The sequence below is a fragment of the Aythya marila genome (assembly GCF_965140915.1).
Source record: "Aythya marila genome assembly, chromosome: 5".
NCBI classification, from domain to species: domain Eukaryota; kingdom Metazoa; phylum Chordata; class Aves; order Anseriformes; family Anatidae; genus Aythya; species Aythya marila.
In genome coordinates, this window is record NC_139046.1 from 9057138 (window position 1) to 9176120 (window position 118983).

Consider the following 118983-nt stretch of genomic DNA (forward strand, 5'->3'; position numbering starts at 1 on the left):
TTTATTTAGATGAGAAATACAATGAAAAACAGAGTTTTCCAAGGGGTGAGCATCCAAGGTAATATTTACATGATCCCAACTCAGATTTACTAATGCCATTTTTGCAGTAGTACTCTGAAGAATCAAGAATCACAACTGAATGTTATCAGCAGAAATCTTCAAGAAAACTGACTGTCAGGTATTTGCCAAAATATAGTTTTAAAATATACATACGCTAATATTAATACCAGGAATGCTTCACACCCAGCTCAGATCTGCACTGCAAATATTTTGCTGCAGTTAAGTCAATCTCTTTTTTAAGCAAATCACAGATGCTAATTAAAGCGCACATGTAACCATTTTAAGGAATCAGAACTCTAATCAGAAAACTGCAGAGGCCGTGGTAACAATAACAATAAAGCTGACAGAGCTTGCTTACCACAGTGACACTGTACAGCTTGAAGTTCAAGAATGTGCAACCTCTCTATATTCCCTAAAAGCCTTCAAACAACTGTTCAGAGCAATACCTGGCTATTACTCACCTCTAAGCAAAATGGTAGTAACTTCCTCATTGGAAGTGATAATTTTTCTAACATCCCTATTGTGATTTCTTCTGACCATGCACATATACTTGAAAATTGATGTCTTACTATACTATCTGCTTGACAAGGACACCAACCATAGCTAAATCCCACTTATTCTATTAGATCATCCATAGCTAAACAGATCATTTGCCTCTAGTTAACTTGAGTGGCTGATAAAACCATAGTTATTTTTTGTTAAATATACTGCTCTCATCCTCTCTTTTTAGCCTCTTCATGTCCTCTCCTTTAAGGTGTTTCTTCCTTTTCTCAGACTTTGCAGCTTGCTCCTTCCTTTGTTGATTTTCCTGTATTCAGACAAAATGACAAACAGTAAATTAAATAAGACTTACTAAATGAAAAAACAAACCAAACAAAAAATATGCTAAGTATGCCAAATATGCCCTATAAACACTTAAAATGACATTGCTCAGCTGCTGGGGTTTGAGAGTAAACAGTACAACAAAGCTTCCTGGTCAATCCCTTCCTCATCTGATGATGCTACTAGCAAATGAGTTCATTGCTTTAACTGATTTTTTCATTGATTCAACTGTGGACTGAAATAGGATTCTTAATGAATCCCTTTGTCTACAAAACACATTTATTTAACTTAATTAGCATTCTAGGTATTTATCCTGTAGCAACCTTGATTTTATATTATTGCATTCAGGGATTTCTACCAAAAATGTCAGGAACCTTTCAACTCTGTTAAACAATACTTCACAGTTTCTTTCCAGGCACCTATTGAATTTGCCAGATGTATTTTTACACGAGTGTTCGGCAGCAGACACGTCCAAGCTGCATAAATCCTAGTCCTGTTAACATTCACGCAGACAGATAAGACTCTAGTTTCCTTAGAGGTTTTGGTACAGGGGTGATACGATTAGTGCAGGAAAAGAATCTGAATGATTACTTCTAGTAGAGGAAGACTTTAACTCAGTGGAGGAGTGGTTCTGGGTTTTGGTAGGTAACACAGTCATAGGAGAGAGTAGCTCTGAACTGCTATGCTAGCTGCAGCAAAACATCAAGATGACAAAAAGCCATTTTCTTAAAAGCTTATGGAGTCCTTGTTCCAGAGCTGCAATCATCATCAGAACATTGCCATCACCACCTGGAAGATCGCCTGCTTTTGATTGCAACCAGTCTGCAGCTAATCTGTGTGTTGTAGGTAGATCAGTGGTTGTTGGGCTTGTTGTTGTAGGGATCTGTGATGCTAAGAGGAGTGTGTCGCTGTGTCATATTACAAAATTTAATAATGTCCAGGAAGATGTTGATGATTGGTGCAGATAGGATTCCTGTTGAGACGTCTGGTCTCCTTTGCAGGGAGTTTGGCAGCAAGAAATAGTACTGATAGTACTGATAATACTAAGTCTCATAGTACTGATAGATGTGGTTGATTGCTATGTATAACCTGCCGCTATTTCCATGAAACAGTCCCAAGAAACATGCACAAGTTTCTTAAATCTTTTATAGAAGATAAAAGCCTAGGATCCTTTGTTCCACAAAAACCTCCAAACAAGTGAAACAAACTTGTGAAGATCAAGACTTAATCTCTCAGAAATACAGTAGCATTGTAGGCTTGAGGTTATGGGGACCTTCCCTGGATGCCTAGAAAACAAGGATTAAAATGGTGCATTCTTGACAAAGAAAGAAAAAGATGCATTTTTCCCTGAATGGAGGGTGCTTCTGAAAAAAAAGGGGTACAGTTGGTGAAGTTTTATGGGGAGGCTAGAAGCCTTTCATCATTGTATGCCTCCCATGTGCTCGCCTGATAAATTCCTGCTGTGTTTTAGCATAATGTCATGGAGATATTATGACTGCTGAGAGGCTTGCAGATCTGTGAGCCCTGGGAGAATGTTTCCATATAACATGCCACAAGAAATTAAAGAGGTGAATTCAGGGATATGTTGTCCTGCTACCTAAGCAGCACACACTGTACTGAAAGCAAACTAAAACGTTAGGAAAAAAATGTATGGGTTGAGCCAACCTAAACTGAATTGTTCAGAGAATGGGAAAAAAAAAAAAAAAAAAAAAAAAAGGAAAAAAGGGCAATTTGACACCAACATGCTGTTAACAGAATTTCTTCAGTGCAAGAAAATCCACCAAGGCAGAGGAATGAATGTTCACAATCCTTTCTCCATCTCCTGGATTACTGAAGGCAGCTGTATGGATGAGATTAAATAAAAGGGGTATCATTTTGGATTTACACTTTGTGGGATGTTAGATACTTACTTGATCTTTGAATTAGAAGACGCTCCATGACAACTGTTTATCCCTACACTATCTAAAGCACATCCTGTTCCAGCACCATATGCACCCTACTGAGGAGCAGCTGCTCCAGCTCGGTTATCCTAGGGGAGCACTCAGAGAATCTATCCCTGCACAGCACTGTCTGTATAACCTCTATGATCATCTGAGTGCTTCCTAGAGCAGATTTTGTTTAACATTTTTTCTCCTTTTCCTGAAATTAGACAGCCTCTTTGTGGGGAGCTCCCCTCTTTGAACAGCTGCAAGTGCTAAGGGAAATAAAATGTTTCTCCCAATCCTCTATAATCACAGTGTTTCTTTTTTTTCCCCGCAATTTTACAACTCAGTTCTCAGTGTATCTGCAATTCTGGTTTTTATCTTGAGCTGGGAAGCTATTTTCTCTCCATCTCCTTCCTCCTGCCATCTGGTCCCTTTACGTTTTGAGAAGTAGGGAAACGTTCAGCCCTGGGTGAAAACCAGCTCCTTTCTGTGTCAGGGGTGGTGTCTGAAAAACTTCTTTGCTCTTTGAGTAGATGGAGAGCAAGAAAGCGGATTCATATTATCCAATTTCATTTGTGTAGATCTGGTTTTGTTACTTGAGGGATAAGAAACCAGAACAAGCCCTCAGGAATTGAGAAGAACTTTGTTTAAAAAAAAAAAAAAAAAAAAAAAAAAAAAGAGTAACAAAACCAAACTGTCCCTGTGAAAGCTCACTATATATCAGAATGATTTCTTATTTGATGTGAACATAGAAAGATAACATTAATTATTTTTGTAGTGCTAAGAGGCCTGCTTAAACAGAATATTCACATTAAAATATATGTGACAATTTATCCTTAAAGATTCCTAAGTCAAATGGCAATAGAAAGAAATGCTGTGTTTGGCTGATTCCAGTGTAAAAATCAATATCACAGAACAATAAAATGCTTTAAAAATGAAAACCTTAAACTTTTCAGGATGTTGCAATTTCAAGCACAGTGTCTTTACTACAATGACAGGAAGGAAAGCAAGACAAGAAGGCAGAGAAGGTTACATTACAGGTCTGTAACGGAGGTAACATGCATAAATTGTGGCTAATGGTCGTGGTACCTCAGAGGTGAGGAGCTGCTGAGAAACGGAACAAGAAGTAGGTTGAAAGGGAGTTTGCATGGTGTGCAGATAAAAGGAAGCATATTTTGAAAGTTAGTCTAACCTGACTATGAAAAAGCAGCACCCAAAAGTGTAATTTAAATCTTCTGCAGCTGTACTAGGTCACTATGTAACTCTTATTTGGGACTGCTTCTGAAAAGCCCTGCACTTCCTGAGGTTGTCCCTCCTGGCAGCTTTCCAGTGTAGCTCTCCACAGATCCTGAGCCATGATGTTCTTGACTCTCTTAATTCTTTACTTCCTGCCTAGATATTTTAGGAACTTGAAGGGCTAAGTTTATTGCTGGTGGATGTGTGGTCTGTAGGAGTTTTTTTCCAGACTCTCTGTGGCACTATCACATTGCTTCTGAGCCTGGGTAGTGGTATGGCTTGCAAAATTGAAGCCTGGTGTCTCATAGGAGGAGCAAGTTGTAGGAACATAGAGAATATCTTTTTCATCCTTTGTCTTCAGACACTTGCTCAGAAGCCCCTTTGTATTCATCTGAAACTATGATCTGCCCTAAGCACCCCTCACTCTCCCTTGCCCTGACATTGCCCAGCAAAGATATCTCTATTCCGGCAATGCTTGTAAACATCAAATCCAGACTTGAGTTCTGCTGGTGTCAGTAATATATATATACATGTATGTGAAGCCACTGTCACCCAACTTGAAGAAAGCCCTAGAGAACCACAGAATCATTCAGGCTGGAAAAGACCTCTAAAATTGTCTAGTTCAACCTTTAACCTAGAACTAAAATCCACCATTCAACCAAGTTCTAATACACATTTCTTGAAGACCTCCAGGGAAGGTCTTAAGTACATTATTTCAGGCATTATGTATGCAGTAGGGAATGTGAACTTCAAGTGTACTAATTGGGAGATGGTCTGCACAAGTTTTATGGTGAAGTTGTTTTTTTCTTAACCCTCAGTGCAAGGACTAAGGTCTTATAAACAAATCGGTTGCCAATAAGATTTGCCCTTTTGTAGTGGACAAAACATGCAGTTTTGAACTAATTCAGTAAAATACCTACATGTAAATGTATTTTCCAACTAGAGTTTGCCTATTAGAAAATTTACCTCTTGCCTATTGGCAAAGGCTGTAAAACATGTCAAGTTTTTCATTCTTTCACATGCCACTAAGCTCCTACTCTGTTGAGGCCCAATTAATAATTTTACAGTGGGACTAACATCTTTGAGAGTTCTCTGTAGCAAAAGAATATATATATAATAATATTATATATACATTATATATATAATTATATATAATATAATATAATTATATATATTATATATAAATATATATATATATATATATATATATATATATTTGCCCACATGATTTGCTTGCAGTCTACAGCAAGAAAAGATAAGCAGTTACTTTCATTTACTCCTGAGCCAGGGTGTAGGTAGCCCAGTTTGGAGTAGAAAAAAAAAAATAAATTCTTGTCATTAAGAAAAAAAAAAAAAAAAGAAGAAAGCTCTCAATCTATTTCTAAAGAGTCACAAAAGGAAACCACCTGTAAAGCCTTGAGGAAGAGCTCTCTGAAGGTTTTCATTGTGTTAAATATATCTTCCAAGGACAACTTTTTTCGGTCTTCACAAAGATAATCAGCCAGTTCGTCCTTCTTCTTTTCAATGCTGTCAAACTCCTCCTGCAGGTTTTTTGAAGCACTGATGCTGCCCTGAGACACGGTTTGCAACACAGTTTATGCACGTTAAGAAGTAACACCCAAGAACCAAGACCCAACACCCAAGACCCAAGTCAGTTACCACTGAGCAACTGGGTTTTGAAAAACTGCCTGTTAAGATTGGGTCACAGTGGGCAATATTGTCATCTTAACTGAACTGTCTGCATTTCCCCCAGTTTCATTTGGACCAAGGCAGATCACTGTATGCTTCCACTTTCATCATACAACCAGGTGGAAACCTGGAGTGACCGATCCTGGTGATACCCAGCACCAAGGCTTGTTCCTTTTAGCTTTAGTTACACAGACCTGTTCTCAGAACATTTAATGCTATGATGTTTGGAAATATATGCAGAAAAAGCATTCTGTAAATCTGTTCACTTCTTTTTTTTTCCCCCCAAAGAACAGCGAGACAAAACATGTTACTGTCCTATACATATTTATAGTTATATCCTACATTTCATTTTTAGCATCTTCCTTTCTTTTGCCCACACACAGAGCTGCCTGGTCCTCAGCTGTTTCCTTATCACAATATCACATTGCAGAATTGGGGAAAAAAGGTGCCCCTCTTCTAACACAGCACTCATCATTAGGACCCCCTCCCCACAGACCTCTGTGCCAATTTGCCACCTGAATTTTGGTGTTTTTGGGAAGAGACTGAATGTGTTTGGGAAGAAGGATGGGAAAAGCATCATACCCACTTTACATACTTGAACAGATTTTGCATGCTGTATTTTTAAATCCTCCGTGGACAAAAATAAATGCTTCTCTATTTCCAACAGTTTCTTCAAATTGGCACTTGCCTCAGCCCTCATAGCATCAAAGTGAAACCTGAAAGGCCCACAAAAAGGATAGTAATTGAAGGGGTGAATCTTTTGTTTTCAGTAAGTTAAAAGGTTACTGCAAACACATCTCTACAAATGAATGTAGGATTAGTTCCCCAGTCCAGACCCTGTTTTTGCAGGTAATTCTCCTCCATATAAGCCCTTTTCTCTGTGTTTTCTGAGTGCTTTCTAAATTCCCCATCTGAGAAAGTAGCCATGCTCCTGCCTGTGCTACCTCCTGAGACAGCCTAGGGAAGAATCCTGCTGTTCTAGCGTCCAAAAACCTCTACAGTTTCCAGCCAGTTCTTATTCATAGACACCACACGCTCATCTCTTGTGCCAATACTGTCATTACTTAAGTGGTTCTTTTCCGTCTTTGCTGTTTTTCTCCCTCATCTATTTATAATCCAAAATTATGCCTCTCCTCAGTTAGTTTAGCTCACGTGGAGGACCAAACATGTTATGCTGCAGAACCAAGAAACGTAGTTTTTGCTTCAAACAGACATTTTTGTCAAAAGAAATAACTGAATAGGCAAAACCTGATGTTGTGTTACAAGGTGCATCCAGATGTGAACAGCATTAGAAGAATGCCTTGCAGGGTTTGCACTATAAACAGCTGTCTGGGTGTTAATTAGCAGATCAATTTTATGTTTGAGGGTTTGACTAGACTTGAGAGCAATTATTTTTATTTCACCTGATTTAGTTTCAGATAAGAAAAGTATCTCTGTTATTGCCCAAACCAAAAAGAAATTGATGCTTCAAAACAACATCCAACTTAAATTCTGCACAGATAACTAGCAGAAACCTTAACACAAAAAGCCCTAATCCTATATTAATGCTTTCTGCATTACTGAATCAAAATACTTTTTCCTTTTAATTATTTAGGAGCTACTTAATGTCAATCCACCTCCAGATTTACAGGTTACCTCTGCTTCTAGTTGCAAGGGGAATTAAAACACTGCAAGGTTCGTTCCCATGAATTTATAACAGGAGTAAAAATGGTAATCCTGGTGCAATAAATCTGGATTTTGAATTTGGCATATCCCCCATATGGTTCTTTCGAGCTAAACAGAATGAGCTGGTGTTAGACTCACCAAAAACAGACTTTTTTTTTTTTCCTCCACCCACTTGTATTGGAAACTTTTGCTGATATTTATCTCAGGGAGTCCTGAGGTTCCTGATTACTAGTAAATTGCCCTAGCCATTCCCTCCTTGCCCCAGATCTGCTCATGTAGCTTCTGATGGCCTTACACATGAATATGACTGAAAATTTTCAGGAAATATATACTTCTTTTTCCATAATTCTTAATACGATTCATTAAGAATGAAACTCATTATTTACTCAGTTTTACCTCTAAGGTAGTACTGGCACATCGAAAAGAAAAATTGTACTGAACATCACAGAAAAAGTTGTAACCAGATTTGAGATTTGTAAATCAAACTGTTTGGAGTCAGAAGGGAAACTCTCGCTCACACAGCAGAGAAGTCCTGTGACCTTATTACACCACCATAAATGACTCAGATCCTTGTTGGCTACAAAGAGGCTGGCAATTCATACACGACAAAAACAAACAATAATGTCCTACCCTGCTGCCTTGGAAACAAAGTCAAGATCTCTGGGAAGCTGCAGCAGGTCTGCATGGTTTTTTTCAACCTCCTAAAATTGAAGTGAAAGATGGTTACCTTCCACTGTTAGTCAAAGAGTAGGAAAGTCTTTCAAGCTGAACAATATCTGGATTGAAAAATTAACACTTCAGTTTTCCTCCTTATAAGTGCTGGGGTAAGTTTAGCCTCATTTATTCTTTTCTGTCATAGGTGGCACCCACGGGGAGGTAAGAAGAAATAAAAAAGAGGCTCTTAACTGCTCAGGCTTACATCCCATGTGCTGCTACAGTGCACAAGCTGATCTGAGATTTTTTTCTTCGTATCACTAAAATTAACCTCATCTGACAGATGCATTTGGAAGGCATGTCACCACGAGAGAGCAGTTGCAGAAGAGAGAGAAAACAGCAAGCAGACATGTTAAACAAACTTGAGGAAGAAAACCTAACGTTAGCTTCCTAAACATCTCTGCAAATGGGTTTTATCCTTCTTTCCCAGAGAGTTGTGGAGAAGTTTTCATCCTATTTCAGGCACAGAAGCTCACCCTCCAGATGTCTATGGTGGGGTGCTTCTGAAATTAAAGCCCCTTAGCTTCTGAGGAATTAATATTTGAGAATAACACACAGGAATAATTTGACAGTTCCCTTGTACCTCCAAAATATGGTGAAGCAGAGTAACATGGCTTTTGTTTGCCTTTGTTTCTGTTAGTCTGAGCAAGGCACTGATTTTAAAACCTCCAGCATCTCCAGTGTGATGCCCCTGGAAGACAGGGAAAAAAATTCCTTGCTTCATTTGTATTTTATGCTGTTTTTAAAAATATAGCAATTAAAATACCAGCTTACTTACATAGTTCAGAAAGTTTCCGACTTTAAGAATCAATTGACAGAAAACTGGCAGTCGCTGACTAGTAAGAAGTGCTAAGAATAAAAAGGGACATTTTCAATAAATTAATTGAAGTTATCTGAAATAAATTTTTCCTTAGGTTTGACAGTGGGGTAGCAAAATTCTCATCCAAGGTTATATAAAGCCACTGTTATGGATTTAGAAATCAACCAGTACAGAAATAATTCAACCGAATGGAAGTGGAATGAGTAAGTTTCTATTGTGGTCTCTTCTCTACAAGTATATGGAAAACTATTTTTCCCATCAAGCTTGGAGTATGGATGTGTCATCACTGCACATGAGGAAGAACTGCATATGGAAAAAGTGTTTAAGTTTTTGAAAGTCAGTGGCCCCCATTTTCAGTACATTTATTCTAGGTTAAGAAAAGCAAAGGGCATTTTTTTTGCCTCGTTATCATCATTGGTGAGCATGATAACCAGAAGTTGTGCACTTGGGCATCAGAAACTGGGGGTAAGAATCAATTTTTTGGCAAAACTAGCAAGAAATGCTGACCCCACCCAACACAATGGGGCAGAGTGAGACTGCAGGGAGCTGTTGTTAGTAAAAGTACAGAGTACCCATGACACTGACATCAAACAGCCAGGCACAGCCAAGTTTTCAATGCAAACATAAACAAAAAATTTACTGCTTAACTGTTCAACAAAAGGTCAATGTCTCTCAAACTATTGAAGTGAAGCTTGAATCCATGGGTTACTCAGAAAGAACTGAGTTAAAACTAAAACCAAGGCTAATCCTGTGTGGAGGGTGCTTCTGAAACATCATCGGGGACATCTGTTTTGGAAGCCAGAACAGATTGTGGTATGTCACTGCGGCCTGCTCCATGCAACCTGCATGGGCTGGAGGGAAAATTGGAACAGATTCATTGCTGTGGACAGAAGTCACTGCTACACACAAAAATTCAGCTTATATTCAAACAAAATCTGGCATTGACATATAGGAAATTTCCTCCTTCTCTACAGGGGCCACTGAAGGAGAAGAGGCAATGTGTTTGTTTTATTTGTGTCAGCAGAAGCTCCACATCAAGGCAGAACAGCACAAGCTACAGTCCTGCAGAGTGAATTCTAGAAGCAGGTATCTGCAGAACCTTTCTGGTATTCACTACATATTCAGCAATTAAAAGGTTAATTTTGATTAGATTATAGCATATGCTGTTAGAAATAGCATCAATAGTAGGAGCAGAAGAGGAGCTTCCTGTGACTGAGCACTGGGCATAGACACATCACCAATGCACTTACTTTCACAGGCTGTCCTGATGGCTTTTGCTTTTGGCCACAGACACTCCAGCAGAAATTTTGTTTCCTCACAAATCAGCATACATTCAATCCGCAACTGGTAGCTACAAGAGATGGGAGGTGGCAAAAAACATGGGCCTAATTAATTTATATTCAGCAGGAGAATCGCCCATTTTAGGCAAAGTGCAGTACCATCATTGTTATGTTCATTTTAACGGTCTGACACAAGATCATTCTCACTGAACTGCATTATAAATACATCAAACACTTTGACATTTCCAAAGATATCCTAGAAACAATTATCGTCTCCTCTTTCAGAAAGCAATGTTGCTCTGAAATCTGGCAGTGATTTCCTTGCATAATGAGGCAATAATTCTTGATGGTTCCTGGGCAGCACTAGCTGGAATTTTTGTTCTTCCTTTTAACTTCCAAAATAGAAATTCTGACTATTTTGCCATGATGCCCTTTAATGATATTTACGTCTAACCGTGGATTAATTTTTTGGAAGAGTCTTGAATACATTTTCTAAAGTAACTTTATAGCTAGCTATACATTTGAGAAAAATAAAAGCCCCATTTTCGCCACTACAGTTCCAAAAAAGCATCTCAGGCTCTGGAAGAGGCAACCGTTCGGATTTATACAAGCTATTCCTATGATTTATGTTATTGTATTTTCAAGTGGAGAACAAAGATTTCTTAGTATGTATATCATCTGACTTGGTAAAACTCATTAAAATCTGGGAGGTGGTCAAAGCACAGGCACTGCTGTGACTCACCCCTGGGTTTGTGGCCTCCTTTTTGTATAATGGAGTCTCTCAAACAGGGATGGAGTGAGTCAGCAGCCTGGTGGCTGGATTCAGACTGTACCTTTGTGCCATACAGTAACTGTGTAACTGTCAGAATTTTTCTCACAACTTTATTAATACCAAGGTTAATTTAATACTAGTTTGCCAAAGGTATCTGCTTGGCCTGTGGGAAGGAAATGTTTCTCCAGCCAGCCATTCAACTAGTCTGATGGTTTATCCTGAACACTGAATGTTAGAAATATCCCCGTAGAAATATGTTAGAAATGTTAGCAATATCCCTGTTAGAAGCGTCTCCTGTACTAGAGGGACAGAGTCATTGATTCTAGCAAGGGTCACACTCATGGGTTGAAAAAAAAAGGAAGAGTTGCTTACCTAGGAACTTCCAAGAGATGGAGGTAAAACTGGTCTGCATTTGCTAGTTCTGATCTTCGTTCTTTGCAAGACTTCAGGCTGTTTATCTGTTAGGAAATAGAACGGTAAAATACCCATATAGATACTTCTGGTGCCCAACGCGGGATCTGCTCACAGCTTCTTGCTCTACCAGTGGAAGAATTTCAAGCCAGGTGCCAAGCACACCCAGCTCCATCAGGACAGCATGCTCACTACATACCTCATGGCCTTCAGGCAGCAGTTTAAGTAGCTGTTTCAGTATCTCAGTATCAAACTGGGATCTATCCCCTTTCTGAATCATGTCAGCAATCTCTTCATTGGAGCTGTAGGAAACAGAAAGATGCCACAGGTGGAAGGGTTTTTGAAGCCTAAAGGAATTTTCCTAACAGATTAGATGTGCTTTCCGAACTTTGCTCATCCTCACACAGCAAACCCAGAGGTCTCTCCTTTAACTGTGGGTGTCCAGCATCACTGAGAAGAGATCTACTCCTGGATATCTTTCACTGCTTTCTGCAAAACTAAGGCTAAACCTGACATCTCTCCTCCCACTGAGAGGTATTTATGGCTATCTCAGAGAGTTTTACCCCAAATCGTTGCCTGTAACTTTGGCAGACAACATGTCTTTGAAATGAATCCAGTCTGCTCTGCTTTGGGCTCTGGAGAGCTCAGCTCTGGGCAGCAACCAGTGCTGACAGAGGCAGCACCCAGCTACAGAGCAGCCCCATCCATCACCTCGCTGATCCCACAACCACTTACTGCTCTCAGGAGAGCTTAACCACTGCCCAGGGAATCAGAGAAAGTAGATAGCAACTGGATTAGGTTATTCACAGCTCTTCACCACTGGAAAGCAGAGTTCACAATGGAAAAAGTTTTAAAAATCCCTCAGATTGATTATGATTTATTCTTAACATAAAGGAACTTCTAGGCTCAGTTTCTTTTCGAAGCCCTTGTAACTTGGTCATTGCACAAAAAGGCAAAGACAAAGCAGAAAATCCATCTTCATCCTACAGTGGTTTCATGCAATCTGAAAATAAAGATATTTTGCTAAAATTTAATACAGATTCTTTTATTCTGCTTCATTTCATTCCTCTGTAAGGCCTGTGACTTAGCAGATTCCCATTTGCTTAATTATAGAAACCATTTCCTATTTATAATAAAAAATAAAAATATATATATGATTTTGGACCTGAACTCCTTGAGACATCTCCTAAAATTTAGTAATTGGGAACATCCAATCAGGAATCTTCACTAACAGTTCCTGCCAGGAATTAATGTTTGTATCAATAACACCAAATAAAGAGATGCTTCTCTGTGATTTTGTTAATATTGACTATTTAGGAATTAGTGAAGTTCTGTTTTAGGTTCAATGCCAGTTTGAGACATGGTGTTACTTGTCTGGAAAGAGACTGCCACATCTCTCTCTCTCTCTCTTCTTTTTCTTTTTTTTTTTTTTTTTTTTTTTTAAATGCTGACTCCTTGCTAAAGAGAGATAGAGGTTAGACAATATTCCTGTTAAATCTATTTTATGTAATATCTGAAAAACACATTCATCAAATGAATACACTGATCTCCAAATCTTACCACTTAAATTGCTTCAGAAATATACTCAGGAGGAGACTTTTCTTTGGACCTATGAATGTGATCTGTCAAAAACAAACAAACAAACAAAACCAGAAAAATAAAGTAATTTGCTTTAATTTTAAGCAAAATTTTAAAGAATTTGTTGGGCCAGATTTATTCTTCTGTAGTAATAACATTATTAACACTCTTAACTGATCAAACTCACAGCAATTTACAAAAGCATATGTAATAAGATCTATTTGAGAGATCTGATCTATTTGAGAAATGTTTAACATCCACAAATACATACAGAAGGGAGATGATTTGTTTAGAATATTCTAATTTTTAAGAATTAGTACTGTAATTCCCAAGTCCTCCCCTTCTAATGTTAAGCATTAGAAGATGTTAATGTTAATGTTAAGCAGCATCCTCAGCAGCATTGCTTCACCAAGTTTAATGCTAAACCTCTCCTATATCATTTTAAGGTGGTATTAGTCAAAGGGTAGCAAAATATCCCAGACTTTATACCTTATTATAAAAGGCTGCCAACAATAAAAAGTGAACAATCTTTTCACATACAATAATTTTGTCAGGATCTACAAAAAGTGAGCAGTCTCAGTACCTCTTTTGACTTCTTTTTTGGCCTTGTTTTCTCCTTGGGTGGTGTTGGTGGGACACAGAAAAGCATCTCCAAGCTTGCGTAGTCAGGCTCTATGAGCTCCTTGCTGCCACTTGGTACAACGGCCCACATGGAATGGCTTTCTAGAAGAGAACCACTCTTCAAGATGGGCTACAGAGAGAGGAGCACTTTCAAGGCAGCGTGATTTTTGGAAAGAAACTTTCCACACAAAACCACTTCAGAAGGTGAATCAAATATGACCCTGAAGGTATTTAAGAGATGTGGATGTGGCACTAAGGGACATGGTTTAGTGATGGGACTTGGTAGGTCATGCTGATGGTTGGACTCAAAGACCTTGAAGGTCTCATCCAACCTAGATGATTCTATGATGCTCATTAGTTCTGGACTAATGTTAATTATTGAAGAGTGGCAGATCCCAGAGACAACATTCCTGAGTTCTGAAGGCTAATTAAATCTGGAAGATCATCTCCACGTGTGAAACTCTGAACTGGATGTAGCAGATGAATCCAAGGGGCTGCTCTAAATTCTTGTTACTATTGCTGATTGGCTAATCAATGCAGAATTGTGGGATCCACACAGGGGATGTACTATCCAATTAGATAAATGTCTCCCCTTGCAGGAAGGACTCCCAAGCCCTGCATTACTGCCAGAATCATCAGAAGCCATCTGAATAACACACAGTACTTAAAAGTACGAACTGATCTACAACACCAGAATCTTTAACAAAGGGTCTCACCTCCTTTTCTTCAGAGGAGATTGCGATAGTGTCACTGAAGTCATTGGGGTTGTCTGGATTTGCAGCACTGTCCGAGAAAGTAGGCTGTGCCCCAAACAGTTTTTAGCATGTGTATTTATGTATTTTATCATAGCAGCAAATCCTTACCTCCCTGCTGTCTCCCTTTCTGTGTGATAAGGACAATGGAGCAATTTTACAAGATGTCTTGTATGACATGAACTTTAAACCTGCAGCATAAATGGGAACTGAGTTCACACTCTGCTTGCTGAAGGCTGAACAGGCCATGCAAACCCCTTTGTCAGACCATGTTAACCACAGATCTTAGTGTTACTTTTTGTGGAAAAAAAAAAAAAAAATATTATGTAGCCATGGTCAGTACACAATGAATAGGGAGGCTACATCCTGCCTTGAGCATACATGTTCCCCAGCCCCTACTGACAATGGTTTTCAGCCTTAGATCTTGGCTGATGCATGATCTGGCTGTGCAAGAAGGGGGGGGAGAAAACAAAATTGCTTCAGCTGAGAAGACACTCCCATATAGTGTGCCAGGAGTTCATTAGAAAGAACCTCAGGGCATCGCATTTCCACACGTCTTTACACCTAATATACTTCAGAGTGTTTTGTAAAACATTAAGTGATCTTTTAAATGTTAAGCTAATTAAGGTCTACAACATCACTTAGTGATGACTAAGAGAAATTAAAAGTTAAATTTTAGTGGCCACAGAGCCACAGTTCAGTGCTTTACTCAAACGATTATTTCCTCCATTTATTAGCAAATATTCTGGCTTTCCATATTTGTTTGTGATTACTGATTTTTATTTTTTATAGAAGTGAGGGTAAGAAATGGGTCTTCCTGTGTGACCTGACTTAATGAGCCAAGGCCTAGTTCCCCAGCACGTTTTTTTTAGATGTGAGGGAATTGGACCGATCAGCTTGGTCTTTACAAACAGGCACGTACGTCTCACCACATCAGAGGGGAGCTTCTGCCAGTGAAACACCTTCATCCTCAATGTTGGTGTCTTCTGTAGGTTGGGCTGCCCTCTGTATCCACAGGTGAGATGGTTGCACGCAGGATTACCGCATGGTGGAGGCGGTGGGAGCGATGGGGCATACATGCCAGGCACAGGAAGGGGTGTGAGAGGTACCTTATGCCCAGGAGGAAGGGACGGAGGGGGTGGCAGCAGTGGTAGCAGAGCTGGCACAGCAGGCTGTCCTTGGGAGGATGAGGAAATACCTTGCTGGGATGGTGATGTGTTCCCTAGACATTGCTGAGGCTTCTTAGAAAGGCAGGTTGTTGGAGAAAGTCTTAGATCTGCACTGGAGTTCTCCTCTTCCAAGTCTAGGTCAACCTGAATACATTTGTTTGCCTTCTGGACAGATCTTCTGGATGATGATTTGCGATGATTCAAGCACTGCCTGGTTGGTAGCAGGTTCTCTGTGGTTTCCCCTGGTCCCCTGTTGCTGCTCTACAAGACAATGAGGAGGTGCATGAGTTAGCAAGGTTCCCCATAGCTGCTGGCTACTGCTAACTCCCACAGAAAAATGCAGAAATAACAGCAACCTTCCCATTTAGATAAAAATGTTTTTGCTGTTAATCTGCTTCACAAGTGACATTTTCCAGTGTCTTTAGCTGTGTTATTCAGGAGCAAGGCAGTACTACTGGCCATAAGACTCATTCAAATATTTTTATCCTTCTACCTCCTTGTTGTAGCATATAAAGGAAGGGCAAATTCTATCAGCATTATAAATCTCTACCTGATTGCTTTTTTGCTCCTGTTGCTCAGCCATTCAGTGGGATTTCTCTTTTGAAGAGATAGATGAATTCTTCCTATGGCAGTAGCTGCAGATTCTATATGCAGGGGACTTCTCAAGCAGCAGGGACACAGTCACTCATTCCTGAGAAACCACATCTTACATCAAATGCAGAAGGGTGGGGGTTTTAAGAGAAACGCCAGCCTAATAAATTAAACAAGCTGCAGCTGAGGATGACTTGAGCTGAACTGCTTAGGGACTTGTGACCACCCAGGGAAATGACTTATAAGCAAAAGTATGAGTAAGATGGTCTTGCTTTGTCCTTTCATCAAATTTTAATCTAGAACAAATCTTTATTTTTGCCCTGAGGCTGTAGAATTTCTTTAAAACCTTCTTGCAAAACGGCATGCAGATGTTCCCGTTTGGATTTATGCTCAATTTTAAACATGGAACTGGACCTACCAAAGTCAACCAGAGATAGTCAGTCCTGGCTGGCTCAGGACTTGGTCTTAATTGCTTGACTGAATGAAGCTTTCTTTTGTAAACAGTTATTTTTTTTATGGATGAACTGTGTCCTAGGACACTGAGACCCAGTAGCTCTAGTTAGCTTGCGACTCTTAACTTGCGTTAAGACATCAAATGTTGAACAGGGAATGAGGAGCGAACTATCAATGTTCCAGAAGCAGAGCCGTCAGGGATTGCATGTAGACAGAAAACAAGGCTCCCATTATCCCAGCCTTTGCATGAGTCTTTAATAAAGCATATATCAATAGCACATGTGGTTCTCGTGGAGTTAACTGGATGAATACTTTCATTTTTGTGTTTAGCACAGCATCAGAGACTTGTTGTATATATACTATGTTTATGTTCCCAAAGGACCAGATTAATATTTACGAATGACCATTTTTCCTGTAGCACAGCAATTTTAAGTAATGACTTGCACAAACAAAACTCTTTAAGGGAACCATATTAAAACCTTCCACTGAGGCATCATCATTCTATAGTGTTCCTCTACAGCAGTTTCTAATTTGAAATAGTTTGTCTTTAAAACCTTGCTGTTTGTACTAATGACAGTGTCCAGATCTAATGACAGCCTCAGTAAAATTGTGAGCCAGGGAATCCAATGCAAAAGAAAGGCATAAATGTTTTGATTCATGTTTTAATCACAATTTAGTAAGAAATTACTTACATTAAAAGACACTAAATTTTAAATAAAATCTTTATTTACATATAAAATGGAAGCAGTTAAAATAGCTAAGTTGAAGACATATAATAGAAAATGAATATTAAATATATTTGCTGTTTACTTGAATTAATTTTTGGTTGCCTTTCATATATTTTTTTTTCCACAGATAAGCACTAACACATTCCCAAAGGCAAAGTAGACTTACTTTAATTTATGTAAATGACTTAATGTATCCCCTTTAGGATCTCCCAGTCTTTGTGATGAACTTGTACAGATGTTTGTAATTACCTTAGCGGGACAAGAAAGGGATTTGGCACTGTGAAAGAACCTAATGAGGAGTAATCTATTTTCTGCTAGAAATATTAGGAGTAAAATAAGCTGATAAAAAGTCTTATTAGAAATAATCAAGTTAAAATTCTGATGCTTATTTATGTTAATTAAGCTATTGAAAGAGTCGGTAAAACACTATTAATTAGGAAGCTCCTTTTTCTTTTCTTCTTTTTCCCCTGCCTAATCAGATAGCTCTTCTAAATTGCTACAGGGCTTGTATACAGGAAGGGTTTTTTTTTTTTTTTTAAAACCTAATAAAATACGAATATTACACAAGAAACATCTAATATACTTTGAAAGATAAATAGGTTTATAATAATATAAATCCAAAGATTATACTTTTGAGACTGCGTAGAGAGCTCCATGCTGTTAGGAAGATAAGAGCTTCAGTATAACTTCAAGATAGCTGTAACTTAAATTACTGATACTGTTCAAATAACCTTGTGGGTATATTTAAGAAAAATCTCTGCATGAAATTTCTTCTGGGAAAAATACAAACATCTACCTCTGGTAAATATATGCACGTATCTCAGTGCAACCAAGCAAGGACTGGCTTGCTCATGAAAACAAACTAATTTGCTGGCACCATTTAGGCAAGTCAGGGAATGGAGATTGATTTAATACACCAGCTCAACTCTGATGATCAATTGAAATCAATTAATTTGCAATTAACTTTGAAGTTGTTTTTAGTACTTTGCTATTCTACCTTTTGTTTTATTGGAAAAGCTACTGATATTTGAGGTCTGCCACAGTACATGTTTTTGTTTTTATCTGCCTACTGATGCACAGAAAGTATGTTTCTCGTTAGCCTGGAAAGGTGAGTTGTATTTTGATGGCATGGAATATAGATTTAAAGTTAGATCCCCAAAACGTCTTATTTCTATGTCTTGGGCTGTGTAAGTATTCTCTCTCTCTCTCTTTTTTTTTTTTTTTTTTTTCTTTTCTTCCTCACTTCTAGCATTGCTTTGGGGCTGATACAGGGCTATGTTATCAAGTAAGACTCAACTTTCTTTGTATTTAGAAATTCATTTAGTAGTCATTATTATATTGATGGCAGAGATTTTATTGACTACTTCAGAAAACCTGGTATTTCCTCTTTTGTATTATATTCTCAAATGTTTATTTTTATTTTTTTTCAAGTTGCTTAAAAACAGTATTCTTACAAACATTTAAGGTAACCGCTAAGAGTGACAGCGCAGGAATCAATTTCTGTAGTGTGAGATATCTTAGAGGCAAGAAGATGTGCTTGCAAAATAGTTAGAACTGAACCACAGTTTGTATAACCCAGATGGGAATAGTGCTAATTGCTCAGTTATGCAGTTAAGGCCCTACAGAGTTATTGTTCACTGTCTCCCAATGGGACACGCTTGCTGTGGTTTGGATTCAGGGTCCTGCTTGCATTAAGAGGTTTGTTACGCGGTACCCTTCACTGCTGACTTTTCAACAGATGTGATTTATCCCTGGTATTTACCATTCCTACAAGAATAAAAATAAGAAGTTGAAGAAATCAGAGATCATAATCCTTTATTAAACAAGCGATGTTTATTTATTTTCTTGTTATCATAAGATTTATCCTCTTCCTTTCACCTACATTCCTAGGATTTTCAGAGGTTTTCTGCAGTCTGGATTCAGAGAGGTCTTAGGGGAACAATAGCACTCTGAAAACTATAATCTTCCTTTCGTTTTGACTCTATTATAACAACATAATGTGTTTTGATGTTACTGATATTATTTGCTTATTATTGAAATTATTTATTTTGTTGGGTTTTTCATCAACTGTTTTCAAAGTGTTTCAGGGGATACTATTGCAACTGTTTTATGGGTGGGGAAATTCAGGCACTAATATGGTCATGGCTGCAAAGTCTACGTGCTTGATGCTTGTAGGCTTGATCCTAGTGATGGAATTAACAACAACAAAAAAAGTTCTTTAAGGGAACTGGCTGCACTTTTTGGCAGCTGTCAGGAAGGCAGGAGCGTTGGGATCTGCTGCAGGTGGAACCCGGGCTGGCAGCAGCTGTAGATGACTAAAACTGGGTGAAGATATTATGAAGACCCCTGAGCTGCTCCTTGTGCTCTGTGACAGGGCAGTGAGACACTTCAACCAAGGAAATGTGTGGTGGTGTATATAAATGGTGGGAAAGGTGTGAGAAGATGTATTGTAGGATTAACAGGATTTGGTGGAGAGTAGGGATTAACTTTTCAAAATGAAAAAGAATTTTAGCAGTTGCTTTAATATCAGAAGAGATTATTGTCAGGGCATAATAAATTTAACCTTGAGAGGTTTGCTAGGTTTGGGATAGGGGTCATGGTTCAGAAGACATTACCATGTTAGCTGTCAATAGATCTAGATGCTGTTGTATTGTGGCCTGCACCCAGACCTCTGCAGGTATCTAGACCTTTGCAGGTAGGTGTCACAGAACCTGGCTTGTAGAGGTAAGGGTTTCTCCTTTATCCTCCAAACTTCTGCAAGAAAAGTAGAGCCAATGACAGTAACTGAATGGACAAAAATCTTTCTTTTGTTCTCTTTGGACTCTTTCCAATTATGCTGGTATTTTAGAGAAACAAACCCTTTGTTCCATACTGTCTGGGATTCAGTATAGCTTGTGAACTGCTGATACAGTGAATGTAATGCTATTTTGGAGGTATATCATTCCAAGCATTATCACACTGTTTCACCAAGGAGGATTAAAGTACAGACCACCTGAAAGGGTTTCTAGACGACTCCTCTTCCTCCTCTCTTTTCCTGAAGTACTGTATTTCTCATATCTAGTTCTTGCTAAACCAATAATTTTACAAATTTCTTTTTTGGGGCTACACTGAACATCATTTGTCAATGCTCTCATTCAAAGGACTATCACTACCACCACTGTAGACCAAATCAGCTCTGGTTTTTAATAGTTGAGCAATGAAAACATTGAAGAATGGAGGTTACAAAATATTGCAAAGTGTATAAGAAAGGTTGGTTGACCTTACAGAATAGCTCTCAAAAATCATTCTATAATGGGCTTCATTTAGATTACAAAATAGACTTGTGGGTTCCAAATGATCACAGCAGCAGCAGATGTAGCAAGTCTGTTGCTCTTTTTGCTTTTGCAGCTCCTCCTTTGGGCAAAATCTTTCTGTCTATTCTCCATCTATTCTGACTGCTGGATTTGGTAATTACTTGTCGCCAACTCATGGCAGATTATGTACTATGAAGCTGCTTAAGTACTGAACAAACACATCAGGTTCTGCATGCCGAGAACTAGGCAAACCAACTCTAACAGTGATGTGGGTGTCATCAGCAGACTGTTGATGCTAGGAAAGAACCTGCTTTGACAGGCTGGGAATCTATCTAAACTGACTTGATAGGAGCTGACTGTCACAGACTGATCCTTCATGACTTTGAGCAATGTATGCCGAGTCTGCTTAAGGTCTCTATTAGGGAAGAGCAGAGGTCCTGCTAATTCCTACTGACACCTGGCTATGTGTGAGTTGTCACACTGAATTCCTGCAGAAGTCATTCATGCCACAGCAAAGCTAGTGTTAGAGAGTCCTTAATGTGAATTAAGTGCTGGTTCAGCATGGATGACAGTGAGTTGTACTTACAGTGCTGAATATGCTGATTAACTTGCAGTGATCAAATTCTCCACAGGCATTTAAAGTCTGGTACCTGCTCTACATTAAATAGTTGGAAATCATTTTATTTGCACTCACATTATCGTTTGCAGGATTTGCAGTGGCATAGATATTCTGCAAGATTGTCACTATATCATAATTAGAAATAATCACTAATAAGAAGGGACCTAGATTTGACCTATCACTATCACTGCCCAGTTTTTAACCCTCTGTAACCAAGTTTCTAAACATTGTAAAGCTCTTTTTCATATCCTGCCCATACCTTAGTCATGGGGTGAGTAAAAAAACATGGTTCATGATGGAGTTTGTTCATGATTGTATTCATTTTTGGATGCATTAGGTGAACATAACCCCATGATTAACATGTTCACTCATATGTCATGGTTGTTACTACTACCACATATACAGATAGGGTGCTGGCTTTTATTATCAGAAAGCTTCTATATTGAACTTTGTATGTTGGACGAATTCTGGTGAATGATAAGCTCCTCCCACCCCCATAGAAGAAAAGAGACTTGTCAAGTACTTTGACTTCTTTTATTCTAAATTTTGAAATATTTTCAGTATTGAAATTAAAAAACAATCAAACCCTGAAGTTCCATCCCCTTTAACATATCCAAATTCTGACGCGAAGTACTTAGAAAAAACTTCTGCTGATTTCTTCCATAGCTTCATTTTCATCATGTAGCCAATGCCTATTTAAGGAATATGCAGTTATTTGACAGCTAGAAACCACAAGTTTCTAGAATGGTAAAACATTCACAGGCTGGTTTAGATAATGGACTCTGTCCAGTTGCTGCAATATACCATACAAATTCTTTTTTTGAGATCCAAACTTACCGTTGGCTTAAATGAGCACAGACCTGTTGAAATGGCTGCAAAAGTAAATGCTTTTATCAGCATTTAATTTGGCCTTGCAAACACTGAGAAAAATCGTCAGGACCAAGAACTCTATTTAAAAGTCACAACTGGAACAAAACTGCAAGTGCCAATCAAACATCTTTCTTTGACCTGTTCTGACTCCATCCCCCTGTTCTTGTTAAATAATCACTGTAATGGTAACAGAGCTGCTCTGCAGTAATACATTATAAATGCTGCACTTTGTCCTGTTTTTATTGGGATCTGATTGTGTAGATAATTTTATATAATTTTCACGGATGACTACAGAACAAAGAACAAGCAGTGGCTCAAAATAACCAATTTCTCTGTAAAATCTTGAGGAGAGTGGAAAGGTAATGCCAAATGTCCTCTCCTTGAAGGTCCTCTTTTGAATGCTCTCTCTTTCTATTCAGAGCAATAAAAACTCTGTGTGATACGTTTTTCTCTCTGGGTGGAAATGGGGGTAGCTGAAAGACCCAGATGAAGAAGTGGATGAATACTGCAGTATCTGAAGAAATAAGCCTGCCAGGGGTATCAGCAGATAATGTTCCCTAAGTAACACCAAGAAAGCTTGTTTGCTCCCAAATCCTGAATATCAGTGATTTTTTTTTTTCCCCTATTGATAAAACAACAAGGTGGGGGCTGGAGGAGGCTGGCTGCTCACTGCCAGCCTGGGCTGCAGGCTCCTGCTGGAAACTTGGAGGTTGCAAAGGTGCTTGAGAAAATCTTTGATACTCAGATTTTTGTAGGCTGGGGTCTAATCTGAGAGCAGAGAAATTGGATTAATGAGAGCAAGAAAGACTGACATGGGTGACATGCTCTGAGACTAGAAGGGGGAGGAAGGGAAGAGAGAACTGTAAATGTGACAGTCACGCAAGTTATAGCTGGGGCGGGTTAGCCAGTTTTGCAGGAAAGGGTGGAGGAGTTCAGCCTGCTTCTGCCAGCCGCGAACCGGATTTGAGCTGCAACACGGTTGTGCTGCTCCATGGGGCTTCCTGACCTGAGTCTGCCCATGCATCTACTCTAAATTCACCTTTGCTTTTGTTAACTGTTTTCCAGTAACAATGCTTAGATTAAAATAAACAAGTGATTTAATTCTTGGCGTAACTTCTAAATTAGTCCAGCAAAGTGTTCAGTATTACAAGGATGTTACAAGTCCTATTCAGCAAAGCATAATAAGCTTTAGCCTGAACATTAGTCTAAACACAGTGGTTACCATACAAAGGCATAGTTCTTAAATGTAACAATCTCTTCCACTTGATTCATGTTTCAGCACGCTATCACATCATAAATTCAATAAACATCGATAATTTTAAATCGACAGCTATGTACAAAACTATGATACAATGTTATTACAAAACTTAAGAAATAAAGCTCTGACTCTTTAAAACACAATACTGCACATTCCCAGTTTCAAAGCAAAAGTAACATGAACGCACATGTTCTGCAGCTCGAATGCGAAGGCTTCTGAGTGCAAGCAGCTGACAACAGTATTAAAACCTGGAGATTTACTAAATAAGCTTAAAATACATCTAACCAAGCACCCTGAAAAAACTCTTTCTGTTGCTTTAATAACAGGAGCTTGGGCCCTGATTCTCCGAAAATTTATGCACGTACCTGTGTGTGTGAGAAGACTACTGCAAGGCTACAGATGTGCTTCAACTTCATTGCACATAAGCACTATCTGGGAGCCAGACACTGTTTATATGGACGTTTACTAAAATGCATTTTTCGTTTTGTTCCTATAACTGATTTTCCTTGCTTTAAATGATTGAGAGTGCAAATGCATATGTCTGATCTGGGTTTTGGATCTAGTCGAATATAAATTGACAGTAGGCAATGAGAAGGGGGAGTAACACGCTTCTCCCTGTGAGGGTACTGCCACTGCTGAATTTATACCCTTCATTTAGTCGAGGCACTGCTATTTTTAAAATTCCTCCGAGGGCTGAACGATGCAGTCCTTTCTTGGGCCACACTCAGCTGGCACATCAAGAAGAGTTTGGCCTAAGAGCAGGCAGGGGAATTTGGCTTTGGGGATGGAGGCCGAGAGACCCGTGCCTTCCCCACCGCCGCGCATCGACCAGGCCCGTGTCCCTGCAGGTGCCAGGGCGCAGCGCAGGTCGTGTAAGGCACGGGCTGAATGTGCTGATGTCTCCGGGGCAGCTTGTTGGGTCTTCGGGCAAAGGGTGGAAGGCAGCTTGAGGGGGAGCATGACATCTGGTCAGGGCAGAGGTGGCTGTGGGAGGCGTTTCAGTGACACAGAGCCTGGCTTCTGAACGGCTGGCAGTGCTCTGGGGACGAGCTAGCACGTGTCCAGGCCTCCGTTATTTCTTCTGCCTTGCTGTGACGCCTGCAGGAGGAGGGGAAGATGAGAAATGTTTGCAACTTGAAAATGAGAGAGATCTAGGGAAACTGTTTTCATGTCCCTTGGATAACTTAAACTGGTCATGCTAAAACTTTATGTACATGATAAAAGCCTCTCTTATATTTCTAGAACTGGCACTGATGTTCAAGGATCTGGGCAACTCTGCTTTTAAGCTAGGTGCTAGTTTGGTCCAGCAATGTGAGTTTTGTGTTTTCCAAGCAGGATAGTAGATACACTACTAGATATTAAACTGTTGAACTAATAAATCTGGGGACTCACCTTGTTTTGTCCAAAAGACATTTTGTCCAGTACTTTAGTCCTGGGCCCCACTGTCAAACTGTTGTGAAATGAAGTCTGTGTGTGGCATTTCATGCAGATGAAGGATCTCCCAGCTTGTGTGAGGGGTGCTAATGGGGAGCAGAGCTGGGTCCTGGCCATGAGGAGGGGGACTCAGAGGGTGTGAACGTAATTTTTGTCAGAGCATGATGCAGCAACATCCATATCCTGTGTCTTTGCTCCCTGACCTGTGGGCAGGCTCCCATTTGATCAGAGGTGTTTCTTGAGGGAGTTTGGATGGTCAGAAGGACAGAGCTGTGTGCTGTCATTTTTAAGCACCTGTCCCACTCAAGAACTGAAGAATTTTTAATGACAAACATGAAGGAAAATATCATACAGGAAAACAACTATTAGTTTAATTATACTATTCTGGTTCCATACAGGGAAACTCAAATGGCTCCAAGTCCAGGCCTTTGACTGTCCTCTGACTGTCAGTTTTTGTAAAATGTTCCTTTTTCAAATTCTTTTTCAAATGTGGTTGGAAATGAGTTCAGATGTTACCAGTACACACACAAACACAGGGTGACCACCAGTACCTTGATCCCATGGGAAATGGGCTAAACTATTTCCTTCAGGAATATGGAGATAGCATGAGATGCCACTCTTTGGCTGTGAAAGCTGACATTTAAAGAGTAATGATGGTAATACAGAAACTGCTGTATAACAAGTTATAGTCAAAAGGCAAGAGCTGAATAGCTGATTACAGCTGTCCTTTTACAGCTCTGAAGTATTACTTCATAGAGTCACAGGCTGTTCCTGGTAGGCCCTTTCTCTGATGTTACAGAAGCTGTGAAGATTTAGGGAAAAAGGAGACTGAGTCTTGATCACTACAACTGGATCTACACAAGAAGGAAGATTCCTGCAGCTTCACTTCAACCCGGCAAGTTCCAGCTCCAGCAAGTCAGCCAGAGAAATATCCTGTACCAAGAGAACTGGTGCTGTGACCTGAACAGACTGTGTGTTTGGGCCAAGAGATCAAAGGTGATCTGAACAAAGATAGGCAGGGTTAAAAATCAGGTGATCACCCTGGGAAAAAATATTTAATTTCTTTTCCTGGGTTTCCCTATCACTTGATGGGGAGCACTTCAGGTTTGCTGAGGCTGTCATATCAAGAGGCACAGACTTAAGTTGCATTTGGGGGAGGACACACTGCAGCTGGAGACTAAGAGAAGCAAATGGATTTTGTTTCTGATAACCTTGCCAAATGACATAACAATGGGAGGAGGGGAAAAGGGAAATTACAGGTTTTAAGGTGCTGCTTGCTACTGCCTTTGCAGCAGCAAGCACTTGCGGTTGCTGTTGGCCTTTTGAGGAAGTACTTGAACAGTTGCCTGACTTGGTCACTTCCTAAAGGTGCTGGTTTTCCATGCCTTCCTCTATATTGCTTTCCTACATCTTCAAAGGAGACTACAAAGCTGTCTGCATATCCTTTTTTTTTTTTTTTTTTTTTTTAATATGACTTTTTTAAGCCTGTGTGCTGGAGTACCTGTGTTTAAAACATACATAATCTGAGTTACACAGCTCCTGTTTTCAGCTGCCCTCCCTGTGCAGCAAAACCAGTGGTCCTCTTGTGTTTCTTACCCAAGCCTCACTGCTACTATTTCTTGCTCTTGCTGTAAATCTTCATTAGGACTCTTAAACTTACAGTGCTACTTCCCTTTTGCCCTTGATATAATCCAGTGGTGCAGTACAGAAGGGGACAAGAGGAGTGGGCAGGAATAGTCAGGAGTGTAACTACACCAATATATGTCTCATTTTCTCTTGTTTGCAGCGATGCTTCAGGTGCAGAAACAAAAGTAACCATATGTGGAAATCCCGCAGAGCTTCCTCTGTTCCATGCCCCTGGGGCCTTGGGCTGGGCAGGAGCAGGGCTCCCAGCCCCCCAGGCACAGGGGATGCTGAAGAATAAACATATTTCTTTCAAGAAATGAGAGAGTGAGATTTGGCATCATTGATTCAGTTTATAAGAGACACTCATCAGCACGGAAATGACAACAAGTAACTATGCAATTTCAGTACAAGGCATGTTTTGACTGCTCCTTTTTCTGGCATTTCTTTCTACCTGCTATAAAAACAGGCAAACTTTCACAAATGAAAATCTCAGTCTGAAGTTTTCTTATGATGAGCAACTATGCTGACAGTATCAGTGAAAGATGCAGGGAACTTGGTTTGCATTTTTGTTAGAAATAGGGTTTACCTGTGTTACTTTTTTTGTTTTAGTGACAAAAGCCAAATTATCTCCTCCCAGAAAGATGCATGAATGCACACGAGAAGTATGCATGGTCTGTTTGCTCCAATGCACTACTTCATGTGCAGTATCATGAGGAATTTAACTTGGCTTTGAGTTGGAGCTGGTATCTTGTTCCAATGAGAATTTTTCCCTGGGTTCAGTGTTTTATTCTTTTCTGGAGGCCTGTATGTACATGGTGCTATATAAAGTGGCTACCTACAAGCAACCTAAATGTTGTTCTTTGCAGAAGGTATGTACTGAAATTGCATTTTTACTATTTTTGAGAAAATTACGGGATCAAAGCAAGGACTGTTTATCACATGAAGCTAGATTTACTTGGTTAGAATACTGACTTTTAATTATCTGCAGGGAAAGGTGGATTGGCTGCTGTTGACACAGAGGACAGACATGTGGGATGTGACCCTGTGTTGTGGGGAGATCAGCACTGACTCCACTCAACACAAGATCAACACCCTGAAGAGTAAAAATCAGAGTAGCAAATTTATTTTAAATGTATTTGTGATTAGACACAAAGACAAAAAGCTTAGCTGATATGCTGAATACTGATTAGGTCTGTAAAGTCCCAATGCTAGGGTTAGTTCACAGAAAAACGCCTTTGCGAGTTTACATACCTCATTGTACCACACAACCTAGTTTTGTTTTATTATCTCCAGTATCAGTCTCAACCTCTGCTTTTAAACAAAAGAGACACACTAAATATATCTGATCATAGCAAGGCAAATGAAAACATTGTCTAGTAGCAGAGAGGTTCCTAGGATGCCATCTCTAGATTCCTATGGCTTTTGTGGGGGATTAATGTCTTAAGCTAGAAATACTCATTACAGACACTACGAAAGCATGGTGATGGCTGGGAGCTCCCTTTGCTGCAGCTCCTCCTGCTGCCTCCTGGGAGACAAGTTTGGAAACCACTGTGCTGGGAAAACACTTCTGTTTCATGCCTTGTTCTTAGCTAGGGGACAGTGGCATGTTAGAAACATAAATAATTAAAGCCCCAGGTCACACTGTCACTAAAAGGGTAAGTTCCTCTGCAGTAGATGGTCAGCCCTCCCTGCCTCTCTCAGCAGTGGGTATTCAAACTCTTCTTTTGCCTCCACTTTCCTTAAAAGCAAAAATATTCAACACTGATAAAGAGAAGCTTTGACCACTGTCCTGTCCATCTGCTTGACCCCGAGATCTAGCAGAAAACAAGCTTTGGACAACATATTGTATCTTTCTGAAGGCTGACAGACCCGAGTGTCTTCCCTATGAGGTGCCTCTAATTTGGGATTCAAGTATTCACCCAAAGGTGGCTCCAGCTCTGTACGTCTGAGGGACTTGGATCGATGGAGCCAACTCAAGTACACCTGGGGTAGGTTTTCAAGTTACTGCAGGCAAAGTGCTCTTGTGAGAAGGCTTAGGAGAGAAAAAAAGCCACCACAGCAGTGCTGTTGTTGTTGGCTTTATGCATTTATAAGTAGTTGAGCGGGAGTGATCACTGATTAAGTACCCAGTATTAACTGCTCTTAATCACAGCTCTGGAGTCTAATGGAGCTCTTGTTTGCACATAACCGTGCCTTGTAGCTGTCTTTAGTACACTTGACAGATGTGCTTATTGCCATCTTTACTGCATATGTGTAATGGGCTTTTTAATTATTGATTCATCATTACCCCTTTATAAAGTGCTTATAAATGTCAAGAGAATGAACAATGCTCATGTTTTTCTTTTTACATCTTTTTTCAGGTTAATAAAAATAACAGCTCTATTAAAAATAGGGACAAGGGACCTCCTATGGACAGCATCAGACCTTGGATGGGGGAGGAACAGATCTATACAAATATACTAGTAAGCCCCCCGCCCCCCATCCCATTCCCCCAATTTAACTCAATCCCCAAGTGCCATATAGCCTACCTGAGTAGCTTTTGCTGTGTCTTTTCTTCCTCCGTTTTCCGGATGTCCTCTGCTTTTCCCTGTCTGTGTGACTTTGCCCTGGGGGCAGTGTTGCTGAACAAGAGGAGTCGGTGGCTGGCTCCTCCGAGAAGGACTTCTCTTGGGAGGTGTCCAACAGTGAGTCTGTACCAGGGTCTTCGTTCTCCTTTGCCATCTCTTTTGACTCTGCCTGGTGAGCCTTGTCACAGGGAGCAGATGGAGGCTCGACCCCGTCCTGGCTCAGCTGGGTGTCCTGCTCCTGTGCCAGCCTGCAGCTCTCCAAGCCATTCCCTGGGCGTTCATTGTCCTGCTCCTCTGAGACAGACCCATTGAGCTGCTCTCTCAGAGTAGCACCTGAAATGCCGTTCACAAACTTTATCCCAGCACCTATGTTAGTGGAAGAGAAGGCAATGGAGCTGCTCTTTGTGCTTGGCTGGAGGTTTGCCATCTCTGCACCTTGCTCAGGCTGACTGGTCCCATCAGCTTCCACCAGGTGGCCTTCTGTCCGGGACCCTGGTGGCAAATTTACTCCAGTGTTGTTTTCAGGTAATGCCTGGTTTAGAGCTGAGGCATCTGTAACATCTTTACCCATCTCTGGGAGAGCCATGTTTGAGGTGGGGGTGCTTTCTGAGGGATGACCATCACTGTTTTGCTTGGCCTTATCATCGATCTGCATTCCTCCTGCTTGTGGATCCTTAATGCTCTTCCCTTTAAACAAAAAGCATGAGATCAGCCACACATGCAGAACTGTAGCTGAGATCAGCCAAGGTGTTTCTGGCACTGGGGGAGGCTACAAGCTCACAGCTGCCTGTAGAGGGTGCACTGCCCCTAAAGTAGCCATACATAGCCAGAACCAGTTTGTCCTACAGCCAAGGATAAGCTGCTTCTTTTGACCTCCCTTCCATAAAACCATGGCCTGTCTCCTAAAAAACACCCGAAAGACTTGGGTACTTCTGCAGATAGGTCATTCTAGTCCTATTTTAAGGGCTGCTTTAGACTTCCAAATGTCGACTGAGACGGGGTTCGCCAGTCTCTAAGGCAGTGACAAGTTGTGCTAATGAGACTTGGTGGCACGGGGGGGCACTCGTGTGGAGGTGACACCAATGCCCCAGCAGCATGGCACTGTGGCTGAGCCATGGGTTGTGACTCTCAGAGGGTTTATCAGTGCAGGCACAAGGCCATGCTGTCCTGAATCGCTGCTGATTCAGGGGCAGAGTTTCAGGGCGATCTCCTCCTCTTCCCCACAGCACTGGCTGTAGAGCCTCCTTAAATAAGATACCTCAAATGCTGGAAAGCTTCTCACTTGTGTGCTTTGCTCAGGCTCAGAGGCAGATGGAAACAGCTGCAGGTACTGTAAGACTGTCAGGTCTGTGTCCTTACCAGCCTGGTTCTCCTCCGGGCTCTCCACGGGCAAGGTTTTAGGAGGTGCATCCGACTCGTGTCTGTTCTTCGTCTTTCTCAGTGTGAACCCTTTCCTTATGTCAGCCAGCAGCGCATCAATGACGCACACCTCCTCCTGCTTCACCACCCCCTTCTTAACTGGGATAGAGAGAGACAGGTGTTAAATCTGCCCATGAGAAGGGACAAAAGGACACACATGGGCAGGCACAGTGGTCCTGTCATTTGGGGCTGGTACCTGGTGCAAACCAGGCAAAAGCAAGATACTGATGCCAGGCGTGGGAGCAGCCTGTGCTCTGTACCCTTCTCTGACCCCAACCCTCCACTCATGAGATGGGGCCGTGGATCCTGCAGGAAAAACCAAGACCAACCTCCAGGGCTCAGAAGACCCAGAGAACTCCTGGGCTCTGTCCCTTACCGAAGCTCAGGGCATGGCACAGCACCTGCTGCAGCTTGGTGAAGTCAAAGGGTCTACCCCAAAGTCTGCATGCTACAGGCTCCGTGCCTGCTGATGGCTGTTGTGTTAAGACCTTAAAATGCCTTCTGTTTGCTACCCGTGTTAGTACGGGCTTTTTATTTTTTGAATGGAAGGAAAGCGATCTTGATTTTTCTTTCCTCTTAGCTTCAGTCCAATTGTACTTTTCAGATATGCCTTTTATTTTCAACCACAAAAAGGCAGGTTTACGTTACCTGCAAGACTTTTGAGATGTCTGCAGCCTGTGCTAAACTGGGGTGAGACTATTCAACTGCATGTGAGGATTTGGGGAAAGGGGGAAGGTCAAATATCTGTTGTTAGATTTAGGATTCAAGATTTTTATTTAGAAAGTTAAAAATTTGAAATAACTGAAATGTTTCAATTTGATTTTTTCTTTCCCCTGCTGTTCAGTTAGCAAACCTAAAATTAACTTCTCTGCCCAGCTGCAACTGTGAAGTCAGTTTTTAGCTATGGCTAATAAGACACCTAAAAGCCTTTAGTCAGCCAGCACTTGGAAACCCACAAAATAAATGACCACTACTGGTCATTAAAGCTGGACCAGCAAAGAGCTCTTACCAGCTCTCCAGTCAATTTGGGAGTGCAAGAGCATCTCTGTTTTATGAAGCCCTGTCAGATACTCACTGACTTTTCCATTTTCTCCCTTCTGTCTCTTCCCCTCTTCTTCCTCCAGCTGTTTCTTCCTCTTCTCTGCTTTTGCAGCTTGCTCCTTTCTGTCCTTGTTTTCCTGCAGTTAGGTAACAGGGGCATGAGAAGTTTGGCTAAGTATCTGCTAGGAAAGCCAATGAAGAGAAAGATGATCTGCAGATGGTTGCAAAGGAGGAAGAGAAATCCTCTGCAATAAATAAAATGGGTTTGGGGGTTAAGGGCTGTCTTGCCAAGAGACTGAAAGGGAGACTGCTGGTTTGTGCAGGACTTCACCCAGTCCCCACAGAAGAGGCAGCAGTGATTTGATTAACACAGCTACCAGTGTAAGAAGGATTAGGTTTCATAAGCCCATTCTTCTAAAATGTATGCACTTGACTCCAAAATATCTTTGTGTATCTGCAGCTAAAGTTACACCAAAATCCCACGTCACCAATGTTTGGGTCAGGCCAGGAGAACCAGCACTACATGAGGACAAAACGGAGCAGGGATCAGGCATGCATTCACCAGATGACCTCATGCCAAGTGCTAAAAGAAGGGGCCTATAACCAGCACTGTCCATCACAAACACTGTGCCTGTCCCACCACTCTGTTGGAGCAGAGGCATGCACCACTACAAGGGCTGCTCAGCATCGTAAGCACAGTCACTGACCTTCAGGGCTCGAATGAAGAGATCTCTGAAGGTCTTCATGGTGCTAAATATGTCCTCTAAGGACAACTTGCTTGGGTCTTCACAGAGATAATTTGCAAGCTCTTCTCTTTTCCTGTCGATGGTTTCAAATTCTTCTTCCAGCTTTCTGGCGGCATCAATGCTATCCTGAAATTATTTAATGTTCACAGAAAAACATAACAAGTGAAGCACGCTTAAAGCAAAAGGATGTCAACATAAGAAGTGTAGCAGAGCTTTGGGGCCTTGGTGTTTAACTGTAGCAGAGCTTTTGGAGCAGGAACAAACAGGGAATTGTCCATGGTCTTTGCTCTTGTTGACTGTGTTGTGCCAGTTTATGGGGATAGCTTTAGCAAGACATGGAAACTCAATGCAAAGCCTAATCCCAAGAGAAGGGGATTACTTTGGTGATCTACCCAGAGAAAGAACATGACTCAGACATAGTGAGGCTTTGCAGGGCAGAGAGAGAACCACCAGGGCAGGGGCTTTGAGAATAATCATGGTTTGGGGTAGAAGTGGCAAACAAACAGCAGTGGGTTTTGTGGCATCACAGCCTACTTTAAAATCTGAGAATGTGTTTTGTGGCAATATTTTTCACCATCTTGTGAACCTCCTCAGCTGAGCCTCCAATGCAGCACACTGGCTTTGTGTGTGTAAGGTGAAAAATACCAGGGAACTCCATTACCAACCTGGATAGGCTTCTCATACTGTTGTTTCACATCGTCATTTGATGATGAGACCTTTCGTTGAAGCTCCAGCAACTTCTTTAGATTGGTACTGGACTCAGAGCGTATAATATCAAGATTAATTCTGAAATCACATAGATGCCCCATGTTAATTCACGTTATGGTATCCTGTGCTGACCAAAGAGAGGGCAAGTCTGATCTGGTGGGTTGGTTGTCCTGCTGCTTCCCACTTTGATGAACTGAAACCTGAGCCCTGAACTCTGTGTAGTCTGATCTCATGAAAAACTGCCTTCTTTCATGGCACTTATGGAAAGGTGCCCAAGTCTACCTAAAGTAGTACATAAAGTACATAAACACAACTTTATGTACTGAGAAAATAAATGCCCCAGAAATCCACCCATTCAAAGGACTATTTCCACCCCTCAGTGCTCAGCATTAGCTCACTTTCTCTGGTTAAAAGCATTTCAGAAATGCTTCTGAGTAGTTGGCCTTCCAAAGCTTGTGTTACTGCAAATACAGTGCAGATTTTGGGTGAGGCAGTATTAATTCAATGTGCTGCAAATGGCAGCCCTAAGTGGTGCCAGCTGTAGTAGAGCTATCATATATTGAAGGGGTTTCAGCATTCATCAACCAAATCTTCTGGTAAAAACTAAGTAAGATGCCATCTTGTTAATATGCTGCACCAGCTGTGTGTGTCCTAATTTCTGGTACATTGTCGATGTGCATGGGATTTATTTTTATTTTTAATTTGAAGGAAGTGACATGCAATTTTACCCTGCTGCTTTTGAAACGTATTCAAGATCTTCTGGCAGTTCCAGTAGGTCTGTGTGGCTGTTTTCTACTTCCTGAAGCAGAAAAGAGAAATAAGTGTTATTTACTGTGCGGCACAAACTGGGAGAGGAAGCTGGAAGGAAAGAGCAATGGGCAGAGCTGCTCAGGAAGGATGACTGCGCTAGATCTTGCTGCTGGCCCCTTTTCTGCAGTCTGCTTTGACTTGCAGAGCCAGAGAAGGATTCAAAACATGACTGCATGTTCAGAGAGCAAAGCGATTGCTCCTAGGCTATACAAGCATAGAGAGATGAATGTTTAGAAGTGCTTATGGTTCAAAGCAAAGCTGACCCACTGCTGAGCCTTATCTTACAGGGAATTTCTTTTACCCTCTTCTGAGACGCTTACTATTGGCCGTGGGAGGAGGAAGGACTGTGGTTTGATGCAGTCTGATACTTCAAACAGTCCCAGGAGGGCATTAAAAGGGCTTGAATCTTATTTGCCTAATTTCTTTCATGGCTGTGCTTGCTGAAGCTACTGTGAACTAAAGACGGGCTTAACTATACATAACTGGAACTGAGAGACTTTGAGGTCTGCCTCATGGCAGGGCAAAGCATGGAGAAAAAAGAAAAAAAATAACAAAAAAACAAAAAACAAACAAACAAACAAAAAAAAAACCAGCAATACAAGAAATAAGAAAGCCATGGGGACTTGGGAGTATGAAAAGCTCAAGCATAGCCTGGTGGAAAAAGGAGAGGCCATGAAAAGGCAGAAGGGATGAATGGGTATAGACCAGCAGTTTGCAGTTGATCATGTGTGGAGATTGCACAAATATGAAAAAAGGAAGTTCCAGCAATTGTGGGTAAAGATGCTGGAGGAAAGCAGGACAACAGTTCTTAAAAGGAGTTCCCTGAGAGCCAAGTAGTGCCCACAAGTAGCCTCCACCAGCCTAAGTGAACCAACACTTTCAACTTGCAACACCACAGCTAGCTGAGGAGGATATGAGTAAGAACGTGTTATGTTAACTGAAACTAGAGCAGGAGAGATGGTTCACCCATAATAAAAGCCTTCCCCCTTCCCTGTTGCCCAGAATTTGGCAGTGGTACCTCCAGAATATGGTGGAGCAGCGTAATGCGGGTTTGGTTGGCTTTGGTTTCTGTTAGTTTGAGTAAAGTGCTGATTTTAAACCCATCAGCGTCACCCGTGTGGCTTCCCTACAAGATAAAAAGAAGGCAGATGTAACTCTTGTGTCCATCCAAATTACAGCCCTAAATATGAAGATCATCCATATATTCTAATGACTGGGTGCAGGACAAGCCAAACCGAGTCCTTACGTAGTTCAGAAAGTTTCCAACTTTAAGAATCAGTTGACAGAAGAGCGGCAGGCGATGACTGTTCAGAAGATCTGAAAAACATAAAGGGCTTTTAAGCAAAAAGCTCTATTAAAGTAGAATATTTTCTAAATTGGATAACCACTGGGATCCTAAATTCCTTCAAACTAAATCTGATTTTTCAGGTGTGCAGTACAAAGGCCCATCCCACAGAGAAGCTGATTCTAAATAGAACCCATCGCACTAGCTGGGCTCAATAAGTTTTTGCTTACCTATATTTCTTTCTTTCTTTACATCTGGTCTCTCATTCTTAATAGAAAATAATGTGGAGCTAGACTCTTCTCACTCACTGTCTTCTGTGGAAGTACCCAGATTTAACCTGGTGTGGGCGAGGGTAAGTGGGCTGTAATTTTAATCTTACAGACTCCACTCAGCTGTGCAGTGAAGCCAGTTCTGACAGGGCTGCAACTATCTGCCAGCTGCAAAAGCCAGACACACTCCCCCTGTTCTTGGTCTCGCATGGTGGAGGTGATTATCGGGGCATAAAGGGTACAGTCCCTGTCCTTGCCCTTGTGACAGGGTGCTGCAGCGGTGTGCTCTCTGAAGCACTCAGCGCTGAGGCAGGAACAGCTTTAAAAGGACAAGTGGACTGCAAGGAAGAAACTTTTTATGAGGAACTTCAGTTTATCACAGCAGGCAGCTGTAATTCCAGCTGGAGAAACCCCCGGCAGGAACTGGCTCTTTAGGACAGGAGGCACTTGACAGCGCTGAGAAGTACTTTCCCCAGAGTGGGACCTGAGGTTTCTCCCACAGGAAGCAGAGACCTACTGCGTAATTCCTCCACATATTCACAAAATTAGGCATCAGCAATTAAGAACACAAAATAAACTTTCTCTTCTGGTTATGTTTTTAGGCAGGGGAAAAAATACAGAAGTGGTACTTTCTGCGGGAAGTTTGGGGTTAAGCTTTTCTGGAAGCAGAGAAAACTGCTGTGTGGAGATCTTAATGTGGCAAATAATGCCGACGAATTAGCTGTAATTCTGCTGTTTAATTTCAGTCCCTCTGGAAGGTCTGACAAGCTTCACTTTACAGCTTATGGCCTTAAATAAGAGCCAGAATTGAGGCCAAGTCATTTACCTTCGCAGGCTCTCCGGATGGCTCCAGCTTTTGGCTGAATCATGTCCAGCACAACGGTGGTCTCCTCGCAGATCAGCATACATTCAATCCGCAGCTGGTAGCTAGGGATGGAGATGGATTAGAAGCTTAAAGGCACCACAGTCTTAGCCCATGCAGCAGCCCTCTTCCAACATCACCACTAAGCCTGGCGACCCTGCAATGCTGCCAACCACGTCCACATCAAACCAGTGATTGTGGTGGGTGGTGGAGGGCTGCCACTCTCCACTGCAACCTGTCCTTGGCCATGTGGGGATGTAGTTTCTGCTGATGCACTGAGATCATCAATGGGAAGACTGACCATGGTGTGAGATATGGGTTCTCCCTTCCTAGCATTGTACAGGGCTTCCCAAGTGCCTTTCAGTAAGTTACATGGCCTCCTTTGGCAGCTCTGACCCTGGGTCTGGTCCAGATTCTGCTGCTTCAGAGGGAGAAAAGGTGCTGGTGCAGCAATAGCCTTTCATCCAAGGTAAGGGGGAAGGGATGGCTAGGGCAGAAGGGGGGATCCATCAGCTGTATCCATTAATATCTGTCTGTGAGACTCCTATATAGAAACTTAAATTTCCCATAGAAAAACCTCCAAAAAGATTGGTTTGAAGTTCATGATGATCATCCTTACCTGGGAATCTGAAGGAGGAGAAGATAAAACTGATCTGCGTTTGCTAGCTTTGATTTCTCTTCTTTGAAGGCCTTCAGGTTTTCTATCTAACGAGAAATAAAGAACAAAAACTGTAGGACTCCACTGCCCAGTCAGCTCTGTGAATTAAGGGTATCACTTTTCCCTTCTGACCTCATGCTTTTCAGGCAGCAGCTTCAGCAACTGCTTCAGGACCTCAACATCAAACTTGGTCCGGTCCCCGTTCTGGACCATGGCAGCCACCTCTTCATTGGAGCTGCAGGGAGGAGGACAAGCAGAGTAAGCAGTCACCCAAAGCTCTTCTTCCACAATCACACGCTACCGAGGCATATACCCGTGTAAGTGGCTGTGCTTTCCCTACTGAGGGCCACTGTAATCCAAAAGGAAAGGTACTTCCCAGTGATTAACTCAGAATTGAGACCTGTTAGATCCAGGTTCAAATCCTCACTATGCCCCAAATTTTGTTTCTGGCCCTAGTCAAATGACCAAAAAGGTCAATCTTGCAACTCAGATGTCCACTTCTGGGTATGCGACTACCTTAAAAAAAATAATTTCTAATTTCCCTTAATTTTCTCTCCCTGCTTTCAGGAAGAGTTTGACCTCTAGAGGTGTCCCACAGCCTAAGTCACCCTAAGAGTATATGCCATAACTTCACCTGTAACAACGAGACACTAATGCTGTTTCCAACTTACAGAAATGCTGTATGCAAAAACTCAACTAAACTCCCAAACCCAGTACTTTAAAGAGAGTATATGGCAAGTGGAAAATATTCAGATATTTTAGTAACACGGGCCACAAAAACACATTTGCTAAAATAGATTTCTTGAGGACCTTACAAATACTACACAAAACCTGCTCAAAGTTTTGTCAATTGTCATGAAAATTGGTCATATCTTACCATTTAAATTGCTTCAAAAATATGTTCAAATTGAGACTTTTCTTGGAGTCCAAAAATGTGATCTTCATTAAAGAAAAAGAAGATATCTCATATTAGGTGAGCTGTCTGCAGTGATCTTTACTCGAAAGAACGAGTGACCCCCTCACCTCCTTCGGTTCTGCTTTCACCGGGGCAGCCGTTTTCTCCTTGGGGGTTGGCTGTGGAAAGCAAAACAGCTGCTCTATGCTTGTATAATTGGGCTCTATACTTTCCTCGCTGCTGCTGCTGACTGAAGCCCACATTGAGTGACTTTCTGTAAAAAAAAAACACAACACAAAGTATTCAGACTGGCTACAGAGACAGCTGAGAGCTTCGGGCTTTTGGGTCAATGTAAGTTGCTAGATGGGAAACTCCTCAGAAGGTGAATGAAACAAGAGACATATTTCGGTTCTTTAATCATCTCCTTGTGTTAATGCTGGCTGTAGGCCTACCTGAATTAACCCCCACTGCACTTTCTTAAACATCTTTTTTTTTCAAAAAAAAATCACCTGAACTTGGCTGTAGAAATCTTTACTGAAATAATCCCAACAACTAAATGCCCTTGTGATCAAAACTGTGCCTTATTTAGACTTCACCTATGCCAACTTCCATGCACCAGATGGCTTGCTTGACTAGGCCAAAACTGACCTCACCTGTCCTTGCTGCTTCTCACATTTCATGCTCCATTTTGGATCCATTAGGAGAGGGAAATGTGACCCAAAAATCAAGAAACAAGTCAATATTTCTCATGTCTCTCCAACTTTTTCAATGTCCTTCTTGAACTGTGAACTGATCCTGACCTGTACTCTTACTTATGACTTTTATATACCCAGATCAGAGCCTGTTGAGAATTCAAGCATAAGGCATGCCAAGGTGTATTAGAGGAATCTTCTCATCCTCCCCCCTTCTTTTAATTTCAAATTATTTTATTTATAAACAAGCTATTCAAAACTACTGATTTAGTTGGAATGGTTTTTATATATTAGTGGCTTCATCCTGCTTTTATTTATTTAAGCTTTGAAGGTGGGATGCAATGGAAATCAGGGAAGTTCTGTATCTAAATGGAGTCAACCAGATCTGACAACCTCAGAAATAGTGGGTTTTCCCTTGGATCACCCACAAAATAGCAGTACCTTTATGCCAGAAGCACCCACCTCTCACCACGTTGGAGGGCAGCTTCTGCCAGTTCAGCTTCTTCATCTTCAATGTTGGCGTCTTCACCATCTTGCGGGGAGGCCTGGCTGAGCCAAGAGGGCAGCCGAATTGAGAGGCCACGACGGCTTCTATATGTTCTCCTGCCATGCCGGGCAGGAGGGGTGGCGGTGGAGGGATGCCCCCCATGCCAGGCAGTGGTGGTGGTGGAGGGATGCCCCCCATGCCGGGCAATGGGGGTGGAGGAGGAATGCCCCCCATGCCAGGCAATGGTGGAGGAGGAGGGATGCCCCCTATGCAGGGCAATGGTGGTGGTGGAGGGATGCCCCCCATACCAGGCAATGGGGGTGGAGGAGGGATGCCCCCCATACCAGGCAGTGGGGGTGGTGGTGGAGGGATGCCCCCTAGGACAGGCAATGGAGGTGGTGGAGGGATGCCACCCAAGCCAGGCAATGGAGGTGGAGGTGGAGGAATGCCCCCCATGTTGGACACTGGGGGAGGAGGGATGCCAGGGAGTGGAGGGGCTGGAGGCGTATTCATCATGGGGGATGTGGGGGGCACAGCTGCCATGCCAGAGGGCAGGGGTGGAGGTGGTGGGGGTGGAGGTGGTGGGGCAGGAGCAGCGTTGGGTGGCGGGTTAGGTGTCTGTGGTAAAGCGGAGCAGGCTGAGAGCTGGCAGGATGAGATCTTCTCTTCATTGGCAGGAGGCCCTGAGGGAGGTGCTGGTGCCTTGGAGGGGTTTGCTGATCCCACCAGGCTCTGAACTGCACTTGCGCATGGTTCTAGTTCTACTTCGGTATGGATGCCTCTGTTTGCATTCCCAGAAAGACGGTTTTCAGCTCTCTTTTGCTTGTTTGGTTGCTTCTTGACAGATAACAGCCTCTCAATGACTTCTTCCACTGTGTTTCCTTGGACTAGAGAAATGGGTCAGGGTCAGAGAAGGGGATGGGGCCCCATGGTTTGTTCGTGCTATTCTGCTCCCACAGTTAGCAGACCTGGAGCTACAAAACCCACTCTCTTGAGTCACTTTACCCAATTGCACTTTTAACTTCCAAGCAATTTCCTTCCCATGGTTCTGGCCCATACACACTGCTAGCCAGCACCAGAGACAGGATGACAATGAAAATAGATTCCCCCTGACTCCCACAACCCGAAGCTCAATGCAACACCAGGATTTAACCATCAGCAAGATGATGGCTCCCAAGCCCACTGATAAACATGTCCAGCTCTCGCTGGCATCTGCATGGCTGGGGCTTCACGTTATGACTTGACCCTATACAGCTGGTGTAGTTTTGTCCCTGCTTCCTTTGCAGGGAAGGACTTTTGTGGGCACTGGGTGGGATAAGGGGAAAAAAAGACTGACTACGAGGCTGGATGTATGTCTTTCTTACTGTCATTTGCAAGCAAAAGGGCTCTGTTCACTACTGCATCCAAGGACTCCCACAGCAGGAGGTTGGAGTGATGAGACGGTTCCAAGTGGAGCAAGCTCTGGAGAATGGACAGCAGCTGGATGGAGACTGGAGAGCGGCTCACCTGGAAGACACAGCGGCTTTCAATCACAGCAAGGCTGTGAACCAGGCTGGTTTGAAGCAAAGTCTGTTAACTCTGCCATGGCATGGCTGTGCAACCCGCATGAGGGCCTACTTACTTTATTGAAGAGAGATGAAAAGACCTCATGGTGATCGTTCATGTTTATTCCGTCACATATCTTCAATAATTCCTCATCATCTTCTATCTTGAACTCTTCAAATGTATCACACTGGATAAGCAGATCCTCCTCCTCTATGTCTCTGCAATATTACAGCACTCATTTTCACTGGAGAGCTCCTCACTGATTTTCAGATAATTATCTTTGCTTAAATGGCTTTTATCTCTTTGGCTTTCTCACTCAGCCAGTTCATGCTGAAAAGTACCCAACTCTACCTTATTGATAAAGGATCAAATGCCACCAGTGTATCTTCTCTTGAACTGAATGTATCTCTTTCTACAGTCAACATATGGAAATGAATAGGACTTTTCATGGCATAATCTGGCCCAGGGTATGCTTTGTATGGACTTCTCCTTGGAGCTATAACAACAGAGTGTCATTTACACATTTTTGAAAGCAGGCTGCCACCTTCTTTTATTTTTTAAAGTAAGACAAACTGAAAATATTCCAGTGATATTCTGCTTGAAAAACTTCCTTATATGCTGCTCAAAACTTGATTAAAAAAAAATACAACACCCTAAAGGCAAGTTTTTCAGCACTATTGAGAGACTCAGTGTGGGAGCTCTACTCTTGCTAGTTGGCAGTGTCGACAGGCCTTCTCTTCCCTCATTTTAAAGGATTTGGATGGAGCAATTCCAATTACACGGATAACTGCAACTCATATATAAGCATTCTAGGATTTATCCTGGGTGCTTCTGACAGAACATCATTTTAAAATTAATACCTGTGAAGACAGGTATTTCCAAATATACATTAGAAAAATGTTTTAGCTGGATGCTCTGGGACAAACACCATCAGTAAGAGAGTAAGACAGCAAATGCTCAGTGAGCCCACAACATCACTTCAGGTTCAGTCTGAAATGCAGCTCTGAGCCGTGCTCCATCTGTGCCCAGAGCCTCTGCCAATGCCACCTGGAACAGCAGTCCCCACGACGCTGTGGTTGATGAGAGAGCTTTATCATTGGCTTAATGTCTTTGTTCCCATGTAATGGGTACACACCAGTGTGGTCCACTCCACGTGGGCACGTTTCACAGTTTCCATAGCTCTGTTGCTGTAAAGCTCATTTGTAAATGAAAATTTAAGCAGTGATCCTTACCTTAGCTTGTCTAAAATATCCAACAGCTGAAGCCCTGGGAGAACAAAAAAAATATATATATTGGCATTATGACCTACTTGGCACTGATCTATTATGATCTTTATATAATGTTATTCTCATAAACACTTTCTGCAGTGATAAAAAATGAAAATATCTTAAGATGGATCTGCCAAACCAGGTAGGTTCATTCGACAAATGAAGAGGCCTGCAGCACACACATCTGCAGCTGAGTGAGCCAGAGTTACGGAGGGACACATCTGGGACACAATTCATCTCACTCAAAATCAAATGTCTAAAATAAGTCAGATGAACTGTGTAGTCCAACGTCCCTTTCTCTTGACTAAAGAAAGGTTGCTGAAGGGAAAAGAGAACAGACAGAAAAAAAAAAAAAGTCTGGCTTTAATATTTGCAGTTTTCCTCCCTAGCCCTCTTTAATCACCTTATGGATTGCCTAAAAATAAAGCCATAAAACTGCCCTGTGCTTAGCAACTGATTTTTTTTTTTTTCTGAAAAAACTTGGTGCAACAAATATCCTTACCTATGAACTCGTTTCGTATTTGTGTTCTTGTTCTTAGGTCTTCTTTCCCCAGTATGATGGCATTGATAGCACTCAGCAGTGTCACCATATACGGCACATTATCCGTGTTGGAGAGCTCATTCATTATGACACTGAATCGATACTGCTGGTTCTTCACACTCTGTTAATAACACAAGCAACATTTCTGCTCAGACAGTTCAGAAATGTCTGCCTTTTTAATGCAGGCTCTCAAATAGAATTAGCATCTTAAAACCTCTCTCAATTTACGCTGCTGAGTACAAGACAGGAAGATATAGGTAAAAGCAGCACTCCCATCACTGAGCAGGGTAAGGTCAGCAGAAGAAGTCTGTGAGACTCTTCCTGCATACCTTTATGCTTTTTGCTAACTAGGCTTGTGGCCAGTGAAACTGATGGATGTGGCACTATCTAATTGCTAATCTGGTAGTGCTTTTTTCATGCTGAAAAATAACTTTGTGTTGGAAGTCATCTGCCTAGAGAGAAGTTGTCGAGCAGCCCTGTGGTCTTCTGGGGATCAGGCCAAAATTCCTCCAGATTTCACCTCATGAATCCCTGCCTCTCTTACCAAAATGATACAAAATGACATTCATTCCCAGTCCTTTTCTGAGGTACATGGACCTGCCTGCATGGGTCAGAGCAGAGCAGAGTACCTCCTACTGCAGCTTAAGACTTGCCTTGTAATGGTCCAGGGCATCCAAAGCCAAAGTGTGGCCATCTGATGAGTAAATGCACAGTGCAGCCAGGAGCTCAAATACTTGCTTTTTCACCATGACATTAGTTGTGTCAAGTGCTGGAGGAAAAAAAAAAAAAAAAAAAAGGCTTTATAATAACACTGTAGTATTCTGAATCTCACTGTCTTCTGCTGTGTGGCTTGTGGCCAGTGGTAGAAAAAAGACTGAAGGAACACAGCCAATAGATGGAAGATGGGAAGAAAAATATCCCAATTTACAGATGCCTGATCTCAACAGCAGTATGTAGTAGTAACCTCTAGTTGGAACAGTAAATGCTAGTTCAAGTACCCTATTGTCATTTTGGTGCTCCTTGTAGCTGTTCACTTCCTCCTAGTGCCAGTGGAAGTGCTAAAACAGCAGCCAAGATCTCAGCACTTGCAGTCACATATTTTATTTCCAGTTTTCAGTTATGAGTGTTTTCTAGAACAGCAGATAAACCATTTTCCCCAATTAATGAGTCTTATTTTTAGTGCAGAAGCGCCCAATTTGCATTTCAAATAAACCAATTGTTCTCACCAGTCCTCTTGTATTTCCTTTTCTTCCATTACACTCTTTGTGAGTCCTGGGAGGTGGGAGGGAGTGGATTGGATTATTTTATTTTCCCTTGTAATGCACGAAGATGCTAGACTGCTGAAAAGCCCAGGGTGTCCCCCTGTCTTGCACAGTACAAAAATGCCAGTTCTGTATTTCATGCTGGTTAAGAAAATACAGGGCTGAGGGAAAGAAAGAGGACTGTAGAGAGGAGCAAGCCAGCTTTCAGATTAAATGCATTTGGAAGAGCTATTAATAAAGGTTTCCAGGCGCAGCTGTGATCTCAGCTCCGCGGAGCAGCACAGAAGTTATACTCCCAGCCCCACTGTCATTAAGTGCTCTACAAGCAAGTCCTAGGAGATGCCCCAATGAGTTTCTGACCTAATGAGGAGCCAAGTGAATGTCAGGAGAAAGCAAATGGAGTTATCTGCCACTTCCTAGAAGGAAAAGACTAAGCAGCACAGAGAATGGGCTCTCTTGAGTCTAAACCATTCCACCCTCCCATCTCTCTACAGGCTACCAGTCTCCAAGCTTTTTATTCCTCTCCTTCTCTTGGGCCTCACAAAGACTAAAATAGCAAATGTCTGCTGAGAAGCTGGGTCATGGACTTCTTATGCCAATGTACAGCTAAGGCAGAGTTTATCCCCACCTTTTAATGCTCTATGAGGACATTGGTGTGGAAACGAGCCCAGCTAAATGACATTGATTGGCAAAGGTAATGTCACTTCAGAGCAGTCTTATTTTAAAAAGGAAAATGATCTCTTTCACTCATCAGATGCAATCAACAACTGCCAAGAAGCCTGGTGCAGGACAGGAGGACAAGCACCAGCAAAGCCCCCCTCCACACTGCATGTGATGGGTGAAGCAGGAAGACATTTCCTCACCTTGGAAGAGTTTTCTGACGTAGCCCTCATTGCTCACGATGTACTCAATGCCTTTGTGGGAGTTCATGACTGCTCGCACACAGTTAATGCAGGTGAGCTGAAGCAAGGCATCAGAAATCCTGGCCACCCCTCTCCCAGACAGCCTGTCCAGGGCCTCCAGGAGGAGGTCCAGCCCACACAGCTCCAGGAACTGGACCATCCAAGCATCATCACTGTTCTCCAGCCGCTTCTTCAGCCCGGAGTAGTTCACCACTGACGGCATTTGCAGGAGACGGATACACAGCTCTGGTTCTGCATTTTCCAGGTTGGCCTCCGACTGGTCGGTCTCCTGGGGCCCGAGTTTCTCCTTCAGGGCAACCCATTTCTTGTGGGCACCTTCCTTTTTGATTGACATCATGAAAACCTTGTCCTGAAAGGGAAAGAAAAGACAAAGTGAGAGGTTGATTTAGACTGCCCACCACCCTGTGGCAGCCCCGTTTTTTTTCTCCTAGGGCTCAGGACGTTAAACATAACCACAGAAGGTCCCTGCTCCTTGGCCAGCTCTCCAGCATGCCAGGCACACACTGGAACCAGTCCTCTGTTGAAGAAACTAAATATATGCCCTCCTTAAAAACACACATTACATTCAGGCCCTGAAATCTCTGTAAAGAGACTCTTAGCACATCTAAGCCAGCAAATACAGCTTTAAAAGTAGCCAATTTACACCAGTCAATAGCTACTACCTATTTTCATGCAGTGAAAGGATAAGGTTGGAAGTGGCATTATCAGCTCTGAACTCCTTATGTCCATTAAACCACTTAAAAATCTCACTGCAGTGGAAAGACTGCAGTTTCTAAGTATTTGTAATGGGATGTAGAGGCCATTTTGAGCATATCCTGCTCATAACAGCATCCGATTGCCCTGTTATTTTTTGCTTTTGTTTCTTTTGAATGATGCAGAGGTTAATTTTATAGCACTCACTTAATCTCTTCCTGTCTGCTGTAATCGCAAATATGTTTGCAAAATGTGGTGCTTGTGTGTGATAATGTGCGAGCCCAACAGGTTGCACGCAGAGGGACTGCAGCAGGAGGCTATTAAAACAGCAGTGCATCTTTTAGGAGATACAGCACATCTTTCCAAGGTCCGTCTCCCATGGTCTGTCTCAGCCACGCCGTTAGCAGCAAGGAGGGTGAGGAGCTGATTCAGCACAGAGAACTACCAAAGCCAAGCCAAATTAACCCAACTTTATGTTTGAGGCAGGATCCTCATTTTTCAGATACGCAATGATTTTAGTTAGTTATACAACACAAGTCTTTTTCGAAGCTGAATGCAATCATTTTAAGGATCAATTGCTCCCAGACAGGACCCACAGAGAGAGGATAAACCCGGGGCTGGCCTCTGTGCCCTGAGGCCAGCCACCAAAACTACCTCCTCTCCCTGCCATGTCACCAGCATCTCTGCTTCCCTGGGCTGCTGAGCCTGCATGGAGATCAGAATAACCTGGTGGCTGTTTGGCCCCCCAAACCTAGCACTGGGTGGATTGAAGGGATGATAAGAAAATCTTGCCTTCCATCACCAACTCCAGCACTGGGGTTTCTAACCCTCATGTCAAACAGTTTGCTTATTAATTTGCAGTAGGCATTGAGGGCATGATATTATGGGCCTAAACCTGCCTTTGGGATGGATACCAAGAGTGGTGGGATGGGACATTCAAGGTATCTCAAACAGTTCCCCCAGGGCAAGGTGATGGGTGGGACTTTTTGGCAGGGGCACTCAAAAAATCACAGCATTAAAAGCTGTGTTGAGTATGGATCAGAAGGGGTGATGGAATTAGCTGTGTATGGTCACAGAAAATCCTAACACACTTCTAGAGAGCTCTGGAGAAACCCTTTTGCCGAGGGGAAAGAAGTTCTTGGCCAAGTGCCCAGCTGGTGATGGTCATGATCGAAAAACGTGAAGCTGCAAATATACCCTCTGAGAACACACTGTACAGCTAAGAAGTAATAAAAAGGGCCATAAAACAAAAACAAACAAACAAAAACCTTCCTGCCAAAGTATAGGCTAGAGTTTCTAAGATTTGTCATCAGTGCCTGCAACTCAGAACCTACTCACTCTTGGCAAGTCTCACTGGAGTTAGTCACCCCCAGCTGCTCCTCTGTACCCGAGCTCAGGAATTTGGGCTGGGCACAACACACAGAACAGAAATCCTCCCTGCCCAGAGGGAGGGAAGCAAAAGTGTCCAGCCCCATGGTCACAGCCTAGGCTTTGCAGCAGCATCCCATGCCCCTGGCCACAGCAGACTTATGGTCCCATGCTGCAGAGGTGCTCCTAAGGAGCTGTGGTCAAACCCTGCCCTGTGTTTTGCATTGAGCCCAGGGGTCTTCTTCCAGTGTCTGCTGGCCAAGGCTGGACCTGAGGAGCATCCACACAGGGGGCAGCACAGATCGTCCTGCCCATAGCCTCCTTCGGTGGCTTCACCAAAAGCCAAGATCCCTTGTCCTCCTGCTGACCCAGGTAAATGGGAGTCCTGGAGTTTTTATTCCTGTGCAGAGAATTCGCACAAAACCAAGCATGTGTCAGTGCTGAGCCCACGCTCTTGGCACCTGATGCACTGGCTGGGACCTGTCCCTCCTCCTGGCTCTCCTGGAGCCCAGGCCCTTTGCTCTTAACGAACTGGAAGTGAGCACCAGGCACAGAAGCCAGTTTCGCAGCTGCCCTTAACCCCATGGGGGAACAAAGGAGCCCCCTGCAGCCCCCAGTGGGGGCACAGAGGAGCCCTGTGCTCCTGCCCGGTGCTGCTGAACCGAGGGGCTGCAGGAGTGGCTGCTGACTGCAGGCTCCCTCTCTCTTTTGGTGACTTCTTGTTACACTCATTAAATCACCTTTGTATTTGCATATGACTAAACCTTTCTTATCAAACCAGATAACATAGCGGGCTGGCTTTTTTCTTCCTGTAGGACAAATACGTCTTTACATATAGTATCAGTTAAAGGAAGTCAGAGAGATTATAATAGGATTATTGACCTTAAATTTAGCTGATTTCTGAAAACTAAACTAAACCACTGCAACAGGAGACAGGAAATACTGACAGAGCATCCTGTTTACCAGTGGATTTGTTCTAAATTATCCTTTCCTCCCCACCTGCTCCATACAGATGTGAACAGATGAGAAACAAACCCAGGCAGGTAAATCTCAAAACAGTAATGGCTTGTGCTGTTATGCACTAAGCTGAACAAATTTGGTTGATTAAACATGCTTTCCCACAGAGAGCGTGCCCTTTTTTGTGGGGAAGAAAAAAAAAAAAGACTACTCATGTATGTAACCACAAAAAGTGAATAAAATAAATAGGAGCTGTACTATATAAATGGAAAGGAAATAAATATGGAGACCGCAGCACAATTCTGCAGATGGTGTGATAAATCTGTTTACAAACAGAGATATGAGTGATATATTATGAATGCAGCATCTTTGCCTGTTTTCCATGAAGCACAGTGCTGTGACGCCGCTCAGCTATATCCTTACAGTGCTGCTGGTTTCACCTTTTATCTCTGACCACAGGAGCTTATTAGCAGGTAGGTGATCACAGCAGAGTGAGCCAGATAAGAGATTAAAATGGAGAGCATCTATTTGGCTGTGTCAGGGAGGCAATTTAGATTGTGCTGGCTGAGGAAAGTAAAGCCCCCTAACAAAAGAGACAAGGGCTAGACCCAAATACAATGAATACACCTTGCCTCCTGCCTACAGAGGGGCATGAGGAGCTTTTTGAGCTGCTGCTGAGGCCGCAGGGGAGGCTGCAGTGGTGGAAGCGATGCGCTCAGCCTGTGTCTGGCCATGCTTGTAGCACCCAAGCCCTCCCCAGCTACATCCTGAGCATGGGTGCTGGGTGCTGCTCCCTCGGACACGTCCTGATGCTGAACCTGTGCTTCCTGCAGTGGGGACACCCACCACTCACAACAGCCACTGGGATATTGGGTTCACAAAGCTGTGATGCTCTCTGCACCCATCCAGCCCAGACTTTTAAACTTTCCTCCTCCTTTCTTTTTGAATCAGATGCTTCCCTGCAGCATTGCGTGCCCCTCTTTCCTCCGAGTAGAAGCAGCTCCTAGGGAGATGACATCTGTAGGGGATAAATCAGGGCACGTCAATACTTTCTCCATCCTTTGAAGTTGCGGAGCACAGAGCTGCACAGCACAGCTTTCTGTCTCAATTATTACGTGCCTCCAGGGTGACGTGGATCACAGCAAGGACCTGGGAGACGTGACAAGGGGAATTTCTTTGGGCAGCTCTGTATAACTGGATGAAAAGGAAAGGGACAAAAATTATGGTCAAAGCCACTCTGATTTTTTGGCAGCAGACCCAGTGCCCATGCTGCTGGACAGAAGGACGCAAGGAGGGTCAGCAGCTGCCTGCTGCTCTTTGAGGAGGGTTGAGCCAACCCAACCCCATGTACTGCCTTCATTGCCTTGCAGCCCTTCACTTCTCTCAATGAGGCTGCTGCTGCACACCCTCGGCCCCTAAGAAAAGCTTTTTTAGGGCTGCTCAGCCCCTCCCTCCCTTCTGTGCCTGTTCCTGGCACTGGGAAGGCTGATCTGCTTGGCTGCCTGCTAATGATAGGTTTTGCTTCTGGGTACTTCCAGTTTTCACTCTGCTGCTGGGAATGTGCAGAGCCTTTGTATTTTGCAACATGTCAGACTGCTCAGTCAGTAAAAAGAAACAACATCCTGGCTTTGCGCTTTCCAAAAACACTTCAGAAAACCTGAAGGGTTTGTTCCTCCTCTCTTCTTGCTTTCATTTCCACTGTTGTGTTTTCCCGTGCAGTGTCTGAACAGCTCGGCACACGCAGACTAATGAGATCACCCTCCCACACACCCAAAGAGGGGGGCAACTCCATTTTAGACACCAATCTGACCCTCATGTGAGCCCACTGCTGTTGGCAGGAACCAAGGGTGGGCTCACACGAGTGTCAGATTGGTGTCTAAATTAAGCATTCTGGTGGGAAACTGAGACAGAGGCAAGGTTTGCCCAACAGAGCACAGCAAAACTTGCTGAGACCCAGGCTGGGCACTCCAACCACCCACTGCTGGTTATGGCTAGAAAAGGACAGAGCAGCCTCAGCTGCCTACAGATCTACACATTCTTTATCCCCACCTGTATCAGAGGCATGAATGAGTGATTTATGATAAAAATAATGAAAAGGGTTTGGAATGAGTACCCAGTCCTTCTCTGCCCTACTGAAGAAGTTAACGGGCAGGAGTGGGGCCACGCATCAGCTGGAGGTGGCACAAAGGTTGCAGTGGCTTTTTCCATCAGCAAACACCCAGAGATGGATTTCAGAGCATAAACAAAAAGGACTGGGTTCATACTGGTATAAATATGTATGTATTATGCTAGCATAGCTTATTCTTGCACATCGAAAGAGCGTGTTGTACTCATTCAGTCTCACCCACCAACATTAGGATGCTGTGTACCAGTGCAGCTTCTCTCTCCTGGGCAAATATAAGAAATGATATTGTGTGACATCTCATACAAGTGGTAAATCTGTCCATTCCGAATGTTTTGGCAGTGGTGGGGTTAAACCAGGATTAACTACACTGGTAAAAATAATCACCTGTGCCTTTTTCCTCCCCAGTAAACAAACAAGTAAATAAATCATTAGGCTGCTGCAGGAACCACATACAAATCAATCTAAAGTGAGATGCTCAAGGATGTTTATGTTAGGATCTTCAGTGTGATCTAAAACCTTATTTATATTTAAAGATTTTTCTAGCTTAGCTTTAAATGGGTTTAAAAACCCTCTTACTTACAACAGTAACACTGCGTGAAGACACTTGATAAAGGATTTTCCCTAACCCGGTAAGCCAGGTTTAAATGAAATCAGTGCATAAATCAGACCCTCACATCAGAAATGACTGCTGCCACCGAGGAAACATGGCCAAAAGCAACATGTGAGTCTCCCCTATCTGCCAAACCGATTTAAAAAGATTTCTACAGCAGATGAGAGCCATGCAGCACCCTTGCACAGTACCACAGGTCCTTGGAGGAGCCACAGATTTAGGGTCAGAGGGCTGCCACGTGTTAGCCAGCACTCATCCCACACACAGAAGATGTCAGCTCCCGCCTGCACTAGGTAAAAACCACAGCACAGTACCACCGCCAGCTAAAGGGACTGTAAATCCCGTACCCTGGTCTTAGTGGGCTTCCTCATGGTATCCCAACTGCAGTCCAGGTCCCACAGAAACCCTAACGGGACGTACCATAGTTCTGTGGCTGCCTGCTCCAGCACACGCACTCTGGCAGGGGCAGCACCTCCACGCACCCCCGCAGCTGCGGTGCCAGCATCGTTTGGCATTTTTGGATGCAATTTATGAGGATGATTTGGAGGGGGGGGGGGTCACGTGAGAACCAGAAACTGTTACCCAGCAACATGGAAAGTGCGGTAGTAACTTTCTAAGATTCTCACAGTTCCCTCGCAGTGGGAAGCTGTCACGCAAACAGATACTACAAGAGCCAAAAAGATTCTTTTATTGCCTTTTTTTTTTTTTTTTTTCCTAAACACCTCCACAGGAAGCCAAGAGGACAGAAAAAATGAATCCCTACCTTGGAGCTGAAGCCAAATTATTCTCCCGTCTCCCTCGCACAGAAGAATCCTCTCCAAATAGCCGTGCGAGTGCTCACTTCCCAATCCAGCTCATTTTCTCCTTCTCTGCCAAGCAACCCTCAGTCAATAAAGTCCAAATCCCTGAACGAGTCACTGTCTGCAAATCTTATGCTACAAGAAGTTCAACAGGATGTCAGCATTTAATAATATGCAAACACCAGCCTTCTGAATGGTGCAAGCAAATAACTTTTCTGTAGCCACCAGGGAAGGCATTTGCATGTCATTTGTCACCCACTTCATTCACCCTGTGCTGGCCACTGCTAGGGCAATATGTCTGGGAAGGTGGGAGGCTCGTGCATCTACCAGTGGCCGCAGTCCCCGGGCTCTTAACAAAACAGCCCTGATGTGGGGTGACTCAGAGCAGGGAAATGATCTGGCAAAGGAAACGGAGCAAACAAACCAAAAAAAAAAAAAAAAAAAAAAAAGAACAAAAAAGGCAAGAAAACTAAAAAAGAGGAAGAAAGTTGGCTAGGGTGGGATGGAGAGGGTGGGGGCGGCACCTTGCCTCAGCCCTGCTGTTTTTTTTGGCTTCAAGGCCTTGTAGCACCGGGGCTTTACACTGCAGGCTTTCCAAGCTGTCTGAAATGCTGGCAGGGCCAGGATTGCTTAAAACACTTTAAACAAGGGCAATGTCAGACAGGGCTGCACACTTAGGTCAGCAGCTCGGAGAAGGGCACCACAGCAAACAAGGGGTCTCCATAGCAGGATGCAATTTCAGGAATCCTGGGCATCCCTAGGTCCCCCTGCACCTTATCCCAGCCTGGCCTTTAGGGGCCAAGAAGGCTGTGAGGATTTTAAAAGATCCTTTAAACAGAAAACATCTTTGTGCTTTTCTGTTTTTCTTGGGGAGACTAGCTTGTGAAGCACGGCTGTGAAATGGCTCCATTCGTCCTCTTGGGAGGTGCTAACTCAAAGTCAGCTATTACCAAATTGTGAATATTTCAACAGGGCCCATGTTGGCAGAGATCTCCTACCTGGCTCCTGACAGCCATTAGACCTCGAATGCTGTTTTTTTCTTGCTGCACAAGGCCTCCAACCTGAATAAATCACAAGCTGGAGCTTGCAGTAAGAAGTTTACTGCCTTAATGGGGAAACTCAATACTTGAGTACATGAGCATCAATTCTGACAGCACCAGAAATACACTGATCTGCTTGTCCTTTGGCCCCAAATTCAGTTAGCTTTTAAGAGAAGGATTTGCCCCTGTGCTTTCTAACTAAGGCAGTTTTATAATGATAGAATCATAAAATCATTTAGGTTGCAACAGATCTCTGAGATCACCTGGTCCAACCATTAACCCATCACTGTCAAGCCTACCACTATACCATGTCACTAAGCACCAATCTACACGTTTCTGAAGACCTCCAGGGATGGTGACTCAACCATTTCCCTGGGCAGCATATTCCAATACTTCACAACTCTTTAGGTGAAGAAATTTCTCCTAAGATCCAACCTAAACCTACCCTGGCGCAACCTGAGTCCATTTCCCCTCATCTTATCACTTGGTGTTTGGGAGATGAGACAGACCCCTGCCTTGCTATTGCCTCCTTTAAGGTAATCGTAAAGTTTGATAAGGTCTCCTCTGAGCCTCCTCTTCTCCAGACTAAACAACCCCGGTTCCCTCAGCTGCTCCTCACAGAACTTGTGGTCCACGCCCTCCACCAGCTTCATAGCCCTTCTCTGGATATGCTCCATGGCCTCGATGTCCTTGTAGTGAGTGAGGGTTATGAGTTTCACCATAACAATTCAGGGCTAAGGGAAATGACTGCACAGTTCTCCGTCCTGCTGTAGAAAGCACTATGATCTGAGGTAAACTTTCATTTATAGTGGATTTTACATCAGCAAACAAATTTCACTTTGCTGTGTACTCCTGAAGTGTAATTCCCAAGGCCTCAGAAGACCGGTTGCTAACCTGGTTCTTGGAGCAGGTTTGGGGGGAAATAAGAGAATCAAGAGGAAAAAAATACTGCAAATAAAGGATTGTTGACGTTGCAAATTCCAGTTCTGGCAGCAAGTGGAAGGAATTTAAAGGGCTATCAGCTCCCATCAGGTTTTATCTGAACACAGGATCTGCGAGATATGCCAGAAATGTTTGTGTTCTTGGAAAGGCTGCATCATCTCCCACATTAAAAAAAAAAAAAAAAAAAAAAAAAAAAAAAAAAAAAAAAGAGCAGAAGCATTGAAATCAGGCTAAAAAGCACAAAAACAGCTCCAGGGCTGCAATGTCTCTCTGCAGGCCTATCAGCACGTGAACAGATGAGAAAAATGAGCAAGTTTGGATGGTGGCTCCTGCTTCCAGCTTATGCATCACGAGATCAGGAGGAGATGAGGGCATCTTCAGGGGCTTCTCTGCTCGCACAATGGGTCCATGAAGCACAGGAATCCAATTAAATAGAAAATAACACACCCCACTTGCCCCTTAGAAATTGATTATTCCTCCGTATAGCAACCAGTGTCTTCTCACTGCTCCATGCTCATGTGACCAACCAGTTCTTGTGCCAGCAACTTTTCTTGGAAGTTGTTTCAAGGATTTTTGGAATGTGGATATGCAGCTCATTTCTGGAGGTTTGCTGTGATAGTTCCTTTTAGTTGATCCTGGCTGGAGCTTATAATCCACTAGGCAATCACTAACTGCCCACACAGCCAGCAGTCACGGTGCAATATTCACTTCTACTGCTCGCTGGGTAGTGCGGCCCCTGTGGAGCCAGTGAAGGCAGGTGAACGAGCACATGGATATGGGATCTGCAGGGAAAAGCTAGCGTACCAGGTTAAATTATCCAGACTTCTTCAACAGTCCTTCATTCATCTGAGAACAGAACTGTGGGTTAAGCAACCAGAGTGACTGATGTCAAAGCGCTGAAAGTGCATGTAAGGGGGTCTGGCCATGTGAGGACATACAAATTTATGAGGAGAGCCCAATCTTACCCCTGCCCACAGGGAAAGGAAGGGCCTGTCCTATGCACAATGCTCCCATGCCAAGGGGCAGGCAGGAAGGTCCAGAAGAGCTGTGGGGAGTGGACGGGGTGGAACGGTGATGTTCTTCCCATGTAAACCCAGGGCTTTGCTCCCTCCTTTAGGAGCAAGAACATCTCAGCACCCTCAGGAAGTCATGGGGAGCTGCAAAGCTGCCTGATGGCTCTTCTGCTTGCTTATTTTTTTTTCATCAGAGAATGAGGAGGAGATTTTACCTATAGAAGTTTCTGACACTCCCTAGCCCTCTTGTCACAGACCTCTGACTGCCTTTCTGCTAAATACATTCACTGAAGTTGATGCTGGGGGAGAGAAAAAAAAGGCCTTTTGAAGTAGTCTTTATCTGATGGATGCTTTGGATAATGAAAATAAAAGACGCTGCTCCTGCCAGCTCTTGCATATTTCCTGGAACATTGTATTTAATGGGGGCAGATCTGCTTTAAACATCTAAAGCATTAAATCCACAGCTCTTTTGGTAGGAAGTTTCTATAACAAAAAACATCCTGTTTTGGGGAGGGTGCTTCCAGCCAGGGAAGAACCATGAACAGCTACGAAATATCTGCTTTCACTGGACAAGAGATGACAACATTTTCTGGAAAAAAAAACACAACTTAAAAATCCCCCCACACCAAAAAGCCCTGCATCAGCAGTTCTACCCAGAGCAAAGGGTACAACCTCACGCATGGGTCTCTAAAGGATGTATGTGCTCTCACTGGCTCTCTATTGAGTTTATTTATCTTGCATACCTGCATTACGCAGTGCCAGGAGGCGTACTCGCATGAGGAAGCAGGTCTGCAGGCAGGGAAGAGCTCTTCCAGAAGAGCTGGTATAAAGCAAGAGGTCCACAGAGGAAAGGGTTGGATGCAGAAGGCTGCACGTACTGCTAAGCTAAAGAGCTATGGCAAGGTTTGAGGACAGCCCTGATGAAGAAAGCTACTGGGACAGCAGAAGGGTTCTTTAGGAGGCAGCCTTCTTCCAGCTGCTCCCCAAATAGGCTGCAAACCCAATTCCCTCCTATTGAGATTAGCTTTTCCATTGCAGCTGCTGATGAACCATTTAGCTGGCATCGTACCGAGAGAACAGCCCGAGAGCAAACATCCTGAACGCTATTGTTCAGATAAGGCTGGTGGTAGCCAGGACTCCTAATGGCACAGGCAAGTGCTTATCGCACACATTAAGGAGATCGGACCCAGATACTTGGCTGAGAGCTGGTACGACTCTGGATGTTACTAAGAGCAACCAGAGAACAGGCCTGATTGTTAATTCAAAAAGTTAAGCATTTGAGGCATTTAAAATAAATTCTTGCAGAGAGCAAAGGACTGGCTTAGCATTATTTCAAAACTAATCCACTCCAAAGATGCCTTCAGACTATTTTCTCCACCGCTGAGTGAAAAAGTTTGACGTCCCTCTTTTATAATGCAATAATCTCAGCACATTGAGTGGCTTAACCTTTTGCTTTGCTACAGCATCAGCTGAGGAACTAATGCTGTCACTCCTAAAAACTCTTATTCCAACTCTAACCCACAGTCTTATAATTAATGTGAAGGGATTTTAATATGCTACAACCACCTGGAGGTTTACAGTGAGATATCCTCATGCTGGGGACAAAATGGCCCCACCATGTATTTTAACGTAATAACATAAGCAGTTTTAATATAAAAGCAGGGTATCTTAACATTTTCATATCTTTTAGCATTTCTCACACAATAACCTGAAACAGTTCAGAAACAAGGTGTTGATACTGTTTTTCTTTCTTCACGAAGAAATCAGTGGTTCAGTCATACCCGTGAGTTTGCAGTCCAAGGAGCTGCACTGCTTCACATCAGCTGAGAACGGGGCTGTCACTGACTTTCAAGAGAAAAATCACTGTATTTATCTTGTAACTAAATATAAAACTAATATTAGGATATCATTTTATATGTGATTCATCTCTACACATATGGTTTGCTCCAGCACTTGCTTACAAGTGTTATCAGAGCAGGGGTTTGGGAAACGTAGGCTTGTAAAACAATTCAGCTTTGTGCTAGTCCTTTCTCTGACCTTTCTCCCAGCTAAACAGAGGCCACGTTTAGGGCCTGGAATTGGTTGTGTAGGGTCAGTGCATTTCCAGTAACAGAAATTATAAAAAAAACAAAAACAAAAACCAAAACCCAGAATTTATCCCCAGGCTTCTGAAAGATGCCTCAGGACTGGATAAACACAAAATAACTCATGAATATTGGACAGCTTGTTCTGAAATTTGGAACTACTGTGCATAAACAGCACACAGAGCCAAGCAGGCTGGGAAGCAGCCGGCAGAGGAAGCAGCCCAGCAGCTCGGCCAGGCTTCGGGTGCAGGCTATATGGGGAGCTGAGTGCCACATTGCCGTGATGTAAAGCAGAGGGGAAACAAGTCATTAAAACACAGCAGGGAATAGAAATATTTGCTCCCCAGCTCACCTTCATGGCAGGTTCAACTTTGCACTGTTTGTCACAAAAGTCAAGAACAAGACATACTCACGAACACTTTATAAATCGCAGAGCCCGCTGCTGGGTAAATTCTGCAACCCCCATTTGCTTTTTCCATGCAAACATTTTTGCTCGGGCTAGGCGTATATTTGCTTTACTGCAATGTGCACGTGGATGAAAGTTTGAAAGTTAAGCTGACCAACCCCAAAGGATTTTTTTTTAAATAGCAGAAGTAATTAATCTCCTTCAGGGAATGAACCAGCCCTTCCTGAGCTAGAGGTGCACAAAGGAGATCGCAGCCACCTCCCAGGGCAGGAGGAAGGGTTACATACTCCGACATCGTGGCGGCAGCAGGACTCACAGCTGTGCTGGGCAAAGGGGGCAAAATCCCAGAGCAATCCCTTCCCATGCACAGCAGCTGCTGCTGCCCCTCATCGTGAGCCCTTTTGTAGCAAGAACCATCCTTTCATCTGGTTGAAATACCTTGAGCTGGGCCAGGTGGTGGGAAAGGAGTTGATCCACCATGGCTTGGATTCTGGGAGGGCTGCGGGAGGAAAACTATCGTTCCCAAAAAGCAGCGACCTCATGCTGTGGGGACTTCTGTTTCCAGCCAGAGCTTCCATCAGAAGATAACGCTAATACTTTGCTCGCTGCTTGCAGCAAACACGGCGCGATGACTTAACGGAAAGGCAGGATGATGAGACGCAGACAGTTGCCAGATAGAAGAAACCAGCACAACAGAAGCAGCGCAGAGATAGCTGCCTTATTAAAAATAATGCGATTTAACTGACATCGTGGAGGGTAACAGCTATTCCTTAGCTGCGTCAACACAAACAGACCTAAAGACCAAAGCTGACAATAAATAAAGAGAAACAATGCCATCCTCTTCCACTGCCTCGGGCAGGGGATGCAGGGCTGCTGCAGCCTCCCTGTCTGTATCCCCATTGCTGGCTGGGGATTTGCTCACTATGTGCCCTAAAACAGGGCATGTCCCTGCCACAGAGCTGGGCAGGGAGCAGACCCCACGACCCTCCAAGCCTCCCCAGGGCTGGGAGGACAGGCGCCTCTCCCCCTGCTGCGTCGGACCCACACACGGTTAAAATTGTAAATGTTTTCCATTTTAAAGAAGGACTAAATTTAGAGATTTTATGGTTTCATGGTGCCTCCTTTCCCACACTTTCCTGGAGCTATCCCAGCACGCTGCAAATTCCCCTGCTGTCCCTGCTTGTTAAAACGTGACTCAGCTCTCCCAGCTGGAAGCGTGATGAGCCACGCGGCACCAAGGTGGCCATCGACAGGGTCCTGCTTTGATTTCAGCATTCACCATCATTTCAGGACAGCAGAGGCAACAGAAGGCTTTGGATGTTGGATGTGGGGAGAAATCAGTGCCACTGAAGCCATGGGTGTGCTGCGAGCAGCTATACAACCTATCGACTGGAGTTTCTCCTAGCACAAAGGATTGACTAAGGATACCTGCACAACAGGCTCTAATGGAGCTGCAGTGCAAAGAGCAAATTCTCCCTCTGTCTTTAAACGTTTCCCTGAATTAGTACCTTTTACACTTCAGCCAAGGCAAAATAATGGTCATGGTAAGAAAAAGAAATGGGATGTCAATGCAAAATAGCACCACCTTGTGACATATAACCATAACCAGACTATAACCATACCAAATTGAACATTGCACCCTCCCAACAAGATTTGGCAGTTATTAATCTGCCTTATTTTTTTATTTATTTTTTTTATTGGACACAGTGCTGGAACAAAGTCCCTTCTGAACTGAGATGCTACTTTTAGGGCATTTAAAACATTTTGGAATCAGCTGAGTGACTCAAATTCTGGGACTAAAATTCCAACCACTGAATCTCAGTCCCTCCTGCCGGCTTTGCCAGGTCTCCTTTATCAGCTCAGGAGGTTTCCCAGAGCACCTTGAAAATGCTCAGAGCCTTCTGCAAACATTATTGCTTGCTTAAGGTTTTCATTGATCTGTGGCTTCAGTATTTCCAGCACTTTGAAATGTCAGCATGGGTATCAAACTACTAGAAACAGCTGAATCCATGAATGACACTGGCTGGTTACATCAAATAGAAAAAATCATCACGCTGTTTAATATGGACCTTCTCTCAAAGCTTGCTGCAGATGCGAAAGGTTGTGTTGACAAAACTGCAGCAAACATACACCTGCCACACTGTACAAACACTTACTTTTAACTGCAGCAACTCCTGCACATCACAGGCTATGACTCAGTGGCTCATGAATTCCACACACCCTCTGCCTATTTGTTTCTACATTCAATTCCACAAAATCAGCTCCTTGTCTACCACTGACGACATCTGGTAGCAATTATAAGGCTTGTCTGTTGCTCACTGGTGATTTTTTTCCTAGGAAAAGAGAACCAGGTGATACACAGCCTTGGCTAAGATCCTTACTGAGAAGTGCCACGAACGTAATGACCCCGCACCTAGGCTTGCAGCAGCCCTATCAGCAAGAAACCAGCCTCTGTTCCTAACAAAACAAAGCCAAAGCTTTGGACAAAGCCAAGGCTCAAAATCTGACCTAGTTTTCTTCCTTCTCCCAATTTGGTCTTAGCATCTTGGTTGAGAGCCTGGGGCTGAAGAGCTTTTGGTGAAATGAAATAGGGAACTGCTTGCCTGCTCTGTTGCAGTACTTTTGCTCCCACTGCTGCATGTGCAATGCTGAGAAACTGGAACAATCTTGGTGGATAATGCCGAAAGGATTATAACGTATTAGGTCCGAAGCACCTAGTCACTCTCACGCCGACGCACTGAGCTTACTGGGGAACCTCCCTCCTGCACACAGGGCATCGTGGTGCAAGGCTGTACCGAGCTCCTGCTAAATACTTGGCTCATTTTCACCTAGTTAGATAAAAAGCAATGCACAATGTTAACACAGGGAACAGGGATAACTCCTTATGATGTCCTATCTACCCGCTACGGCATTTTGCACTGAGCGGAGCTGGATTTGTTCCGAGCCACTGCATGATCCTACAAGTTGACTTTGTTGATTCAGTGGGTGCTGCTTTCTCTGAATCATTATTGATAGACATTATTGCAAACACTAAGAGCAAGGATATTCGACTGGGAGTTAAATCTGAGCTCCGATACGAGCCTGGAGTTTGACTGAAGTTCCCCCAGCTGCTTCAGCTCTACAAATATTGTTCACTGCCTGATCACTGCATTGTGTTGCCACCCACTGCCCAGTTACTCCCATCTTCTGCTCGTGGCTGGTTACGGTACAATGGCAGGATTAAAAACCCCTCGTCAATGGAATAATCGCTGCAGGAAAAAAATAATTGAAGACATAGAAGTAAATGGTGGGGAAAGAGGGACAAAATGCAACTTAGTTTGCTTTGATAAGGACAATTTTCTACTCGGTTGCTTCGAGAAATCTACCAGGCATATCAGGTACACAGAAAGGGGTAGAGTTCAGCTTTCAGCACCTCTGAAGCACAGCCGCTTGCTGCACAGCTCGCAGTGAAACGGGAGGCAAGCCACAGAGGATGAAAATCTGTAATAAATAGGGTACAGGTCTAAAAGGAGAGGACTACTCACATGGATGAAGGGATCAGTCTGAGTTTGGCGGGGTCACTACTGGGAGTGAGGAAGACCCTGTCCCACCCCACATCTCCTTTCGTGACACTTCCACAGGAAGAAGCAAGTGAGAGAAAGCTGGGAGGAGACTGCACCAGCACAGAGCATGGGGATGTGATGTAAAAGTGGGATTAATGGGAGGGGAGGGTAAAATCAGCTCTGACAGCAGAATACAGAGGTTGGGTGGGCACTCAGCAATGAAACACCCTGTTTCCCACTCCCATCACAGGACAGTAAGAGCCCAAGGAGGAGGTTTATTGCAATGCCTACCAGGTGAGGGATCTATTTCTTGGTGAGGAGTCGAAGCAGAAGAGTCACCCGACAGCTCTGCTCAACCATGGGGTAGCCGGTGAGCAGACACGTGGCACAGGACTGCTGGGGATCAGCAGGAGCTGGAGCCTGCTTTACGAAAGCAGACGGCAAGTTCTGGCCTGCTTGGCATTGCGCAGCAGAGAGAAAAGCAAGCAACTGCTGTTTCTACATGGGTATGAAGAAAAATGAGAACAAGAGAGAGAGAACTGAGCAACTGAGCTCAAATATGAAGTTAGGGAAGGATGGATATTGGAAGAAATTGTATAATATCTGTTCATCAAGTTCAGAAACTTCCCCTTCTTGGGAGATGGGGAACAAATGAATTACGGCAGCGTGCAATAAGGCGTCATATCGTTGAGCATGTAGATTTGCTGACCTGCCAGGTCCCTTCTTGTCCCACATTAAGATGATCTCTTTACACAATGGGCCCCGTACACTGCTTGCATTTTTGAAGCAAAAATTCTTGGCCAGCAGCCTAGAGCAGGATTATTAACTTATAACAGCACACACACAAAAAATTACAAGGGCTCATAGCTGCCGGCAACTCCCCTCCGCCACCTCAACTTTGGCAGCCGCTGAGTGGAAAAACCAAGCTGAAGTGGCTGGGGGAGAAATGGGATTTCTGGCCAGCTGCCCTAAATCCCAAGCAAGTTCAGTAGGACAAGAGCAACCTTCCTGCAGCTCTGCTGACTCCAACTTTTCTTTTTCACTGACTTAGGCCAGAAGTTTCCTTGCAGGCTGCCCGGGTGCGTTTCACAGCCTGCAGGGTGTTTACTCGGAGAAATTCCCCAGCCTGAGGAATCTGAGGAAGGCAATGTGCGGGGAGGGAGGGGGTCACAACCTCCAGTTTTGGGGTACTTGGGCAGGATCAGTGCACCCAAGCCCTCCTCTCCCGACGCCAAGCCCTGGAATTCAGCCCCCGGTACTGATGTCGCGAGAAGCCCCTCCATCACCGCGGAGCCACCGAGCAAAAAAAAGGGGGGATGAGGGACGGGAGGAGCACGCAAGAAAACCGGGAAGGACTCGGGACACCTCCTCCAAAACCAGGAGAAGGCTGCAAAAATACAAACCCTGCACGCTCGGCCGGCAGCTCCCAGCACGGCGAGCCCGCAGCCCCCCACCCTCCACCAGCCGCCCCCCCCCATCCCTCTTTACACGCCCCCGCCCCGTCCCACGGTGTCCCGCATCCCTTATCCCGCAGCCCTCATCCCATGTCCCGCATCCCGCATCCCACCTGCCCGCCGCCCTGTCGCACCCGCAGCCCGCAGCGGCGCCCACGCGTGTCCCCCCCCCCCCCCGCCTCCCTCGGCAGCCTCCGCAGCCTCCCCCCCGCCTTCCCCCGGCCTCACCGCGGCCGCGGAGCCTCCAGCGGAGCCCGCAGCCTCCGGGCTCTGCCCGCCCGAGGCTGCCGCGCCCCGTTCCGGGGCGGGGCGGGGGCGGCGGCGGTGGGGAAGGGAAGGGAAAGCGGGGGGGAAGTTTTTGAGCTCTGAGCATCCTCCCCCCGAGCCCAGCCCAGCTTCAGGAGGGGCTGGGGTTGGGGTTTTGGGGGGAGTGGGGTCCCCTCGGGCAGGGGATGCGCGCTGCGGTCCATGTCACTGAAGGGCTCTGATTGGGTTGGGTGGAAAGAGGGGATGGGGGGGTTATTTGTTACAGAGAGGTTTGGCTTTAGGGGTAGAGGGTGAAACTGTGGAGCTAAGCCTCCTGTTAGCAGCCGGGTGGGGACAGTTCGGTGGAAAAGTTTGTTTCCCATTGCGGGTCGGGGTGCTCTCCCCTCCGGTCACTCCCCTCCGTGTTCAGGCAGAGCCCTGCTGCCGTGCTGGGCTTGGCCATCCGAGGAGAAAAACCAGCAGGAAAAATCCTGGAAGGGGGGAGAAGGGGAGAGCTAACGTGGAAATCCTGCTAAAGTGTTTTTGCAAGGGCTGCTGCGAGCTGAGAGCCGAGCCTCACGCCGCTGAGTGCGATTACGGGAGACTGGAGGGTAGTTACAGGGTAGGAACACGGCGATGAGCATCTCAGAGGCTTCAAATTGGAAAATGAGACCTGAGATTTTACTGGTTGCTCGTAAAACACTGCTTTGTTTCTAGTGAGAGAGGAGAGAAATGGGAGAAGACGGCGTCTGTCAGGGATGGCAGCTAACCGGCACAGCTCCTCAGTTATTCTTCTACTCAAAAGAAATGTTTCTAACCGGTGTCTTATGCAATACCCAGATGGGTACATAATTTGTTGTACAAATCTACGTGGCAGGAAAAATGGATGTGTCCCCTGCAATCTCTCTCTGAGGATATAAACCTGATTTTGAAAGATCTATCTGTTGTTTAGGAAATACTCAGTGTCTTCTGCTGCTGTTGTTGTTTTTGCTTCAGCCAATTTCCCTTCTCTGCATGTTTTTGCTACTTCAGTGTGAGAAGAGGCACAGGGAAGCCAAATCTTTCATACTCAAGCCCACTTTTCATTTCTTTTGCCTCTGTTCCTCCCAGGACTGCCCTGGAACATGAGCGGGGTTGGCCGCATGGGAGGCAGCAGGGAAGCCTCTGTGCTGTATGCAGGAGACGTGCTGCTCACCATGGCCTTGTACCCTGGGTGGGTAAAAGACAAGGGGCATTGTTCCCCTTCCTCCATGCGTCACTGCTTTACTCATCCTTGCTCTCATGCTTGACACTTGACAGTCATGCTTCCTTGTTTGAGCACGGGGGGACAATGTTCATGGCACTAAAAATCGATTACGGATGATAAATTAAAACCACGGAGCCTCTCACCATCACGTAGAAGTGAAGAGCAAAGGCAAGAGAAGGAGAGAAAATGAATTTCTGTGGAAATGCCCCTTGTTTCCACCACAATCACTTTTGACCAAAGCAGATATGAGTGTGGGGGCGAGCAGCAGGCACACAAATGCTCCTTTGTTGGGATAAAGCCGTGCTGTGCATGTGTGTCCGGGGGTGCAGATGTGGTGGGGATGTGGGACCTGTGCCTGCACTGTGTTTTCAAGAAACCTCACATCCTCAAAAAGCAAGCTGAGATTTCCCTGGGCTCCTTATCTCCTGCTTGGAGAAGGTGTGAGCAGCAAAGGTGCTGTTGTATATCTCTATTGCTGCTTTCATTTGGTCTTATTGCTGCCAATTATATACCAAACATGCAAAGTCCACCACATGGACCAAGTTCCCCTTTGGTTACACCAAAGATGCTCCATGACCATTGTTCCCTTCTAATTCTGGCTGTTTTTTTTTTTTTTTCTTCTTCTTTTTTTTTCCCTTTGGCTTGGGTGAAAAAGCTGATGGCACACACCTGGTCCTGGCAGGGAGGGAAGCCCTGGCTGGGTGCCTCCACTGTGGGGCTACCCCTTGTTTCTCTGTCCCACAGCAAAAAGGATTGGAAGGATCAAGAGAAATGCTGCAGCAGCTGGAAGGCTCAGGGGGATTGTTGCCCTGGATGGACTGAGCTCTTAAAAATCATTTTTTTCAGTGGAGCAAAGTACTGCCCAAACTCTCTCAGCCTTTACTGCTCTGTATTTGCATTATCTTCATTAACATTTGGATGACTTTTTTTGTTATTATTATTATTTTTCCTTTCTCTTGATCTGTTTCTTCCTACTGTTCTGGGATCCACGTCATCTTCCTGGTATATTACTTAGTGCCCTGCCCCTCAGGAGTGCTGAAACATTTGGGGTTTCTGATCTGAAGGCAGGATTGCAGAAGAGCTCAGGAATGCATGTGAGACGTGAATGTTTGTGCAGACATTCCTCTTCCTAACAATTAGCTGGGGTTTAGATAGAGATCTGCCATGCCGAGAATGTCATTACTGCACAGCTGCAGGAATTGTAGTCCCAAGGTCTCATGACAAGAGCTGTTTTTGTGTTTGTCCCTGCTTGGATTAAAGCAGAACTCATTTCCAGCAGCAGTCGAGGTTAAGAGCATGTGCTGCACAGAAGCGTTTTTGGATCTATTTGTTCCTTCACTTCAGCCCTTTGCAATGCTTACAGCGAAGGTCACAGCGCAGAAGAAAAGGGCTTTCTGGTTTTGAGTTGCAAAGCGGTAGCAGCGGTTGAATTTTCCTGAGGGAGGGGCCCCAGGAGAGTTTCGAGACTCAAAGATGATGATATTATCTGCAATATCAAGCACACAATAATCTTTGTGTTTTAGTGTTCCCGGAGCCACAGGAGATTAAGTAAGGAGACTGGGGAGCAATCTAGCGTTGGTAAGTCAATAACAGTGCATACATACATGAGGATTTAGGCACACATTTTCAGAGGTTGTAATGGGAGGAAGATTAAAAAAAAAGAACATTTAGGAAGCCTAGAAACACAGAATGGGTGAAATGCCTCAGATTGGGTAATTTAGATAACAATCTGATGATGTCCCATTATATAACACAGCTAAGCACAGACAATTTTTCTAAGGTGTTTTCAGTCACTCTGCCTGATATTTTGTTTTGTTAGACGTGGTGCTTGGAGAATGAGAGAGCCCTTTGTTTCATAAGGGCTCATTTGCTCCCATTGCCTCGTCCCCACTTGATAGGATTTTTTTTTTCTTTATGTGCCATCATGTTTATTTCCACAGCAACAGTGATTGCATCTCAAACGTGGTATCAAAGGGGCTAAAAGCTTCCAGAACAGAGGTCCACTGCAGTTAAAGAAGAGGCTAAAGCCTCCTTCTCCTCACCCCCCGATTTCCACATAACACATGTAATCTCAGTTTAGTGCATTATATGGGATTAATGAATGTGTTTTCTGATTAATGGAATTTTTAAAGCGCTGTAGTCCTGGTGCTGATGTATTCAGGCACACTGATCTCCTCAAACCATGGACAAACAGGTCACCATTTTTTAACTGATACAGCTCTGGCTGCCCTATAAATCTGCCTTACTCAGGGTGCCTGATGCTCCTTTAGGTACAGCAAAACCACTTTCTGTCACTTGCCTTGGACAAGGGACTGGTTACAAACTCAGGAGAGAACATTTACAGGCAGTTTACCCACATATCTTGTTCACTGATGGGATGCCCATTTGTCAGCCAAACTGTGGGTACAGGTGATGTGTCCCTGCCCCTGCCTCATAGCCAGGCTGCGTGAAGATTTATCGGCCTGCCAGAGCTTGGAAATGTTTCCTGTTCTGGTAGGAAAGCCTTCTGCTTTTATGTCTGGCTGGCTGGAGTGCAGGTTCTCGCTGCTAATAACTCAGCCAGGAGCGTCCTTTGAAATGCTGCAGGTAATTCTCTCTAAGTTCCAGAATGGGGAATTTAAAGTGGAACAAATGCTGAGAAGGGGAATGACGGTGGTGTTTTACAGCATGAGATTAAAAGACCTTGGCTGATAGAGTGTAACAAAATGAGGGCTGAGAGGGGATGTGATCATCTCAAAGCGTTTCAGGAGAGGTGTCAGTGCCACGCAGGAACAAAATCCCCCCAGCTGTTCAAGCCTGTGAACTGCACTGGCACGAGAACAAATGGGTGTTAATGAGAAACGAACGCATTTACACTGGAGATGGGAAGAGGTTCTTTAATGGTCAGAAAAGTGATATTTCTGTCAGGAGATGAAAGGCCAAAAATCCTAGGCTGAGTTAAAAGGGAGTTTCATTTCTGTATGAAAAGCAATTGATGAGGGGGTTGCCTGCAGTAGCAGAAGCCAGTTTCAGCAACCACTGAGGGTTTTGGTCCTAAATCCTCCTTTCCTTTTACTTACAAATCTTTCTGTATCCTGCAGGAATGAAGAAAGGCTATGATATACATGTACATTTTTTGCCCTCTCATTTTGGGTGGTGACCGAGGAGAGCTGCTCTTACCACATGGGGTGGGGTGCTTTTCCATAGGTCTCCCATCCTACGGTTCCCTCCTTGTTCCTCAATAACACGTTGGGATGAGCCTACATCTCATGTCTTTGTTGTGGTTCGCCGGTGGCTTCCTTTCTCCCTTTGTATACTGTCTTCATGGTGTAGTTCATGCACGTTGAGACAGAAGGTGGTTGGTCCTTTGGAGGAGCAAACTGCAGCCACAGGGAGAAAGAGCATCCACCTTAAAATGTGTGTTACAACAGCTACCTATAGCCAAGTTACTACATTAATGACACAGCTCCAGTCTCTTTGCACTCCCCAGAATACTGGAGCTGCAGATTTGGCAAAAAGAATTTTATGTTTCTGGGAAAAGATTTTTTCAAAGGGTTGGGCCCTACATGTTGTTGGGCTGGATCCAGCACAGCGCAGTACAGTTATTTAGCGTCTTCTCCAGCAAAAGAGTTCAGAATCTCAGAGAAACCTAGTAGAAGAGACGTTCAAGACAGGTGATAACTGGAGGTTATTCTCCACATAGCATGACATTAAGCAGTGAAATGCCTTGCTGCAGGATGTTGCAGATGTCAAAACTCATTGAAGACCAATTCACAGAAGAAAAACAGACTGAGGATTATTAAGATACAACCTGTGGCTCTGGAAGTCTCTAAGCTGCAAAATGCTGGAGGCTGGAGAGGTATTTTGGGTGGGTATCATTATATGCTGTACTTAGACAGGACTAGCAAGTGTGAGGCATCTGGTTTGGCTACTTGCAGAGGCTAAATGTGGGGCTAGTTGGATGGAAAGTTTGGTGTGGCCCAGTACAGCTCCTTTTATTTCTCTGAGCTTTCTTCCAGCCTGCTCAGCATGGGTGGAAGTAGCCCTCCACCATCTGCAGGGCCTGTCTCACTATCCAATCTTCAATATAATGTCTGCAAAAGGCTGTTTTACTGCTTCCCTCAAAGGTCTTTCTTCTGGTTTTGAGCAAGGCATGGGATTTTGTTGTTGTTGTTGTGAGGGACAGTTTGGTGCTAGCAGTGACTTAGCTGGGTTGCCTGAGCTGGTGGAAGGATGTGCCATGGCAGGGGAAGGCACGGCAAGTCCTAAAGGAGAAGGAACCCCAGCCTCACTGTTCCCACTATCCTAGCTTTCTGAGAAGCAGCATGTTCTGTATGTAAAGTATCAACATGGTACTGAATTTCATGCTCAGTTTTGATAAATAAAATCTGTGTTCTAAGCAAAGGCACCTAGACAGAGCCCCTTTGTGAGAGGGAGACTTAGGCCTAGTGTGTGTTTTTGGGAGAAATGCAGAATTCATTTTGGGGAGGGAAACTGATACAAACAGCAGGCCATTTTCCTTTACAAAGGCTCTCTTTCAAAGCTGGTGCACACAGCAGAACAACGGCTGACTCCATAATCTGTACTCAACAATAGCTTAGAATATTTGTTAATTTGGCTATTGTACATGCATACATCATGCCTGGGTGTAAATAAAAAGGGCCATGGTTGGATCCGGTGTGCAGATACAGTCAGGCTGTTTCCTGTTGCCATCCTGACTGCAAGGAAATGCTAATTTTGTGTCTGCCTTCTCCTGAGCAAGCTGTCCACCTAGCTACTGAGGCCAAAGTGTTTCAGTTTCAAGCCCAGCAGCAACGAAACAACAACAACAAAAGGCATCATTTTAGAGGAAAATTCTTTATTGATTCCAAACTTGTCTTTCCTATCCCTGTAGGAAATTCCTTGGCAGAATTCCTGTGCTGTTTATAACCAACAGGCAAGCAGTCCAAGAAGAACTTGGTCTTCACGGGTAACTTGAACTCCATGCTACAGTAAATTTAGAGACTAACTTTTACACTTCTGTTCCCTGTGTAAAAGGGGGAAAATGCAACTTCCAAAGCCCATCCTTAGATGCCTGAGATGTTCCAACAACAGAACAGCAGCATCTGCTTAAGTACATGGGGCAGTGTGGTCTGCAGATTAGTTCTTGCTAAGTTGTCAACAAAGCTCTGTAGGAATGTAAAACATATTTGCTCAGTTTGTTTTGTGGTTACGCTTATAATGCAAAGAAAATTTGGGTTGCTGTACTGGAAACACAGAAAATTGCTGGCTTAAGGCACAATGTGTTTGTAATGTAAACATCTGAGCCTTTGTTCAAATAACTGGATGTAACTGAGAACAAAGCAACCAGAGTGAGACTCTTGCAAATCATCAGTTGTTTTACTGGGTGATTTTTTTTTTTTGCTTGGACATTTTGATCACTTTCAGTCCTTTGATTGGCATTAAGCAAGAGCTTTTGCAATGGTAGTTGTCAGAGCTTGGCGTGAATGACTTGTCTTCTATGTAAATCACACAGCATAATGACACATAAACGTTCTCTAATAACTTAAAGTTTTGGTATGTTTCAGCATTCAGGCCAAGTACAGAGGTCTGTTCCAACAGGAGAGCTGGTGACATATATGACTCAGTACACTGCATCACCTCTAAGTACATAAACACTTGACTACCATCAGCATTTACTCTGAGGCATTGTAGTGCTTCTATAAATTGACTGTTTTTTTTGAGGACTCACCAGCCAAGTCTTTCAGGATGGGGATATGAATGTGTAGGCTTCAAACTGTCCTGGAAAAAATGGTACACAAAAATAACAAAGGAATAAAGTAGTGGTCAAAGGTTCAAATATAAAAAAAGGAACAATCACGCAACCTATAAAAGGAAACCACTTTCATGTATTAATAACAGGTTAAAACACAGGAAGAAAAAAGTTTTCACAACTTTCAGTTGTTGAACTAATAAACTTCTATAGATATATATGCTGGGTTCCTTTTCAGTGTATTCATAAATGATCTGGAAGAGGAGTGAGTAAAGAAGTGACAGCACTTCCTGATGATACAGAGTTTACTGAGAATAATAAAAATTAAAACTGACAGTAGAGAATAACAGAAGGATCTTGTAATGCTTATTGGCTGAATGGTAAAATAGCAGATGCAATTCATGTACTTAAGGAAAAAAACAATCCTAACCATGCACAGTGGTGAGGTCTAAAATTAGCTACTGCCACTCGGAAAGAAGAGCTTAGACTCATCACGTATAACCCTATGAAAATGTCAACTCAATGTTCAGAAGAGAGAAAATGGCAAATCAGATGTTAGGTATTGTTCAAACAGGAAGAAAGCTCAAAAGCGAAAACATAATAAGCTACTCTAGAAACATTTTTCACTCACACCTGTGAAGCTGCACACCCAGAGCAGCGCATGCAGTTCTTAACTCTGTTACTGAAAATAATTAAGTTGAAGTAGAAAGGATATGGAGAAAGGCAACAACAATGGCAAAATGAATAAGACTGTTTCTACATGAGAAGACCTTGTTCTGATTAGGAAGAAGGATTATTAAAAAGGTCTGTGGTAGAGCTTGCTATATCAAGAGTGCAATGGAGAAGGTGAATAGAGAACAAAATTATATATATATATATATATATTTTTTTTTTCTCTCTCTCAAATGAGAACCTGGGGTCTTAAAATGATATTTTTTTCCAATAGTCCATTTTTTAAACAAACAGAACAAAGTACTTCTTTACACAGTCTTGCATTAAACTGCAGAGCTCACTGCTCTGTTGTAGTTGCTGATGAATAAATGGATTCAGAAAGTGACTGGACAAATTCAAGGGAGAAAAGTCCATTGGGGATATGAATTGTGAAGATCCAATACAAGCATATTATGCAATATGGGACATACATGGTCCTGTGGTAAGTGTTCTCATCTTCTCCCCCAGGTTGAAAAAAGATTGGTAAATTGGGTGCAAAGTTTCTCTTAAAACCTGACTGATTGGGGCTCAACCTTGAAACTCCATTTTTTCCAAGGTTACAGGGGGAGATTGCAACAGTCTGCAAGTGCTCTTAGATCTGCTGTGTCCCCAGGGGATTAAGTATCATGGGACCTGCCGAGCCAGTCCCCCTTCCCACATGCAGTTCTGCTTCTGTTCTTTGCAATTAAGGTACCATTTAATCAGTTGCTAACATTTTCAAAACATGTATTCACTTCCACTGACAAGTTTTGAACTAATTGTGGTATAGAGAAGCTGTTTTTTCTGAAACATCTGAAAACGGCAGTCATAAAGCTGATGTGACAGGGAGTTTCCATAGCTTGCTCTTGCTGCACAAAGGTTTGCTTTTTATGACTCAGCCACTGATGTAACTTGGTTACTCATCAGAAAACTACTTGAAGAAAAGACTAATTCCAAGCTGAATTTGATTAAACTCTGAATGGGGGAGCTGAGACAGAAGCTCAGAGCTCAGCTGTCTGGGTTACCCCAGCTGTAGGTTGGAATAAGGGGGACCAACAGCTTTCCCCATCACACTGCTTAGTGCTGTGCCAGCCTCCTCTTTCATAACAAACCCTTTCATCCTTCCAGCCCTGGAGCAGCTGCATGTAGCCCAGGGGAGATTTATTCACCTCAGGATGCAGCATATGTAACCTGTGACATCTGGCTCAAGGCACATGCATGTCTGAACTTTGGGCAGCCTGGAGACTTGCATGTCCCCTCCTGCAGTCAGGTGGGTGGCATGGGGAATGGGCCACATTTCTACCCCAAGTTAGTACCTTCCAATCCCAGGGTTGGCCAAGGCAGCTGAGCCAGCATGAGAAGAGTTCTCATTGCACATTGCCACAGGTCAGCAGTAAGTGCTTCTGTTGACTGCAGGAGGAAACTAGAAAGGGAGTGTTTCATGGTAAAACTCTGAGTCATAAAGCTTGAAAGAATTGTTTTAGGGCTGGGCAGGATATACCTAGCTTGTTGGTGACTCTTCAAGTCACTATCTAGCTCTCATTTACCTGCTATTTGCTGTCTATGCTGCTACATGCTTCTTTCATTTTACTATATTGTTTTGCCCTTCACCCAACTGTTTTGATAAACATTGAAGATCATGGTTGTGGCCCTGGCTTTGTGCAGTTAATTGCATCAGGGCTGGGCAAATCAGTCTTCTCCCCACAAAGCCAGACCCAAGATGAAAGATGGTTCATTGCAGCTGGCTTTTATTGGCAGCTGAAAAGCCAAAGCAGCACTGGTCCTTACCTGGTCAAGGTCTGGCCTGCCTCTTCTCTTCTTAGTAAAGTTTCAGGTGCTTCCTTTCTCCTGAATGTCCAGAGGAAAAGGATAGAGGGGATCTGAAGCTGGTGAAAACAGGAGGGAGACGTGCACCTGCAGAGGTTAAAGAAGCTTTGCTCTGTTCCTCACCAGTTTCAGAAACTGGCCCAAGCAGGAAAGCTTGGCAGGGTATTTCCAGCATCATGTTCCTGCATTTAGATCTCACGCAGATTTCAGAGGAATCACACATGCTGAAAGACCACAACTTGGGTGGGTTAGTAGCACCAACACCTGCTTTGGCTCAATAAGGCTTCTTGGTTGTGTTGGAAAAAACACTAAAGATGTCTCATTTCAGGCTGCCAAATCTTAAGGGTGAGCAGTCCTTCTTGTGCATCATGGTTGCTCAGCACGGACGCTATAAACCACAGTAGTGCTGGATGCTCTTGGCTTCACACCTGTATCCCAAAGTCTATCCCATAGGAGGTCAGACCAGAGCCTGAAAATGTTGAACACTGTTGTGAACTCCCTGAACACTCGCGTAGCAAAAGTGATGCTGTAAGGATATAAGTATCATGAGATAAAAAGGGATATATATATATATATATACAATTTATTATTTTTATTTTTTTTAGTTGTTATGTATACTAAATTTAGGTTTTGTTTATTTATTAAAATATTTACAAAGAGCTTTGGAAAAATGGTCTTTAAAAGACAAACCCAAAAGCTTTGGCATGGCATTATCTGACAGATTTGTAAGACAAAATCTGGGGAGATGTGTAGGTGCTGAGCAATGTTTTCCAGCACCACGAATGGAGCTGAAAATGAAAGGGGAACACACAGCTCACATCTCCAAATTGCACCAAGAGCTCTGCTGGGAAAGGGCCTTCTTTCCCACAGAACTCACCCTGCTGTTTGCATCTGTGTGAGAAACTATCAAATCAGAACAGCAGATTTGTCACATCTCACATGCAGGGCATGAGATTTATCATTTGACTTCTTTCCATTCCCTCCCTGAATATACAGCATGCTCATGGGGAGTCTTGTACTGTGATAGCCCTCTGGGATCCCATGTGCATGTTGCATCTGCCCTACTTGGGCTGTGAATTATCCATCAAACATGAAAATATTCTCCCAGATGGGAGAATGGAGGAAGGGTCCCTTGCATTCATCTTTCACTCCAGAAGGTCCGGACCAGTAATGCATCAGCCTTGAAGTGGTTTCTTATAGAAACATCATGTTGTTTGCCCTGAAAATGAAGAACACTTTCTCATTTCCAGTAGCAGTTATGATAAATATTTTCATTTCAATATGTTTTTGGTTGGAAATCAGTTTAATTTAGCTTCTTATCACGGTGACTTGGGGGCTAAGAATAACTACAGTGAAGCAGCTTCGAGCTGGTGAGACACGTATTTTGAGAACTGAGTTCAAACTTGCATTACTCATAAGTAAAGAAGCAAAAACTGCTCCTGCTCTGAGCTCAGCTTCCTGTGGGCCTGAGAGAAAGAAGAGGAAGATCAATTCTATTTTACTTAATCAAAATTAGAACCATTAGGAACACACAAATACTCTAGTCTCTTTTCATGGATGGAGCTTGATAACAAGCAGGACACCGATGGCTGCCTTTGGCCTTCTGATGGGAAATAGCTGATTTTTCCCAGATAGCCACTGCTGGAGATACCCATGCAAAGCTCATTATGCTGGCTTTCATGCTGAAGGCTTGCAGAGATGCTCAGTGCACAAACCTCTGTGCATTCGAGTGCAAAGAAGCCCTTTGCCCTGATCCCCTGCTCAGGTGAGACAGCTGGAGCCTTCCCCAGCAAGGGGCTGCCTTGGTCCCTAGGGGAGCGACCACCCAGCTGCACAGCATCATACCAAGGTCACACCGGCCAGCTTCTATCATCTAGCAGTGGTCAAGAGAGCAGTGAAGACACAGTGGCACTGGCCACGTAGGCCAGATAACGTGTGGTATAGTGGAAGGACTGAAAGTAGCTTCTTCAGGGAGATGGAGAAACACTGAGGCAGGTTCCTGGGTTGAGGCCTCACCTCCATTTCACAGGGTTGAGCTCCAAGTTGGTGCTCTCTGTTGGTCTTGGAGGCTTTTTTTTTTTTTTTTTTTTTTTTTTATCTTCTGATGTTCAGAGGAGACAGTAAGGGAAAAGCTTTTCCATTAGATGAGCTCAGCAGGGCTCCATGTGCTCTGCCTACCCTGCACAGCCACAGGCATTCAGCTGGGTTGTGTTACTTGGAGGTCCATAGTCCAGCTGATCGCCAAGCCTCGGGTGTATGCATTTTGGAGGGTGAAGCAGAGCCTTGCCTTTCTCCTGGGAGCAGGTGAGGACTGCATGGAAAGGCCCAGGTTGCCTGTAGTGTGGGAGGTGTGAAGAAATGCTGGAGGAGTCAGGCCCTTGGAATGGGAGGGGGCAGATGGAGCCTGCTGGTCCTGCCCTGGGCTTGGGAGGCAGTGTGGGAGGGCTTGCTGCCACCCCAGGGTCGGGGGAACTGTGGAGGTCTTCTGTTTTCAGCTTGGCAACAGGATTGTGTGATCCTCCGTCCTTTTTGCCTTCTTCTATCCAGTCCTGAGAAATAAAAACAACCCAAATGAACAAGCAGCAAGAGAATACAGCAGAGAAGTTTCCATTTATTTATTTATTTATTTTTGCTGAAATCCACAGTTTTTTAAGAACAGGACATAGAAAAGAGATTGATTTGTGTCAAATGAAGAAAAGGAAGCGCAAGTTGAGATGCATGCTGAAGTTTCCGAAACCCATGAAGTGAACGACCAGTTGCTGTTAGGAGTTACATCTGGGTAAAGGCAGTGTTGTTGCACTGAGGTTGGTGAGGTTTATTAGATTTCCCTGCTGCAGATATGAGATTACACCCCAAAAAAGCCAAAGAGGAAGCCGTGAACCTTGGCCACTTTTAGAATTACAAATCAGCGCGGAGGAAAGCATTTTGGGCTCTAATTAGAAACAGAGAACAGCAGAGCCTGAGGGAGCTGGGAATCGTGCAAAGCAACACAGCTGTGCACCATGGCGGTGGCCAGGTGATATGGGAGGGACAGGATGCTGCGGAAACCAGAGCATTGCCAGCAACCTCTCTGAGAGGGTACAGGAAGATGCTGATAGTGATCACAAGCAGTGAGGTGTATGAAGGTTTTCAAGGTTTTCACCCCACGGGGAGGAAGTGCCATCACACTGCCTCTAATAGAAGGCATTAATGTGGTGTGGACACCGGGGAAATGACTGAGGCAAGCAGGAGACCCAACATCTGGCCACACTTCTGCACCTGGATGGTGCTGCGACAGTTTTTCAGAGTCCAGTAGATGCGTGAATGCCTTTGGAGATCTGCCTCTTTGTTCCCATGCCCTTCCATCAGAGGTAGCCAGTTTGTTTGTGCTTAGTGCTTTGAGATTTGCTGGTGTGTTAAGCTCTGGGTTATGTTATGATTTCTGCCAGCTTCCCCATGGGATATGAAAAGGATTTGTTCACAGTGTGTGATTGTTCTGCTCAAACCATCAACGGTCCTGGGACAGTCTGGCATCCCTGCCAAACCCAGCACCAGGCATTGATGTAAAGATCACAGAGGGTGATGCACTTTGTCTGGACAAATGGCTGACTATTCTTTCCAGGAAGATATAAAAATGTTGCTGGCTTTTGTCAAATAAATTGCTAAAATGTGCCAGACGTGCCAGGAGAACAATGCAACTGCCTGCCAGGCTTTTTCCTTCTTGGTGCCACCAAGCTGGTGGCCACAGAGCAGAAGGCATCGTCATAAGGGGAAGATAGAAGGAGGTGTTTTTGTGACTGGGACATGGCTCCGCAAGCAGAGATCCGTTCTGTTTTCCTTTTCACTGTGTTTCATTGTTGGTGCAGAGCAAGCCTCCTCTTGAACTTTGTCTTGATGGCTTAAGCCCTGAACCTCACATACCTGCAGGCCAACCCACCACCTCATCTGCCTCCTTATTTATTTTTATTTATTTATTTTTATTAAGCAAGGTGGTGAAATCACTCAATTGCCTCACAAAGGTCTGGAAGGCTAAAAAGCACAACTGGGGACCAATGAGGCAAATTTCCCCTCCCTTCCACAGTTTCCCTCTAGCACTCTGGCTGGGCAGCTGGGTATGTGCCACCAGCTTGGCTGTTGCTCAAAACATGTTCCAGTTACCACAGGGCAAATGTGGTTGGAAAGGACAACCATTTGCATAGCAAGAGAAGGTGTCTTAGAGATTCCTGTCTTTTATTTTTCCCTGCTAAAATCTGGCTGAGATTGGGCTCTTCACTCACACAGAGGCCTCTGGGGGATTTATCAAGATATTTCTTTCCAGAAGAAAACCCAAATAATTGTTAACTTTTTTTTTTTTTTTCCTTTTTTCTCTGCAGTTCTCACAAGGTACCAGGGCCATGGGGTGGATGAAAGCCTCTGCTACTTTATACAGTGGGAGTCATTCTCCTTCTGACACTCTGAACTCTGGTACACAGAGCTCCCAAATCAGCCCCCTCTCTGCCAGAAGGTCAGGTATTTAAAATAACATCCTCTCAGAAAGTGAAAGACCTCACCCTAATTGAACCTGCTATGTGCTGTGTTTTCTACTCATTTACAAATTTATTTATGCAGTCTTACAGGATAGAGACATGCTGCCAGCACCCAGCCTAGCATCCTCAGCTGCTCTTTGGCTGCAGGAGCTCTAGGGACATCTCAACCATCATCATGGTTGCGGTGCTGGAACCAGACACCTTCTTCTCATCTGCCTGCACTGCAGTGACCACAGACTGAGAGCTTTCTTTCTCTACTTCCTATTTTTGCACCTGTGGTCTGGTTGCTTATGCAGGGCACCTCTTGCTGGGGGCTACGGTTGCTCTGATGAGTTCCAGCTGTCATTTAGGAAGGGCACCTTGAGCCAGAGCTACAAGACACCATGCCTACATCCTTGGTGAGAAAGGGTTTGAGTCCCATCTCTCACCCTGGGGTTAAAGCTCTTCCTCCTCTGAAGATGAGGGTGAAGGATGGGGTATCTCAGACCTGAACAGGGACGACTGAGCCTTTGCCTGTGATGTGTGTGGTGTAACAGGCTCTTCTCCTTGGCCTGGGTAGAAATGTGCATTGATTTTCTCAGTAATATTACACAAACGAGGCAACTGATCTGCACGGAAAGGCTCAGACATTCAGCTGAATAAACAAGAGCTTGGGTCTGCCTCTGTGCTGCTAGTGGGTCAGAGTTGTTCCCCTGGAGTGATATGGAACAAACCAGCCAGAGCCCCATTTAATTTCTGCATTTTCTTGGAAAGAACCAAGCTAGATCCTTAACCCTAGGGCAACAGCTGAAAAAAAAAAATTAAAAAAATCATTTTTTCAGTTTCTGGCCTGCTGGAGCAGCTCTGCTCAGCATGTTGAGTTTCATTTTGACCATCTTCCCCAACACAAGTGCAACATGGCAGTGTGGGTGCAGGGACACCTGAGAACCAGCAATGCCTGCACCCAGGCAGAGCAAGAGGATGCTACTTTCAGCAATGGGTGGGAAGACCACTTGACTCAAGAAGTCATGAGATCAGGGTCTAAACCATAATCTTTGTTGTATAGGACATGTATATAGGGCTCAGCTTCCAAGAGGAGGTTGTGTGCTCCATGGAGAAAGACAGTGTAGTGGGGGAGGTGGGAATTGTACCATTAGCAGTTTTTCTGTCATCAAGAAGCAGACCCACTTCCAAAATATTCATCCAGACCCTACAAGTTGCCTAAGTTCCTTTGTGGCACCTGAGTCAGTAGAAGGCATTGGCTTCAGCTTAACTTCAAGCTCATGCCTAATCAACATACTTGTAAGCTGGAGCATTTAGCTAGATGTAAGTAGAAATCAATTAAGCTTGCTTCTAAAAAAGTGAAAGTTTGGCACAAATTGTGACTTCTGGTAAACCTAGAATGGCCTAGATTGGAAGGGACCTCAAAGATCATTTAGTTCCAACCCCTCTGCTATCCCCTCCAGTGACTTTATCAAATAGACTTGAGAACAAAGACCTGCCACTATTAAATGCACCTCACCCTGCCCACCCATTCTCTTTGTCAAGACAGCACTCATACCATCTTCTCCATGTCTGATGTCCCCAACGACGTAGTGCAGCTCTCTCCAGATGCCACACTGGAGTGCATCTTCCTCTCTCTCATTTGCAAAGATGTTATTTATTGCCCCCAGACTACAAGATGGTGAAATGGCTTGGGGCAGCCATGTAAATGGCTTACAGATCATTGATTGCCACAGATGAGAAGACAGCAATTACACTGTTTACACCACAGTTGTTTTGTTTTACAGCCTAATTCATGCTCATTCCCCTGTAACAAACTTGCAAAGAAAAAGCACCCTTTCAGTGGCGTTACTCATCTGTATAATTAAACAGTAAGTGCCTGATCTGTCAAATAGATGGAGGCTCATTCAGGTTTTACTTGTGAAGTATTTGCTTAGTGGAAGGGCGGAGCCCCTCAGATTTGGCACTGCTCCACTAAAATCAGCCCTGTTAAAGTGATGAATGGAGGTCTAGAGAGTTACCCAGGCTGCTCTTGTAAGGGAGTGAGAGTGCTGATTTAAGACAACAAGGTGCTTTCTTAGGTTATAGGTTCTGTTAGCATCTTGTACCATCCCAGGTTGGGTGGGCTGAACATTCAAGCCACTTCAGGAGAAGAAACCAAATGTGACTCTCCCTTTCCAAGGCATTGGAGAGGAGGCGAGGTGAGGATGACCTCTTCCCTTCTTGAATCATAACTTGCTGCTTTCAAAATCGGAATATATCATAGCAGTTCTTTGCCTTCTCTGTCATTTACACCTGGCTTGTGCATGGGAAGTGAAAAGCACTGATCACACCAGATGGCACTGCTGTTTGATCTTCTGTTTCATATCTGACTTGTGTTTCCTAGCTGCCGTGTGCTCTTTGCTCTTTACATGAAAACAGCACAGTGGAACCATGTGGGCACAGCTCCAGATCACCCTGTCTGTGAGCTGTCTCTGTGGGAGAATGCATCATACTGTTCTGACCATGTCGTTGTGGCTTCCTTTGAATCCCAAGGAGATGCAGTCATGAGCCTCCAATGCTCATTAACCTGGCTTGCGTGAACTGATTTATTAGTGTTAGATGAGCTTTCCTTGCATGTGTTGCATTCCTTCAGTCAGTCTGCAATATTCAGTTTCTGCATCCCCAGCTGAGACCAAGATCTCTTTTAAGCAAGGCTTGTAACCCTTATTCTGCCTCATCTCAGGTCTTTGGTGTGCCAATGTATTCTCCACAACCATGGCAAGACCATAGACTTCTTGCAATGATCAAGGCAGTGCTCCTTTATGTTATTTTGTCCACCACTGCTGTCTGTGTCTATCTTTCCTGCACTTCATCTTGTTTCTGGATTTCACCAGACCAAATCACTGCCAGGGACACAAATAAGGCTGCACTAAGGAACATTTCCACTAGCTGAAGTCCAGACTTTCAGTGGAGGATGCTTTTACCAGCCTTTCAAGGAAGGCTTAAGAAACAGGCAATGTCTATCAGATAAAAGGACGTGTTTTTTTATTGACAACCAGGACAGGAGCTGTGAATACTGCATTTGTCATTTTGCAGGTATCCAGGAATGCTAAATGAATATTCACTGAAACCCAGGCTTTTGGAAAATCAGCTTTCCCTCCAAGAATATTCCAGGTCTTCCCCAAAGAGTCCTCTTTTCTTGCTGCTCAAAGCTTTGGACTTTTGCATGTTTGGGCATTGTCAGTGCAAATGTCCTTTATACGGATGAAGTGAAAGGCTGCATCTCTGTGGAGGATCTGGCTCTGGGCCCCCCGTGTGAGCAGGTCTCATGGCCAACTTGTGTGTGAGTCAGCCTGGTGACAGCACTTCACCTCCCAGTTGCGTGGGTCTGCTTCCATGGTTCTGCATGGGCTTTTGTTTTGTTTGGTTCTGGTTTGGTTTTGAGATTCACATATTTAGTTCTGTGTTTTTGTATAGTTTTAGAGAAGTGATACCTTCATATCAAATGTTTTTCCTGTGCAGTGTGGTTGCAGAAAGCACTGGGGGCAATGGGCAGTGACTTGAAATGGGTATGAATCAAACCTGCTGTGCACTGCTGTGAATGTAGAAAAGAGGAACTGAATCTGAGATGGATCAGTCCTCCCTACATTACCCCTACACGTCCTCCAAGCATCTGGCCCCTTAGCACAGGCTGCTTACCATGGGTCCTGGTGGCAAGTCTCTAACTGTGCAGTTAGAGACTACTCATTGAAAGCTTGGCTTGGGTGGTCCAGCATGGCTGAGGGAGAGAGAGAAGCTGATTAGGACAGCATTCAAAGCCTAACGAGGGGATGTCCCCTCTACTCCTGTTTTCTTCTTGTCCCTCTGCAAGCAGCAGTGAAGTCAGCATAATTTAAGAACTGGCTAACCTGGATGGGTGGGACTGGGAAAACCCATGTTCATGACCCAAAAGTTACTCTTTAGTTCCAGATCTTGTTCCTAAACCAAGCAAGAAAGAAAATTTTGTTTTTTGCATGGGCAAAGCAACATTTCCTCCACCTTTGACTTGCTGTTGCTAAGAGCTAAATTCCTTTCTGCCGTGTTTCTGAAAGCCAGACTCAATGTCCAGTTGTTTGGTCTGTGTACACAGTAGATAAAACTCCAGCCCAAACAAGAGCTATCTGAAAAGTTGTAAGGAACTGAACCAAGGTTATCATAGAGTAACCTTCCTTGAACCAGTCCTACCAAACTGCTTCAGTCCAAAGCAAAGAACACTAACTGGTGTTCTTGCAGATAGGCACCAGTTCACTAACGTGATTAGATAGTCCATATCTGCAAATCCCACTATCTTTCCCTGGGTTTTTATCCCACTTGATTTAAGATGTGACAGCAGTGAAATAAGCCACCAGTGATTGACTTTCAACATAACTATCACTTCTGTACTGTGATTCTTGAGAAATCCTGACAAGAAGTTTACCTCCCTAAGAAAACACTTCCTCCATTATATGTATTTTTTTTTAAAAATTACAAGAAAGGAAGTAGAAATTAGGACTTTTATAGAATATACCATCTTTCTGATGATCTCTGTATTTTCTACTGTTGAGAAATTTAAAGCTGATTCAGTTCCCATGGAAAGCTCTGAAAAATTTTCTGTTCACGTGAGGGGAATTTGATCCATATAGAAAATGAGACAAAACAGTCCAAAAGTCACCTTGTCACACACACACACAAGTATTTTGTGTCTGTCTTAGAAGAGGCATATAAGGTTGCATTGACCTGGACTATTTCATTGCTCTGATGTTTTAGGCCACTAGTTCACACTTGCCCCCTGTTGCAGCTTGTCGTGGCCAATGCACTGATCGATGCACTTTTCCAGTGCACGCAGAGCACGATAGTAGAGGGAGGAGAGGGCTGGCCCCTGCCCACGTCCAGCTCTGATAGTGAACTGGGAGTGGCTGCAATCTGGGAGCTCCCAGATAGCTTAGCCTTATCCTAAAAGTTCATACACAGGTCAGTTACGGGACTGCACTGTTGGGCCCACACTGGAAATGCACCAATGCAAACATGCTGATTTGGGCACCTTAAAAGCTCCGCCAGAAAGCCGCCTTGCAGTAGCTCTGGAAGGGGACAGAGTATTACACTTGGTGCTGCCAAAACAGGGAGCTGTGACAGATTCGCCATCACTTGGGCTCCTTACACCATGGGAAGACCTGCTACAGCAATGACAGGTATTTTGGGTACTGTTATCTCTAGCAGTTCAGACATTTACAAGAATAATCAAGTCTTCTTCTCTGAAGGAACTTTGGGGGGCAAGTGATTTTGTTCAGACTATTCCCAAAGTGCACATTGCAGTCACAGCTCAACAAAGGGCTTTTTGGTGACCACATCCTTCCAAGTGCTCATGTCCCAAGCAAGACCAAGGGCTGGCTGCATTGCAGACACAAGAGCCACCTCAGAGCCCCAAGGGGGACAGAGATGGCCAGAGGAATGTGGCAGTGGGATGCTTTGCCAGCAGCAGGTGAGCAGTGCCCTGCTTGTACCTCTCCACTGGCTGTGTGCTGCAGAGTCCACTTCCCTCTCAGCATCTCCAGCAGAGATGAGGGGTTTCAGAGCAGGGAGCTGGACCAGACAGGGTGAGCAGCCTCCAGTAACCCCCAACCATAGCCACGCTCAGGCAGCTGTGCGTGCAGGTTGGGAAGGTGGGCAGTCAGCCTGCTCGTTCTGTCGGTGCACACAAGCAAGAGATTGTTTCTGAGCCTGTCTGGCAGAGCTGAGTGAAACGCTAGGTTTCTCAATCCTGACATGCCCAGGCACTGAGTCTGAGAGCCGGTGCCTTAGAAGTGTTAAAGAAGAAAGTCTGGCATGGCTGCAATCTGGGCGTTTCTGTGGCCAGGTAATAACTGAGAGGACTTGCTTGAGCTGTCACTTTGGCTCTGCAGCTTAAATCCTTTGTTGTATCTATTCCACGTTCTCTGACATGGTTCAGCTCCCTGTCCTTACTACGTGTTAATATGCACCATGCTTCTTAGAAGTGTGTTATTTTTACTTCATTATTTATCTCCTCTGACTAATTGCCTGAGCATTATTTCTGTTCCTTGCTTTTCCTCTCCTATTATAGTGTGATGACAGCACAGATACATCTGGTGTGAAAGTTTCTGTGAAAACAACTTCTCACCAGCTTTTGCAATGCTTCATGTGTGCCAACATCCAGGGAAAGTGTAAAGCTGGGGTAGCAAATGCTGCCACGCAGCCTGCCTTCGAAGGAAATCACACGAAGAAGGTTTAATCCTCAGGAAGGGCGTCACAGTAGATGTCCATAGCCACCTCTAGTTTAACCAGAATGTGCCAGGAGAATGTGATTCTTTAAAAGCAGTCACGATCGTTTATGAAACTTGGGATTTGTGTGTGTTAGCTGAACTTCACGCTTCCTTCCAAGCAGTGGGGGAAAAAATAGTTAGGCATGGTAATAAGACTAATGAGTCCAGCTGGTTTTGAAGAAGATTAGTGAACAGCTGCAGGATGTATATCAATCTCTGATTTCAACAAAAGGTCTTAAAGAAGGGTACAAACTACTCGAGTAGATCAGTAGCTCTTACTGGTCCTTCCCAGTAAGTTGCTACCTGAAACTCCAGTTCATCAGAGTTTCAGCCAGGCTTTTGCTCAGCGGATGCAAGAAGCAGCATCCAGTGTTTGTTTTTTCTCCAACCTACTGCTGAGTAATTGAATCATCCCAAGCAGCAAGCTAATGTTTTTTCTCCCTAGGAGAACATAATGTTACCAGGAAAAGGAGAGGAGGGAGGAAAAAAAAAAAAAGGCAGCTGCAGGTGTTTACTCCAAATGCCATATAGTGTGTATCTGAAACCAGCAAAGAGTGTTTTCTTAGCTGAAGAAAATATTCAGAAAGCGAAATGAGCACGATGCTGAGTGGTGCTGAGCCCCTGTGGCCAGTGAGGCCTGGGAGGATACAGCAGACCTGGCTGATGGCATGTGCATGCAGATAGGCAAAGACAAAAGAGTAAGACCTGCCTTGTGGAGGATTTTTTTACCACTCCCAAGGAAGATAGCTGAATTATAGATGTTCAGAGCTGCCAGAGCAGCGGTTTAACAGGCTGACCATTTCCATGCAGCAAGTAAGATGCTCAGGGAGACAACCTGGGCTCATTTTGGTTGTTAGTGATTGCCCAAAGAACTGTCCATCTTCCCGTGGTGTGCGTGAGCTAATTACCATGGGCTGGGTCCTGCTGGTGAGTTTTTAATTCCTGGGCATAGCACTGTCCTGCGGGCAGGCAGAGGCATTGGGCAGAGCCTGGCAAACTTATCACAACTGTTGCTGATATCACCTAATAGATGATGCAAAAATCTGGGCCGGGCAAGGAAACATACAGCTAGCAGCTGATTCCCTGGGACCTGCTGCAGGAGCTGCTGCTGTTGCACACCTCCACTGCTGACCTGGGTGTTGGTGCAAAGCAGACCGGCAGCGAGCCCCTGGCTGGCACCAGCCCAGGCACAGTGCGGGAGAGCTCTGCAGGGCAGGAGCTGGGTGTCCCGGTGGGCAGGGTGCACGTGAGCCACAGATCAGGTGGGCAGCGTGAGCGAGAGCAGAGCCAGCGTGGTTCTGGGCACGAGATCCAGGGGTGCTGTACCACACAGAGGCTTTTCTCGCCCTGAAGACCCCGCAGTGCAGAGGCACTGCTGGCAGGCAGGAAGCCTGGCTACTTCCATTGCGTGATAGGGCACATCTGCGGTCTTCGGAGTCTGCCACAAGCACGTCCTTCTTTGGAGGGCATAGAAGGAAGAGGAAAGAAATGAAATTATTTAAATAAGCAAGTATTTCCTGCATGTGTGCTGTTAGTTTCTTTTTTGGACAAAGTGCTGGTGCTGCCTGAAAACTTCCAGTAAAGTATCTTTTATTTTGCAAAAGGGAAACAGGATTTTGCACGAAAGACGTGTCTTTTGAATGCCTTGTTTCTGTAAAAATAAAGTTTTTTGTTTTTTTTTTGGTTGATGAAATATGTCCACAGGATTATATTGAAGTGCTGTCTTTAACATTCTTTTATTATTATTATTATTATTTAGCTTTACAAATGCTTCTTCCAGAAGAAAAATAATTTTTATCTGTATCCTGCCTACTCTTCAGAGTACTGAGAACGGTGGATCAATGGCTGCATTTTACCTGTCCATTACAACTTGTACATCTATTTTCAGTGATCTCAGGACTGTGTCCCTGTTCAAGCCCTGTCCAGCAGGAGCCACCCCAGTGGGTGATGCCTGGCAGCGCTGGGAGCCCCTGTGTCATTTGGTCTGTTCCCTGCCCTGCTGTACCTGCTTTGCAAGGGGAGCAGTTCAGCCTTCAGATCTGTCCTTTCTGCATCGCCTGTGAGCTCATACTTCGGCTAAAAATATGAGAGTGTCATTTCAGATCTTGTTTCGCTGTGGCCACCTGTGATTTCAGCTCAGCTACAGCATCCCAAGAAAGCAGGCTTGTCTGGGCTTCTAATCACATTAAAACACCAGCACAGCGTGCATATGGTAGCTGTGCTGGGGGGACAGATTACTGCCTCCATTACGTGGGTGTGGAGCAGGAGCAACTCCGCCGAGGCTGGTGCAATTATACACGCACAGCCTGGATCAGAATCCAACCCTGGACATTAAACAGCCCTCAGCAATTCCTTATTTTTTTCCCCCCAAATAAGATTTATTTTAGAATAATGAGATCAGCTCTAAATAAACAACTTTCATGGAAAAAAACATTTCAAAGGGTCCAACTTCCAGCCGCCAGTTCTGCAGCGCTGATAGAGCCCGGGAGCATCTCCGCTTTACCTGGGGCCCAGCCAGAATTTATTGACGACTCTCGCAATCCTCCAGGATCCCGGGCCACGCAGTGCTGATGCTGCAAGAGCTCTCCTGCAGCCAGCAAAGCAGCAGCCCGGGCTCTGCCCCGAGCTTTCTGGCAGCCCAGCAGCAGCAGCGGGAGCCGCCACCGCCGCGGCGGCCGAGAAGCGCCCGAAGGCCGGCAGCGCAGCTCCCCGCTGCGGGCACGGATGGGAAGCAGCCGGGCGGCTGCACAGAGCTGCTTTGGAAATCTGCATGCGATGCACTGCAGCTCCTTTTCCTTTTTCTTCTCTTCTTCCTTTTTTTTTTTTTTTTTTTTTTTTTTTAAATTTCCACTTACAGGCTTGGAAAACCACAGCAGCTAACTCCAAGGAGGAGGTTGGACACAGGACCAGCGGCGAAGCCGCATGCACAACCTCATCCTCCATCTTCAGAGGTGTGTTGCTCACAGGGAATGTCCACAGCAAAACTGCCTGTGACTCCCTGGGGAGCAGCCCTGAACAGGGATTTTCTTCAGCTGCTTCACCCACTGCTGCCACAACCACCTCTCCCTGCTGATGGGCTCAGCCCAGACAAGGGGTGCCTCCTTGCACAAGCAGCACGTGGAAATTCCTCGACCAGGCTGCTGGTGGTGGCTCTCCATTGATTAAAACTCTCCCAGGTGCTGATAATGGCGTGAGCATCGCTGGTCCTGAGCATTGCTTGTTTTGGGCAGAGCTGGCACTGGCAAAGGGTTTCAGATGGCTGAGAGGGGACGGAGCCTTCTTCTGGGGACTGAAGTGACAGGAGGGAAGGACAGCTGGTGGCAGGGCTGGCCCATGGTGCAGCACGGACGACCATAGATGAAACCACGCTGCCTCCACCAGGGCCACCAGCTCTCAGGTGTGAGGATGAGCAGGCTGAATACTGCCAAAAGGTCTGTTAGCAGTATTCCTGGTGAGATGGGGAGTGTGTCAAAGGGACCCTTGTTATGGCATGAGTCAGGCCTTAGTCCAGCAGGGATGACTTGCAAGGCTGATCTGAACAAGTTACTGCTTCATGTGCCCTGTTGAGGAGCAAGTGCTGGAGGTGCTCTGGGGCAGCCTGCTATGGGCACTCAATGATCTTCAGTATTTTTTGTCTCCTTGGGAAGTTTTGCTCTGGGCTGAGCCTCTCTCAGGCTGCCCTCAGAAAGTCACTGACTGAACAGGGCAGCCAGGTACAGTTTTAGCTTGGTATTATCAAACGGGTCCAATTGCTTCCCTGGTTTTTGGCTGCCAAAGCCAGTTGTACTCTTTAGCTGTCACAGCTTCCAGCAAGCTGTCTGCTCATCTCTACCCCTAAATGTCATCGGCATTGACACGGATCCCTGAGAGTCTTGTTAGTGTGTCTTGCTGGCGGCATTGCTTCTTCTGGTCCCAAATGACAGCCTCAGCCATCTGTACGTTGATGCTGGTGCTCAAAGCACAGCAAGGTAGCTGCTTTCCTCGCTGAGTAGCTCATGCCAATCCCCATCAATGGCATCCAACACCAGGAATATCTTTTTTTCTTTTGCCAGGTCAGATAACATTAGTGATGGGCACTTGGATAGAGTTGCGTTCAGCTCACCGTTTAGCTTGCTTGGGTCTGTTCAAGCACACAGCTTGTCTGCTGTCTTGATAACTGCACCATGGCTGTAGGCTCTGCTTTGAGACTCATTTCTCCATTTGTCACATTGCACTCATTACATTTTCTCTCAATATACCACGTAGTCAGGCAAGTACCTGCTGACTGCTCAGGTGATTCAGGACCAGAATCTTTTAGCAGAGGCTGAGCAGCTTGGCTCCGAGGAGCCTGGGGATGTTGCCTGCTCTGGTTGCACATTCTTATTCTGCTCATGTTGTTTCCATATGAATACTTCATCCCAGGCTTGGCCTCATTTGGTTTACAAAATTACACAATTTTACCAAAGTTGTAGCTGCTGTATTCAATACCAGTGGCAGTCTGATTGCTTCACCCTCCCTGCTCAGGCTTGCCATACCCTTGCACTTGTCATTTACCTTGCACGTGGAGCCACGTGGCAGCTGTCTCTCAGCCAGCTATACAGCATGTTGTGACACTTCTCCAGGCCCCTCTTCCCCTTGGTGACATATCCAGTTGTCTTATGTGCTGCCAAAGAAGGAACTAAAGAGTCTGAACATCTTGCGTGTAATTTAAAATCTCCTCAGGGGTGTTTGCATCCTGCCAGGGTACAGCTTTAGTTTAGGTTTGTTTAATTGCAGTTTTGGTTTCTTTCCTGTGTGATGTGAAGGAACACTCAGGGACCCAACCTGCTTGCCACCAGTCCCTTTACCTGCTGACCTTCTGCTTTCTCCTTAATATGTACCACTGCTTGGCATTTGCTGCTGGCCTGAGCTTCAGAAGCTGTTTCTCCTCCTTCAGGTCAGTAGTATGTTTTCAATTCTCCTTGCTGAAGCTTTAACAACATGTTTTCTCCTACAGTGACTGCTGTCGATGGCCATGTGTGGCATTTGCTGATACACCCTGCCCTTCACCATTCATAAGCAAAGTGCTCAGTGCATTCTTCTGCACCAGATTTTCCTCCTCTGCTTTGTCCTTTGTCCTCCTCTGCATTTCCTTGTAAATAGCTTCTGGTGCTGTTTTTCTATGTATTTCTGGGCTTTTCCGCTTCTGTGTCTGTTTCACAGTCTGCCTTTGGAGGAGCTCTTGCTAACTACCTCTATGCATGTCTCCAATTCCTGGGTGGCAGATGGATTTTCTTTGACCATTTCCATGCCATGGCCTCACTTCTCAGTACTGACCCTGCTGCCTGTGAAGGACAGGCTCTTTTCTCCACGCTATGAGTCCACAGTGAGCCCTAAGTGAGCTGCTGATCCATGCACTCCTGGAGTCAAACGTGGTTTTGTGCATCAGCTCCTTGCTGACATGGCATCACATCCAAATTGTGTGATTTACGATGCTATTGCTACCTTAACATGTTTCTAATTTTTTAATAGAAATACTCTTGTGAGCATTCCTCTTCAAGCCCAGCCTTATTACTGCCTAAGAGATAAAGAAAGTAATCGGTGGAACAACAGCTATCAAACAGACTGATATGGCTGGGAAAGAAAACCAGCCTCCTGTGCAGCTACCTGCAGCTCTGGGAGCCAGGAAAGCAGATCAGTGACCAGTGTGCTGATGTCTTACTACTACATCGACAGTCTATCAGCAAGAAAATTGCAGGCTTCCCACTTTGACATAGTTATGGTGATAAATTAGGTATACAGAAGAGTTAATGATGAAATTAAATGGAGTTATGAATATATAGTAGGTCTCTTTCCCAAGGTCAACTCTGGATGACAGAGTAAAGGTATTGTAATAGCAGGTAAGCATCAGGCAGTGATGGGCAGCATGTTGCTGAAGGCTGGATGCTAACATTTGTTAAGGAGGTACAAACAGAAAGAAGAAGATAGGAGTTTTTCAGTTGATTATATCTCCGTCTGTTCTCAGCAGAGCCTTGTTTTTAAGAGGCAATTTTGACTATTGCCACTCTGTTAATTAATGAACCACAGCATCCCTCACACTGATGTGCTTCATTAGGGAACCATGCAAGAATCATGAGGTGAGCTCTGGGCACTGTGTGCTTCCCAAAGCACATCCCAAAGGATGGTGACTTGGGCTTTTCAGCTGCTACTTGGCGATTCAGGAGGCAGTTTGCTTTGCTTGGCCCCATTCCAGTCTGCCCTGTACAACCTGGGGCAAGTCATCTGGCTTGACACTTCAGCAGACTGGTGATTTTTTTCTTCTCTTCCCCCCACGCTCCCCACCCCCTTTTTTTTTAAGCACCTTCATGTTTGATTGTTTACCTTAGGACAGCTAAAGCAGATTGAATATGAATATGGGGCAGGATTGCCAGTCGCTTCTGCAAAGTCTGCCCTTATGTCCTCTGTCCCCCAGCTCCCCAAGGAGCACACAGAGATAACAGCACTTCCTTTGCCTCCAGGAAAGCAGAGAGCAAAAGCAGAAGTGCACTCTCAGACTCAAGGGGAATCAAAAATATCTTACATAGATATACTTTTAGGAGGTTTGATTCAATTTCCAAACTCTTTGTAATTACTACCGTGTAGGAGTCAAACAGCTCTGCAGGCTCTGCCCCACGTTCGCTGCTGTGTCAGCCCAGAAGTGTTGCACACCCTGCAGGGAAATGCTTTGTGATGTGGTTTTTGAGAAGCATCCCTTTACTTTATAAGTGATCCGAGAAGTTTTATTCACATTTCACCAAGTGACCTTGCCCAGAGCTGCCTCTCTGAACTAAAGCCTCTACAACCCTGCAGATTGTCTGTACGCAGCAGATTTCTGCCTCGACTAGTTCTCGGGTAAGGATGTCCTTTCCTAATGTGAGGGCATTATAAAAGCTGTTCAGCTCCAACTTGTGTTTGCCACCTGTAGAATAAACGGAAAGTCACTGGATTTGCTTCTTAGGGAGGAAAGGTGTCACAAGGCCGTGCCATCCTGCATCAGAGCCCTGAGGTCCAGCACTGGGGGTTCAGCGTGGGATGAAGGATGCTCTGCATGCGGGTGCCCTCGCAGATGTGCTGCAGGCACGGAGATGCCAAGCAAAGCATGGAGACGCTGCAGCTCTGTTTGCTGGCACCAGCACCCCACACACTAATTTCTGGCCTCTCGCATGCATTTACTTTACCTCCGTGAATTTCGAGCCCTTGGAAATGTGCTCCTCGCAGGAGCTGCCGGCAATAGCCGGCTGGGGGCAGCAGGGGGCGGCCGAAGCTCGGCTGTTGCGGCGGGGGAGCGGGGCTGTTCGCAGTTACACACAGCACTGAAATCCACAGCCCAGTGGGATGCAGATTCTGAGGCACCCAAATCCAGATTTTCAACCTGCTGTATCCAGGAGTTAGCATCCATCCCCCCCCCCCCCCCCCAAAAAAAAAAAAAGAAAAAAAAAAAAAAGTAAGAGCAAGAAGCCAGCAGCAGCTAATTTGAGATCCCAGCTCACGAAAAGTGCAGCATGGATAAATTAGCTTGGGACTAAACAGTGGAAGAGGTGCCTTGGTGCTCCTTGCACGCTTTTTCCTAGAAAGGGTGTTGCAGCTTCTCAGAACAGCAGCTGGCCGACATGTGCTGCTGCAGGCGGCTGCATTCCTGTCCTCTGCCTTCGGATAGCACTGCTGCTGTAAGGGGAGGGAAGCTGGAACTGCTATCAGCCCACACGAAATCCCAAATGGATCCAGGCTCTCCATGTAATGGGGAATATTATTCTGAATGGCTCAATAACACTACAGCTTTGCTATCTCCCCCTCTGTAATATATACACTCTTACAGACCTAGATGGAATTTCTTTGATGTCACCTCAAATCGCATTGTTTTGAAGTATTTTTGCATTTTTATTGGCAACCCAGTTGTAATAGAGGGAATCCATACAGCTTTGGTGCTGCTTTCTAAGAGTTGCTTGGTAGCTGTGAAATAGAAAGCAATAAGTTCTTAGACTGTAGCTTAATCTTATCAGCAGAATTCAGATAGTTTGAGGCAGAAATTGTGCTGCTAACAAGTGTTTCCAGACATCACTGCATTGGTGAAATGGGATGGAAAATCAGAAAATAGAGCTGTGTCTGGATCCACGCACCTCCCGAGCACAGCAGCACAGAGGGAAGCTGGCTTGGCCTGGCAGCAGCCTCGGGATTAAATTCACCAGATCTGTGCTTCTCATGTGCTGTAATGCCAGCACTGACCTGCTGATCCTCCCAAGTCCAGAGACATCAATCCTCCTCAACTACAGAGACAAAAGGCAAGTGATCGCAGGAAAGTGTGGCTTGTCTGCTGATATTTTAGGGAATCCTCTCTCTTTGGGTTAAGAAAGACATGAGGGCTGTCAGTACCTCAGGGATTGCTGAGGGTATAAGGCAGTACCTTGATTTATTTCCATTCCCCTAGAAGCTGGGGCATAGTTTAGGTAGTATTTAAGCTGCCTGATGTCTGCAGGCTGTTTCAGTGCCTGACTGTGGGTTTAAATAACCACATCAGAAGATTTGCAAAATCCAGCCAAAAAGCCTGCCAATACCATCCCTTAATGGTCCCCATCATTCCTGTCCAATTCCAAGCACTCTGTGGTGCTTTACGATTATTAGGCAGCTTACGCAGCATAATTCAAACTGGAAGAATCTCTGTTTCTTAAATGTTTATAGCCCTCAATTACTGGGGTCTTGAGGTCGTACAAGTCTATGTTCACAAGGTCCTGCTTGTTGAGCAGGAGATGACCACTCAGAAATTACTGCATTTAATTCAGAAATTTAACTGAGGAAGAATAAGCTTAAAGGGGTCAGTCCTTAGAGTGGGATGGCTGCAGAAATTGAAAATGCAAGTAGCCTCTTTGCTTGCTGTGGTCTTAAAAGGGCTGAGATGTGTTCACTCCCATCCTCTGGCTGCAAAGGGTTGCCTGAACAGGTCCAGGGCCAGATATCCATGCTAAGGGAAGCCAAGTCTGCTGGTTTTCAATACACAGAGCATTCCTCCTTCCCATCTGACTTTGGTGGATCTCAGACCCTGAAGTTTCCTCATGTCACAGAGCCAGGCTGCAGCCGTGCCCGGAACCCAAAGCCAGCCTGCCAAAAACTTCTTAACTGGTGCTCCTCTCTCTTGCCCTGGTGGCCAGGAGACACTGTGCACACACATCCCATCGGCCATCCTGATTGCAGGAAAAGAGAGCTAGGCAAGGCATGTCAAGTGCCATTTGGCAAAATATGTCTAGCCAGAGACCATAGGATGATGGGGAGGTGGTTCCCAAATGAAAAACCAAACAACTCCCTTACAGGTTTTCCTTTGACATTTTCCTTGCTCATAATTCAGAGGCTTGCTGCAGCCTCATTAGCTGCTTTTCCCACTAAAACAGCACATTGGGCAGGTGAAGGACTTGCTGACCTCACCAGGAGAGGGGACACGAGGGCTCCAACACTGACTGAAAGCAAGTCACGGCCTTTCTGCTGGGTGCTACGTGCTGCTCTCCAGCTCGTCCCATTGCATACCTAAAGAAACGCCAGTTCTTGCAGGCTGATGGATTAGAACGTCAGCATTGCTAAACACGCTGTTTAGAATTTTTAAACGTTTAATTTGTAGTGATGAAGACTAAATTGAGAATTAAAACCATGCGCATCGTTCCCAAGGGAGTGCCCCCCTCCCTCACACTCCATCTGGAATGAAGAGGAGCTGGAATTATACATGAATTAATGAATAAGTAATAGAGAGTCACACAAATAAATTTCAGATGCAAGGATATATTTTTTTTAAATCATCCACAAGTTAATATTTATTTATGTAACTTGTAGAATTCCAGCCAATGGCTGCATAAATATTAATTACTAATTAAACTTTAAAAGCAAAGCAAAACCCTTGCATTTTCTAAAAGTATATATTAAAGCCATCATTACTTGTTTGGAGAATTGGGTTTGTTTGGGATTCCGGTCAAGCAGTGACAAGAATACAATTTTAGGGCAGAAGACAACTCAGGTCAATCTTGTTTTTCACTTTCATTGCAATTGTTCAACAAGAGGATGGATTCATTTCTTTTTTCCCCCGTGAGGAGACAATAACAAATTTAAAACAAGCCCTTGGCAAACTCAGTGCGTTGCTGTAACCCTGGCTGTGCATCACGGTGGTATTTTTGACCGATTTCCAATACAAAGAGCAGGACAGCTTCCCAGCTAGTTAGCACGGCTCTGCCTGCTGCAGGAGCTGTAGTCATTCAGATCAGCTGCTTGTCGGACGTCTGGCGGTAATTTTGCATTTCTATGTCTTTTGGCAGCTCACCTGCAATTGTCATTTTTACAGGCTTCCCAGAGTTATTTTAGATCAACATCGTGGGTCCCTAAGTCCATAACATCACTGCGTATTGTGTTTTGGTGTGTGTTGTTAAAGCTCCTTGGGAAGTGAATTTAGGGATAAGCTTTACTCCTCTGCAAAGAAACTGGGGGTGAAAAGGCAGCGAGTCCTGCGGGGCTGGAGCTCAGCTCCCAGCTGTCCCTGTGCTGTCTCATACCACTTCACGGGCTGCTCCCCTCGTGATGTTTTCTCTGGGTGCCCTCTGCTGCTCCTGTGAGGGTTTCTCCACTCCACGGTTACAGCAGGAGGTGCAGTCCCTGTGGCACTCAGGCTGCTGCTGCTCTCCTGGTTCCCAGGTGGCTCATGCTGAGCCCCTGAAGTGCAGCTTCCTTGGCCTCAGGAGAGCATGCTTTACACTTATCCATGAGCTTTAAATGAAAAAAGACAGAAATTAAGGAAAAAAAAAAAAAAAAATAAAAAAAAGAGCTCTGGCAGTCTGTGTAATCCCATGCAAACCACTGGCAGTATGCCTGTGGTGCTCCTTGCCCTGAGGCCATCAGAGAGCTCCAGCTGCACTGTGGTTTGGGTTGGGGTTTGTGCTTCTTTCTTCTTTTCAGCCAGTCCTTATGGACTTCAGCTGGTGAGACAAACCCTGAGTAAAGCATATCATTTCAAGGGGGAAATGAGGGTTGGCCTCCAGGTACAGTCACCCTGTGATTCCCCGACCCCATGGCCTGTTGCAGTCAACCTGGTGAGTCCTAGTGCTCACGGGCTTGACAAGCTTTTACAGGATGGGGAGCAGATAAAACATTTATTGCAGTGCAGTTACATCGGACCTCATTTAATTACAGGGACGCTACAAGATTAGGACTTTAGCAAGTGATTTTCTTCCCCTTTTTGAGATTTTTGGAGCAGAGAAAGACAGGATTTAATTCAAATCAGCCAGGCTTTGACCAAAGTTCAGAGATAAGAAATTTGTAAGGCCCAAAAAGGGAAGTATATGGCCTGGGCTTCTGTGCAAGAGCCCAGATATTTATGCAATCAACTCCTCTGGATGATGTGTGCTCTTTGGTTCAAGAACAGTGGATGGTCTTTGAATGTATCTGTTATAACTGGAAGGAAGGAAAAGAGACAGAAAATAAATTCAGATGGTTCACAATAAAATGAACTGCGCAAATTTAAATGTAAAACATTGAAAATGTACCAGAAATAATAAAGACAAACCAGATACTGGACTCTGAGCATGAGCCTTGGCTAATTCTGTAAACTGCAAAGATATAAAAGAAAATCAATATTTTTTAAAAAATGAAACCTTTAGCACAGAATCTTGTTAAATGGCGTATGCAACAATTTAAAAGAAATAACTTGGAAGCTAGAAGTGCAGCATGGAAATATCTGAATAATTGACATTTAAAGAATTAACATAAAATTATTTCAAGATAGAGATGAAAGTCGTTAAACACTCTTCTAATGCCCATGTGAAACCAGGCAGCTTTTAGAGTACACCCTCAACCTTGAAAACATTTCCTTAATGATTATCCCTGTGTCCCAGCTCTCTATAGACAATGTAAGCATTTGGTGGTGTGTGGACCAGACCTGTTTAGGTTATTTTTTTTCCTTGTCTTTGGCCTCACCAATGATGAAGCAGCAGGTCAATGCTGGATGGGCTTGCTCTATTTCTGCTTCTCCTGATATTATGGCCCAAAATCTCCATGGACAGGGAATTAAATCATCACCTCCCAAATAAACTACTTTTCAGGAGAATGGCTCTCTGTCAGTGGTTGGCATGCACAAATAGAAAATGAGATGGTCTTGCCATTCATCCTTCATTGATCCAAACCATTATTTCAGAACTGTGCTCCCCTTTAAACGTGAGGTCACAGATCTCAATTAAGCAAACGCTCATTATTTAAACAAACAACAATTTAAAGCCTGTCTTTAATTTCTTTTCAGTGAATTCCTTTGTCTGCATCTATGGCAGGTGAAAACCAGGAGACAAAGCCATTGCTGGTGTGAAAAATTTCTAAGTTTCTGCATTTTAATAGCTGTACAGTGATCTTGAGCTGGTTTTTGGACTCTCCAGGTAGTTGTGGACTTGCACAGTCTAACACCAGACTGAGTGGCAAGGACTTTTAAATATGCAGAAATGTGAATATATTCTAATATAATGAAATGCTAACACCCAGACTGGTGTCTGTGCATCCAGTCTGGACATGAGATGAAGTGTTCACAGAACCAAGGCTTCTGAAGACTCAAATTAAGGCCCTCTCTTTATCGTGTGATTCCCAATAAGACTCAAACTAGTGAGCCACTGCATTGCCAACTTTTGCTTTCTCCTTTTCTTCATAAGCAAGGAGCAGTTCTCTCTGGCTGACACAAGCAGTGCAGGGAGCAGAAGATGAGAACATTATTGCATTGCTCTGATCAGTGCCAAAAAAGTTCTGTCCCTCACACAGGTGGAGATTCCTGAGTGACTCAAAATATGGCTGAGCGTCCACCAGATCTTTTCTCTCTTTATTAAAACACACACCTAAATCCTGTCCCATAGCTGCTGAGCTTTTTTTTTTTTTTTTTTTTTTTTTTTTTTAATCTCAATAAAAAAATAAAAAGGGGAGAAAAATCCAGGCTTATTTTGTCACAGGGCTCCAAGACTGGGGTTTTAGTCAAAATCCAGACTGGAATTAAAACTGGCAGTGCAGTGGGTTCAGGGCTTGCTGTGGTAATAGTTGCTCTGTATCTCTCAGGATATCTTTGAGAAGAACAAAAGGTTGTTGGACCTGACAGTGAGAAGAGATTTCACTCTTAAACTTAGTACTGACACAAAGGACAGATCCTGTTTTTTCCTTCACACCAGAGTCTGGGCCTAGCAGGGGCTATCATGCAGTTATCCAGCTGGCCAGCTAATGGCAGAGTTGGTGTATACTGAGGGAGCTGAGGAAAGCCTTGGTGTTAAAATCCTTATTAGGTCCCATCAGAGGCATGAAACAGTGTTTTCTTTGCTCCAGGGGAATTTTCTTGTCACCATCTCCATAGAAATATTGGTTATTGGCTCCCCTCTTTCATACGTGTATGTTTACTCCTGATAATCATACAACTTTTACTCTGGGCTGAAGGAATCTTTCATTTGGAAATTTCATCAAAACTGGTATATGTCATCAAAATTAAAATGTCTGCTTTGGACAGAACAGAGTTATTCAATGAGGTTTGCCAAGAGCCAGTGAGGTAAAGAAGAAATTTCAGTTCTGTTCTCAGCTGTGGTTTCAGGATACCTACAAACACTGACATGCCTCAAGGATCCCCGTGTACAGGTTTCACATTTCCAGGATTATCTTCACAACTAGTGGGACGTTACTAACCAGGAGATGTTTCCTTTAGTGCAGATCTGTGGTAGAAGGCTGGCAGCTGATGTGCTTGAAATCTGGTGTGAGCCCAGCATCAAGTCATGCCTAAAGTCGAGATCCTCTCTCACAAGGACTGTCAGGCTGCAGCCTTGGCACTTGAGAAATGTCTCATGTCTCTTGACTACTTGGCCTCTTTTTTCTTTTTCTTTTTCATTACATTTGCAGGAACTTGCATATTTTTGATATATTGCATTTTCCATGTTTCAGAAATCAAGTAACATATTTACCTTTTGCATGTGTTTCCATTTTCTTTTTGTCTACTTGTGACTACTATCACATCCAAGGCTTTCTTCTTACGAGTCACAAGATTTTTCTCCCCTTTTTTTCCTTTTCATAAGCATGTTTTTTCTAATTATCTTTATAAAATAAGATGGATTTCTCCAAGTTTTAAGTTTTACTCGCCTTTATTTGAAGTTTTGTGAGTGCTAGCTCTCTGTTTCACAGTTTTGATGACTTGAGGGCTGGGATGTGTTAATTATTCAATGATTTAAATGAAATATCAAAGGAGTTTTTATTGATTTGCATATAAAAGTTATGAAACCCAATATATGGCACAACAGACAAATTAGTAGGCCATAAAAAGCATGAGTGAATTACTGTGTTATTAAAGCTTTAAGATAACATGCTGTAGTATCTGAAAATAAAGGTCAAAAGAAAAAAAAAAATGAAAGGAAAATTTAAATGTGTGCACATTAATGGACTGGAGAATGTGGCTTTACTAATAACTTCTGTGCATAAAAATTTATATTTTTCAACACAGCAATCATTTCTTTTACCCTGTTGGGTATTTTAAATGTGCTCTTGTGTATATAATATTAATTTAGTCATAAAATAAAAGGCAGTAATTCAGACAGTAGCCCATGTGAGCTATTAAATTCAAAGTACCATGTGAAGTATTTGTGGTTATGGCACCTTGCAGTTCTGGATAAGATGCAAACAAACCACTCCTGGCAAGGTGAAAGTGTTTGCTTTCAGAATACCTGCCTGTGCTGAGCTCCAGGCTCTTGCAGCCCTGCATTTCCTTCTCAAGAGCTGACACTGGCTATGGTTAGGTTGTTTGGGTGTAAATTATGAGGATATTCCTTGGAAAAAAAGCATGAAATGAGGATTTGTGCAATAGCCAGGCTTCTAAAGGGGGACTGTGTGTTCTCTGATTTTATCTAAACTAGGTAATGTTATAGTTCACTTCTTTTTCTGCTAGATCAGCGAGCTTGGATGCCTTGGGAAGTGAAAAGATGTTTTTGCTTGTCTTGCTCATTCACTGAGAGTTAACCAAGAGCAAACGGGCTTAGCTGTGGAGCCAGTCAGCTGCGTCAAACATTTTCATGTTGTCTCTCTGAAAAGCTCGAAGCAAATGTTCCATCCACTATGGTAGCAAATTAATACACAGCAATTAATCAGAATTCTTATCACTTGTTTTCTGTGTGCATGTACTCTGGCATTAAGTCTTGGAGTGCCTGGTTGCTCTCCTGCTAAACATGCCTGTGCTCAGACTCAACAAAAGCGTTTCTCAGCAAGAAGAAATTAAGCCCCAGAAATTAAATTCCCAAAATAACTGTGCTGCACGAATCAAAGACAGCTGCTAATGTGGTAAAAATTATTTCTTTCCTCCAGCACTTCCTCCTGCCAGCCAGGGGCATCTTAAAAGCATCTGATGAGTTCACTACATGCCTGAGCCTTGGTAAAGGCACAGCTGTGGCAAGAAACCAGCAGCATCTGTTTGCTTGTTGCCACCTCTGTGCACTGTAAAGGAGGGAAGGAGCAGGTTCCTCAGATGTCACAGCAGGGTGGTCATGGTCCTTCTGGAAAACCTAAGAGAAGTCCCAAGTGTGTGTCTAAATTGGTCTTTCACATCCATACAGGCGGGTTGGTGACTTGGTCCAGGGGTGTCAGTTCAGCTTGGCCTGTCCACAACATCCCAGAGAGGAGGGGAGGTTAGATGTCCATGCTGGAGCCCCAGAAACTCCTTCTTGGCTAGCAATGTTCCCAGATGACTTTCCTGCCACATCCTGCTTGCCCTGTGCCTCCCATCCTTCAGGGAGACGTGGGACAGCCATTGCCAGCATGCTGGATTGCCCTGAGGGCAGGTGATTTTGGGTGATTTTGGTGTTTTTTTTTTTTTTTTTTTTTTTTTTAAACAAGATATTTAAGATAAATCAGGTCTGAAACAGGTGCATAATTATTTTAGGCCACATAAATTCCTGTGGGCATACTCTTTGACTAGCTTCAAGTGACATGTCTCTTGCTGTTTCATTTTCTTTAAGGATTAAACTTGTTCCTGCTGGTAACTTGTTTCGGTTCTTCTGGCCATCCCCAGAACCATTTCTCCAGCTGTAGGAGGAAGGTCTGGGGTGTCTAAGCCTGCACCTTCACCAAGGAGGCTTCGCAGGCTGTGGGAATGGTGGATAATTATCGTCTCTCGCTGCTAAGTGAAAAATGGCACGGGCGTTTGCAGATGGTCCCAATGGCGGGACAGGTGGGAGCTTGGTGCAGGAGGCAGGGTGAAAGCAGGGGCTGGGTGAGGGGCTGTCCATCAGCCAGAGTTGGCATGGGCATGGCAGTGAGGGCAAGCAGGGAGGTCTGGCATTAAGGTGTGAATAAGGATCAGAGCACCAAACCAGAGAAGTGAACCAGGGGAATATGCTTCAAGGATCCCCTGACTACATGGAGAAAGGGAACTTAATCAGTGAGAGAGGATGAGTTACAAGCTGATTCTCACTGTGCCCAGTGGGGACAGGGAAGGGAGGTGTGTGTGAGTCCAGGAGGTTACAGTGAGACTGAGATGCTTTGGTCATCAAAGGGATAAATGGTTTAACTGGGAGAATTCCTCCTGACACAGTCTGCAGAGTTCTGATCTGCTGGTGATTTCTGCCTCTGCTCTGAAACTCTCCCTCTGCCACTTTGGATAAATTACCATCAAAAGATAATGTCAAAGGAAATTTTCAGCCTGTGTAGAAATGCTTACCGGTGAAGAGCAATGACAAAAGTGCTTGGCTGGATTGAACAGCGAGTATCTGAAATTATGCAAATCCCTGAAGGAACTCTTCAGCTGTGATCACATCTGACAGTGGGGTTTTGGCAACAATGAACAGGCTGTCTCGATTGTGGGACTTTATTTTTGGCTGCTTTGCTTACGTTACACTTGATTGTACAAGTGCAAGAGGAGTGTAAAACGCAGCCCTTTCCACTCGAGAAGGGCTCATTACCCATTTCACGTAGATTAAAGATGGTGTGCAGTAACGCACAGTGGAGGATGCTCTGAAGATCTGTCACCTCAAGAAGAGGATCTCTCTGAGCAAGAGAGTGAAAATAAAACAGTCTTTTCTAAGTGCTAAGCCTTCTCAGGAGAGCAAACAGTAGGAGCAGTGGATGGGAGGCTGCTTGCTTCACAGAAGCAGAGCTAGGCTGATTCTCATTGCTCTGAAAACTACCCAGAGAAATTGGGAACCCCAACATATGTCCTGCAACATAAATTAGGGTTTCTCCTGTATAGGTGCTCCTGTAAAATGGCAAAAATATCAGGTCTGGTGAAGAATGCTGTATTTGTAACTAATGGAAAAGGACATCCCTGTGCTTGGGGCTGGGCTGTTACAACACTCCATGCAGCCTGGCTGCTCTCCATGCCCCAATGCAGGGGTGCTGCCAGTACAGCAGCAACCAACTGGGGCTAAGGGAGACTGAGGTGAATTCTCAACATCCCCGTGCACAAAAATACAAGGATGTTATTCTGCAGGGTGTCTCAGAAACCCACTATATAAAGTGTCTGTGTCCTGTCCCTCTCCTAGATGCTGAGCTTGCTAGTTTGTGCACAAACAAAATGTGCAATGGGTTTGCGAGTGTTTTTTGTTTGTATCAGCTTTCTAGCTCTGCCCAGAATCAACTCAACCCAACCCATGATGTTGTGTGCCTTTTCCTAAGGATGTTCACCTGCTGGGGTGGTGGGTATCCTCTCTGGGGCAGGCTGGAGATGCTCTGGGCTGGTAGCAGCAGCGGGACCACCACGTGGTTCACAGCTCTTAGGTAACCATGTCACACAGTCTCCATCTCACATCTGCATAATCCATCACTTTCAAAGACATTTCCTTATATCGGTTAATATAAAATGTTGTTCATTGTGTCAGCCAGCAGGAGGTTTCATAGGTCCTTTAGGCAACTTAAACAGTGATTAATCAAAAAAAGCCTCCACCTTCTTCGTGCTGTTAATGCTGTTGTTAGGTTGGAGGCAGCATAATTTATGGCATTTCCTGATCCTGTTAGCTAGGATGTCTGATTAATTTTGGCTTTGGGATTAAGTCAGCAAAAGAAATTTGACTTCCCCATGCAAGTGATATATATCATCCACCGGAGTGCAGGAGGGACAGAACACTGTCTTTCTGCCAACGTTTTTATTGTGTCCTCAACTGTCGCCAGAAGGTGGCATTATGTACTCATTTTACTACTGCTGCTAACTGGGGACTGAATGGATTTTAAAGCCCATGACATAGTCACCTTCTTGATACGAGAGGGAAAACACTAGCATTTGATGCTGGAGGCACTGCCCCTGCCTCCCAGCAAAGGCGACAGCGTACAAGTTGGCAAATTTCTCATTCTTTTGTCTCTGAGAAAATGAACTGTCAATGACTTAACTATTAGCCAAGATTCTGCTTTTTACATGTTTTTTATTCTTGCATTCAGGTTTTCTTTGATGCTGCTGATACATTTTTCATTAATAATAATGTATAATAAATTTATATATTATATTACATGTATTAAAATGTATACATTTCACTCCTTCCCTGCTTTTCCTTCCTATAGAGAGCTTTTCTTTCATTTCTCTCTCTCTCTCTCTCTCTTTTTTTTTTTTTTTTTAATCAAGCAGGCAAAGGATCCTTTAGTAGCTCTGGGAATTTGTCAGCTGATGAAACAATCTAGTGCTTGTCCAAGTGGGTCTCCTTGAGGTGACTGCATGCACAGACACAAGAAGTGCCTCTATCTAGCACCATGGTGTTCAGTCTTGTTCTGCAGGTTCCTTTCTCTGGGAGGCCAGACAATGCCCATGCTGCTCTCCAGGGGTGCAAACAAGACACAGCTGTGCAGGACACCACAATTTTTTCCATCGGAGCTCATCACTTCCATTCCTTCATCTAGGTAGCCATGTGCCCTTTGCAGGCCTCATGCTGCTGTGACTGATTCAGCTTTTTGATGGAAGCTTCAAGAAGAAATCTCTGTCTCATCTTGGCTCAGCAGGCCAGAAGAAAAGACATTTCTGTGTTCCAGCTGGAAGTGTGCCTGCAGCCTGGGCAAACACAGCAGAGTTTGGGATCTGAAACTGTCAGGAGGATGCTATCATGAAATGACCGTAACCCTAAGATGCTGCAGTTTATATTCCTGCTCCATTAACTCTGACAACAGACTTCTGAGACCTGAGTTTTCTAAACTGGGCTTATAAATCACTCTGGTAAAAATACACTGGGATTTACTTGTGCATAGCACAGAGCTGTGCGGATAAAATTAACCCTTTGAGCAAAGACTGCAGCCAGTGTGAAGTAGATGCTGGGCACTTAGGGTTAGAGTGCTGAAATTTGGGGCTGTGGCTGTGGAAACCCAGTAGCTCACACTGCATGCTTTGAGCTTTGGCTTTTCAGCTTCTCCCCAGGCAGACCCAGACAGCTGGGAGGTAAATCTCTGTGGTCAGAGCTGGTGGGTTGGGACCATTCCCAGCCCGGAAGCCGTGCTCCAACTGTCCAGATTGCCTCCCAGCAGCTAACAATGCTCAACAGCTTCCAGTCCCAAATGGGACATTTACCTGCCTGTTCAGCCTGCTGGAGCTTAGCAGAATTTGCACCTAAAAACTTACTCTGCCCTTGAAAAGATCTGTTTTCAGATGCTATTGCTTAGTCCTCTGTGAAAATACGAGCTTTTAACAATAGCTCAGCCAGTCGTCCAGCAAGAGACCCGCCTGAAATCATGACTTGTTTTTCAAAACCTTGACCTTAATCTCTGAAAGGATGGTGCCTTCTGCATAACTCAGGCAATATTACCATCCGTGCAGCTCAAAGCCATGCCTGCCCAGGTCTCTGAGGCGTGCAAGGTTTTTGTAGCACCTGTGTGGCAGAGCCACGGCAGCTCTGCAAGAGCAAACCGGGTCACCTCCTGCCTTGTGCATCAGCAGCAAAATTGAGTGCTCAGCTCTGGTGGCAGGGTCTTTATCAGCAGTGATAAATGGCAGAGAAATTTTTCATCTATTTGATTAATTTTGCAGGGCTGACAGTTAGAAAGATCACATCTTGACTTCTGCAGCAGAAGCTTTGAGTAAGGGGGTCCTTGGGTGGTTGGGGTGGTGATGTTACTTCTTAAATGCTCAGACCTCAAGCTCTAGCAGCTCCTGCATGCCCAAGGGTGGGAAGCAGGCACAAAGCTGAACTGGCACACTTGGAAAAAATCACATTTTCGTTGCTGTCAAGCTTTGAAAAGAAATGCCAATGGATCTGAAGGCACTGTCTTTGTAAGGGAACACTGAGGCAGGAGCAGCAGTTTTGCTCACAAGGATAACCTGCTTTGCTTCTGTGGGATGTTTGAAAAAATGAGGAATGACAAACTAGGTTTGGCTTCTCTTTTGCTAGGTGTTTACCAGCTGGAGAGATGGAGGTTTTGCCATTTTTGGCTCATCTTTGTGCCCAGGGAGCTTCTCAGCTTGTGCTGTTTCTGGGGAGGTGGAAAGAAGGGTCCTGGCCATGGGCAAGAGCGTGGCATGAAGTAGAGAAATGGCTGCACAAAGCTCAGGGTGAGACTTTTAAACAACCATACCAAGCTCCTCTTTTGCTCCTCACTTTCTCCTTGCCCTCCCTTTCCCCCAGCAGCCACTCCTGAACATCTCTGCCCTCAGCCACTCAGGTCCCCTGTGCAGGGCATTTTCTTGCTTACCCTTGTGCCAAACACAGCTATTCCTAACTCAGCTCATTCCTTTTTCACTGTCCTCTACAGCCACAACAAGGAGTTGGCAAACCCCTTCTGAGTTATCTAGTCTGAGTGGTTTTTGTTATGGAAATGCAAATCCAGTGCTGCTCAGGTGAAACCAGTTCTTGCTTCCCCTTAGGGCACTGGGATCCTCTTCTTTGTGTTCCAAGGGCTGTACTGGATAATGGGTGATATTTCACCTGGAACTGTGAACTCAACAGAGGGAGCCTCCACTACTGCCACAAACACAGAATATTTTTCTTCCCAATATAAAAGAAATAAATAAATAAATCTTAACTAGGATGCAAACTGAAGAGTGATCAGCAGAAGGAAGGAATGTGGCACTTTAATTCTGGTCCCACAAGTTGCTGCAGGTTGCATATGGGAATGGCAATTCAGACACGAAGTGATCATTTGCTTCGTTATACCGGGGAGTCACCGGCACAAATCCTAAAGAGGGCAGCAGAATCAAACCCAGGCCTCTTGCCTATTGCTGGCTGAAGCAGTGCTGGTGCTACTAATTGAACGTGCTTTATGTACAAGTGCCGTTCAGTACACGCACCCAGAACATGCAGCGTATCATTTGGTGATATACAAACCGACTGGGACAATTTACAATAGTGATTTTTCTACTGACGGGTAAATAAATGCTCTCTATTATAGGCATTTAATCAGTGCCAGCTCCCTAAGTCTCTAAACAGGCCACCGAGATAGAAGATTGATTGGTCTGAATGCATCATATATAAAACAGGAATACTTCATAAGAACATAAATGACGTGTTTGTTTCTCAGAGCCACAAAGACAGGTTTGTGGTAGGGAGCGGTGCTGACAGCCCCCTACTGAGATACGATGAGGGGACAAGACTGGTTTGTTGTAGGGCTTTTGTCTTGGTTTTTATTTTTTCAAGGCAAGAACTCGGAGCTGACCTAGAGATGGGGAGGAAGATCCCACTGGCTCTGCACATGGGCATGGTTATTTGTCTGGGGAGGATTCTGGTGATGCCTGCACTGCCTGTGTGGTGTGTGGGGATGCTGCTCTCACACTGTGCTTTGTGGCAAAATTAACAGGTTGTCACTTCACTGTGAGATTTGGCTTTGTACTTATACAGGTGGCCAAAATGCCAAAGATGCCAAAGCCCCAGCCCAACCCCTTTTATTAATGTTATTTCTCTTTTTGTTTAAAACAATATAATCATTCTCTGCTTGGCTCAGTGGGAGCACTGATTTGATTTTTAAATGGAAATGCATTTTTCTAAGCCAATGGGATGAAATACACCATTTATTATCATGGCTGAACACGTCTGTTGTAGCAGAAATAAAAGGGGAATGCAGAAAGTGATGGTCACTCTGTCAAGATCCTGAACCCAAACTGTCCATGAAAGTCAGTGAGGCTTAGGCACTTAAACCTCAATCATGCTTAAAATGGGATTTGAGTGTCCATGTGCCTCAGAAGATTATTTCCTTTGGCTTCTCTCAGGTCTGTGAGATTGTGATTAGGAAATCAGGCTAACTTTCACAGCTGGAAAGATGGTCATCATATTCCTCCCATCTGGATGGCCCACAGCCGTTCATGGTTTCTGCTGATGGAAAGCCACTGAGCTCAATTAATGAGACCTGATGTCTTGAAACTTAATTCCTTTACACCCACAGAGTACCTTGCATATGCCAGTGCAATTAAGGAGGAAGCAGGAGTTTGCAGTAGTGTTTCTGGGGTAGCAGGGATGTAATAGCAACCTTATAAAATATTCTGACTTTGTTCATCCACTGCTCCTGAGTTCAGTCCGAGGATCAGCACGTTTTTACTCTTAGCCCTGAAATTCCCTGCTTCATGAGTTGGTTTATCTCCTCAATAAGGCACACACGGGTATCATTTATGGCCCAGTAAATCCATACCCGGTGCCTTTGGTGGCACATGGCCCTCCAGCTCCCGTCTAGCAGCACACACACATGGCTCCCCACACTGTAACTCACGCACTGCTGCTGCTCTTGGCTTAATTACCAAGCACTAAAAATGCGAAATGACAAAAATAATTACTGTAATAAACTAATGAAATAAAATATGTTTTGCTGAAATTAAAAAACTCTCTGCACAGGCCGAAAGGTCTGAACATTAACCTGTGCATAGGGAGTAATTACGGTCTGCGATCTGTGAGCGTAATGATGACTTCTGTGGGACCCTGCTTCTCTGATCAGCTCTGGGTCATACGGAGAACATGTCCTTGTGTCTGCACAACACTTCACACAGATTTACGTCTCACTATGAGATCTGAAATGCACCCCACCATAACACACCACATTGGGATGCTTCCCAGTTTAGCACCACTCCTGTGCCTTAAGGGCTGGTTCTTCCACTTCTGTTGTCTTGTCAAAACAAGTCATGTAATTTAGAGCTGAGCACTGTGGTGCTGGTGACCATGGGGCAACTTCTGTGACTGGTTCCCCAAGGCACTTGTAGCATTGGTCACTATCACCACAAGGCCACAGAACTGCACCGGTCACCTTGCAACAAAGAACTTCTGGTGCAGCACCCACCGTCAGCTTGAGACTTGATCTATGCTGCCATCATAGTGGCACAAATACAAATGGGAGATATTCAGGTGTGCTTGGGGATAGCAATCATTTCTATACAGAAAGACAGAAATTCCCTTCTATTTTTCAGTTCCTTGCTTTTTGAATGAGACTCTCACATGAGTTGCTTTGTTTGCCCCAAAACGGTAGAGCTGGCAAAAGGATGGAGTGAGGAACGTGCCTGTGGATGCAGAGAGATAACATGGGCACCTAGACACCTGAAAGAGGGAAAGATCCAATTCATTTACCCTTTTTTTTTTTTTTTTTTGGCTGTGATATGTAGTCTTTAAGACATCAGTGTTTGACCTCTAAAATCAAAGTTCTGAAGATGGCACCTTTCTTTTTTTTTTTTTTTTTTTTTTTTCCTCTCCCTTGGAGCAACAAAATGTGAGGTTTGGTGTCTCTTCTCTCTTCTGTATCAATTTGATGTATATTAAATGTCACAAGTACAGTAGTCTTCATTGATAAAGCAGGCAGGCAGGGCCAGATTTGCCTTGTTGAAAGGAGCTGGGATGTCTGGGGACACAAAGCAATCAGTAGTTGGGGCACTGGTAATCTCTATCCAAGAGGTAAATTTTGAAGGGGAATATATTGCACCTGTAACATGCATTGTGTCTTTAAAAAAAAAATCCAGACGTGTCTGAAGCATCAGCCTGTTTGCTGAGGTTATGTTCAGAGTAATATCCCCGTGACTTACCAGCAGTAAGTACAGAAGCTCAAGCAGCAAAGCACTACAGAACTGTGTCTGGAAGAGTAGAAATATTCTTGTTGCCCACTTGTCTGACAGACCTGCCATAAGAGTACTTGGTAAATTTTAATACTGCTTTTCACTGAAAGCCTAAATATTTTAGCTCTGTTCAGATCCTAAATCTTCCTTTAGCATTTTTGTGTTTCAAAGGTTTAAACATCCTCCCAGTTATCCCAGGTCACCCATCACGGCAGGAACTTCTGCTTCTCCCTCGGTGTTATCTGGCCATGAAATAGCATTTGGGCACAGCAGCTACTCACTAACCTGTGAAACCAAGAATGAGAATTGTGTTTAATGGGCCTCTTAAGTAATGCATGTACTTGGGATTTCACATGTTCCTGGCATTACTGCTGATTGTGGGCTGCCATGCAGATAACTGCAATTTGCAAAAGCGCACAACTGTTATTAGGATTGACTCTTGTTATTATCAGTGTTTGTCATTTACACTGAGAACAGGCTTTAAAACGTAATTAAGGGAACAGCTTCCTAGTTTTAGCCTGTTCTTATTCTTAACTATTGAACTTAAAATAAGTTGCAGCCACCAAAAGCTATACCCACAACTCAGCATAGAAAAGTCTTCAGCTGACAACACTTGTTTCACAGGTGATAACGTGGGGCTGTGAACTGGCCAAGCTGTGATACACCTGGGATTGAAGACTTTTGGAAGGGTGTTTCAAAGGTGTATTTACACTGTCCTGGTGGCTGGGCAGGAGCTGAATTTGTGGGTGACTGGGGCTGAACTGCCCTAGCCCTACAAGCACAGAGGATGCTCTGACTGATGGCAGCAGTTGTCAGCAGCAGCACACCTCAAAAGCAGTGCCATGAGGCTATGTGAGGGAGTTCTGTGCCAGCTGGGGAGTCTCTCTGTCATAGGGAATCCAGAATAATTCAGGTTTTGAGCTTTCTGCCTGATTTGTGAATTTTTGACAGCACTATGGCCCCAGTAAACCCCACTAGCATATCCCCACTAAACCTAGACTGGAGGCAGCAGAATCCAGTCCAGTCACACAGTCCTGTGCCTGGTTTCCATCCCGGCTCACATTCATCCTGTGAGTACCTGACTTGTTTTTCTTTTTTCCCAGTGGCTTGAAACAGTATGTCTTCATTGCAAAATAAACCCAGCTGTGGGTTTGTGCTAAACACCACGGTCTCCTCCGTGCTGATGGACACCAGTTCATTAAGCTGAGAGTGCTGGAGTGCAGTTGCTCACAGTTCTCACCCTCCCCCATATAACTGTGTCCAAGTAAAGGGAAAGTTTTTCTACTTATTTACAGTCTCTAGAGTCTTTATACTGGCTGTACATCCTTCCTGGATTCTCTCTGGCAGAGGTGCTCAGCCTTGACCCTCTGAATCTGCAAATCAAATCAAACCATGGAATATAAAAAAACACCCTTTGGGGACCAGAAGTCCCTTGCTACGTGTCACCTTGTGGGAGGCAGCCCTGGTGCAGCTGTGTCCAGATGTGCATTCTCAGTGGAGGTGCTGAAGCTGATGCCCAGGTGTAGCTGGCAGCATTTACTCAGAGCTGCAGATTGTCCTTTAGGTTCCCACTGGAGACTGGCACTTGCCTTTGCACAGATAACAAGAAATTTCATGTTCAGGATTATCAGATTTTCCAGCTACTCTGTAGAAACAGCTGTCAGCAAATCTGTGACAGCAGATGTTGGAATGTTATTCAGTGTACTGTGTGCTAATCTGCTGCTCTGCCCTCTCCAATTAGACAGTCATTTCTTGCTATCACAGGAGGAAGACTGGACAAATACTGTTATAAGAAAGCACAGCAAAGTAGTCTGGGTCCTTCCAGACTATGGAGCCATACGCAGGTATTCACTTTTCCAGTCAATTGACCTTATTTAAAGAATCCTGTCAAGACAATCATTCTGTGCGCCACCTTCCCTCTGCTCCATGTGCATTGTCAGGGTGGATTGTCTCAAAGGAGCAGGAAAGAAACCTGTGGGGACAGAGATTGTTTGGAGGCAATGTCAGGAGCAACACCTTGGCTCTGCTGCACTTTAATTTCCAGCTACATGAAGGGCCTGATCCAGTTTACAGGCAAATTGGCGTAAGTTGTAGCATACCTTGCAAACTATGTTTCCTTTGTATGTGAGATGTACGTTGCTTCTGGTATAGGAGAAAGCATCAATCAGACAATCCATAGGGCAAGCTGCTAATGAAATCCAGACTCCTGTGCTGTCTTTGATACCACTATTAGAACTTTTCTAGTGCTCAGCCACAGAAACTTAAATTTAGAAGAGGCACCTGATGTATCCCAGTTGCATATGCTTCTTTCTCAGCAGCAGTGCTCATTTTAGCTGATCTCCCAGCTGTGTGATCCTTAGTCCTTGAGCATAACTCTAGAGTGAATTTATACATGGACAAATCCAGCACATGCTTTCTGCATGCTTCCCTGTAACCACATCAGTGGACAGTCTGACTTTCAAGATGTCATAGATCATGCACAGTTTGGGAAAGCTCCTCAGAAATCTCTTTTTTTTTTTTTTTTTCCTCTCTAGAATTTTTTAATAAAATCCAAGACTAGCAAAAAGGAAAGTATTTATGCATTTTTACCCCAAATAATATTCCTTTATTAAGGAAAATCCAGCCATTACAGGACTAAGACCGCAGATGTGAAATTAGAAGCAAAAGTGAAGTTGCTTTCCTGGATTTTCTCTGTCCAAGAAAGATGTATAGAAAATGTGGCATGTCACCAGGTTTGTAATGTCTATATCTACCTCTGAGCTGGTTGTGCAAGGCCCCTGCTACGGTGAACAAAGAGGGAAAAATATTTAAGGCCATGGCTCATCTCATCTGTTTTAGAATGAGATGACTGATGCCTTGGAAGTGCTTCTGTGCCTGCAGAGAGAGTCAAGGTGACTTGCTCAGATGCAGAAGTCATGTTTCTGGCTTATTTTGGTCCAATAAATCCTGTCTTCACTGATAATGTAACTTATATACCATTAGGAAAACACAAAATATAGAAGGAAAGACTGTATTTACATTGCACTACATTTTGTACCCAGTTATTATTAAAGGCAAGTGCACATTCTAAAAAGCATCCCAGGTCTCTCAGTAGATTCATCTGAGTGAGCTGACAGGAAAGGTCTACAAAGCTGTATTTCATAATGTCTGGAGAGGATGCTGTACAAACTCATTGTTTGCCTTGATCTGGAAAGGACTGCCCCTGGAGAGGAAGAGGAGGAAGCAAGATACAATAACTGTGGTTTCTGAGAAACTTTGCAAGGAAATGAAACAATAACAGAGCAGAAGATCAACAATTCCAGGTAAACAACATGCCACGATGTTGGCTTTATGTATATGGGAATTTTCATCCTTACATTCTTAAACTCCCATGGCTAATGCTGCAATTAGTGCTCTCTTTCCAAAACAAGTTACAGATTGACTGGAGTGTCTGTGGAAGAAATTGAGAACAATTCCCATAGTATATATGGAAAAGTAATGATTTCTGTGGCGACATTTTGGATAGAAAATTCATTTTTAATTTTCTATGTGAAAATACATCAGTATCGTTTTTGTTTCAAGCAACACCATGAATAAGTCTATACCAGAGCAAGGCTGTTGCTATCCAAAGAGAACTGCTTTGAACATACTCTTCATAGTAAGTGCTGTACTTTTAACCCCGTCTCTTTCGGTTTTATCCCACATTTATGTTTACATTGATTCAAAGTCCTTTCAACTCCAGTGAAAAATAAGACAAAACAAAACAAAACAACAACAACAACAAAAAAACAAAACACAAACCAAACCAAACCAAACACCAGTTTCAAATTCCATCCCATCTTCCTTTGTGGCCAAAATTTCCTTGCTGATTTCTACCCAGGTAGAATTTGGATTTAGTTTTGCTGAGGCCATATCCAGTTATTGTTCTGCTGAAGCACGGCTGCTCACTGTATCTGGATCTGAACAACGTCCTATTTCAGAGATGGCCATCAAAGTGCAGCCCCATCTCTCCAACATAAGTTAGAAGCCTGCAACAAATGACAATCAAAATTCGTAAACACACAGGGGGCTCATAAAATTACAGCTGGAATTTGCAAATTGGCCATAGGTGGTCCCCAAACTGTCACAACGTGCTTGTCTGTGTGCCTTCATGCATGTGCTCCCTAACCCCTCTCTCCCTTGACCAAATGCTGGCCAGACGATCACTTCTTTCAGGATCCACATTGCAGGACTTGGGCAGAGATTTGTTTTATTTCATTCTCGTAAGCTCACTTGCTGCTCTCACTTGCACTGAATACAAGATTACCCTGAAGAATAAAATAAAGGAATTAATTGACATTTTAATTAATTACAACTTTTAATTAATATTCACCAGGGTGACAAGTGTTCTGGAATGCAAAACAGGAGTAATTCCCGAGGAAAAAAAAAGGAAAGGCTCTGCAGTTTGTGTTCAGGTTAAATGAAGACCTTGTAGCTGAATGTATGATTGTATCAGATATCTGCTGACTCTGTTCAATGCCTGAAACTTTGGCTCATTTTGAAATAGCACAACCACTTCTTTATTAACAATATCAGGGATTGTGAGCAGGGCTCAGAGGCACAGTACATAGACTGAATAGAAAGTATGGTTCATAACCTAAACAACCTGATGAACACATTGTAGCATGGATATGAATCTGTCATTCATTGTAGGATGGATATGAAAGGCATCATCTTTACCTCCTGCTGCTTGCAGCACCTTCTCCCATGTGCTGAAGAAACCCATGTACATGTAGGAGGACACAGGAGATCTTCAGCCTGTTGATGGCTCTGCAAGAGCTGAAGGACTCTCCACAACCACCCACTGCCCATCCTTGGTTTGAAATACCAAGCATGGGGTGCCACACAGATGTTAAGACCTCAATTCTGTATTTCTTTCTGAGGCAAAATTCCCCTGGGATGCAAATAGGGCTGTTGTAATGACAGAGCAGTACATGGCAGAGGCTGAACCTGCTTCTTTAGAAACTCGTTCACTTATGCTTCTTTATTGTTACTGGTGGCAGTTTCTAAGCTACCTCAGATGTCAGTTCATGATATGTGAGTAAATGTCACATCCTTCTGTGACCTCCAGGTGGTGAGAACCCTGGAGATTTTGCCACCACAAGAGCTAGGTCTTCATTTGTGTGCTTTTGTTGTGATTTGAAGAAAGCTGGGCTCCTTTTCTGTGTCTCTCTTCTGATATTGGTTATATGTCACCACAGTGGAGGAGTAATAGATGGGGACGAACTTATCTGTCCGTCTGTCAGGTAAGGTGTAGGTTATACTCTGAGGCACAGGGGACGCGTTGCCTCCTACATAGGGAGGAAAAGGTGGAACTAAGATCAGTCAGGAGGTGAATGGAGAAAACAGTCACCAGAAATGGTCTTGTGGCCACTCCAGAAGTCAGGATGAAAATAAAGACCCCTCTGTGCAATGGCTATGCAGAATCAGGCCCTAAAGAGCAAGGGAATTTAATGCAATCCCATCTTTGCCAATTAAGTGTCTTCTGCTTCTAAATCGAAGGAAACTTCAATGTTAATTTTAAAATATTGCTGGCATTTATCACAGTAATTACTTTAGCCACGTAAAACTCCAGACACCATAAATAGTGTTGATACTATAGATTAAATGCTCCCAGGGTACATATTACTGATGCTACAAAACACACATGCAGACAAGGATATTCTTCTCCGAACTGAGCTTTTGTTGTGCTTGTGCAACACCAAGCACAGAGGGGCCTCATCAGCTTTCTGAAAATGACTGATGTGCGTTGTCAAAGCCCATCCATCTTTATCAGTCACTATGTTTTGGAGGAGTGAAAGAAGTGTACCTGGGCAAACAAACTGTAATATGAAAACATGTTTCATTGCAATCATATTCCTCACTTAGTAACTTTGAAAAGTGGGAAAGGTTCATCTCAGGGACTTTCTTGTCTTGAATTTCTTGTCTTTGGTTTCCCAACTTTCAGTCTCTGATCTCTTGAAGATATTTGTGTCTATATAGGGGGTGTTTAGGGGGTTCTTCACAGAGAGGGTGGTTGCACACTGGAACAGGCTCCCCAGGGAAGTGGTCACTGCACCGAGCCTGTCTGAATTTAAGAAGAGATTGGACTGTGAACTTAGGCACATGGTCTGAACTTTTGGGTAGACCTGTGCGGTGTCAAGAGTTGGACTTGATGATCCTTAAGGGTCCCTTCCAACTCAGGATATTCTATGATTCTATGATTCTATAATCCATAAATGAAGCATTCCTAGCTACTGATAAGCTTAGGAAATGTTCATCTTAATCTACTGGTGTGGATCTCTGCACCCAAAAACAATGAAAGGTGTCTGTGTAGTTAAGGAAAAAGGAACTTATATCAGAACCCCTTCTCTAGTATGGACAGGCTTGAGCAGTCAGATATGGAAATGTTGACAGGGCAAGCATTTAGGAACATCAGAAATAAACTAGAAACCTCCTGGATAGCGAACTGTGAGTTATTTGAAACCAGAAATTACACACTGGCCAAGTTTATACATGTGAAGTGCAACCATTAGCATAATCAGTTGATGTCAATATTATCCTTAATACAACTGATTGCTGGCACACCTGACTGGCAAATACATGCTGCACACCCGTGAACTTTAGTAAAGGGCAATGTCTCCAAGGAAGGTAATGAGATTTCTCTTTAGATCTGTGCTTGGCCCTGCAGGCTGCCTACAGACCTGGCCAGTGGTGCTGACAAAAGGCTCCACAGACTTATGCTTTCTGTAGGCTTGCCTGCTTACAGGAGGAGGCTGTACAGAGCCTGCACACAGCAGGAAGTGGCCGAGCTGTTGGAAGCAGCAATATACATGTATAGTGATGTGTATTGCGTAAAATACACATTTATCACTCCATTGCTCTTTATTAATAGGAGGATAGATACTAAAAAATAACTCAACCCCAAGACACAGAATGAAGATAAAGTTGTTTTATGGCATCTGAAAGCATGTGGTAAAATTGTTGCATAGCTGCAACTTATTTGGCACTGGGGAAACTGTCTGTTGAGCCGCCAGTAAAACTGTGGAAAAGGAGTACTTGTAAGAAGACATTCATACAAGTGCTGAGCTTCCTTCCCATGAAAATCATGGTCAAATAGTGCACTTGAAATCACTAGGAGCACCTGAAAAGTTGAGCCCATATTCTCACTGGGAATGACCCAGACAACGGTGGGGAACACAACATGCTTGCAGGAACCAACACCTTCCTACCATCTAGGGAATGGAGGAGCAGAGAAGCCTGCTGAGATACATTCTAGCTGGTATAGCCAGGGCAGAGTTCCCAAAATTCAGCTTGTGTGGCCTGGGTGGTGAGCTCTTTCTGTAATTCCATTGCACTTGTTCACATTTAACCCAAGGGGAGAATTCATTGCTTGCTAACTCGCATCCAGGAGACGTGGCTGCATGGTCTAGCACAAATTTAGCTTCTGTGTTTCAAAAAGCTGCACGGCTAACCTGACTTCTTAAAATGATATATATTTTGCTCGGGCAAACTGCATTGATTTGCTTTTGAAGCATGGGCTTAACATGAATATTTTGTCCTGTAGTCACAATGGCATTGTCCTAAATGTATGTACAAATACTGTTGCATATAATGTTTATTCAGAAAATAATCAGCAGCACTAAGAAATCACAAGCAGCTGGCAAGCTGGCATACTATAAAGTTAATTGTTGAGATTTTTTTTTAACATAATTTTTATTTTCCCTGAATCTATTATTTATTTATTTATTTATTTTCTATATGAGGAGTTGGCTTCAGAAACAGAAATAAACCCGCATGATTTAAAGACTTCTTTTACTTCATGTTGCATTTCACACAAGAGACAGGAGTTTTTTTGTTTGTTTGTTTCCAAAGGGAAAGATATCAACATTCATTTTGCTCTGTTTCCATTCACTGTAACTAAGAGTCTTTTGTGATCATCTTTCGCAGCCAGTATGTTGCTAGTTGTTTAAGAACTTGTGGTCATTATGGAAGATAAATGACGGTCCTTGGAGCCCATGGCTGAAGCACACATTAGTCACTAGTAAATGATGTATAAAAAATATTCAGCTTGCAAAAAGATAATGGTGGTTCCTATTTGAAAATGCAGAAAAATGCACATATCTGGAGCACAAAAGTGTCTCATCAATATCTCTGTGGGTAGAAAAGTAACCTGTCAAGAGGCAAATGTTGAAGAGATGGAGATATTTATGCACTTACAGCACTGATCATAATGATGTAAAGGACTATTAAAGCAAACTTAAAATATTAGATACTACAAATATGCAACTTAATTGTTTTTTTTTCTCCATGCAACCTAGAAACGCTTTAAAAAAATTCAATAAGAAATTGCTCATTCTGCATCTTTGACCTTCAGTTATCCCACCTTTTCCCATTTCACTCTTATCCATAAATTTAATAGTCATTCTTGTTTTGACCTTTTATTAATGGCAAAGTCCTTCTCCCCCTCCTGTGCTGGCACTTGAAGGGAGGAAAGCCTGGAGGACAGACTCTGTCTTGGTGACTCTGGCAATCGCTGGTTTGTCAGTAGGGCTGAGCTGCTGCTGGCAGAGCCAGTCCCACTCTCCTTACTCTACCCCAGGCTTGGTGTTGTAGACATGTATCTCCTAGCTGGTCCTGATGTATTGCTCCTGTGATTTTGCACTGAGTCAACTTACTCCCCTGGAAGAATACAGTTGTTTATTTTATACATGCATAATGAAAACTGTCTTTTTAAGTAGCTTCTTACACTTTTTAAGTGTCTTTTTAAGTAGGTCCTCTAAGGACCAGGACAAGTTAAGGCAAACAGCAGGAGCATGAAAAAGAGAATGGTGGAAAATAAGTATTAGAGGAAAAAACGTGATGGCATGGACAGAGCAGGGCCACTCCTTGGCCACTCATGTCCAAAGGCACACTCAAATTATCAGGCTACTTTTCATTTTGTTTTTCATCAGTAGCTACAAATTCTGCTGAAAACAAGAGAGGTGGGAGAAAGTGACACTAGATGAATATTATAGATACCAAAGAAAGCTAGTTGCAGTTATTCTCTACTAGCTTGTAGGTGCCATGCAAGCTCCTTCACAGGAGTAATCTTGTAGAAAAATATTCACCTTTAGTTCCCTCCTGGCACTCTTTTGCAGGGGATGCTATGACACCACAGCCTGAAAGGTTATATATTCCTTTTACAGGAAGACCTGCAAGGTGCAAAAGAAAAAATGTTCTGTGGGTTTGACATCAGTAAATGTTACATGCATCTGTCAGTCAGATTCTGCCCAGCTGCTCGAAGCAGGACCTGGGCTTTGTAGCTGCTCTCAGCCACGCTTGAACAGTCTGTTGAAGCTGTCCTGTTTTAGCAGGGATGCCCTTGGCTCTTGGAGCTTTTCTCCATCCTGTAAAGATGCTGAGACTGTTAATGTTTTGAAATGTTGATGCTCACTCCTTCCTCCAGCTTCTAAAACACATGAGAATAAGGAGAGGTTTTGCAGAAGGGGAAACCTGGAGAAAATGCCTGCCTTATATTAAGCCTTGCCCGTGTGGTCTGTGCTTAGGGGAGATCGAAGGTTAGCTTAATTCCCTCAGCATAACAGAAAGCTGTTTGGTACTCGTACACCAGGAGAACAAATTGAACCTGCCCACCCTCTGACCTGTGCGGCTCGTATTTAATGAAAAGCAGTCAAATCCAGCATGTAGCAACTTTATTATCAGAAAAGAGAGAGAAATCTGTTTAGCAACACATTATTTACTTCAAAAGTAACCTTGAATTGTCAGCTGGAATGGAATATGTTCCTGCTCTGTATCCACTTCACATTTCCTTTGCTTCCAAGGTTCAGATTTGTACGGCCATGAAGCAGGAACAATAGCGTGCTGCTGAGTGCCTGGTTAAGATATTTATAGGTGCACATTTAGAGCCAAAGACTGCACTGTAGCATTATGTTTTCTAGACACAAAGCACAGTTACGTGTTTTCAGCTAAAATGGTTTTTTATTTGAAATGAAGATACTCAGCACCGTAAAAAGTACAAAATCAAACTCAGCTGGAGACAGCCCACTGAGCATTTCTTTTATGAACTCTGCTGCAGGAACAATGAGAACAAAATTGCTGCTTTTCTAGGACTACAAGGAGAGACTTTAAGAAGTTAGTCCCCCACTAGCAAAAGTAGTTACTTCACAGCTGCTTATTAGAGCAAGTTAGGAAAGCGTACTCTCATTCACGTTTCTATTCTGCAGTAGTGTGTAACCCAAGTCTATGAGTTTTCACCCCAAATGGGGAAGGTGAGAGAGATCCGGGAAATGCAAGAATCTCTTTGATACCTCTTCCCTTCACAGCCTCAACCTTGAGGCTTTTCCTGCCACATTGCTGGGGAATGTGGGGTGGAAAGCAGTTTTGAAGTTGTCCTTGCATGAAAGCTTTTTATATTTGTGCTCTGCATCTTATACAGGAAGGAAGATAGATACACGCATACTCATAAATAAATAAATAAATAAATAAATAAATAAATAAATAAATAAATAAATAAAAGACAATAGAACAGTTAAATAGGCTGGAACGCTTTAGCATGAAAAACAGATGACAGATTGACTTCTATCTACCAGGTTGCCTTCTATAAAACAAACAAACAAACAAAATAACTAGGTGTGCCAATAGGGAGATATTTTTAACTGAACACATCAAAGCAGTTTGAATAATCTGCTCAATCTGCTCTCTTCCACAAGCAATTGACAACAGAGATCTAAGGGTCTAAAAACTTACCCAACTTAAAGTCCAGCCAACAAAAATCATTGCTGGCATTGTCTGAAATACTGCATAAGTGGGGTAAAGTGTAGCTATGTACAGCTGTAGGAAAAGCAGTCAGATAGGCTGCTATTAAAAAGAATAGCACCAGGTTTTTAAAGTTTCTATCCATAGCCAATGTAAGAAAAATCATGTATTGTGCATCTCTATAGAAAAATATTTAACTTATGATCATGGGAAATTAGTTGAAATTAAAAGGTTACAAGAGAAAGAGTGGCCTTTGGAAACTACATCACATAAAACATCAGAAGTTGGGGGTAATTAAAGCTAGCAACTCCCTCTGGAAGCGTGTTATTTGTATATTTGCTGTAGGATTAAAACCAAGGCTAGCCTTGGCTTTTGGTAGATGTTTGCACACATGATGTTTATTCATCTCATGATGAATAAACTGTATATTTGTTTTAAAACATCTCCAGGATTGCAGCCTAGAAATGGAAATGGAGAAAAGAGGCACATGTTACTGGAATAAATAAAACCCTGAAGTCTAATTTATTATTTGAATGAATTATATTAATTACACAATCTCTTGAAATTTTGCATGCTGGGGTTTGACAGGGTTGGCTCCCAAATTAGGTGCTGCAGTTATAATTAGACTGATGACCCTGAGTCACATCAGTGAAACAATGCTCCTGATAACACATTTTTATTGGTAACTTCTGCCACAAAGTCAAACAAAGCAGCACAATTGCTGCCTGACATAGAAAAGAAAGGCAACACCAAGAGCCTCTGCAGCATGTATGTTATCCGTGGAGTGCAAACCTGATCAGGGAGATGGGAGATTTTTGCCACGCCAGGTATTTCCTCTCCCAGTGGTCAGGAATTAACACAACAGCACCCAAATCCAGGCTGTTTTCATTCACTCAGGCAGCTTCTCACTCAATGCACTCACATTTCAGGAATCTCATTCCTCCCTGCTTAACTATCTCCTGACACTGAGCATGGGCTCTTCTTTAGAGTGGGCAGTGGTAGATGCTGACTGCTGTGTGGGCATCCAGCACCTCCCTTGCAATACCTCAGTCATAAGGGCGTTATGTTTTTATAACCAATTCCTTCTTTAGATTTTTTTTTATATTATTATTATTTATTTTTTAATTGATAACTTGAAAGCCTGAATCACTTTAACAAGGCAGGAAAGAGCATGAGGCTGCTTCAGTTCAAAGTTGGGAGAGCACACTCCTCCAGGCAGCCTTCATCGGGAATGAAGAGAGTGAATTCGGGACTCCTAATTGTGAAGCACTATCAAAAATCCTCTGTGGTGGAACTCTCTTATGCTCCCCCATCTCTGAGCCCTTTCCTGTCTCCATCCTGGAGGCTTGCAGCAATGCAGTGATGTTGTTGAGAGCTGGCATATGCGGGGAGTCTGACAGCCAGCTCTGCTCGCAGGGCTGGCAGCATCCCCTCTGCTTCCAGCTGATGAGCGCAGAGGCCTTGTCTTGGGAGAATAAAATATTCATGTGGCTGGGAAACACGTTTTTCTTTTGCACTTGTGCACTTGGGTCAGAGCATGTTCGCAGTGGCCACAATGCAAATCCCAAATATTTCCTTTGACATTGGTGCGTGTGTCTGTGTATGTGTGCACGGATTTACACCCATGTGAGAGGTATTGGGGAATCTGACTCCTCCTAAAGCTATTTGGAATCTGTTGGTTCAGGAGACTGGCATTAGTAGGCTCTAGGGACCGCTATTTTAGTGTATATTTTAAACTGCCGTTGTACTCAGAGAATCTGCTCTAAAAATAGCAGTATGCTTTTGTGTTCCAGTGGTTGCCACATGAGATGTTGTGTGTTTCCAAGGATAAGTTGGGTTTTTTTCCTCTCTAACTGCCAGGACTGGAAATTCAATCTCAGGTCTGAGAGCAAACAACATCCTTATCTCCTCACATATCATCGCCCAGATTAATAAAAACCTGAAGATCAAAGTGTGCCCTTGGTGACACTTCTCCAACCACTTTACCTGCAAGTGATGGGCCCTTTATAGGAGTCCTGACAGTGGCCCTATTCTGGGGACCTGAGAAAGGGCTGGACCTGGATTGCTGTTTGTGCTGTGTCTTCTTTAAGAACAAAAGAAAATACAGAGTAAAAGAAGCAATGTTATTTCATGTAATAATATTGCATCAATATTATCCATCTGTTGTGAAGGTGTTGATTTTAGCTTTGAGGACAAGGTGTGCACTTCAGAGCACCAGACAGAGAAATATCAAGGTCTGATGTTGCTGCTGAGTGCTTGCACTCTGACAAGAGTGTTTCAGGTGTGGGGAGTAAAATTAAGAGAGAAAATAAGTCTGAGGGGAGAAATTAGATCCAAGGATTGTTTTTTAAAACTAAGGGTGGCCTTAAACCCAAGGATTTTCTAGTTCA

General features: G+C 43.9%; 1 protein-coding gene and 1 long non-coding RNA gene across 8 annotated transcripts; both read right to left on the reverse strand.

Annotated features, from left to right (window-relative positions):
• Positions 1-5570: 5570 nt before the first annotated feature.
• On the reverse strand, positions 5571-8090 carry LOC309878376. Its single transcript, XR_014317530.1, has 3 exons — positions 8028-8090; positions 6328-6448; positions 5571-5614 (listed from the first exon to the last, which is right to left on the reverse strand). It is a non-coding gene; the product is annotated as an uncharacterized lncRNA (long non-coding RNA).
• Positions 8091-21664: 13574 nt separating this feature from the next.
• INF2 (inverted formin 2) lies at positions 21665-61682 on the reverse strand. Of its 7 annotated transcripts, none has more exons than XM_082762030.1 (23): positions 61627-61682; positions 44305-44713; positions 42833-42948; positions 42141-42300; positions 41603-41636; positions 40447-40588; positions 40190-40331; positions 38801-39712; positions 37775-37920; positions 37629-37690; positions 36884-36986; positions 36713-36798; positions 36058-36158; positions 34924-34994; positions 34696-34803; positions 33596-33666; positions 32825-32945; positions 32121-32285; positions 31448-31550; positions 30313-30471; positions 28915-29640; positions 27638-27697; positions 21666-24424 (listed from the first exon to the last, which is right to left on the reverse strand). In XM_082762030.1, exons 2-22 carry the CDS (start codon positions 44699-44701, stop codon positions 27639-27641), a joined length of 3984 nt encoding a protein of 1327 aa, XP_082618156.1. In that variant the 5' UTR covers positions 44702-44713; positions 61627-61682; the 3' UTR covers positions 21666-24424; position 27638. The 7 variants fall into 7 exon arrangements, with proteins under 7 accessions (XP_082618161.1, XP_082618156.1, XP_082618158.1 ...); XM_082762032.1 differs by lacking the exon at positions 61627-61682 and adding an exon at positions 59927-59948; XM_082762031.1 differs by lacking the exon at positions 61627-61682 and adding an exon at positions 50881-51217.
• Positions 61683-118983: the final 57301 nt, after the last annotated feature.

What these genes read in the sequence shown, in the direction of transcription:
- INF2 (XM_082762030.1), bottom strand. Translation starts at nt 44,701, where the DNA reads ATGATGTCAATCAAAAAGGAAGGTGCCCACAAGAAATGGGTTGCCCTG. An exon ending in ATGCCCTGGACCATTACAAG is followed by an intron (nt 42,301 to 42,832) that starts GCAAGTCTTAAG and finishes TGTTATTAACAG; the next exon opens with AGTGTGAAGAACCAGCAGTA. An exon ending in ACACAGCAAAAGCTACTCAG is followed by an intron (nt 27,698 to 28,914) that starts GTAGGCTATATG and finishes TTTGTTTAAAAG; the next exon opens with CAGAGGTTGAGACTGATACT.